The sequence below is a fragment of the Pristis pectinata genome, chromosome 10 (assembly GCF_009764475.1).
Source record: "Pristis pectinata isolate sPriPec2 chromosome 10, sPriPec2.1.pri, whole genome shotgun sequence".
NCBI classification, from domain to species: domain Eukaryota; kingdom Metazoa; phylum Chordata; class Chondrichthyes; order Rhinopristiformes; family Pristidae; genus Pristis; species Pristis pectinata.
The window spans coordinates 89,700,245-89,822,140 of NC_067414.1; the positions used below are offsets into that span (position 1 = coordinate 89,700,245).

General features: G+C 44.5%; 1 long non-coding RNA gene across 1 annotated transcript; it reads right to left on the reverse strand.

The window, feature by feature from the left end:
- Positions 1–54,078: 54,078 nt before the first annotated feature.
- On the reverse strand, positions 54,079–104,732 carry LOC127575072 (uncharacterized). The gene is made up of 4 exons (XR_007957003.1): positions 104,668–104,732; positions 67,518–67,740; positions 58,406–58,519; positions 54,079–54,553 (listed from the first exon to the last, which is right to left on the reverse strand). It is a non-coding gene; the product is annotated as an uncharacterized LOC127575072 (long non-coding RNA).
- Positions 104,733–121,896: the final 17,164 nt, after the last annotated feature.

A 121,896-nucleotide genomic window follows, 5' to 3' on the forward strand; every position in this document is an offset into this window, starting at 1 on the left:
CAGCCCACATCACTTCAGACAGAGGCACCCAATTCACCTCCAGCCTCTGGTCTGCATTAGCGAACATGCTGGGGATGCAGCTGCACACCACCACGGCCTACCATCCTCAATCAAATGGGTTAGTGGAACGTTTCCACCGCCATCTGAAATCAGCCCTGATGGCCCACCTGAAGGGTCCTAACTGGGTCAACGAACTGCCTTGGGTCCTGCTCGGCATACGCACTGCCCCCAAAGAAGACCTCCACGCTTCGTCAGCTGAACTTGTGTATGGGGCACCCCTGGTCATCCCAGGGGATTTCATACCCTCCCTTCGGGACCAAAGGGAACAACTCACGGCAGTCCTGCAAAGACTGCGCGAGAGGCTTGGCAACTTGGCCCCAATTCCCACTTCGCGGCACGGTCAAACCCCGTCCTGTAAGCCCAAAGAACTACGAGACTGTAGGTTTGTTTTCGTTTGCAGGGGCACACCTCGGGCACCGTTGCAACGACCATATGAGGGGCCGTTCCGAGTCATCAGGAATAATGGGTCCACCTTTATTTTGGACATTGGGGGCAAGGAACAGGTCTTCACGACGGACCACCTCAAACAAGCCCATTTAGATCTACAACAACCGGTCGAGGTTCCAGCACTGCGACGCAGAGGCCGACCTCCTAAGCAGCGGCTAACACAGCCCGCGGACCTTGGGGACTGTATCGCTGGTTCGGGGGGGGGGGGTTGCGTAGCGACTCATCGTCCGAGTAAGCAAACCGGCTCGGCAGTCGGGTCGCGCGTCGTTGAAGCGGCGAGGCCCAAGATGGCGGTGGGCCTTCGTCTTCCCCGAGCGACAGGGAGAACCCGCGCGCGGGAAAGGTTTGATGACGTGGCGTATACATCATTGCCGTTTTGAGTGGGCGGGAACAGGCTCTCTTAAAAGGCCCGCGCAAGGCGGGAAAATAAACAGTTCTGTTCTGAAACTCTATGACTAGTGTCTTGAGTTCATTCCGTGGTAGCAACCGCTACAAGAGGGTTAAGGGCCTAATACGGGCAAATGGGATTGGCATAAATAGGCATCACTGTCAGCATGGACAAATTGGGCCGAAGGGCTTGTTTCTGTACTGTACAACTCTATGACTCTAATTCTCCAAGTATAGAAGATGGCCTGATTTGACCAGAGATGTTGAAAAGGACTGTGGATGGAGTAGATGGTCATAAACTGTTTCCAAGAATGGGAGTAAAGGAGCATTGATGTATTAGACACAGTATTTTGAGGCTGTGGCATGTACAATGACAATTGGTAATGGAAAGAAAGGTATTTGAGACCAGATTAGGCAGATACTCGAGGGAAGGGGGATAAAAGGCAGTAGCCTAAATGCTCTTAGGACTCCAACTCTGGTGGAGGATAAATATCTAGTGGTAATGGTTGTTTCCAAAGTCCTGTAATAGAGATCATAGAGTCATGCAGCATGGAGACGGCTGATTGGGGTAATGATGTGGTCTCCACTTGAGGACAAGTTTGACTTTATGTAAAACAAGCTGTAGTCAGACTGCTGTCTTTGAATAGAAAGGAAAATCGATGTAAAGTAGGTAGGCGGCTTCCCATTGCACTAGGGGGAACGAAATGAAGATCAGTCCATGAGGGTCAACACAGGCCCAATGGTGCAATGAAGGTTTGTGCTCTGTACATCTTGTGCTCATGCACTGTATTTACGTTGTGCTGTTGCTATTACAGAATTTTTATTGTCAGAGAAGTAACTCAAGGTCCAAGAGATGCCTTAACTCTTTATTCAACAGGTAATTCCCCACATTCTGCATGTAAAAGTGCCTCCAAATCCTACTCCTGAAGGTCTGGCTCTAAACTTTAGATTGTGTTCCCTATTTCTGGACATTTCCAACCAGTTTCTTTCCATTGACCTTATCTTCTTTGTTTAGTAGCTTAAACTTCAAATAAAATAGGTTCTAAATTACATGAACCATAACCCTAGTTTTATGGACTGGTTTAGCTCCTAGAGATAAGGACCCATTCTGAAAATTCACATTGTTCTCCTTTCAAGGTCCTTTGGAGGCGCTTAAAATTGCTCTTTCAAGTAGTTGTCTATGAACGATCTCTATTTTTGTCAATCTGATTAGGTTGTTTTGGCCTGGATGCATCAAGAATCCTGTAGCGGCATTCATCCATGGATGTGAAGGGTACTTATCCACAAAAATGAAAACTACCCTCCCGCAGATTGCACTGAATGAGCCTGGGTTATACGTTTCTGAGTCTTGAACCCTGGCTGTGTTAGGATAATGGTCTCCAGCACCCAGCGGAAGGATTCTGGAAAATCCTTACTGAGAGATAATCCAATAAAAATCCAGTTGAAGAGGAATTATTTCAATTTACCACCTCAGAAGGCATGCAGCATCCCACTGGGGGTTAATGATGTCCAGTAGGTCAACTGATGTTTGACAAGGTGTTTGGATGATGCACTCTTGTGTTTAATCTGATATTCCTTGCTGCAATTTAGAAAAGCAACAGCCACTCTTCTAAGCAAGGCCAGGCTTTCCAATAGTCTACTGTTAAGTTGTATTTTTAGTAGCAGTGAATGCAGGAAATAGCTGGTGAGGCAGAATCTGTGGAGAGAGAGAGGGAGAACAACAGAATAAGTGTAAACGTGAGAGATTGTAGAGACTAGCTCCTGTGCCTGAAGGCCTGAAACATCTGAGGGTCCACTTCATGGGAGAGTTTGCATGCAAGGCAGGTTTATACAGCACTTTTCATGGGGGTTCAGTCTTGTGAGAGTTCAGATTTCAAACATTCAATCTGATCAGTGAGGTTGTACTGGGGAACACATTTCAGTAATTCATCAGCAGAACATATGAATGCTGGAAATCTGAAAATGAAGCAGAAATTGGTGGATGCACTTGGTGGGTCAGGCTGTCTCTGTGGAGAGAGAAACAGAGGTAACACTTCAGTTCAATGACCTTTCATCAGAATTGGTCTGAAGTTAGGTCATGGACTCTTTCTCTCTCTCTACATTTGTTTTTTATTTAGCCGTGGAATATTTCATACAAACAGGATATGGTATCCAGAGAACACACACTAAATACACTATGCAGAGCCATAGTAACAACGTCTACCAGTCTGATTGTGACGTGGGTAACATGCCTGGATACGAATTCTCAGCTCTCCCACCCTTTTGTAATCGCACGTTAGCTTCAATATCTTGTCATCTTAGCAAGCAGACACTGTACAGATGTTGAGTCTGCCACACTCATTGACTGGAGTCCTTCCAGACCCTTGCTTTCACTGTTCCTGAACACTTGTACATTTATGGATCTTTGAACACAGCTCTGATTTTTCCACTTGCCTGGGATAACAAGTGGCCTCGTCCACACAAGGTTTCTTAGGGTTGCGTAGACCTTGCTTGAAAGCTGTGCGGCTCCATGAATTTACCAGCATGTTTTAAGTTTCTGAATGAATGCTATTCCAATACCACCCAAAGAATGGGACTGCCCTTTGCTGTACAAAGTACAACATATGTATTCTGGTGTATTATTTCTTTAATTACAAATATTAATAATAATGGTTTAAAGAAGTAATAGAGCCAAACAGCAGGAAGAACAGGCCCCTCAGTCCGACTCATCCATGCCGACCAAAGTGCCTAACTGAGCCTGTTCCATTTGCCTGCGTTTGGCCCGTATTCTTCTAAACCTTTCCTATCCACGTATCTGTCCAAATATCTTTTAAATGTCGTGATTGTGTCTGTCTCTACCACTTCCTCTGGCAGCTTGTTCCATATATACACCACCCTCTGTGTGAAAAGTTGCCCTCGGGTCCCTTTTAAATCTTTCCCTTCTCACTTTAAACGTATGCCCTCTAGTTCTGGACTTCAGTGGCCTGGGGAAAAGACTGTGGTTATTCACCTTATCTATATCCCTTATGATTTTATAAACCTCCATAAGATCAGTATTAAGAATGATAGAGGCATTTAAGAGACTCTTAGGCACACGAATATGCAGAGAATAGAGGTATGTGGACATTGTGTAGGCAGAAGGGAATAGTTTAGTTTGGCATTTAGTTACTAGTTTAATTAGTTCAGCACAACATTGTGGGCCGAAGGGCCTGTTCCTGTACTGTACTGTTCTACGTTCTGTTATTAAAAAACATTTATTTTCTGTCATTAATAACATTAATAAATATTGGGTTTTCTGAATGAAGTCTTGGAACCTGCTCATTAGGTGGCTTCTTCACTGAGCGGAGTTTTGCTCTGGACCCAATGATTCTTGGGTGACAGCTAACCAACTTCTATCAGTTGCACATGAAGTCGGCAAGTCATAGGTTCAAGATCTAATCCAGTGTACGTGCCTCAGCTGACACGCCAGTCTTGAGGCTGTGCTGTGGAGTCAGAGAGACCAACTCTTGGATGAGATGCCATAGAGAGAGACAGCACCGAAACAGGCCCTTTGGCCCACTGATTCTGTGCCAACCATCAGCCACTAATCCTACGCTAATTCCATTTTTTATTCTTCCCATATTCTCGTCAACACCCCTCAGATTCTACCGCACACCTACACACCAGGGGCAATTTACAGCGGCCAATTAACCTACTAACCTGCACGTCTTTGGGATGTGGGAAGAAACCGGAGCACCTGGAGGAAACCCACATGGTCACAAGGAGAACGTGCAGACAGCACCAGAGGTCAGGATTGAACCCAGGTCTCTGGCACCATGAGGTGGCAGCTCATCCACTGTGCTTTCCTAAAGAGTAGCCTGGGTGAGTACTTGCCGTGCGTTTTGTAGATGGTGAACAGTACAGTCACTGTGCAGCAGTGGTGGAGGGTGTTAAGATTTAGGGTTGTGCATGGGGTGCTGATCAGGTGAACTTCCCTCACCTGAATGGCATTGACCTTCCACTCATCCAGGCAGTTGGTGAGTGTTGCATCACTCTCCTACCATGGGAGGTGTGTCTGCTGGAAATAAGAGGCCCCGTGGCACTATTTCGAAGCGAAGCTAAGAGCTAAGCTAAGGTATCTTTATTAGTCACATGTACATCGAGACACACAGTGAAATACATCTTTTTGTGTAGAGTGTTCTGGGGGCAGCCCGCAAGTGTTGCCACCCTTCTGGCGCCAACATAGCATGCCCACAACTTCTTAACCCGTACGTCTTTGGAATGTGGGAGGAAACCGGAGCACCCGGAGGAAACCCACGCAGACACGGGGAGAACGTACAAACTCCTTACAGACAGTGCCTGGCCCACATTTGTCCCTGTACTAACACCACTAAGAGAGATTATCCAGACCTTGGTGGGACCTTGCAGTGGGTAAATTGGCTGCTGTGGCCCCCATATTAAAACGGCGAGTGGTAAAAAAAAAAGTACTTTATAGACTGAAAAGGGGTTGGCAAGGTCCTGAGGTTGTGAAAGATGCTGTGCAAACACAAGACTTCTTCCTACTTTTTACTGCTGTCTAAATAATCACAAAGAAGGTCTTTGGCAGGCAGTATGAGCCCAAATTTCATGGAGCCCACACTGCGTCGACACAGGTTACTTGATGGAAGTAATTAGCCCAGCATTTTTATTTCCTCCCACCATGGTCTCCACTTGGCAAACGACTACTGGGGTATGTGCGGGGAATCCCACTATTGGATGGCAGGGAATGCACCCTGAGTAAGGCTTCAGGAGTGCAACTATCATCAAACCACCAGTGAGTAATGTGTCTGCGGTATTTTAATAAACAAACTGCATGCAGGCTGCTAGTTGTCAAGTTTGCAGATTTTAATTGATGCCCTCTCACTAAGCAATGGAGTGGGTGAGTAGTTTAGGTGGGGGGGGGGGGGCGTCTTTCTTCAATCAAGGAGAAAATTGAGGGGTGACGCATTAGAAGTCGTGAAGAGATTGGACAGCAGTAGGTTCCACTCACAGGCCAGGTTGGAATTAGCCGCTGAATGCAAAGTGATTAGCAGAAAAATCCAATGGGAAATTCAGGAGAAACTTCTGTGCCAGAAAGGAATGTGCTAATAGCTCCCACAGGGAATAGTGAGGTGAGCAACAGATATTTCACAAGATCACAAGATAAGGGAGCAGAAGCAGGCCATTCGGCCCATCGAGTCTACTCCAAGGAAAAGGGAAAAAGAAAAGGGGTGGGAAAAAAGAGAGAGAGAAAAAAAAACTATTCTAATCCCATTTGCCAGCCTTATCCCCATATCCCTTGACACCCTGACTATTTAGATATCTGTCTATCTCCTCCTTGAATACCCCCACTGATCTGGCCTCCACTGCTGTGCGTGGCAAGGAGTTCCACAATTTCACCACCCTCTGGGTAAAGAAACTTCTCCTCATCTCTGTCTTGAAACTGTACCCTCTAATTCTAAGATTGTGCCCTCTGGTCCTGGACACGCCCACCAAGGGAAACAGCCTAGCCACATCTACTCTATCCTTACCTGTCAACATTTTAAATGTCGCTACGAGGTCCCCTCTCATCCTTCTGTACTCCAGCGAGTACAGTCCAAGAGCCGACAAACGCTCATCATACTTAAGCCCTTTCATTCCTGGAATCATTCTCGTAAATCTCCTCTGAACCCTTTCCAACGTCAGCACATCCTTCCTAAGATGCGGGGCCCAAAACTGCGCACAGTATTCCAAATGAGGCCTCACTAGCGCCCCGTAGAGCCTCATCAACACTTCCTTACTTTTATACACTATACCTCTCGAGATGAATGCCAACATAGCATTCGCTTTCTTAACCACCGATCCAACCTGGTGGTTAACTTTTAAGGTATCTTGTATGAGTACCCCCAAGTCCCTTTGTACTACCGCACTATCAATCTTCTCTCCTTCTAGATAATAATCTACCCGCTTATTTCTACTTCCAAAGTGTACAACTGCACATTTCTCAACATTGAATCTCATCTGCCATTTCCTTGCCCATTCTCCTAAACTGTCTAGGTCCCTCTGCATTCTTTCTGAACATGTTCCTTGGTGGGAATGGAAAGGAAGGCCATGTTTATGGGGTTCGATCAGATGAGGGTCATCTACAGTGAATCACTAATCTGTGTAATAGAGTCATACAGGGCGGAAAGAGCTCCTTCAGCCTGCTGAGTCTGCACCTACTGTCGAACACCCATTTGCACTGATCCTATACCAATCCCATTTTCTTCTCTGCACATTCCCATCAGCTCTCTCCAAATTCTACACCCATCTACACGCTCGGGCCGATTTACGTTGGCCAACTATCCTACTTTGGCTATTAACATTGGCCAATTAAGCATGTCTTTGGGATGTGGGAGGAAACCGGAGGAAACACATGCGGTCAGAAGGAGGGACGTTCACTGATGATCGCACAATGTTCAGCACCATTCATGACTCCTCAGATAACGAAGCTGTCCACATCCAAATGCAGAAAGACCTGGACAGTATCCAGGCCTGGGCTGTTAGATGGCAAGTAACATTCGCGCCACAGAAGTGCCAGGCAATGACAATATGCAACAAGAGAATATCCAGCCATCACCCCCTGACATTCAATGGCATTACCATCAATGAATCCCCCACTATCAATATCCTGGGGAGTTACCAATGACCAGAAACTGAACTGGAGTAGCCATATACACAATGTGGCTACAAGAGCAGATCAGAGGCGAGGAGTCCTGCGGTGAGTAACTCGCCTCCTCACTCCCTGAACCTGTCCACTGTCTGCAAGGCTCAAGGCAGGAGTGTGAGGAAACAAAGAACATAGAACAGTACAGCACAGAACAGGCCCTTTGGCCCACGATAGTGTGCCAACCTATATAAACCTGCTCCATGATCAATCTAACCCTTTCCTCCTACACAGCCCATAACCCTCCATTTTTCTTACATCCATGTGCCTATCTAGGAGTCTTTTAAATGTCCCTATTGTATCAGCCTCTACCACCACCCCCAGCAGTGCTTTCCAGGCATCCATCACTCTCTGCGTAAAAACCCTACATCTGACATCTTCCCCTAAACTTTTCTCTTCTGACCTTAAACGGATGTCCTCTGGTATTGGCCATTGCTGCCCTGGGGAAAAGGTACTGGCTGTCCACTCGATCTATGCCCTTCATAATCTTATACATCTTTATCAAGTTGCCTCTCATCCTGCGTTGTTCCAAAGACAAAAGCCCTAGCTCGCTCAACCTTTCCTTATAAGACATGCTCTCTAATCCAGGCAGCATCCTGGTAAATTTCCTCTGCACCTTCTCTAAAGCTTCCACATCTTTCTTATAATGAAGTGACCAGAACTGAACACAATACTCTAAGTGTGGTCTAACCAGAGTTCTATAGAGCTGCAACATTACCTTGCGGCTCTTGAACTCAATCCCCTCACTAATGAAGGCCAGCACACCATACGCCTTCTTAACCACCCTATCAACTTGCACGGCAACTTTGAGGGATCTATGGACTTGGACCCCAAGATCCCTCTGTTCCTCCACACTGCCAAGAATCCTGCCATTAACCTTGTACTCTGCCTTCAAGTTCGTTCTTCCATGGAAAACTCTCCACTGGCCTGGATGAGTGCAGCTTCAACCACATTCAAGAAGCTCGACACCACAGGACATAGGATCCTGCTAGATAGGCACCCCATCCACAGCCATTCACTTCCTCCACCACCGACGCACAGTAGCATCAGTCTGTACCAGCTACAGGATGCACTGCAGCAACTAACCAAGACTCCTTAGACAGCATCTTCCAAACCCAGGACGTCTCCCAGCGAGAAGGGCAAGGGCAGCAAAGACATGGGAGCACCACCACCGGGAAGTTGCCCTCCAAACCACACGCCATCCTGACTTGAAAATATATCGCTGTTCCTTCACCATCGCTGGGTCAAAATCCTGGAAGTCTCTCCCCAACGGCATTGTGAGTGCACCCACACCTCAACATTCATACCAACCTCTCCTGCAGCGGTTCAAGAAGGCAGCTCCCCACCAGCTTCTCAAGGGCAGCTACAGATGGGCACTTAAATGCTAGCTCAAGCCTGCGAAGCCCACATCTCTTGAATGAATATATCTTAAAAAAAAATCACAGGGAGAACGTGCAAACTCCACGCAGACAGCACCAGAAGTCGGGATTGAACCTGGGTCACTGGAGCTGTGAGGCAGCAGCTCTACCAGTTGTGCTAATGAGCCTCTTTCTCCTCAGTAACTTGCTTGTAATCCTGCCTGCTGGTTCAGACTTTTAAGGTAGTAGTGTAATCGTGTTGTTATTATGTTGTGGATTTGAGTCCTGAAGCCTTGACTATGGTTTTGGAGGCATGAGTTCAAAGCCTACATGATAGTCAGGAAAATTAATTAAATAAAATTGGAACTTATATGCATTTGTAACTGGACTGATCACTGGACTGTCATTAAAAATCCATCTCTTGAATTATTGTTCTTCCAGTAATGAATTCTGCCACCCTTACCCCAGCCTGGCCTTAACGTTACTCCCGACACATCAGTGTGGCTAACATTCAGCAGGTCGGGCAGCATCTATGGAGGAAAATGGACAGTCAACGTTTCAGGTCGAGACGCTTCATCTGGATTGGAAGATAGAGCAGAGGTAGCCAGAATAAAAAGGTGGAGGGAAGGGGGCGGGGTTAGAGCTGGCAGGTGATAGGTGGATCCAGGTGAGGGGGGGTTGATTGGCAGATGGAGGAGGGGAAACAGTGGCAGAAGCTGGGAGGTGATAAGTGGAGGCGACCAAGGGCAGCAGATGAATGAATCTGACAGTAGAGGAAGGTGGAGCCTGGAATCAAGTGAGGGAGGTGGGGAGGGCTGAGGGGAGCAGTGCGAGGAGAGTGTGGGTGATGGACAAATGGAGAGGGTAGGGGAGGGCTGGGGTGAGTGTAGGAGGAACTGGGTAGATCAGGAGGAGAGAGAAGGGGCAGAGGGGCAGCAGTTGACCCGAAGTTGGAGAATTCAGTGTTTCAATGTACCCAGGTGGAACACAAGGCACTGTTCCTCTAGTTTGTGTTTAGCCTCACCCTGGCAGTGGGGGAGGTTGAGGACGGACATATCGGTGTGGGAATGGGGAGGAGAATTAAAATGGCTACTGGGAGCTCCAGACAGCCATAGCCCCTTGGCCACTGCAACTTCTGGAACTATACAGCTGAACACCCAGCATTATCCTTAAATGTGTACATCACCTCTATTTAGCCATCAGCCATTTGTTGCCTGACCCACTGAGTTCCTCCAGCACCTTGTGTATTGCTCCAGATTCCAGCATCTACAGTCTCTGGTGCCTACATCAATGTGGCTCAAGAGATGGCATTGCGGCCAAGTTTGCAGACGATACCAAGGTAGGCGGAGGAACAGGTAGTGTCCCAGGGGCAGGGCGTCTGCAGAAGGTGTTGGTCAGGTCGGGAGAGTGGGCAAAGAAGTGGCAGATGGAATAAATGTGGGGTTACGCACTTTAGTAGGAAAAATAAAGGTGTAGACTATTTTCTAAATTGGGAGAAAATTCAGAAATCAGAGGTGCAAAGGGACTTGGGAGCCCTAGTTCAGGACTCTCTCAAGGTTAATTTGCAGGTTGAATTGGTAGTAAAGAAGTCAAATGCAATGTTAGCATTCATCTCGAGAGGACTAGAATATAAAAGCAAGGATGTACTGCTGAGGCTTTATAGGGCATTAGTCAGATTGCATTTGGAATATTCTGAGCAATTTTGGGTTCTGTATCTAAGGAAGGATGTGCTGGCCCTGGAGAGGATCCAGAGGAGGTTCACAAGAATAATCCCGGGAATTAAAGGCTTTTAACGTATGAGGAGCATTTGATGTCTCTGGGCCTGTGCTCAATGGAGTTCAGAAGGATGAGGGGGGATCTCATTGAAACCTACTGGATACTGAAAGGCCTGGATAGAGTTAATGTGGAACAGATGTTTCCATCAGTAGGAGAGTCTTGGATCTGAGGGCACAGCCTCAGAATAACGCGACATCCCTTTAACACTGAGATAAGGAGGAATTTCTTCAGCCAGAGGGTGGCAAATCTGTGGAATTCATTGCCACAGAGGGCTGTGGAGGCCCAAGTCATTGGGTGTATTTAAGGCAGAGATTGATAGGTTCTCAATTGGTAAAGGGGTTAAGGGTTATGGAGAGAAGATGGGAGAATGGGGTTGAAAAAAATCAGCCATGATTGAATGGCGGAGCAGACTTGATGGGTCAAATGGCCTAATTCTACTCCTATATCTTATGGTCTTATGGCTGGGTGGGCCACTGAAACAGCCTAGCAAGTTACTGACTGCCAATTAAGGATAAGTACCAGTGAAGTGAATAAACAAATATGCGATTTAATAAGAATAAGTAGGCAAACAGTAATGATCCTGGAGCATCCCAAAAGGAGCAGTAATCATGCAGCACTGATTTTATGGCCTGGATAAGAAGGGGAACACTATTGCAGCCTTACTTCCATAAATACCCTCATCTCTGGATGTTTTCACTGCTGGCAGTTAAGATCATCACTCCAATAAAAATATTTGTTTGGTTCTGTTGCTCCTGGATTTCAACTGTATCAAACACCTGAACCTGCGGATGTTTGCAGCTTCAAACAAGAAGAAAGCAGGACTCGCTTGGCAGTAAAATTTGAGCCATGTGTAAAAACTCCAAATATTGTTTTAATCTCCTCTCGCTAGACTGCAAACAGCACTGTAAAAACACGCAGCTTGAAGCTTAACCTGCTGAGAAAACATATCTGTGCGGAGGAAGTGTTATTTTTTCAAAGTCATTAAGCTCTCCTTTTTTTAATATTAATTGCAGTTTAATCTTTAAGTTTCAGTCTGCTGTTGTAGCTGAGGGAAATGATAGAGGTATTACACTCAGCGCATGGGCAGAAGCAAAAACACATTGATCAAATAATCTTCATCATCAGTGACCCTGTCAGCTTGTCACAGCATTTCTCACTCCCTCTTGCATTTATCTCACTTCGTCTGAAGTAGGTCCATGTTATTTCCTTCAACCATTCCGCTGATTTTATTAATGCAATCTTAGACTTTTGACACCTCCCTCACTAATTTAAGTTCCAACGGTGAGACGCGTAAGGCCAAACTTTGGAATTCCTTCCTTAAAGCACTTTGCCCCTCTCTTGTTCTTCCTTAAGGATATTCCTCAAACAAAAAAGCAAAACAAAAACCTGCTGGAAATCTGAAATAAAAAGAGCAAAAGCTGGAGATACTCAGCAGGTCAGACAGATGGAAGGTCATTGACCTGAAACTTAACCATCTCTCTCCTTAGGTGCTGCCTGACCTACTGAGTATCTCCAGCATTTTCTCTCTTTAATACCTCAAAACTTATCTCATTGACCAAGTACTTGGCCTTACATCGTCTTCTTTGAACCTGCCACCATCCCAATTTTTCTGTTCACATATAAATTTCCTTCCATGTCCATAGTTCTCCCTTCCTTCCATGTCCCCATTCCTATATTTCCCTCTTTCCCTGTTCCCATTCCCAATTTTCTCCTTCTGTTTTCCCATTTGCACTTTCCCCATTGAAAATTTCTGGATCCAAGCATGCCAGGAGTATACATTTAGTTCCTTCCCACAAGGAAAAATAAAGGAGCAGAAGATCAAAATATAATACTTTATTTGGATGTACTTTAGAATCCTGGAATCCCACAGAATTAAACCAAGTTTACTCAGTTGGTTGCTCAAACACTGGTAACAGTCCTGGTCAAATCACGTAGATGCCACAGCCAAGAAAGCTCACCAGCGCCTCTACTTCCTCAGGAGGCTAAAGAAATTCAGTTTGCCCCCTTTGACACTCACCAACTTTTATCGATGCACCATAGAAAGCATCCCATCTGGATGCACCACAGTTTGGCATGGCAACTGCTCTGCCCAGGACCACAAGAAACTGCAGAGAGTTGTGGACACAGCCCAGCGCATCACAGACACCAGCCTCCCCTCCTTGGACTCTGTCTTTTTTTTCCCGCTGCCTTGGAGAAGCAGCCAGCATAATCAAAGACCCCACCCACCCGGGTCACTCTCTCTTCTCTTCCATCAGGTAGAAGATACAGGAGCCTGAGGGCACATACCACCAGTCTTAAGGACAGCTTCTACCCCACTTTGATAAGACTATTGAATGGTTCCCTTATACGATGAGATGGACTCTGACCTCACGATCTACCTTGTTGTGACCTTACACTTTATTGCACTGCACTTTCTCTGTAGCTGTGACACTTTACTCTGTACTGTTATTGTTTTTACATCAATGCACTCTGTACTAACCCAATGTAACTGCACTGTGTAATGAATTGACCTGTACGATCAGTATGCAAGACAAATTTTTCACTGTACCTCGGTACAAGTGACAATAATAAACCAATTCCAATACTTGGGTTCCTTTCCAATTGTCGACTTTACTGTATTTATTCTCAGGGTGTGTATAATCCCAGAAACCTTGAGAGCCTCAATTAAGACAAACAGTGGGATGGCTGGAGCCGAATGTAAGATCACACCTAGTGTGACAGGTGTTTTGTTTGTAGATTCCCTTTACTTCACACCAGCAGTTAACTAGTGTTAGCTTTCCGTCATCCAGGAACTTTGACAGATTGTTCTTTGGCCCAGATCTGATTCTCATTGCTATTCAACTGAACTCTCCCAACATGTCCTGGTGTGACCGGGACCCCATGATTCCAGTGAAAAATCCCCTTGGCCACACAACTTCTGGACCGATACAACTGCACACCCAGCATTATCCTTAAAAGTACATCATCTCTATTCAGGAAAAATGAACACCATTACATTATGGACTGGATCATTTATTTCCATGCTTGGACTCCCTGGTCTGTTGTTTCCTGTGAGTGCAGGTTCATAATGTTCTGTGACTGGGAAGGAGAATTCACAAGCTGATATTCATTTGCTGAATCTAATGAAAAGTGCCCAGAGCCAGCAGGCACTAACATAGAACCAGGCGCAGAAACCCCACTGAGAGATTCTGCTAATGGTATTGTTGCCTTATCCGATAAGGCAACGGGCCTTACCCTGAGGATGTGAAACAGTAGAAATCCCAGATTATTCTTCTATACACAGAAACCAAAGCCTTGCAAAACGCTACCGACAAACGATTTGCTTTTGCACAAGTCCCACCATATTCTAATACTATGCACAGAGAACTTTATTCCAAAAATTAAGGCCCAAGGGCTTTGTTGCTTATCATAGTGCCAAGGCTGTTTTCAAACAACATGGCCACCTGCAGCTTCTGACCCGTCTCTGCTGAAGTTTGGAGCTTCCTGGCCACAGTTGTCCCTGGGGTGTGTCTGATGTGCATTTGTTAATGTGGCCAAGAATTCGAATTTCTATAAGCGGATCCGTGACGAGGAGCAAAGAAAATTGATGTCATTGCCTCTCTCCTCAAACAACCCACCTGTGACCACTCTGTCCCTGCCAACCGCCATACCTTTTTCCTTGCCAAAGTCCTTCAAATCCATGTCCAACTTTCTCGCCACTCCATCTCTCCAGTCTGGAATCTGTCACTTTCACACGCTGAAATGGCTCCTATCAAAGAGATAACAGTGTTTCTTAAATTCATTTTCTGGGATGTGGGCATCACTGGCAAGGCCCATCCCTCATTGCCCTGAACAAAATGGCTTACGAGGCCACTTCAGAGTCCATGACATTGGCAGGAGAGAGGTGCAGTTAGTAGAACTCCAGCCTCACGGTGTCAGAGACCCGGGTTCAATCCTGAAGTTTGCATGTTCTCTCTGTGACCCTGTGGGTTTCCTCCAGGTGCTCTGGTTTCGTCCTCCATTTTGCAGGTTGGTAAGTCAATTGGCCGCCATAAATAGACCCAAGGTGAGTGGTAGAATCTGGGGGAGTTGATGGGAATGTGGGTAGAATAAAGACAGGATCAGTGTAAATGATGGATGGTCGGGGACTGTTTCCGTTCTGTATGACTCTATGACACTATCATATCACAGAATCACACAACTTCACGGCACAAGAGGGGACCATTCGGCCCATTGTGTCCTTGCTGGACTTCCAGACTCTAATTCTTGGATGGCGTCGCTAAGGATAGTTGAGGAGGCCAGGTTTGAGATGTTTGGCCTCTGGTTACAGGCAGGCGGGTGAGAAAGGAACCAAGGAAGGGTAGCAGGCACCAGGCATTGAACAAGAATGGTGCAGACCACAGCAAAGAGCACAGAGACGATGAGGAAAGATGAAAAAACAAGGATGACAAAAGATGGTGGAGCATTAAACTTGGCAGGAGTATGCTGGCGCTGCAGTGTTAGAGTTACTAGTGTCATAACCCAAGGGCCTGGACTAACAATCCAGAGAGCTGAGTTCAAATCCCAACAAGCAGCCATGGAGAAATAGAGTCATACAGCATGGAAACAAACCCTTCGTCCCCCTGGAACCCACATGTCCTTGGGATATGGGAGGAAACCGGAGCACCCAGGGGAAACCCACGCAGTCACAGGGAGAACATGCAAATGCTCACAGACAGCACCCGAGGTCAGGGTTCAACCAGGGTCGCTGTAGCTGGGAAAAAGCAGCTCTACAAGCTGCGCCACTGCGCCACTTATTCTGAATTCCTCCAATTCTGGCCTCTCGACCACCCTGGAATATAATTGCTCTGCTATTGGAGGTTGTACCTTCAGCAGCTAGGACCACAAGCAATAGAATAACCCCACCTAAACCTCACAGAGGTTTAAAACTTTCCTTAAATCCTACCAAGCTTTGTGACACACACATTAAGATATCTTTATCAGTCACATGTACATCGAAACACACAGTGAAATACATCTTTTGTGTAGAGTGTTCTGGGCGCAGCCCGCAAGTGTCGCCACGCTTCCGGCACCAACATAATGCCCACAACTTCCTAATCTGTACGTCTTTGGAATGTGGGAGGAAATCAGAGCACCCAGAGGAAACCCACGCAGACATAAGGAGAACGTACAAACTCCTTACAGACAGCAGCGGAAATTGAACCCTGGTCGCTGGCAGTGTAATAGTGTTATGCTAACCGTTACACTACCGTGCCTGCCCTCCTCCTCTTCTTAGGTTTGGTAATTTCCTCTTCGTCTTTTTAGGTGTGGTAATACGCCCAGGTAGAGCTTGTAATAGGTTTGACCCATTAAGTCCAGGTGCCAGATTAATATGTTATAGTTTTGGTTACCTTTTAGCTGCTAACTGGACTATTCCCAGAGTTTTCTGTTTTCCACAACTGGAGAAGTCTGCACAGTGGTTCTAAACACCCACTGCACTTCAAAGCAATTTATTCTATACACAGTACTTTAAGATACTTAATATGGTGCTGTACAAACAGGAGTGTTTCTCTTTGTTCAATCCTCCCTCAGAACACTTTGATCATCTGAGAAATTAATTCAGAGATAGGTTGCTCTTTGTAGCCTGTGTGTCTTTCAGATAGCCCGTTGATTATTTTCTAGCGTGAAAAAAATCAGAAAAGGCAATTAATAATTAACCTGCGCTGTAACAAATTAATCTCTGAAAATCACTCCCTAATCCTTTCCATCCCGCTTCCTCCTCTTTTAAAACACTTATTAAAACTTTTAGTCACAGTCCTATCATCTCCTTGTGTCCTTCAGTGTTAAATTTTGTTTGATATTGTCTCTGTAAAATACCTTACACAATGCAAAAGGACAATAGAAACACAAGCTTGAAGTATGAAGAATATAAACTCTGCCTACCTCATATAAAGGGTCTGGTTTGTGCCTCACTTCTTTGGGTTGGGTATCCAGATAGAACTAATTGCACAAAAACAGAAAATACTGGAAGCATTCGGCAGGTCAGGCAGCAGATGTGGGAAGAGAAGCAGAGATGTTTTGGGTTGAAGACCCTTCGTCAGAATCAAAATCAAATGTATTATCACTGACTTATATGTCATGAAATTTGTTGTTTTGCAGTAGCAGTACAGTGCAAGACATAAAAATTACTATAAATTACAAAAATATAGTGCAAAAAAAAGGAATAATGAGGTAGTATTCATGGGTTTGTGGACCGTTCAGAAATCTGATGGCAGAGGGGAAGAAGCTGTTCCTGAATCGTTGAGTGTGGGTCTTCAAGCTCCTGTAGTACTGAGACGAGGGCATGTCCCAGACGGTGAGGGTTCTTACTGATGGATACCACCTCCTTGAGGCACCGCCTCTTGAAGATGTCCTCGATGTTGGGGAACTTGTCACAGTTTTTCATTCTCCCAGGTCTGACAATGGGCCTTCAACCTGAAAACATCCTGTCTTTCCACAGATGCTGACTGACCTGCTGAGTATTTTCAGTATTTTCTGGTTTTTTTCTTTCAGATTTCCATGATCTGTTTTTTTAATTTTCAATTGCATTTCTGATTAGCAAATAAAAATTAAGTGACGTTTCTGCTTCTAGCCATTTAACCCTGACATCTGAGGAAGAGAACATTACTCTAGCTAATTGTATCAAAAGGTAAAGTTTGTTGAAGCTTTGGTTCCCATCCATGCATTAAAATTTTCATACAAGCTGGGATTAACTCAAGGTTATAAAATGGAGAGAACCAGAAATACTCAGGCAGCCAGACAGTATCAGTGGAAGGAGGAAAAGAGTTAACGTTGCTGATCAATGATCTTTCATCAGGACATTTAACTCACCTGGGTGGGGGCAGCGGAAAGGAAAGGAAGGGAAACATAGACCATATCCTGGCTCCAATGTGACTGCATCTTCTCAGTGAGAAAGGTATGGCCAGATCTCCCGTCTGCTCCCACAACGAGGGGACTTAGCAGAGTGTCATAGTATCAGCACGGAAACAGGCCCTTCGGCCCACTGAGTCTGTGCTGACCATCAATCACCCATTTACAGCAATTCTGCATTAATCCCATATTCTCACCAGCCTCCCCAGATTCTACCACTCACTTACACATTAGGGGCAATTTACATGGGCCTGTTAACCTATCAACCTGCATATTTTTGGGATCTGGGAGGAAAACGGAGCAGTAGCAGGGAGAATGTGAAAACTCCACGCAGATAGTTCAAGTTCACGTTCAAGTATATTGCCATAGGCACATATACACAGGGTATAAATGCCATGAAAATTAGCTTTTTGCAGCAGCAGCACAGTACATTACAAGACGAGGGCAAACATAGTTCACATAAACAAATTAGCATAAATTATACACGACTTACACATGTACAAAATGAACAAATCTAGTTTAGGATTGGGAGCAAGAGAAAAAAATAGCACCCTAGGTCGGTTTTGAACCCAGATCTCTGGCACTGTGAGGTAGCAGCACTATTAGCTGTGTCACGGTGCCACCCAAGTATTGGATGTGGGGAAAGTCGCAAAGCCTCATCAGCACTTCCCTCCATTTACACTCTGGTGGACACTTCTTGCAAAGGACTGATGTGCCTATCGGATGTCAAGACATGGCTCAGTGCATTTCTGATTAGTAGATAAACATGGAATGTAAGAAGTAAGAGCGGGTGTAGGGCACATGAGATATTTATGCTGGAGGGGCAGGGCAAATTACAGTGGCCGTCTTTGGGATGTGGGAGGAAAATGGAGCATTTGGGGGAAACCCAGATGGGTCACAGGGAGAACGTGCAAACTCCACGCAGGATGGCACCGGAGGTCGGGATTGAACCCGGGTCGCTGGATTTGTGCCGCTTGTCGGAAGAGCCTCCACAAATCCACTGGTGTGAGAAGTGAACCGACATCAGCGTCCTCTCCCAGGTCAATATCCCCAGCACTGAGGCTCTAACTACACCTAGTCAGCTCTGTTGGGCAGGCCACGACTTTCCCACGCCGGACACTCTATTCCACGCTCTGCCAAGGGAAAAGGTCTTCTCAAAAGTGCAAGACCTCTACTGACTCCTGGGAATCTCGGACCCCAAGGCTACTCAAAAAGGAGAAGGACCATTCAGGATGGCATTGACAACATCGATTCCATGCATCAGGAAGACACAGAAGCCCTGCATAAACAGTGGAAGGATGTGCCACTTCACAAGCTGCCCAGCATCTGTCCCATTGTGCGCCTCCTGACCAATTGCAAAAGAGACTGTAGGTCCCTTATTGGCCTCTTCTGTCCCCTCAGCACCCAGAGATCTAGAGTGGACGCAAATCATCCTCGATCCTGAGGGACTGTCTGAGAAAGGAGCAGATTGTGTGTGTGTGTGTGTGTGTGTGTGTGTGTGTGTGTGTGTGTGTGTGTGTGTGTGTGTGTGTGGATGTGTGCATGTGTGTGTGTACGTAGATATCTGCATGTCTGCATGCTTACCTGTATGTCTGTGTGTGTAGATGTGTGTGTTTGTGTGTGTCGATGTGTGCATGTATGCGTGCTTGTGTCTCTGTGTGTGGATGTGTGTGTGTGTCGATGTGTGCATGTGTGTGTGTACGTAGATATCTGCATGTGTGCATACTTGTGTCTGTGTGTGTGTAGATGTGTGTGTGTGTCGATGTGTGCATGTGTGCATGCGTGCGTGTGTGTGTGTGTGTGGGAATTAGGGAATTAGGTCATGATGACTTCAAATGTACATTAATCCCCCTCTTGTATGAGTGAGTAACCTGCCAGTCACCCTGCCCTGGATGTGATACTGGAAGATATTTGGGACTTAACAATTCAAAAGAGTTAACTATAAGGGCAGGAGGGATGGACATGTCCGCTCAGAAAGTCTTGCACAAACACAGGGCATAGAGCAATAGTCACTCACTTCAGTTTTAAAAATGGCAAAGAATTTGGATAAATCTCACTCTGCACTACAGATCTTGAAACAATTTTGTGGTTTAACTCCCTCTTGGCAATCATAACTCCTGCACTGACCAGCGCTGACAGCTCTGATTAAGTCCCATGAACGGACAACAATTTCATCGTTATAAGTGTTCGTCACATGACCTGCACTGTGATTACAGCAGCAAAGCTTCGCAGTTCAAACAAATCTTCAGATCAGCCGGTTTGTTTCAGTCCATTAGGAATCCTTTAATGTGATGTAACGGTACACTGATCAAACCAGGAGTAACAATGCTGGGCAGTTTAAACATTACAAATCAAATGACTCATGCTCCCAGGCTCATGTGATAAACTCTTGACATGCAAAAACGAGAGGTTTCCTGCTATAAGCCCGCAAAAGCTGGCCAATAGTTTATCCCCAAAACCTTCCACAGTTTTGACAAATCTTCTCACTCAGAAAACACATCTAACTTTTCCCTTTACGAATTCTATTATGTCTGTTGAGAAATTCCAGGACTTTATTTCTGAATTCCACCTCTTACACAGTTTGATCTTTCAATCTGTAACGCAAAGCTTATTAAAACTAAATTACATGGTTATTAAGTGTGACTGGGAGTTTAGATGAAACCCAGATCAGGGATGGGTTCTGTGCTCAGCAGATCAGAAATAATGACTCCTGTCCTCCTACCACAGTTTTTCTCATGTTTTATGTTTTTTTATTTCAAGATTTCCAGCTTCTGCAGGCCTTTCTTTTTACGTGGCAGAGCTAGAAGTGCTGCCGCTTCACAGCTCCAGTGACCCAGTTTAATCCTGACTGACTTCCGGTGTTGATGGTGTGGCGTTTGTATGTTCTCCTTGTGACTACGTGGGTTTTTCCCAGCTGCTCCGGTTTCCACCCAAATCCTAAAAGCGTGCAGGTTGGTAGGTTAATCGGCCACTGTTAATAGCTCCTAGTGTGCAGGTGAGTGGTAGAATCCACGAGGAGTTAATGGGAACATGGGGTGAATACTACCTAGAGCACAGAACATTACAACAAAGGAACAGGGCCTTCGGCCCATGAAGTCTGTGCTGAACATGATGCCAAATTAAATGCATATCCCTCCATTCTCTGCGTGGTCATGTGTCTGTCCAAATGCCTCTTAAATGCCACTATCATATCTGCTTCCACCACTTCCCCTGGCAATGGAGTTCTAGGCACCCACCACTCTCTTTGTAAGAAACTTACCCTGCACATCTCCTTTAAACTTTCCCCCTCTCACCTTAAAGCTATGTCCTCTAGTACTTGACATTTCTACATTGGGAAAGAGACTGACTATCTACCGTATCCATGTCTCTCATGATTTTATAAACCTTTGTTGGGTCGCCCCTCAGCCTCCAACGTTCCAGAGAAAACAGTCCAAGTGTGTCAAACCTCTCCTTGCAGCTAGTACATAGGGCAGGCACGGTGGTGTAGCAGTTAGCGCGACGCTATTACAGCGCCAGCGATCCAGGTTCAATTCCCGCCGCTGTCTGTAAGGAGCTTGTACGTTCCCCCCGTGTGTCTGCGTGGGTTTCCTCCGGGTGCTCCGGTTTCCTCCCACATTCCAAAGATGTACAGGTTAGGAAGTTGTGGGCATGCTATGTTGGTGCCGGAAGCGTGGCGACACTTGCGGACTGCCCCCAGAACATTACGCAAAAAAATGTATTTCACTGTGTGTTTCGATGTACATGTGACTAATGAAGATATCTTATCTAATCTATTCTTCCTCTCTTATCCAGGCAGCAACTCTTCTGCACTCGTCAAAGCCTCCACATCCTTCCTGTAATGGGCTGACCAGAACTGCACACAATAAAATGGGATGCTGTTTTTCTCTATGACTTTAGAGAGTAGTCTCCCATTTGGCATGACCCGGATGGTGGGGAGCCAGGGCTTCCCACTTGACGGGAGGTTGTTTTAACCCAGCGTGAGGTGAAAGACAGGAGCTGAACCCCAGGCTCTTTGTTAGTGGCAGGGCAGCAGCTGGCAGCTGACCCCAGCATTTGTCATGCACCAGGAGAGGTAGAGGTTGGTGGCCTTAGCAACAGTGCTTGCTCACCTCCCAGTAAAACTATCCACCATTGGCTGGGGAGATTATTGAAGCAGGCTCATTAAAAGTACACCTGGATTTGAGAACTTTGTCTTTAACCTCCCAGAAATCATGAAGCTTGATAGCCTATTCATGAGCCAAGGACCTTGGTAACTAGTAATTGGTTTATTATTGTCACATGTACCAAAATAAGATATCTTTATTAGTCACATGTACATCGAAACACACAGTGAAATGCATCTTTTTGCGTAGAGTGTGCTGGGGGCAGCCCGCAAGTGTCGCCACGCTTCCGGCGCCAACATAGCCTGCCCACAACTTCCTAACCCGTACGTCTTTGGAATGTGGGAGGAAACCGGAGCACCTGGAAGAAACCCACGCAGACACGGGGAGAATGTACAAACTCCTTACGGACAGTGGCCGGATTTGAACCCGGGTCGCTGGTGCTGTAAAGCGTTACGCTAACCGCTACACTCGTGAAAGCTTTTGTCTGCATGTCATACAGACAGATCATTCCACACATAGGTACATTGAGATAGAACAAAGGGAAAAACGACAACAGAATGCAGAATATAGTGTTGCAGTTACAGAGAAAGTGCAGTGCAGGTAGACAAATAAAGTGCAAGGGCCATGGCGAGGTAGATTGAGAGATCAAGAGCTCATCTTTATTGTACGAGAGGTCCATTCAAGAGTCTGAGAACAGCAGGATAGAAGCTGTCCTTGAGCCTGGTGGTACGTGTTCTTAAGCTTTTGTATCTTCTGACCAATGGAAGGGGGGAGAAGAGAGAATGACTGGGGTGGGAGGGGTCTTAGATTATGTTGGCTGCTTTGGCACGGCAGCTGGCAGTGTAGACAGAGTCAACGGAGGGGAGGGTGGTTTTCATGATAGATGGGGTTGTGTCCACAACTCTCTGCAATTTCTTGTGGTCTTGGGCAGAGCAGTTGCCATACCGAGCTGTGATGAATCTGGATAGGATGCTTTCTATGGTGCATCTGTAAAAATTGGTGAGGGTCATTTGGATCATGCTGAATTTCCTTAGCCCTCTGAGGAATGGTGGGCACCTTAACAGGCAATGTTTTATCTCAGACACCAACACCACTGCCGAGACAACTGTCTCCCCCCTGCCAGCGCAAGGAACAACTTGCGTTTGTGCAGACCCTTTCACATTCCTTTCAGGATGCCCCAAAGCATCGAAAGACTTCCAGAGTTCAGTCACCATTACAATTTGGGTAACGCAGGAGACAAACTTTGCACAGCAAGCTCCCGCGATAACCAAACTGATGATGAGAAGGTAAGCAGTATAGTGATGTGGAGTGGAGGATAAATATCGAGCAGGACATCAGGTGTCACTTCTTGATCTTCAAATGGCGGGAGGTTATAAATTCTGAAAACATTGCCAACTGCCTCCCTGTACACTTCGTTCAATAGACTGAATCCGAAAGAGTAGATTAGGGAAAAAAACAAATATAGAAATAATGCACCGTGCATTTGGGGCTTGTTGTAGAGCCATAGAGTCATAGACTAACATACTGTAGCAAAGAAACAGGCCCTTCAGCCCAACTCATCCATGCCGACCAAGATGCCCATCCAAGCAAGTCCATTTGCCCGCCTTTGGCTGATATCCCTCTAATCCGTTCCTACGCATCCACCTGACCAAATTGTTTTGAAGTGTTTGCACTCATTCCCTATTGAAATCCTGCCTGTCAGTAAACTGGAATCTCCCTGCTCTGTTCAAGCTAACACTGACGTCATCTCCCATTGGATTTGGTGCATGTCATCAACAAGGCCATTTATTACTTACAGAGAGACACTGGATTAAAGGTAGCAATTTATGTCCTACATTATTCATCTCATTAAAGGGTACCTCACACTGAAAGTAGTGAACTATGCATGATCTAGAGTGACTCCTTGTTGAAAACCATCCCTTGACACAGATCGGAACTTCTGTGCACAGACAACTGCAGCTGACAGAGGCCTTGACCTATGATTCAAAGTTGCCATTGATTGATGGGGCTTAGGACCTCACACGATGTGACTGGCTGTTCCATGTTTTCCCTGGGAGACCCAGTGCATCCTTCCTCCCCCACTTCCCCACCCCATTTGACCCCCTGCCTCAGCTTGCAATGGAGGGATCACTTTCACAGCACCCACCAGTTTCCCCGGTGAATAGCCTTGTTGCCTCCTGTCCGGCAAGCAGCAGTTCGTGAAGCACACAGGTCGGGTGGTACCACTTCTTAAAGAGAGTGAAATGGCAGCAACTTCTTAAAGCAAGGTCATCCCAATTTTGCATTTGTTTTTGGTGAGTTCCAATTTGGCATAAGTGCTACAAATACTTCCTGTAAAGTGCACAAAATATGGGGAAAATCCAATTGCTCGGCAGGATCATCTAACACTCTAACTGTCAGCATTGTAAGGGGGCATACTGACACCAATTCCACCGGTTTATTAAACACTGGTCACAACAAGCAACTAATGCTGAATCACTGTGACTGAACTGTACTGCCTCTGCAGCCTCTTATTTTATTGATTAAATCCATCAACTCACTCACCAATTTTTATCGATGGCCCATAGAAAGCATCTTATCCGGATTCATCACAGCTTGGTATGGCAACTGCTCTACCCGTGACCTCAAGAAACCACAGAGAATTGTGGACACAGCTCAGTACATCATGGAAACCAGTCTCCCCTCTATGGACTCTGTCTACACTTCTCACTGCCTCAGTAAAGCAGCCAACATAATCAAAGACCCCACCCACCCCGGACATTCTCTTTTCTCCCCTCTCCCATTGGGCAGAAGATACAGGAGCCTTGAAAGCACATACCACCAGGCTCAAGGACAGCTTCTATCACACTGTTATAAGACTATTGAACGGTTCCCTAGTACAATAAAATGGACTCTTGACCTCACAATCTACCTCGTTATGACCTTGCACCTTTTTGTCTGCCTGCACTACATTTTCTCTGTAACTGTAACACTATATTCTGCATTCTGTATTGTTTTTACCCTGTACTACCTCAATGCACTGTGTAATGAATTGATCTGTATGAACGGTATGCAAGACAAGTTCTTCACTGTACCTCGGTACATGTGACAATAATAAACCAACTTACCAATTTATTTAATGTTCTGCTGACGATGCTCTTGAAGTTAATAAAATAACTCCTGAGTTTATTGTCTGACTTGTCCAATAGTTTGGTAGGAATGGGTTAACTTATTCACTTAGGAGCCTGCACAGATCCTGCTGGGTAAATTGATGGTGTAAATCCTGAATGTAACATGAAAAGGTTGATTTACAAGTCTGGTGTGACGCGCTGGGAATAGAGTTTAGAATTTAAAATCAGGGAGGTCGTGCTCAAACTTTGTGAACTGCAAGTAGGGGCCTAACCAGAGTGCTGTGTCTGTTTCGATCGATACAGTACATTGGACGTCAGCAACAGGAGGAGTAGGTCATATGGCCCCTTGAGTCTGCTGTGCTAGACAATAAGATCATGACTGATCTGATCCTGGCCACCCCACCTTCTGCCACCCACCTTCCTTCTCTCAAAATCAGTCTCTTTTCAACCTCACAGGACTCTCTGGGTCCAAAGATTCACCATCATCTGAGAGAAGAAATTCCTGCTCTTCGTTGTCCTAAGTGATTGATCCCTTATCCTATGGCCCCGAGTTCTAAATACCACCCCCCCCGACCCCCAGGGCAAGTATCCTCTACCCTGTCAAGCCCCATCAGTACCTAGCATGTCACCTGCAGGAGAGGACGTGATAAGGTGCAGAGCAGACTGAAAAGTGTTGTTCAGGTTGGAGAAGTTTAGCATTGAAGAGGGATTGGCACTTTCCTTCAGAAGGAATGGGGCTGACAGGAGTTTAATCAAATTATGAGAAGATGTGGACAGTGCAAATGGTAAGGTCCAGACTGAGAGGTAAACATCAAAAAATTCCCTGTCAAAGAGTTAGTGCAAAAGAGATAAGGATTTGTCTGATGTTGCCAGTGTTCCTATGCAGGCTAGGACAATGATTAGTGAGCCGAATGCAATGATAAAATCAAGATCCCCTATTCCGCTGTGGAATATGTGTGTTCCTGTACTGCAGACATCAATAGCTGATCATTTAAGGTAAGGTAGTTCATGACGAAAAGCAAAAACGACAGCAGATGCTAGAAATCAGAAGTAAAACAGAAATAAAAACAGAAAAATTCAGCAGGTTAGGCAGCATCTGTGGAAGGAGAACGAGTTAATGTCTCAGGTGAACCCTTTACACCCTTTTACGCTAACCCCTTGTGTCTCCAGTGGAACTTTCAACCAGGTGGGGTACGTGAGGTGAAAAGTGGAAAGTAGCTATATACATGAGGGAGAAAAAAGTGAAAGGGTATACAGTGTGGTGAGGTGAAGAGTGGTGGGTAGAGACTGGGCAGAACATAAATACTGGCATGGACTAGTTGGGCCGAATGGCCTATTTCTGTACTGAAAACCCCATGTACGATTACCTTGGCCTCCATCAAGCTTTATCTGAAGTTCTTGGAAGAAGCACCTTGGGATATTTTACTAAGTTAAAGGAGCTGCCTTGTTCCTATTTAAGCTCTGTTTACCACAATCCATTCCCTGTCTGTTTACCAGTTTTGTGTGCACTGCAGAAAGCATCAATAAGCTCAGCACTGACACAGACTGTCTACATGTGACAGAAGGTTGCACTCCTAACAGCGCCTGACAGATTAATGGGAACGTTGAACTGAAAACATCAACTATTTTAACAGCTTTGCCTGCGATCTGAACACTCCCATTGCACAGCAGCCTTTATTTTGTCATCACATTAATTTGACTGCTCTATCTTCTTACATTGCCCATGCCAGCAACGATCCTCAGCAGCCTGGCCTGGGTGCTCTGCTGAAGCAGACTGCCCATTTAGGGAAGTGTGTTCAGACACAAAGTAAACTGTAATCATGGCGAGTAAATCAAATGGTCATTTTAGCTCATCGACACCAAGTCAACTGACATTCTCGTGATTGCCTTAAAGATAAACTGTTTCTCTATTTTTTGTTAATGGTAGTGTGGAGTTTTAACATGAGCCAGGAACCCAGGATTTCTTTACAGAGAAGGACGTGCACATCCTTTGATGTATTCATCTTGATATAAATATGAATGCAAATACAATGGAATAGAAATTCATCATTTTTGTGCAGTAAAACTCCACTAGTCCGGCACCACCAAATTGGGATTTTGGTTGTAATTGGTTTATTATTGTCACCTGTACCTGAGATACAGCAAAAAGGTTTTGTTTGCACGCTACCTAGACAGATCATTCCATACGTCGAGGTAGTACAAAAGGAAAGGAAAAACAGAATGCAGAATATAGTGTTATAGCTGCAGAGAAAGTGCAGTGCAGGTAGACAAATAAAGTGCAAGGGCCATGAGATCAAGAGTTCATCTTTATCGTATAAGAGGTCCATTCAAGAGTCTGATAATAGTGGGATAGAAGCTGTCTTTGAACCTGGCGGTACGTGTTTTCAGGGTTTTGTATTTTCTGCCTGATGGGAGAGGGGAGAAGCGAGAATGTCCAGGGTGGGAGGGGTCTTTGATTATGTTGACTGCTTTCCCAAGGTGCTGACTAGCAGATTTTCTGGACCATTGGATGTTACTCAATTAATACCCAAACACACTTTTATTTCACTTGTTTTACACATTACCAAGTAGTGTGATACATTTTTCAGGTGAGTTTAAAGGGAGAGGGAAGTTTACAAGCACTCCGGACCCTGGATCCAGCCGCAAACTGACCCCTGGTATTCCAGACCCCAACCCCGGCTGTACATTCAGCCCACAGGTCAGACCCCGGCCCCAGTTGTACACCCCATTTGCACTCTGGACCTTCAGCTCACATTCTGGACCAATGCCAGAGCCAGACGTCGGACTATCAGAGTTTCCGAATAATCAGATTATTGGAATTCACACACTAATCATAGGATGTACTAAACTCACACTGAAATCGGATTGTGATGCCTTTAAACAAACTTCAGAAACAGGTGTAGGCCATTCAGGCCCTTGTGCCTGCCCTATCATTCGTTATGATCAAGGCTGACTGTATCTCTAGGTCTCTGTCCTACCTGATCCCCATTTACATTGACCCTTTGTCCAATCTTTCTCAAAGCTCCTTAGTTCTATGGTTCTCAGCTGGGTGTTGTCCTTGCTAATTATTCATAATGTAATACAGAACAGGAACCATTTTGGCCCCCTGTGCGCACACTGCCTCCTTTAAAAGAACTATTCAATCAATCCCAGTCTCCTGCTCTTTCTCCGTAGCCCCTCTCCTTCAAGTATTTATCCAATCCCCCTGTGAAAGACTTGTTTGAATCTGCTTCCACCAACCTTTGAGGCAGTGGATCACAGATCATGAATGTAAGACCATTTCTTTACATCTTGCCTTTAATCTATTCAGAAGCAGGATTTAACAGTCTTCTTGAATTACTTGTTTTGGTCTCATGGTTCAGCTCGTCATGAATCCTCATCACCTGGAATCTTGCCATAATACTTAGGTGGAAGCATTTAGCAGCCCTTGTCTAATAAGCACCATAAATATCTTCATATAATTTTTGTCATAAAAGGAAATAATAAATTTCTCAGCAGTAAAGCCAGTGAGAGCAGAATTTCTCGAGTGTGGTTGAGCAGATGAATGTGAAGAGTCCATATGCAGCATTAGAATTGAAGCCAGCGTGTTTGTATGAAATTTCTTTGTCAAGTGTCTTGGAGTTTTACCTCCAGATAGGTTAGCACAGTGGTGCAGCAGTTAATATTACTCCCTCAAAGCTCCAGAAACCCAGGTTCGATCCTGACCTCGGGTGCTGTCTATGTGGAGTTTGCATGTTCTCCCCATGACCCTATGTGTTTCACCCTGGTGCTCCAGTTTCCTCCCACATCCTAAAAAAATATATCCATGGGTTAATTGGCTGCTGTAAGTTATCTCTTAATGTAGCTAAGAGAAGGCGATGGTTCATTTTTGGAGCAGCCATTGTGTGAGTGTGCCAGTGTTAGAGTGGGGAGCTGAGGCTTTGGCTCAAGAGCAGCGAGAGCGGGAGATTTGAAAAGGAATGAGTCTCCTTGCTTGCTTGTGAGTTTCACTTAAAGGAATTTAAAAGGTAAGTCAGCTAATTGTTAGTTAATCAGTGATTGGCTAATTATCAGCAGCCAATAAAAAGTTAGGGTCAAGTAGAGTGGCCAGTTTGGGGCAGCCATTTTGAGAGTGAATACCAACCTGCGGATACCAGGCTTCAGTGAAGAGGGTGAGCTACACTAAGGTAAGGTGAGGGTGGGTTCTTATTCACTTTTTCTGTCTCTTTATTTTCCCTCATAGCTTTTTAGTCATGGCAGGTGAGCTCAGACCCGTGTCATGCTCCTCCTGCGCGATGTGGGAACTCAGGGAGGCTGCCAGTGTCCCTGATGACTACGTGTGCAGGAAGTGTGTGCAGCTGCAGCTCCTGACAGACCGCAGGACGGCAGTGGAGCTGAGCATGGATTCACTTTGGAGCATCTGCGATGCTGAGAATGTTGTGGATAGCACGTTTAGTGAGTTGGTCACAGTGCAGTTTAAAGGCCGAGGGGAAGATAGGGAATGGCTAAAACACACACGCACAAAAAAAAGAATATCTTGCCTTCACATGATGTCCTTTCACTATCCCGAGAAGCTCCATTGCATTTCACAACCTATTTGAAGCACAATTCTGAAGTGTAGTCACTATTATAATGTAGGAAAATGACCTTGGAAGTAATGTCCCATTCTTCTGGGCTGTACCAAGGGAGTACTGCACTGTCAGAGGTAGCATACTTTCAATGGGATTTCAAACCAAAAAGGGGTTGGATTGTTCAGATGGATAGTAAAGATCTCACAGTATCATTCTATTGGTGGCAGATGTGAACCCTTGGTTACCATTGCTCTGTCAACAACAGACTTAGTTACCATGTCATCTGCTGTTTGTATAATCTTACTGCGTGCTGAATGGTGAGTATTGATGCATTCAGTGAGAATAGGCAGCAATACCTCCAGCACGATTATTCTCAACACTGGTGCCCCACAAGGCTGCGTCCTCAGCCCTCTACTCTACTCCCTATACACTCACAACTGTGTGGCCAGATTCTACTCTAACTCCATCTACAAGTTTGCAGATGATATCACCGTTGTAGGCCGTATCTCAAACAGCGATGAGTCGGAGTACAGGAAGGAGATAGAGAGCTTAGTGGAATGGTGTCATGACAACAACCTTTCCCTCAATGTCAACAAAAGAGCTGGTCATTGACTTCAGGAAAGGGGGCGGTGTACATGCACCTGTCTACGTCAATGGTGCTGAGCTTGAGAGGGTTGAGAGCTTCAAGTTCCTGGGTGTGAACATCACCAACAGCCTGTCCTGGACAAGTCACGCAGATGCCTCGACCAAGAAAGCTCACCAGTGCCTCTACTTCCTCAGGAGGCTAAAGAAATTTGGTTTGTCCCCTTCAACTCTCACCAACTTTTACCGATGCACCATAGAAAGCATCCTATCTGGATGTATCACGGCTTGGTATGGCAACTGCTCTGCCCAGGACCACAAGAAGCTGCAGAGAGTTGTGGACACAGCCCAGCACATCATGGACACCAGCCTCCCCTCCTTGGACTCTGTATTCACCTCTCATTGTCTTGGTAAAGTGGCCAGCATAATCAAAGACCCCACCCACCCGGGTCATTCTCTCTTCTCTCCTCTTCCATCAGGTAGAAGATACAGGAGCCTGATCTTGTACCACCAGACTTAAGGACAGCTTCTACCCCACTGTGATAAGACTATTGAATGGTTCCCTTATACAATGAGATGGACTATGACCTCACGATCTACCTTGTTGTGACCTTGCACCTTATTGCACTGCACTTTCTCTGTAGCTGTGACACTTTACTCTGTACTGTTATTGTTTTTACCTGTACTGCATCAATGCACTCTGTACTAACTCAATGTAACTGCACTGTGCAATGAATTGACCTGTACGACCGGTTTGTAAGACAAGCTTTTCACTGTACCTCGGTACAAGTGACAATAATAAATCAATACCAGTACCAGTACCAATGGTGTCCACATCTCCCTGTTCAACAATAGGCACTGGAAGAAGATTGAAGCAAGTCACCGTCACAAAGCCAGTGAGTAATTGGTAATTAGTTTATTATTGTCACATGCAATGAGATACAGTGAAAAGCTTCTGTTTGTATGCCATCCAGACAAATAATTCCACATATAAGTACATTGAGGTGGTACAAAAGGAAAACAATAACAGAATGCAGAATATAGTGTTACAGTTATGGAGAAAGTGCAGTGCAGGCAGACAAATAAAGTGCAAGGGCCATGACAAGGTAGATTGTGAGATCAAGGGTTCATCGTATAAGAGGTCCATTCAAGTCTGTTCATAACAGTTGGATAGAAGCTGTCCTTGAGCCTGGTGGTACGTGTTCTCAAGCTTTTGTATCTTCTGCCCAATGGAAGGGGGGAAAAGAGGAAATGACTAGGGTGGGAGGGGTCCTTGATTATGTTGGCTGCTTTCCCAAGGCAGCAGGAAGTGTAGACGGAGTCATTGGAGGGGGGCGGGTTTTCATGATGGTCTGGGCTGTGTTCACAACTCTCTGCAATTTCTTGCAGTCTTGAGCAGAGCAGTTGTCATACTAAGCTGTGATGCATTGGGGCTGGGGTAAGGGGCTGAGGACACAGCCTTACGAGGCACCTGTGTTGAGAATAATCATGGCAGAGGTGTTGCTGCCTATCCTTACTGGTTGCGGTCTGTTGATCAGGAAGTCGAGGATCCTGTTTCAGAGGGGGGTGCCGAGTCCTAGGTCTAGGAGTTTGGAGATGAGTTTGTTTGGAATTATGGTTTTGAAGGTGGAGCTATAGTCAATAAATAGGAGTCTGAAGGAGTCTCTGTTACCTAAATTTTCCAGAGGTGAGTGTAGGGCCAGGGAGATTGCAGCTGCCGTGGACCTGTTTCGGCAGTAGGTGAATTGCAGTGGGTCGAGGTTGTCTGGGAGGCTGGAGTTAATGCGAGCCATGACCAGCCTCTCGAAGCAATTGATGATGATGGATGTCAGAGCTACCAGGCGGGTGTCATTAAGGCACATTACTTTACTTTGGCACCTGGGCAATAGTGGTCTTCTTAAAGCAAGTGAGAACCTCAGATTGGAGTGGGGAGAGGTTAGAGATGTCTGCAAATAAAGAACAAATAAAATGATCAGGCAAGGTATGTGAAACAGAGAATCCGGAAGCACCGTTACATTCAAAGTTCCTTATTTGCTATTTTCCCAAACACAGAATTACAATCATTCTCTTCAGGATAGTGTTGTTATGTGGCAAAGCAAATTATCTCTGAGCCACCTACCTGATAATATACAGCCCTATCGGCTACACAAAGGCAGCTTCAACAAGACAGCCACTGTACATGGAAAAGTAAACCTTTGTTCTTTATCTTAAACGTCAGAAAAATAAATACTGGACTTTTTTTTATTTTTGAAACTTTTTAACAGAGATAACCTAATGTGGCCATTACATGGTACAGTAACCCAAAGCAATAGACCCAGAGATAAGACTGAAAGTCTTAGTGATAGAACCTCAGTAAATGGTTTGCTGGGGTCTCAGAAACCATCTGAGCTAACATGTGCAGATTCAGTAGACCTTACAGCTCTATCCAGTGCCACCAGAGTCACGTGAGTTATACAGCTCAGGAACAGACCCTTCAGCCTGAGTCTGCACCAACCATCAAGCACACATTTACATTGATCCCATTATTTTATTCTCCCCGCAATAGATTTTGCCAGTCACTAGGAGCAATTTTCAGAGGCCAGTTAGCCCCACATGTCTTTGGGATGTGGGAGGCAACCCAGGTGATCACAGGAAGAACACACAAACTCCACACAGACAGCGCCGAGGTCAGGACTGAACCTGGGGTCGTTGGAGCTGCAAGATAGCAGGTCTACCAGCTATGCCAGTGTGCCACCCTATCCCTCCCATTAACATATCTACAGATACCTCAGCAATACTTCCAATGGAGAAAGTCGGCTCTCCTGATGAGCAATAGGAAGCACTGGCCATCCTGAAAAATAATGTTGCTTTGAGAGGCATAGATAAGGTAGACAGAGTCTTTTACCCAGGGTGGAAATGTCAAATACCAGAGGACATGGCCTATTAAGGTGAGAGTGGGAAAGTTAAAGAAAAGATTTAGGAGGCAGGTTTTTCCCACAGAGAGCAGTGGTTGCCTGGAACATGCTGCCAAGGGAGGAGGTATTGGTGTTGGTTTATTATTATCATTTGTACCAACGTTCAGTGAAAAACTTGTCTTGCATACCGATCGTATAGGTCAATTCATTACACAGTGCAGTTACAGAGTTATTGAGTTAGTACAGAGTGCATTGAGGTAGTACAGGTAAAAACAATAACAGTACGGAGTAAAATGCCACAGCTACAGAGAAAGTGCAGTGCAATAAGGTACGAGGTCACATCAGGGTAGATTGTGAGGTCAGAGTCCATCTCATCGTATAAGGGAACCGTTCAATAGTCTTACCACAGTGGGGTAGAAGCTGTCCTTAAGCCTGGTGGTACGTGCCCTCAGGCTCCTGTATCTTCTGCCTAATGGAAGAGGAGAGAAGAGAGAATGTCTCGGGTGGGTGGGGTCTTTGATTATGCTGGCTGCTTCACCCAGGCAGCAAGAGGTAAAGACAGAGTCCAAGGAGGGGAGGCTGGTTTCCGTGACATGCTGGGATAATGGCGTTTAAGAGGCACTTAGACAGGCACATGAACCAGCGGGGAATAGAGGAGTACAGAGTGTGTGCAGGCAAGTGGGATTAGTTTAATTTGGCATCATGTTCGGCACAGACATCACGGGCTGAAGGGCCTGTTCCTGCGGCGTACAGTTCTATGTTCGATGATACCCTTTGCCTTGTGACTCAACCCAACAGGGCCACCATTTTATAATTCCCGTCCTTGTTTTTAAATTCTATCACAACCTCAGCTTCTCCTTCTCTGCAGTCTCCTTCAATCTGAGGTGCCTGTACTTCTTTACTTCTAGCCCCTTTTATGTCCCCCCTCCCCTGATTTTCACATCATTACTCTGCTTTCAAACAAGGCCTAATGGTTTTGATGTGTTAAGGTGGGTAGCTGACTGGTTAAAGGACGGGCATAAATTGGCCATTTTTAGTCTGGTAGGCTGTTGCTCATGGGATGCCACAGGAGCTGGCATTGTTCACCACAAATTATGTTCAATAGGTGTCAGATGGAGTATACCGTGGAGAAATGAGAGTTTATCCACTTAAGAAGGGCAGGAAAATAGATTCACCTCCAAGTCACACACCATTCCTGACCTGGTCTATAGAGGCAACTTGGCATGGTGTTGATAATACATCGAAAATAAATGTACAGGTACAGCAAACAATTGGAGAGGCAAATGGTATATTGACCTTTGGTACAAGTGGTTAGAATTAAAGAGTAAATTAACTGCAAGTGTTTAGGGCTTTCATGAAACTGTTCACAAAGAAAGATGGTTGTGGATGTTCGGGGTCAAACATTCCAGTGCCAGGACATCATCATGGGAGTTCCTTAGGGCAGTGTCCGAGACCCAAACATTTTCAGCTGCTTCACTCGTGACCTTCCTTCCATAATAAGGCAAGCAGTGGGGATGTTCATTGATGATTGTGCAACATTCAATCCCATTCTAAACTCCATCCTCAGCAAGTGACCCAATGCACGCCTGTCTGCAGCAGGACCTAGCCATCATGCAGAGAAGAGGCAAGTAACATCTACACCATACAAGTGCCAGAAAATGACCATCTTGAACAAGAGAAGGTCAAACCACCATCTACAAGGCACAAATCACGAACGTGATGGAATATTCTCCACTTGATAAATGAGTGCAGCTTCAACGACACTCAAGGAGCTCAACGCCAGCCAGGACAAGGCAGCTTGAGTGATTGGCATCTTATCCACCACACCAAATGTTCATTCCGTCCAACACTGGTGCACAGTGGCTGTGAATGTGCCCTCCATAAAATGCACTGCACTTACTTTCCTAGATTACATGGACAGTATCTCCAAGATCCTCAACCCCTAGGACCCACAGGTTCCTCTCCAAGTCGCACACCATCTTGACTTGGAAATGTATCGCTGATCCTCATCGTTACCAGGTCTAAGTCCTGGAACTCCCTGCTCAACAGCCCTGTGAGAGCACCTTCACTAGATGAACTGCTGCAGTTCGTGAAGGCAACTCACCCCCACCTTCTCAATGGCAATTAGGGATGAAAGATAAATGCTGGCGATGTCCACGTCTCGAGAAATGAATTGAGAGAGCACACATGGAGTACTGCATACAGTTTTGGCTGCTGCAGTTGCCTTGGAGGTGGGACAATGTAGGTTCAGTAGATTGTTTCCAGGGAAGAGGAGATTGTTCTATGATGGGAGATTGAGGGGGATTGGCCCATAATCACTGAGCGATGCAAGATTCTGAGTGGGATTGACAACGTAAATGCTTGTTTCCTCTCCATCTGGAACTGGATGCATAGCTTCAGGATGAGGGGCTTGCAATTAGGAACAAAAATGAGGAGAAATTTTGTTATTCAGACAGTTATAAATGTTTAAAATTCTCCATCCTAAAGAGCTGTGGATGCTCTCTCCCCCTTAATGTGTCTCTTATTCCTTTGGGAATACTCGAGCTCGATATAATTTTAGATACACATGGCATCAATAGGGATTGGATGGGAAAGTGGTCAAGCTATTGGAACATCCACAATATTATTGAACTCCAGATGAAGGGCCTCGACCAGAAACGTGGACTGTCCATTGCCCTCCACAGATGCTGCCTGACCCGCTGAGTTCCTCCAGCAGTTTGTTTTTTTGATTATTGAACTCCAGCACAGGCTCAGGAAGACATATGACCTATCTCTGACTCTATTGCTCATGTTCTGCCGAGCTGTGGCTCTATAGAGTCTTCTGGTTAACCTGTCCAAGCAGATAAAAGGAACATTTCTTGTTGATCGAGATGAACCTCCTCTCGTAACCCTATTAACTGTCTCATTATGCTGGCTCTCTCTCCCTTGCCATTCATGGTGTTATTATAATCGTAGAATCATAGGGTCACTAGAGTATGTAATTTGACCATTCAGCTCACCTACTATGCTGCAGCCATATAAAACTTTGGTTCAGGTTGCAGCTGTATAAAACTTTGGTCAGGCTGCACTTGGAGTATTGTGCGCAATTCTGGTCGCCCCATTACAGGAAGGATGTGGAGGCTTTGGAAAGGGCGCAGAAGAGGTTTACCAGGATGCTGCCTGGATTAGGGGGTATGAGCTATAAGGTGAGGTTGGACAAACTTGGGTTGTTTTCTCTGGAGTGTTGGAGGCTGAGGGGAGACCTGACAGAAGTTTATAAGATTATGAGATGCATAGATAGGGTAGACAGTCAGGATCTTTTTCCCAGGGTCGAAATGCCAAGTACTAGAGAATACGCATTTAATGTGAGAGGGGAAAAGTTTAAAGGAGATGTGCGGGGCAGGTTTTTTTACACAGCGAGTGGTGGGTACCTGGAACAGGTAGTGGTGGAAGCAGATACGATAGTGCCGTTCAGGAGACTGTTCAGTCGACAGACGGATATGCAGGGATATGGAGGGACATGGATCACTTGCAGGCAGAGTAGGTTTAGTTTAATCCAGACTCGTGTTCGGCACAGACATTGTGGTCCGAAGGGTCAGCGGCACAGTAGTGTCGCGGTTAGCGTAACGCTATTACAGCGCCAGCGACCCGGGTTCAATTCCCGCCGCTGTCTGTAAGGAGTTTGTACATTCTCCCCGTGTCTGCGTGGGTTTCCTCCGGGTGCTCCGGTTTCCTCCCACATCCCAAAGACGTACGGGTTGGGAAGTTGTGGGCGTGCTATGTTGGTGCTGGAAGCGTGGCGACACTTGCGGGCTGCCCCCAGAACACTCTACGCAAAAGGTGCATTTCACTGTGTGTTTCGATGTACAAGTGACTAATAAATAAATATCTTTTCCTGTGCTGTACTGTTCTATGTTCTATCTCTTTGCCCTGGCTAGCCAGTCAATCCCAGCTCATTCCCCATAAACTTGCAGCTTCCCCTCTTTCAGATATCTCTCTAGTTCCCCTTGAAAGCAAAGGTTGAGCCTGCTTCCACTTCCCCCCACCCCACCGCCCCCCCCCCCCCCCCGTCGGCAGCAAGGTTGCATGGAAAACCTTCTCCTCACTTCACCCCCAGCTCTCCTGCCCAGCATATTAAACCTTTGGTCCTCTGGTTTACAACCCAAAGGGTACTTAATTCTTTAGTTCACTTTGTCAAGACTTTGCATGGTTTTGAATTGTATCAAATTACCTCATGATAGGATGATCTGGTCGCCTCATTATAGGAAGGATGTGGAAGCTTTAGAGAGGGTGCAGAGGAGATTTACCAGGCTGCTGCCTGGATTGGAGAGCATGTCTTATGAGGATAGGTTGAGCGAGCTAGGGCTTTTCTCTTTGGAGAGGAGGAGGGTGAGAGGTGACTTGATAGAGGTGTACAAGATGATAAGAGGCATAGATCGAGTGGACAGTCAGAGACTTTTTCCCAGGGTGACAATGACATAATTTTAAGGTGATTGGAGGAAGGTATAAGGGGGATGTCAGGGGTAAGTTTTTTTACACAGAGTGGTGGGTGCGTGGAACGCACTGCCGGCAGAGGTTGTGGGGGCAGATACATTAGGGACATTTAAGAGACTCTTAGATAGACACATGAATGATAGAGAAATGGGGGGGGGGGGCTATGTGGGAGGGAAGGGTTAGATAGATCTTAAAGCAGGATAAAATGTCTGCACAGACACTGTGGGCCAAAGGGCCTGTACTGTGCTATAATGTTCTATGTTCTATATCATCTGCTCTAGAGTGACCTTGGCTTCTCCAGTCTATTGACATAATTGCCCTCTCATCCTCAAAACTTCATTTCTTTTCGTTCCCCCCCGTGACTGCGTGGGTTTCCTCCGGGTGCTGCGGTTTCCTCCCACATTCCAGAGACGTACGGGTTAGGAAGTTGTGGGCACACTATGTTGGCGCCGGAAGCATGTCGACACCTGCGGGCTGCCCCCAGAACACTCTATGCAAAAAGATTTATTTCACTGTGTGCTTTGATGCACATGTGACTGATAAACATATCTTATCTCTAGGGCCATCACATGCCTCCTGCGGTGTGATGACTAACATTAGACTCGATACTCCAGTTGCAGCTGAGCCAGTGCTCTGCTGAGGGGGAAAATAACTTCTGTACGCTATTTAAGGCACAGAAGATCATGTGGCCCATTAAAGGAAGCAGAATGCCACAGCCAGCAGAGCTCTGGGACCCAGGCTCCACCTGACCTCTGGTGCTGTGTGGAGGAGTTTGTACATTATCCCTTTGAATGCCTGGGTTTCCTCCGGGTACTCCGGTTTCCTCCCACATCTCAATGACGCGCAGATTGAAAGGCTAATTGCCCGAAATATGTAGGTGCGCGGTCGAATCTGGTGGGGGAGTTGGCAGGAATGTGGGGAGAATAAAATGGTATTAGTGCAGGATTAGCGTAAATGGGTGGTTGATGGTCAACGTGACTTGGTGGGCCAATGCGGTGGTTTCTGTGTTCTCTGAGTCTCTGAAAATGATGTCCATACTGGTCATAAATGCACTTTATTATTGATCCATAGCCTTATAGATTATGGCTGTACAAGTGTTCACCAAGGTCCTAATGATTACAATGAATTTTCCTGCCTCCACCACCAACAGGCTCTCAAGGGCCAGCCAGTGGAAGCATTTTTCTGCCGTCCCCCTCTAATAGTGATGTACAGCATGAAAGTAGACCTCCAGACCAATGTGTCTACACCAGCCACCAAGTACCCATTTACACTAATCTCATTTTATCCTCCCGACATTCCCATCCGGAAGGTTAAGGCACATGGGATCCAAGGTGAGCTGGCTAATTGGATCCAAAGTTGGCTTGGTGATAGGAGGCAGAGGGCAGTGGTGGGAGGACATCTTTCTGATTGGAAGCTTCTGAGCAGTGGTGTACCCCTGGGATCAGTGCTGACACTCTTGTTTGTGATATATATTAATGACTTGGATGTGAATGTCAGAGAAAAGAATGGTGATTTTGTGGGTGACACAAAAATTGGTGACATTGTGGATAGGAAGGAAGGTTGTCTAAGGCTACATGGAGACATGGATGGAATCTGGAGCAAGAAAACAAACTACTGGAGGAACAGACCCCCCCTATAGATGCTGCTCGACCCACTGAGTTCCTCCAGTAGATAGTTTGTTGCTCCAGATTCCAGCATCTAGTCTCGTGACTCCACAGAAATTAAGAAGTCAATTGAAATGTTGGTCTTCATTGCAAAGGGCATACAGTACAAAACTAGGTAAGTCTTGCTACAAATGTATAAGGCAGTGGAGAGATTACATTTGGAAAAGTGTATACAGTTTTGACTTCCTTATTTATGGAGGAATATATGATCGCTGGAGACTTGTTTTAAAAATTTTTTTTTAAATTTTATTTACAGCATGGTAACAGACACTTTCGGCCCAACGAGTCCACGCCGCCCATTTTAAACCCCCAAATTAACCTACCCGTACGTATTTAGAATGTGGGAGGAAACTGGAGCACCCAGAGGAAACCCACACAGACACGGGAGAACGCACAAACTCCTTACAGACAGCGACGGGAATCAAACCCCGATCGCTGGTGCTGTAATAGCGTTGCGCTAACCGCTACGCTACTGTGCCGTGAGAAGGTTCACAAGATCAGGATGAAGTGGTTGATGAAGAAAAGTTAGCAGGTTGGTCCAACGCTCACTGAGTTCAGAAGAGTGAGAGGTGACCTTACTGAAGCAGAGAAGATTCTGGTGGGAGGTCGACAAGGAGATTGTTGAGAGGATTGTTGGGGGAAACCTAGAACTAGTTTCTTAATAAGAGGTTGACCATTTAAGAGGAGATAAGGAGGATTTTTTCCCTTAGAGGTCATGAATCTTTGGAATTCTTTATGCCAGAGAGCTGTGGAGACTGAATCTCTGAGATAGACAGACGTTTGACCCTGTAAGGGAGACCAGGATTACGCTCAAATTAGCCATGATCCTATTGAAAGATGGTGCCTGCTTGCTCTTATCTTTTGTGTTCTCACCCTTAGCAAAAGCAGGCAGCTTAAACTTCAGGATTCCTGCTTGTGGCTTCAGGACCTGCATGGAAACGTGAAAACAGGAGCAGGAGTAGTTGGGAGCAGTCCCCCTTCAGACCTACTCCGCCATTCAATATGGCTGATCATCCACTTCAGTACATCTCCCGAGCTGTGCCGTCCCCTTTCACTGTCGTATTCCTCTTCACTCCCCCATCTTGAGTGGTCCCCTGTACTGTGACACTGTGGTCAATTTGTCCATCCTTCCTGACATATCTGCTCTTATGCACAAAGGCCACAGAATCTATTGAACGAGTGCAAGGTGCAACCTACTGGATCCCCATCCCTGCCTCGGTCATGGTTGCACCCTTCTGTTTCTGTCCACTGACCAAATCTGCTCCTAACTTATGTTGAGTGACTATCTGGAACAACGTGTCCAGGTAACTTTTCTTTCTGTCTCGCTGATGCATCGCAACATCTGAAGCTCAAATTCCATCTCATCCGCTGTGAACCAAAATTCCTGAGAAGTTGCCGACACATTCTGTAGTTGTGACTGTTTCGGGCAGAGCACATCACCTGCCCTGCCAACGGTGCTCATAATCCAACTTAATTAGTACTGATGTTTCTGAACTGTTTACATAGAACAGTACAACATGGGAACAGGCCCTTCGGCCCACATGTCTACCTTGACCACGATGCCAATCTAACTAACCCTATCTGCCCACAAATGGTCTGTTTTCCTCCATTCCCTGTCCGTTCACGTCTCTGTCTAAATGCATCTTAAACGTTGCTTCATATCTGTTTCCCCCACCTCCCCTGGAACCACATTCCAGGCTCCCACCACTCTCTGTGAAAAAACATGCCCGCACATCTCCTTTAAAACTTTCCTCCTCTCACCTTAGACCTAGACTCTCTGGTATTTAACACTTCCATCCTGGGAAAAGACTCTGACTGTCTACCCTCTCATAATTTTATAGACTTCTATCAGGTCTCTCTCCTCAGCCTCCGATGCGCCAGAGAAAACAATTCAAGTTTGTCCAGCCTCTCCTTATAGCTGATACTCTCTAATCCAGGCAGCATCCTGGTGAACCTCTTCTACTCCCTCTCCAAAGCCTCCACATCCTACATGTAGTGTGGTGACCAGACAGCACGCAGTACTCCCGAATGTGCCTAACCAAAGTTTTATACAGCTGCAACATGACTTGCCCACTTTTATATTCAGTGCCCCGACCGATGAAGGTAAGCATGCTGCACACCCTCCTTACCACCCTATGCACGTGTTGCTACTTCCAGGGAGCTATGTACTTACACCTCAAGATCCCTATGTACCAGGTAGACGCAGTCAGCAAAGGGCTTCAGCATTCATACCAGCAAAAATTCCAACGACAAAGTTACTTGGGAAGGTTTTAATGCACTAAAGGTGCAATGAAAACTGAAACTGTTGTGGCAGTAATTTTCCTATGGGGGTGCTCTCTTTGCCCTGGATGGTAGGGGTAATGGTATCTTGAAAAAATGTACCAGATACATCAAGGGTTAGGTGGATATTAATTGTACACACCAAACCCCTTCTTGAAGTGCATTATGTCAACCTCTGTACACAAAGGAAATCAAAACATCAAAGGCTGTTTGAGTTCACTGCTGTGAGTCACTAAAGCCCTGCACACACTTTTATCTGTCCTTTCATCTTCTTATTCCTGACACTCAGAGAATCTACTACAAAGTACAGATTGGAAAGCACGCCACAATAAAGTGGCTGCCGTGTTTCCTGTACCTTCCTCAAATACAAGGTGTAATGTCATTCAATTTAACAGTACTGAGCACAAAGGCGTGAGTTCTGCTGTGGATTTTGAGCTGGGGCCTGGGATTTACCACTTCTAGGCTGAATTGTACCTTTGGCACACACACTGCTCCTCTGTCTCAACATAACCAAGCCCTGATGTCAGAGGCTCGATGTCTAAAACTACAGTCAAGTCATTTTTAGATGAGGGAAGATGCTGACTATGGTAAATTATCCTCATTAACATCTATGCCCTAAACATCCCAGTTTAACTACGGGTTCAAATCTCAATCCCACTTGGAGACATAAGAGACTGCAGACGCTGAAATCTGAAGCAACAAACAACGTGCTAGAGGAACCCAACGGGTTGGGCAGCATCTGTGGGAGGAAGGGATCCGAAACGTCAACAATTCTTTTCCTCTCACAGATGCTGCTCGACCTGCTGAGCTCCCCCAACAGACTGTTTGTTGCTCACACCCTGCTTATTTGCGGTTAAATACGGGTTGCCGCAACTTATCTACCTTAGGGTATAAAAAAATATATAACACTCAAAAAAGAGTAGGGGAGTTTGCCACAGTGACCTGGCCCACAATTTTATGCTCAACCAACATTGCTAAAGTACGTATCTTCTCATTATTACTTAGTGGGACCTTGCTGTGGAGGAACTGGCCACTGCATCATCCTTATAGTTACTGCGTAAAAGTACTGTTGGCTGCAAAGTACTGAGCCATCCCGAGAGTGTGAATGCCGCCATACAAACACAAGTCTTTCATTTTAGGGAGCCATTGATGTTCATTGCCTTCACTTAAGAGGGATGATTGAATATAAAAAGAAATGGTGATAATACACGAATATGACTGATGTTCTTTGAAACTGTTGTTTGGCATCTCTCTCGCTTTTATACAGCTATAGATCAACAACAATAGCAGATTGTGAATGCTGCTTATCTGATGCTATGTGCCTACGATACTGCTGCACACAGGCAGCACCGGAATCGAACCCAGGTTGCAAGAGCTGTGAGGCACCTGCACTACCTGCAGTGCCACTCTGTAAGACGGAGAAGACGTGATTTTTCTCTCAGAGGGTTGTGAGACTTTGGAGCTTTCTTCCTCAAAGAACAGTGAAAGCAGAGTTTTTGATTGTTTCAAGGCATTTTTTGATCGTTGCACCTGTGCATACACATACTTGCACATATGACATTAAACCCGACTTTGACACTGAAACCAATTACACCTGGGATGGCAGAGTGTATCTCCATGATGTCTCCTTCATACTTCTGGATTGCACATTGGGTTGTCACATATTCCATAGGCTGCTCCTGATCACCAAGGTCATATACTGGAGGAAACCTTAATCTCCATTTGTCCAGCAATAGTCCACACCCATCATGCCCTTCCCCTGTATCTGTAACCTCTCCTTGTTGTGCATCATCATCAAACATAACCAATAACGTACGGATTAAGAGCAACAGTCTACCACTCAGTCCCCTGTGTCTACTATGCCATTCAACGAGATTGTGACTGATCTGACAGTAACCTTTAATCTGCAGTCTAGTTTACCCTGGTAACCTTTCACCTTTTTTAAAATCAAGAATCTATCTGCCTTGAAACAATCAAAAACTCTGCTTTCGCTGTCCTTTGAGGAAGAAAGCTCCAAAGTCTCACAACTTTCTGAGAGAAAAATCACGACTTCTCTGTCTTACAGAGTGGCACTGCAGGTAGTGCAGGTGCCTTACAGCTCCTGCAACCTGGGTTCGATTCCGGTGCTGCCTGTGTGGAGTTAAACTTCATCTCTGTCTTAAATGGGTGACCTCTTATTTTTAAACAGTGCCGCCTAGTGCTTATATCCTACCACTAGAGGATTCACCCTCTCCATATCCACCCTGTCAAGACCCTTCAAGTCCCCTCTCACACTCCTAAACTACAGCGGATACAACACTAACCTGCCCAACCTTTCCTCATGAGACAACCCATCTTTTCCACATATCAGTTCAGTAAACACTCTGAGAGTTCTGCTTTTCTCCCATCTTTGACCTCTTGACCACCTCCACTTCCTTTAACAGCAAATATGAGTACTTATATAGCACCTTTACCAAGGCAAAGGCCTCCCAAAGTAGGAGTGTTATCCAATAAAAAATTTACACTGCGTTGCATTAGAGCAGAAGAACTCTATCAAAAACGTGCGTTTTAAGAGGCATCTTAAAAGAAAAGGAGAGATTTAGGGAAGGAATTCCAAGGGTTTGGGCCTTGGCATTAAAGCTGTGGTTGCACATGTTGTGGAGATTAAACTCAAGGATGTTCAAGCTGCCAGAATTAGAGGATTACAGGTGGATTTAGGGATGCAAGTGATTATAGAGACAGGGAGAGGAGATGCCATGGAGGGATTTGAAAACAAGAATGGGAATTTTAAAATTGAGCCACAAGCATGGGAATGCTGGGACCAAGTGAGTTTGGACAAAGGCAGCAGAGAGGATGACCTTAGGTTTATGGTACATAGAACAAACCCAGACATTACTGGAGAGAGGTCTGGAGGTCCAGATATGGATTCAATTGGGGCAGAAAATATTACACAGGTGGGAACAGGCCAACTTCGTCCAGGCTTGAAGATTCAACAGAGCACCAACTTGGGTTCAAATGGCAAGAGATGATGGTGTCAGTAACTGAGTTTGTGATGGGGGTCCAAGATGATGCCTTCAGTCTTCCTGCTATTTCTTTGGAGGAAATCAATACTTACCTAGTCCTGCACATTGGGGAGGCAAAGTCAGACAGTCTCAAGAAAATGGCAGGGTTAAGGGAGGTGATCGTGTGGTGGAGCTGACTATTATGTGTGGGAGCTGGCACCATGTCTTCAGATACAGTTGGCCCACAGACAGAATGTACAAAAGCAACAGGCTTTCCCCTCCATGCCATTTGCAAAATTCTGGAGTTCTCTCCCTGAAACTCATTCATCAGTGGCAGGTCAAAAGTTTAATGCCCCTCCATCTTTCATCATCCTCTTCAGTTTCAGCCGACCACCTCAATGGATCTGGAATGACATGCAAGTCAGACCAGTGAAATGATCCCAAGAGACATAAGAGAATGCAGATGCTGGAAGTTGAAGTAACACACAAAAAGCTGGAGGAACTCAGCAGGTCAGGCAGCGTCTAGTGAGGGAAATGGACAGTCGACAAGTTGAGGCCCTTCCCCTGGACTGAAAGATAGAAGGGAGATAGCCAGTATAAAAAGGTGAAGAGAAGGGGTGGAGAAAGAGCTAGCAAGTGATACAAGCGATATAAAAAGGTGGAGGGAAAGGGTGGAGCAAGTGAAGGGAAAGGGGATGTGAAGCCTGTGGTCCATAAGGCTGTTGGCATCATCTGTCAACACAGGCATTTGAGATCAGGAGCTTCCCGGGGCACAGAACTAAAGCTGCTAACTGAACCCATGGAACAGGCTTGTGGGGTTGAATGGCCCGTGTCTGTCATTCACAAGCAAGACATGAGGAATAATTGTATAAATATCTGCTGCCCATGAAGACATTTGGAAGAAAAATCTCTGCAGTTTTGTGGGTTAAATGAGTCACGATTCACTCACTTAACATTATAGAGCCTTCAATCTCCTGAAGCATAAAGCCCACATGTAATTGAACATGTCATAAATCCATTTGAAACCGACATTAATAAGTCCCTCTGTGGATGCCTTAAATGATCTTTGAGGGAGTTTTTACTGTGCACACACACAAAGATAAACACATAGACAGACAGACAGACAGACAGACAGACACACACACACACACACACACACACACACACACAAATACCTACAGACACAGACATATACACACACACAAATACCTATAGACACACACACACACACACACACACACCTACAGACAGACATATACACACACACAAATACCTACAGACACACACACACACACACACACACACACACAAATACCCACAGACACAGACACAAATACCTACAGACACAGACACACACACCTACACAAACACAAACACACACACACACACACACACACAAGCGCACATTCTCACAGATAAACACACAGACACACACATACACAGACACACACATACAGAAACACACAGATATCCAAGCACACACACATGCACACATCCAAGCACACAAATACACACTCACACACACAGACACAATTGCACACACTCTCCATGGGCTCTCCTCATTAAGTATGCGGTTTATATTTAAGAGATGTGAACTTACTCCCATGCCATGTTTAGAATGTTCTGCACTTATTTTTTTGATCAGTTCCATGTGTTTTAATCTTGAGTTTCTCCAGCTTTAACTTTTATCTGACAGCAGTGTACGGATTTCTTTGGAAACGGATCATTTGCCCACACAGTGCTTCCCGGTGAACAACCACCACCCCACAGACTGAAGAGCCGGCTGGGGACCCAGCTGCACACTCCAAATCCTGGCACGCACTCTCACTGGAATGGGGGTCAGTGTCCACAGTGTGATCCATTACATTTCCCATCCTGTCCATATGGTAGGTGCTCAATGAAGACTTCCTCTTGATTGTTCACTCCTCCAGAAAGTGTTTTGGACATAGGAAACATCCACAATGCACTGATGATGGAACTACATGGACTGAACAAAGGGAGGGTGACCACAAAGTGACCCAACCCCAGCCTCTAACATGTAGTTCAAATGATGGGGTGATATTCAGCAGTCCAGGGAGTTTGATCAAGCTCCTTGCTCTGGAGACCAGCAGCCTTCTCTAGCCAACACCTGTCGGTATTTAATACACCATCAACATCTCCGCATCTACTGCTCAGCAGAACTTGGGCTAGAGTTTATTAGTCCTATCGTGACCCAGAGTTCTGAAATTGTTCATACTTATTTTTAAATCTCTCCATGCTCTCATCCCTCCTCAGCTCAGGATTCCTCCTACCCATTAATCTTCCGATATCAGCTCCATAAATTCCGACCTCTTAAGCATGTCCAATGTAAACCTCTCCACCGTTGGTGGCCATGCCTTCAGCTGCCAAAGCCGTAAACTCTGAAATTCCCTCGCTCAATTGCTCTGTCTCCCTTTCACGATGCTCCTTGAAGACTACCTATTTATCAAAGCTGTTCCCTGGCCTGATATTTTCTTGGTGTCAAAATCTACTCACTAATCCATCTGGTGAAGTGTTTCACAGTGTTACTCGAACGCAACTGGTTGATGTTGTGCAGGTTGATGGAGTGTTATCAGCTTGCACAGTGATGGGGAAGAGGTCAAGTTACAGGGCTGGTAATCCAGAGACCTGAGTTCAAGACCCACCACGGCAGCTAATAATCTGGAATAATGATGTACGCAGAACCACTGGATTGTTGTAAGGACCCATCTGGCTCACTCATGCTCTCCATCAAGGAAAAAAATACCAGATCTGGCCTACATGACTCCAAACCAGTGTGGTTGTCCCTCAAATACCCTCTGAAGTGGCCTAGCAAGCCATTTGGTTCTAGCAGGTTTATCCTATACCCAGCTGGGTGGGAGCCTACCTCAATGGAAAAAAAAGTGTAATTCTTTAAACAATTTTAAAATGGTATCAGCCAATTCAAGGCCAGGGCAGTGGAGTTGGGAGAGATGTAGAATGGGTTGCCGCCTCCCTGTGAAATGTCTTACACTAACACAAAAGATCAAGGTCCGCGTCCTTGTGTACATCTGCCTTTCTAATGTAAGATTCAGGCAATCCGTCCCCGAAACCCTACCAGACTGATTCCTGGGATGGCAGGGCTGGCATATTAACATTTCAAAGACATTTGGATGGGTCAAATTGGTCAAATGCAGGCAATGGTACTAGCTCGGACGGGCATCTTGGTTGGCACAGATGAGTTGGGCCAAAGGGGCCTGTTTGGGTGCTGTAATGACTCTGTGTGGAGGAGGTTGGGACATTTAGACTTATGTTCACTAGAAGAAAGAGCGGGGGATCTCACTGAAACCTAAGAAATTCCTACCAGACTGGACAGATTGGATGCAGGAAGGATGTTCCCGATGGGGGACATATCCATGAGCAGGGGTCACAGTCTAAGGATAAGGGATAAGTCATTTAAGACTGAGATGAGAAGAAATCTCTTCTCTCAGAGAGTGGTGAACCTGAGCAATTCTCTGCCAAAGAAAGCAGTTGAAGCCGAATAACTAAATATATTCAAGAGGTTATGTTGTTCTTACGGCTGGAGGGAGTCAAAGGGTATGGGGGGAAAGCTGGAACAGGGTACTGAATTTGGATGATCAACTATGGAATCATTTTGAATGGTGGAGCAGGCTTGAAGGGCCGAATGGCCTATTCCTATTTCCGATGTTCCTAACCCTGTGGCAGCTCATGGAACTGACCACATAAGTCAATCCTAGTCATATTTCCATTTCCTGGCATTAAAGAAATGTGGGTCATTGCTGCCGTGAACTAACAGGAGGTTCACAAGTTTACCATTTGGCCCATCCAGTCCATGCTAACGTTCATTCTCAACGCAAGCCTCCTCTCACCTGACTTCATCTCACCCTGTAGATCCACTCCCACCTGTAGCTGGCCAGCTTTCCCTTGGAACCTGTGATGTCCTGTTTTATAATTAAGAATCCATGGCTACCTGTAACAGTCCACCCATAATTTTCTTCCTGGTGTTGCTTGTACAGAATTGCAGACTCCTTTATGTAGCGAACTAATACTGACTGGAAGGAGGTCTGTCATTGCCCAGAGCTCACTTTGCCAAACTGTGGAGCCGATTCGGAAGTGGCCTGGAGCCAGGGAAGGTTTACAGACTCAACAACTGTTGGAGGGCTTGTTTCTTGGACGAGACAACTATAAATCTGTCCGCTGATTGTAAATGTTGAATTCATTTTGGCCATCTGCTTTCCATCTTCTGCGGAAGCTCTTCTGCATTGCCTTTATAAAACAATAGAGGCTTATGGAGACCATTCGCCCCATTGGTTTTGTTCTAACCCATTGCAAATGTAGCCCAAACCTAATTCCAGTGACCTGTCTCATTCACTGTTTTGCAAAGGAACATTTACCTTTGCTCACACGGGATGTCATTTCCTCTCAGCAACAGTTTTATCACTTGACAAAGAAAACTCTCCAACTAATGGAAGCTTTTCTAAGACATCCAATTGTAATATTGTCCGAGTTTTCTCTCTCAATTAGCAGAGTCCCACAGTCCGGCATTTCACAACTTTTTACATTCCTCTGTTGATACTCTCATTAACTGCCATCATATCTATTGTCTTCTTCACTCCCTCTAACTCCCCACATTACCCACCAAGCGAGGTTTAAAGGTCAGCACAACATTGTGGGCCGAAGGGTCTGTATTGTGCTGTACTGTTCTATGTTCTATGTTCTAACTAGTTGAACTCTCCAACTTATCCCCATGGCAACACTGACCTCACCATGTCAGAGATATTCCCTTTGTCCTACCCACTCCTCCACCACCTTCTCTGCAACCAAAAACTATTTTTCCCCTTTCCCATTTCTGTCGAAGAATCTTTTACCTGAAACGTTTGCTCTGTTTCTCTCTCCACAGATGCTGCCTGACCTGCTGAGTGTTCCCAACATTTTCTGTTTTTATTTCAGATTTCCAGCATCTGCAGTTTTTTTTATTTTCAACATTTTCCAGCTGTCTGACGTAACTGGGTCACTGGAGGTTGTTGCTGGTATTTCCAATGAGTTTAGGAACACATTCTGAAGAAGCATCAGTAAAGGAACTGGAGGAAATTTTCTCAAATCACACTTTAGGGATTATTGTGGTTGTCATGTTACTGGACTTGTAATCCAGTACTAATGACATGCGCTTCAACAGATGGAGAATTTATTAATCACATTCAATTATCTGAAATACACTACTGATGTCAGCAATGAAAGCTATGAAGCCGCCAAGTATTGTTTAAAAGCCTTTCAGGTTTGCTAATGAGAAGGAAACCAGCCAAGCTTACCTGGTCTGGTCAATATTTAGGGAATATTTAAACCAATATCTGAAGTACTGTGTATGGTACTGGTTTCCTTATTTAGGGAAGGATGTTAAAGCATTGGAAGCAGTTCAGAGAAGGTTTACCAGACTGATATCTGGAATGGGCAGGTTGCCTGATGAAGAAAGGTTGGACATGCTAACGTTGTACCTGCTGCAACTTAGGAGAGTGAGAGGGGGGCTTGATGGAAACATATGAGGGGCTTGACAGGGTGAATATGGAGAGGATATTCCTTCTTGTGGGTAAATCTAAAACGAGGGGTCAATGCTTCACAATAAGGGGTCATCCATTTAAGATAGATGAGGTGAAATCTTTTCCCTCAGAGGGTCGCGAGTCTTTGGAACTCTCTCAAAGCAGAGTCCTTGAATATTTATAAGGCAGATAGATTCATGATAAGCAAGGGGGGAGTGAACAGTTGTAGGGGATAGATGGGAATGTCAGGTGACCTACTCGCTGCTAATTTGTATGTTCTCCTGATCTTAGAATTTTATTCTAGGTGTTATTTAGTTACTTGATTATAAATTCCCAAACTGCCACAGTGAGATATGAATTCATGCCCACAAGTTGATAGTTTAGGTCTCCGGTTCTTAAACTGTAAGCTCAACCACCAGGTTACTAGACCCATAAATAAAGCGGAGCGTTTTAAACATGTGGCAGCCAGTTTAGGTCAGTGAGCATAGCGTTGCAGAGTGAACATGTACTGGGGAGCTATCTCAGCCAGAGATTCAACAAATTGATAAACTTGTAAAAAGAAAGGAACCTGGCTGCTTTAGAAGACCCGTCGGAGGTGGAAACCTGCCACCACCAGCTGATTTGGCCTCTCTACAGACTCAGTCCCATGCAGCTGACCACTGATGCCCTCAGAGAAGAAGCTCAGTTGTGTGAGTAGTCGACTGGAGGCCAGTGGTGGAGAGCACCCCTGGTCTCAGGTCAGCTGGTGATGGGCAATCAACAGTTCCTCTCCAACCTCCCTCATATCCAGTGAATAAACACAAGTCTGAATGAGCTATCATCAGTACGTTAATATGGACTCGATGGAGGATGGTGACACGCTTTGGAAGACAGCCAAATTTGAGAAGGATCCTCCATAAAACTCCTTGTTTGACCAAGCTGAGAGTCAGGTGAGAAGGGGCTTCTATAATGGTTGATGGTGTTTCTTGGAGTTGGCATGTGGTGAATATCATATCCATTTTGCCTCTCGATGGGCAGATTCTACATTGAATTCTGGTATCTGGATGGAAATGTTTGAGGAGGATGTTAGTGTGGCAGACAGCAGGGAGATCCCTCTGTAGTTACTGCAGTCCTGAAGATGGTCATAATTACATCCTCATTGAGAGCCTCTGGCATGTTCTCCTCTTCCCAAGTGTGGGAGAAAAAGAATTTGCACCAGAAGTACAAGTTCTTCTTTATTGTCATAGGCTTATGTACCCAGGGTATGCATGCCTTGAAAATTAGCTGGACCTCTCTGCCATGTTTTAACACTTCAGGAGAGGTTTATTTCTGCTTCAGGGGCCTTGTTGTTTTTCAGCTGTTGGATGCCTTCTCCATTCTCTCTCTGGGCCCGTGGTAGGGCCAAGATTGTCACAGATAGTCCACTGTGGGATGGAGTCAAGGACATATTCATCAAAGAGAATCTTGGTTGAACAGGTTTTCAAAGCACTCCTTTTAGGTGGGCGTAGACCATGTCGACGTGCAAGCCGTGATTCTCCAGAAAGGATCAAGCACAGAACCAATCCAAATTGGGGTCAAACAAGACAGCCATTGTGCCAAACTTCTTCTCAACCTTCCTTGCCACAATACTGCACCTTATCATAGAGTCTCAGAACATGGAAACAGTACCTTTGGCCCACCAAGTCCGTTCTGACCATTAAGCGCCCACTTACACGAATCCTACATGAACCCCATTATTATCTCCAGCAAGCTTCCCACTGGAGTGCAGTTAATCTACAGGGGCAGCAGCAAAATGATCAAAGGTTGTTTCTCCATTCCAGAACCAGGATCAACCCAATCTCAGTCATAGAGCCGCAGGACGCAGACAACACCAGGAGGCTGAGCTCCAAACCATTGTTGATACCTTCTGCATAGTACACAAAAGGATACAACTTAATTGGTATTCGTATTGGTTTATTATTATCACTTTTACTGAGGTACAGTGAGAAACTTGTCTTGCATACCGATCGTACAGATCCATTCATTACACAGTGCATTGAGGTAGTACAGGTTAAAAACAATATCAGAATACAGAGTAAAGTGTCACAGCTACAGGGAAGTGTATTGCAGGTAGACAATAAGGTGCAAGGTCATAACAAGAAAGTTGTGAGGTCAAGAGTCCATCTCATCGTATAAGGGAACCGTTCAATAGTCTTATCACAGTGGGATAGAAGCTGTCCTTGAGCCTGGTGGTACGTGACCTCAGGCTCCTGTATCTTCTGCCTGATGGGAGAGGAGAGAAGACAGAATGACACAGATGGGTGGGGTCTTTGATTATGCTGGCTGCTTCACCAAGGCAGTGAGAGGTATAGACAGAGTCCATGGAGGGGAGGCTGGTTTCCGTGATGTGCTGGGCTGTGTCCACAACTCTCTGCAGTTTCTTGCAGTCCTGGACAGAGCAGTTGCCATACCAAGCCGTGATGCATCCTGATAGGATGCTTTCTATGGTGCATCAATAAAAGTTGGTGTCAAAGGGAACATGCCAGATTTCTTTAACCTCCTGAGGAAGTAGAGGCGCTGGTGAGCTTTCTTGGCCATGGCATCTATGTGGTTGGACCAGGCCAGGCTATTGGTAATGTTCACTCCTAGGAACGTGAAGCTCTCAACCCTCTTGACCTCAGCACCATTGACATAGTTAGGTGCATGTACACCGCCCCCTTTCCTGAAGTCAATGACCAGCTCTTTTGTTTTGCCAACATTATCTTGAAGACAATGGTTCTCCAACCTACTTGCCCCTGCCACACCGCTCCCTGCAAACAAGATCCACGGCAACACCTTGTCGACGTTGATCACCTCCTACAGCTGGCGAGCCACCCCTCAATGAAGGTAACATCACCGACAAAACTGATCACCACTCTCAGTGTGCCAGCATGGAGGACTGAAGAACCGAGTAATTGAAAACTTGAGCTGCAGTGATCCCTGACCTCCTGCACATTTCAGAGACATGGGCGATCTGCAGCAGGCACCTTGAAGTAGGGGAGACACCAACCCTCCTCCAAAAAGTCCTCCAAATCTACTGGAAAGAGGCACAGAAGTCTACAGGTCAAGTGCTGCAAGATGGGATTATTACGGATGGGTGCCCGCTGGTTGGTGTGTAACAAAGCCTGCCCCTCTTGCCAATATGTAACTCCAGGCACACATGTTGACTCGTAGCTGCCCTCAGCAATGACCAGACTCATCACTCAATTCAAAAGACAGGAATTGAATAAAAAGATGCTGGCCTTGCTGGACAATGAATAGTGAAAAACTGAGATTTCTCAATTGCGAACTATATTTATGGGGATGTTCCTCAAGGCAGATGTGTCATCAGATGTCAGTGATATGTCAGCTTTAATGGCTGGTTTTCCTACTGATGCAGTGCACTGTGTTACTGGTTCAATCATTGCATTGCTGAGACTGCCTCTGCTGGGATTTGACTGACCCACTTAAGGAAGCGGCAGTCTGACTGACTCTGTCACTCTGCCCGAGAGGAGGCTTCAATACAGTTCATGCCCTGTTGCAGTGGTTGAGAGTTGCCAGGGGAGAGGGGAGGGCATTGAAACTAGCGTGTGAAATATGCATGTTCATCAAGACCTCGCTTGGCTGGCGGTGAGAGGTGCTCCCCCAGTCAGAGCTTTCCTCTACAGACGACACATCACCCCCAAAATACACTGCCCTCAGGACGGCTGAGGTGGGGAAGAAACAGTCACCCACCTCTCTGCAGACTGTGGATTTGCAAAGAGGGTGTGGAGACAGATGCAAGGATCCGTGTCCCGGTTCAGCAGCTGTGTGACAGAGGATTCTCTGATCTACAGGCTGTTCCCAGGGACACACACCGAGACAGACATCAATTGCTGCTGGAAGGTCATTAACTTGATGAAGGACGCCCTTTGGTCTGCCTGAATCTTGTTGGTCTTCCAGCAGAGCAAGACGTCCATAAGGGAATGCTGCCGATTGGCACAGTCCTGGCTGCAGGAGTACATGCAGAGGGACGCACTGAAGCTCGGTGCAGCCAATGCTAAGGCTCTGTGGGGAAGGACCTCAGTTTGGGCTCCTTCCGCTACCGCGCATGGAGGGGCTGAGTCGGGTGGGGAAGCCCCTCAAACATTGAAATGGTGGATCACCTCAGGAGGCCACGTGAGGCAATGGTGATATGGTGTTAAAAAATAAATTAACACTACTGAATATAATGACTATGAATGTAAAAGTATTGCACCATTTCTTCTTTTGTATATATTTTTTATTAAGAATAAAGTTTATTTTTGAAAGAAAAGGGAAATATGCATGTCCCTGCATTGAGTATTGCTTCCAAAGCAAACTGCAAGGATATTGAGCTGATTGGATTGGACTGATTTATTATTGTCACATTTACCGAGATACAGTGAAAAGCTTTTGTTCTGCGTGACATGCAGACGGATCATTCCATACATAATTATACTGAGGTAGTAAAAAGAAGACAGAATGAAGAATATAGTGTGGCAGTTACAGAGAAAGTGCAGTGCAGATAAACAAATAAAATGCAAGGGCCTTGAAGAGGTAGGTTGGGAGATCAGGAGGTCATCCTTTAGCGTATGAGAGGTCCATTCAAAAGTCTTATAACAGCGGGATAGAATCTGTCCTTGACTCTGGTCGTACGTGCTCTCAGGCTTTTGTATCTTCCCCCGACATTGTTTATCCAACAGCTTAAAGACATAGCCCAGGGTGTCCATTGATGATTAAAAAATTGTCATGTGGAGTTGGATATTTTGAGACTTCATGATCCTTTGCCACTGTATGAAAGGCCCGCGTTTATATACTCCACAGATTCTTCAAGAGGCTTAGACAATCAATACCTTTTGGAGAATCAGAGGCATACAGAACCATCAATCTGGTACTAGCCGTAGAAAGAACTAACAGTAAGTTCCACTCTCCTGCTCTTCCCTGAAGTCCCTATAATTTTTTTCTTTTAATCAGAGATTCTATCCTTCTTTTAAAATGTTATTATTGATTCTGCATCCACTGCACATTCAGTCAGTACATTCCATAAGAACATAAGAAATAGGAGCAGGAGTAGGCCAACTGGCCCGTCAAGCCTGCTCCGCCATTCAATAAGATCATGGCTGATCTGGCCATGGTCTCAGCTCCACCTCCCTGCCGTTTCCTCATAACCTTTAATTCCCCTACTATGCAAAGATCTGTCTTAAATATATTTAATGAGGTAGCCTCTACTGCTTCCCTGGGCAGAGAATTCCACAGATTCACTACTTTCTGGGAAAAGCAGTTCCTCCTCATCTCCATTCTAAATCTACTCCCCTGAAGCTAGTTCTAGTCTCACTACCAGTGGAAACAACTTTCCTGCCTCTACCTTATTTATCCCTTTCATGATTTTATGTATTTTATAAGATCCCCTCATTCTTCTGAATTCCAGTGAGTATAGTCCCAGGTGACTCAATCTCTCCTCATAGGCTAACCCCCTCATCCCTGGAATCAACCTGGCGAACCTCCTCTGCACCACCTCCAAAGCCAGTATATCTTTTCTCAAGTAAGGAGACCAGAACTGCACGCAGTACTCGAGCTGTGGCCTCACCAGTACCCTGTGCAGTTGCAGCATATCCTCCCTGCTCTTAAATTCAATCCCTCCGGCAATGAAGGCCAACGTTCCATTTGCCTTCTTGATAACCTGTTGCACCTGCAAACCAACCTTTTGCAATTCATGCACAAGCACTCTCAAGCCCCTCTGCATAACAGCATGCTGCAATCTTTCACCATTTAAATAATATGATCTTCTATTTTTCTTTCCAAAGTGGATGACCTTGCATTTGTCAACATTGTGCTCCATCTGCCAGACCCTTGCCCACTCACTTACCCTATCTATATCTCTCTGCAGACTCCCCACAGCCTCTGCACAATTTGCTTTTCCACTCAATTTAGTGTCATTAGCGAACTTAGATACGCTACACTCGGTCCCCTCTTCAAAATCGTTAAAGTATATCGTGTATAGCTGTGGGCCCAGCACCGACCTCTGTGGCACCCCGCTCACCACTGATTGCCAAACAGAAAAACACACATTTATCCCAACTCTCTGCCTTCTGTTGGCTAACCAATCCTCTATCCATTACCTTAACCCCAACTCCATGCGCCCTTATCTATGGATGTCTTTTATGCGGCACCTTATCAAACGCCTTTTGGAAATCTAAGTATATAACATCTACCTGTTCCCCTTATCGACTGTGCTCATTATATCCTCAAAGAACTTCAGTAAGTTTGTCAAACAGGACCTGCCCTTCCTGAATCCATGCTGTGTCTGCCTGATGGAACCATTTCTATACAGATGTCTCACTATTTCTTCCTTAGTGATAGCCTCAAGCATTTTCCTGATTACAGACATTAAGCTTACAAGCCTATAGTTACGTGCCTTCTACCTACATCCTTTTTTAAACAGTGGTATGACATTTGCTGTCTTCCAATCATCTGGGACCTGTCCAGAGTCCAGAGGATTTTGGTAAATTATCACAAATGCCTCTACTATAACTTCTGCCATTTCTTTCAGTACCCTGGGATGCATCCCATCAGGACCAGGGGACTTGTCTACCTTTGGGCCCACTAGTTTGCTCAGCACTACCTCTTTAGTGACAGTGATTGTATCGAGGTCCTCACCTCTCATCACATCCATAACATCTCTCTTTGGCTTGTTAGACATGTCTTCCACCGTGAAGACAGACACAAAATAGTCGTTCAACACCTCGGCCATTTCCACATTACCCAATATTAATTCCCCTTCTCATCTTCCAAGGGACCTACGTTTACTTTAGCCACCCTTTTCCACTTTATATAATTATAGAAACTTTTACAATGTGTTTTTATATTCTGTGCTAGTTTACTTTCATAATCTATCTTCCTTTTCTTTATTGCTTGCTTTGTGGTTCTTTGTTGTTTTTTAAAGTTTTCCCAATCTTCCAGTTTCCCACTAGTCTTGGCGATTTTGTATGCATGAGCTTTTAGCTTGATGACTTCTTTTATTTCCTTAGTTATCCAAGGCTGGCTCTCCCCACCCTTCCTGTCCTTGCTTTTAACTGGAATATACTTTTGTTGAGCACCATGAAAAATCTCTTTGGAAGTCTTCCACTGTTCTGCAACTGTCCCACCATATAGCTTGTATTTCCCGATCTACGCTAGCCAACTCCTCCCTCATCCCGTTGTAGTCTCCCTTGTTTAGGCATAATACACTGGTTTTAGATCAACTATTGCACCCTCCATTTGTATGAGAAATTCAATCATACCATGATCACTCTTTCCAAGAGGATCCCTAACTACAAGATCCTTAATTTTACCTGTTTCATTGCGGAGGACCAGATCTAAGATAGCATTTCCCTTGTAGGTTCACTAACATGCTGTTCAAGAAAGCTATCACAGATGTATTCTATGAAATCCTCCTCAAGACTGCCTCAACCAATTTGATTCGCCCAATCTATGGGCAAGTTAAAGTCCCCCATGACAACTGCCTTTCCATTCTTACATGTATCAGATATTTCTTGGTTTATTGCCTGTGCCACTGTAATGTTATTATTTGGTGGCCTATAGACAACTCCCACCAGTGATTTTTTCTCTTTACTATTCCTAATCTCTACCCAGATGGATTCAACATTCTGCTCCTTAGTTCTTATATTGTCTCTCAATATCACCCTGATCTCATCTTTAATTAAGAGCACTACCCCACCTCCCTTACCTTCCTGTTTATCTTTCCACATTACCTGATACCCTTGGATATTTAATTCCCGATCATCTCCACCCTGCAACCAGGTTTCCGTAATGGCCACTGAATCATACCCCTTTGTGCTGATTCATCCCACAAGTTCACTGACCTTGTTTTGAATACTACGGGCATTCAGATAAAGTGCCCTTACACTCATTGTCCTTTTAAAATCTAGTAATGCTTGTGTCTTTTGCATTTGACTTTTCTGTTCGTCACTCTTTTCTAACTTTTGCTTTGGTCTCTGCATTGCACCCCTCCCCCCGCACCCCCCCATCCCGCCACCCCGTCTTTCTGCATGGATTCCAGCTCATACCAACACACTGCCTAGAAAAAGTTCTCCTAATCTTCCTTGGGTTTGTATGCCAAGTATTCTAAACATGCATCCACTGATCACCAAGCCTTCTGCCAGTAGGAATAGTTTTTCCTCAAAATTCATCTCCAGTCGGTAACGCTAATTGTGCTTTATACTGATGCTGGCACAATGTATTCCATTTCTGAAGGATAGTTCTGTTTAAACTCATGGTATTGAATTTCAGGCAGCGTGGAAAGTGCTGCTGTTATTTTAAAAGGCATTTAGCATCAACAACCTGGGAGGAAGCTGGGCACTGCAAAATCCCACAAACAGCAATAAGGTGACTTGCTGATGAGACAGGAAGCAATTACCAGGGCTCCAAAAGTATTTTGACAAACTGTAGAGTATTTTTTTATAACTTATTTATTCATTAAGCATCCCTGGCAATGCCCTGTGTTTATATATTCCCTTTCATTTGTGGTTTTTTTGTTTTAGTTTGGTGAGTTGTTTTCTATTAGCACTTGGCAAAATTGGATATTGTCAGTCACTTAAAAATTCTCAAGAAATGCATAACTAATTTGGAATCAGTACGAGCAACAACTGCAGGCTAATTGAAGTTTTACTCTGTGTAGTTCTTTGGCAGAATCTTAATGTTCTTACCAGTAATTGTGAACACTGTTTGTTGTTCCACCCAACGATTTTCACCATCACTGACTTGTGCATTCCACAAACAAGTGGTGCAAATGTGCACTTCCAAAATCACATACAGCAGTCCTAAAGCAAAACGAATGAAGTAAATTTTGCGTAGTTGATATTTATTGCTGGTAGGGATTTATTGGTGAAAACAATTTATGAACCATCTTCTGGGGTGTGTTTCTTCAGTGTTTTATCAGTTAAAATTGCAAAAATTCAATCCTTTCCATCCCTGGGTGCGCCTAATAAGGTGGTGTTGTGCCCCTCCTTGAATCACTGCAGTCCTTCTGGTGAAGGTGCTCCCAAGGTGCTGACAAGTAGGGATTTTGACCCAGCAGTGACTAAGCCAGGACGGTGCATGACACAGAGGAGGGACACCAGCCTCCCCTCCTTGGACTCTGTCTTTACCTCTCGTTGTCTTGGCGAAGCAGCCAGAATAATCAAAGACCCCACCCATCCGGGACATTCTCCCTTCTCTCCTCTTCCATCGGGTAGAAGATACAGGTGCCTGAGGGCACGTACCACCAGACTTAAGGACAGCTTCTACCCCACTGTGATAAGACTACTGAATGGTTCCTTTATACGATGAGATGGACTCTGACCTCACGATCTACCTTGTTGTGACCTTGCACCTTATTGCACTGCACTTTCTCTGTAGCTGTGACACTTTATACTATTACTGTTTTTACCTGTACTACCTCAATGCATTTTGTACTAACTCAATGTAACTGCACTGTGTAATGAAATGACCTGTACGACCAGTTTGTAAGACAAGCTTTTCACTGTACCTCGGTACAAGTGACAATAATAAACCAATACCAATACCAATACTTCCACTTATATAGTACAGAGTAAAACAGCCCAAGGAGTTTCACAGGCACCAAACAAATTTCAGGCAGGTGACCTAAAGCTTGGTCAAAGAGATGGGCTTTAAGAAACATTTAAACAGAGTTAACAAGACAAAGCAACAGTTGTGAATTTCTGGGTAGATATTACATCCAAATATGGCATGAAGTAGCCTTCAGGAAGTCTAAGTTTATTCCATATCTGGCAGATGAATACCATGATAGCAGTATTTTCAAATAAATCCTTCAATCGCGCGTGTGGAGTAAAATCAACAAGCTTCAGCACTTCTGAATAAAGAATGGTTAACAGCTCTGAGTCCTCCAAACCTCTCAACTGAAGGTCGGGCTCCAAGCACAATTAATAAAACCCATCAGCACAGAATGGCACCCAGCGCAAGTTTTATGTGTTTATTGCGCAATATTCCTGTTCTTTTTTAATGGAATGACAGGAAATTTACTTTAAAGAAAAAGCCAGCTCTTGAGTTTTGCAATGACAGTTCAGTTCCATCAATGTGTCTGTGTATTTATAAATATTTAAGCACAGATAGGCCTTCTTTGCCTTGGAACCGAGAGATTTGGGTTTCATCTTGCCTCTGGAACATATCTGTGGTGCTGCAATAGATTCCTGAGTTAGGCGGATGGCAAGCGTGGTGAGTTCTGATCGATACAAAGTGGGCTGTTGCCACCCTTCCCACTCTCAATGTCAGCAGTGGCAAGATGTTAAACAAACAATAAAAGTCGGAAGTTCAGAACCAAGCAGTCTTCCGTCAGTCCTGACCTCTGTCCATCTCACCTCACAAGGCCCCTCATTTGAGTGATTTCTCAAACTTTTGCCCCATGTGGTGTCCTTCTCCCAGCTTCACATCCCTCACATGTCATGATCTACTGGCCCTTTTAGTGGAGTGTCCTCCCAGTCTCCAACTCCTCCCACATGATCTGCTAACCCTTTCAGTGGGGTTTCCTTCTCCCAGCCTCCAATCCCTCCCACTTCATGGTCTATTGACCATTTTACTGGAGAGATCTTCTCCCTGCTTCTATCTGCCCTACATTCCAACTCCCTGGATGTGCTCCATTTCTCACCGGTTTCTATCCTCCCCATTTGGTAATTGGTTTATTATTGTCACAGTGAAAAGCTTTATTTGCATGCCATCCGGGCAGGTCATGTCTTTTCTTACTAGAGCACAACATCATTGTCTACTGGCACCTCTGAAAATTATACGGCACTAAAATGCAGGAAGGCAGAGTCAGCGTCATTGAGGAGGGGCCGAAGTGGCCTTTAGGCCTGAACCATCCGGACACCAAATGTTTCCTTAAGCAAGGTCTTACTTTTCTAAGCATCATTCTCTGTAGACGGTATGAGTTATAACCAATCAGAAGGAAGGGAAAACCCGGTTACACCCAGCAGGGTCTTCAATAATCAAAACCACTCAACTCCTGAAGCTCTTTGAACAAAGCCACAAAGGGTAAGGGAGAGGGCCAGGTATCACCATTACACCATGAAATTTATTGGTTGGATCTTTGAACAACACTTAACATCTCTGAGCAGGTAAGAGAAAGCAGAAACTCCACAAGAAGAGTTGCAGTTGATTTTTAATTTGCTCTCACGACCTGTGAAGAATTGATGAGGTGGCATTTGTTTCTCCCTCCTGTTTGCCCGAAGCATACTAACAACCTCTCCAGAGTCACCCAAAGGTCAGACTAAGTACGAATGACAGGAACATGTCTTTAAGGACATTTATGAACCATTTGTTTTTAATGAGAATCCAGCAGCTTTCCTGGACTGTAATTTATTGAAGTAAATCTCAGAACTCATAGCAATGACACCACAATCTCACCACCTTTGGAATTCCTAACCGCTTGGCTGCTGTAACTCATGGAAACAAGACTCATGACCTTGCTAAGCTTAATCATAACTTTCATATCATAACTTATGCCAGTTCTTCTACCCGATCTAGGAAAGAACAGAACCTTCAGATATCCACAAGTACTGTCCTGAAGTAGTCAGATGTGCCTTTGCCTGGAATGAGGCAACAGGCTAAGGTATGTGCAACCATTTTACAGTTACCCCTGATGAAAAGGCTTCAAAATGAAGCATAACTGTTTCTCTTTCTGCAGATGCTGCCTGACCTGCTGAGAATTCCCAGCATTTTCTGTTTTATTGCAGATTTCCAGCATCCACACTGTTCTGGTTTTCATGAACTTTGCTCTGCTAGGTTCGATTGCGGGAGGAATACTGACATGCTTTGCTGACCCCCTGCTTTATTCAAGCTACGCCACAGCATCCTTAAATAGGCAACTCAGTTTGATGCCTTGTCTCGGTCTAACAATGTGGCTGTTGAATGGAAGTGTTAGTCTAGTCCCTGAACAAGTCTGAACCCAAAATGTCATGATCCGGAAGCAAGAATCTTCTCAAGGAATACACAAAGCGCTGGAGGAACACAGTGGGTCAGGCAGCATCTATGGAAGGAAATGGACAGTCAACATTTCAGGGTGAGACCCTTCATTTGAATCTTTTCAACGGGTTAGCTGTCAAAATGACTACTGCTGTGTATGGTTCTTACATATTGCTCAGAGGGGAAGCCTGTGACCAGTGGTGTGACACAGGGATTGCTTCTGGTTTTGTCATCTAGATTGACGATTTGGACGAGAATGCAGTTGGCATGTTTAGTAAGTTTGCAAATGACACTAAAACCGGTGGCATGGTGGACAGTGAAGAAGATTATCTAAGATTACAATGGGACCTTGATCAACTGGTGGGCCTAGGAATGGAGTTTAATTCAGATCAATGTGAGGTGTTGCAGTTTGGTAAGGCAAACCGGGACCAGGACTCACACTGTAAATGGTAGGGCCCTGGGGAGTGTTGTGGAACAGAGACACCTAGGGGTGCAGATAGGGGTTCCTTGAAAGTGGTGACACAATTAGACAGGGTGATGGAGAAGTACTGAGCCTTCACTCTCTGGCTTGTGTTCCTGTTACTCTACAGACCATACACTGAATCATATTGCTGCCCATGGCCCTACCTTTATAATTCCAGTGGGCAGAAGAGATCTGATGGAGGTTCTACATGTAAAATTATCGCTTCAGGTTGCATAGGCCAAGCTTGTCCTCCTTCTAGTGTAGAAGACAGTTGGGTCTTTAATTTGCTCATAGAGTCATCCAGCACAGAAACAGGCCCTTCAGCCCAGTGACACTACGATGACCATCAAGCACCTATTTACAGTCATCCTACCCTAATCCCATTCTATTTAGAGTATTGCATGCAATTCTGGTCACCTCACTATAGGAAGGATGTCGAGGCTTTAGAGAGGGTGCAGAGGAGGTTTACTGGGAATTAGAGGGCATGTGCTATCAGGAGAGGCTGGACAGACTTGGCTCTTTTCTCTGGAGCAGCAGAGGCTGAGGGATGATCTGTTGGGAGTGTATAAAATTATGAGGGGCATAGACAGAGTGGGCAAGCAATATCTTTTTCCCATTATTGAGCGATCCAATACCAGAAGGCATGCATTTAAGGTGAGAGGGGGTAGGTTCAGAAGAGACGTGAAGGGTAAGTTTTTTACTCAGAGAGTGGTGGATGCCTGGAATACGTTGCCTGATAGGGTGGTGGAGGCAAATTCATTGGGGGCTTTTAAGACGGGCTTGGATGGGCACATGAATGAGAGGAAAATGGAGGGATATGGGCAATCAGTAGGTAGGAGGGATTAGTTATATCGGCACAACATTGTGGGCCGAAGAGCCTGTTCTGTGCTGTTCTATGTTCTCCCCACATCCCCTCAATGCCCTCTGGATTCTATTACTCACTTAGACACTACAGGCAGTTAACAAGGCCTGTCAATCAACATGTCTTTTAGGAAGTGGGAGGGAAACCAGAGCACCTGGAGGAATCCCATGCAGTCACAGGAAAACCACAGTAAGACAAATTTGATTGAGTTTTTTGAAGAAGTAACCAAGAAGGTCGATGAGGGCAGGGTGGTAGACATAGTCTATATGGACTTCAGTGAGGCCTCTGATAAGGCTCCGCATGGTAGGCTGCTATGGAAAGTTAGATCGCATGGGATCCAGGAGAGCTAGCTCATTGGATGCAGAATTGGTTTGATGGTAGGAAGCAGAGGGTGATGGCGGAAGGTTGTTTTATGGACTGGACGCCCTTGACTAGTGGTGTTCCCCAGGGCTCGGTGCTAGGCCCATTGCTATTTGTCATCTATATCAATGACTTGGATGAGAAGGTACAATGGTAGGTAAGTTTGCAGATGACACTACAATAGGTGGTATCATTGACAGTGAAGATCATTATCAGGATTTGCAGAAGGATCTTGATCAGCTGGGTAAGTGGGATGAGGAATGGCAAATGGAGTTTAATTCGGATAAGTGTGAGATATTGCATTTTGGGAAGACAAATCAGGGTAGGACATTCGCAGTCAACAGTAGGGCCCTGGGGTGTGTTGTGGAACAGAGGGACCTAGGAGTACAAGTACATGGTTCCCTGAAAGTGCAGTTGCAGGTAGACAGGGTGGTGAAGAAGGCATTTGGCACGCTGGCCTTCATCAGTCAAAGCATTGAGTACAGAAGTTGGGATGTTATGCTGCAGTTGTACAAGACATTGGTGAGGCCACATTTGGAACATTGTGTTCAGTTTTGGTCACCCTGCTGTAGGAAGGATGCTATTAAGCTGGAAAGAGCGCAGAGGAGATTTACCAGGATGTTGCTGGGACTTGAGGGACTCAGTTATAGAGCGAGGTTGAGCAGGTTGGGACTGTTTTCATTGGAGTGTAGGAGTATGAGGGGTGATCTTATAGAGGAGCATAAAATCATGAGGGGCATAGATAGGGTGAATGTACACAGTCTTTCTCCCAGGGTCAGGGAATCCAGAACTAGAAGGCATAGTCTTAAGGTGAGAGGGGAGAGATTTAATAGGAACCTGAGAGGCAGCTTTTTCACCCAGAGGGTGGTCAGTTATGGAATGAGCTGCCAGAGGAAGTGGTTGAGGCAGGTACTGTACACTAACAACATTTAAAAGGTACTTGGACAGATGCATGGATAGGAAAGGTTTAGAGGGATATGGGCCAAACACAGGCAAATGGGACTAGCTTGGATGGGAATCTCGGTCGGCACGGACCAGCTGGGCAGAAGGGCCTGTTTCCGTGCTGCATGACTCTATGACCAGTCGGGGAGAGGGTCAGGATTGAACTCGGGTCACTGGAGCTGTGAGGGACCAGCTATACTAGTTGCACCTTAGTAACATCCCGAGCCCTTAATCGATTGGTCGGACAGAAAACATTTGTTCTGGTGGTGGCTCCAGAAGGCCTTAAAATTTAAGCTGGGCCATTCAGGGATAAGGTCAGGAAGCACTTGTTTGCACACTTGTTTGCACACATACATTGGTGGAAAACTGGAACTCTCGGTCCCCAAGAAATGCCGAGTTTCAGGCGACTGAGACTGGTGAAATTTTATTATGACTGATGTAACTCTAGTGGGTAAACAAATTGGGGTCCAGATCAACCACAATCTAATTGAATGGGCTTGTGGGGCAGAACTCTTGTGGCACTGCCTGAAGGGGAGGTTTTGGCAGGTACTCTCACAACATTTAGCAAGCATCCAGATAAGCACTTGAATCATCCAGGCATAGAAGGCTACTGACCAAGTGCTGGTAAATGGGATTAGTACAAATGGTTACTTTATGGTCGGTATTATTGGATTTGACTGTGTTAAGTAGTTTTTTTTTAACATATATAGTGTTTAATACACCTCAAGTAGCTGCACAAGGAATGGCCGCTTCCTAGCTTATTGGTCCGTCCATCAGGTGAATACGTGTTTTCTCATTGGTTGGTTTGGCCACAGGTATCTAATAGGTTTCTTGATTGGACTATTATTAGCTAAGGAGTACCTCTTATCTCAGGTATAAAAGGTGTCATTTTTTGTTAATCACTCTCTTGGCCCTAGCTCATCTTTAGTTCCTTTTGTCTTGGCTTATCTCCCAGTAGTAAAGCCAGTGCCATGTGCTCTGTGACTGTTTCTTTGTTTTAAACTTTTCCAATTAAACTTTGTGAAGCACCATGTTGTTTTCAACTCATTCCTGGACTCCTGCAAGAGCCTGCTGATTCGAAAATAACCGGATCCGATAGCATGGACATAGTGGACCGAAGAATCTGTTGTATCAGCAGGTTGATGTGATGGCGGCAGAGGTGGAGGTGGGCAGATTGGGTGGCGGCCAAGTCCACACAGCATCTGGAAGGCAGAACACCTTCATCTGAGTTGTCCATCATACCACCTCCCCAAAAATCCAGCAAGCAGCAGGACCTTGGCTGGATCTTGAGTCAAAGACATTCAGGTAGGTGGAGAGTTGGAGAGCTTTTGGAGGGATTTTCAAACCTTACAGCCTTGGCAGCTGAAGGCCTGGCTGTCAAGCCACCTCATGTCATTTTTCTGTCTCTCACCAGCCATGCAACAAGTTGGTAGCAGCTCTAGCAGAAACAGGACTTATGGCCTGTAGACTACTCCTGTCCAACACCTGGTTTAAGCCATTTGGGATGGAGATGAGGGGATGTTTCTTGCCCAGATGGATGTAAATCTGTGGAATTCTACCCAAGTGAGGGTGGACACTCCGTTTTGAGCATATTCAAGGCTAGGATCAATGGATACTTGGATATAGGGGATATGGTAATCAATGGGAAAATGAACAGTCTCACCATGATCTGATTGATTGACAGGGCAGGCTCAAGAGGCCACATAATCTCATTCTGCTCCCATTCCACGCCCTAATTTGAATAGGTAGCAGTGACATTGCCGTGAGGTCCACTTTCCAGGCACAATAGAGAAAGGCCTGCTGGTTGCCATGCTTGGAATTCTAGTTTGCCTCGAAGGACCACAGTATCATCTTGGCTATGTTCACGGGATGGTTGCCTTTGGGTGAGAAGGTTTAAGATCAACCTTACCGTAGCAGTTCTACTTCTCCAATACTGAAAATTCTGGGAGAATTTAACTCAGGATTCAAATTTCTGAAACAAGTCCGTCTTGTTCTGCAGGGGAGGGAGGGAGATCAGGAAAAGTAGGCTGGCTGGCTCTCCTGGGGTCTCCAGAAATGAAAGATTAATATCCAGGTCAATGTTGGGAGTTTATCAGATAAAAGCATTACAAGGTAGTTAATAACCTTAATGTCAGTTGTAATGGCGAGCACAACAGCTGGGATTTCCTAAGAATCCGCTTGCATTTTCCTCCATGACTTAAGGAAACTTGGGACTCCTGTCTAACCTATGATTGCTAGGCCCAGGGCCATTGAGCTGGACACAAGTCATCTTCTGCAACCAATAAGCACGTCCAGGCATAAATCATCACTGACGATGAAGTCATGAGTTAAACTGGAAGTTTATGTTAATTTTGGAGACACGAGAGACTGCAGATGCTGGAATCTGGAGCAACACAGAGTCTGGAGGAGGAACTCAGCAGGTCGAGCAGCATCTGTGGGAGGAAAGGAATTGTCGACGTTTCGGGTCGAAACCCTGACGCAGGGTCCTGATGCAGGGTTTCAACCTAAAACGTCGACAATTCCCTTCCTCCTGCAGATGCTGCTTGACCTGCTGAGTTCCTCCAGCAGATTGTTTGTTGCTTCATGTTAATTTTGCTGTATTTAAGATTGAAGAGGCATGCAGCTGCCCACTGCAGCAGTTCAGTTTAGGTAAAATAGGCCAAAAGCAATGTTGACAAATCAAAGAAAAGGTGTGTAAAGGGTAATAGGAATTAGACGTTGTGACTGCTCTCATAGTCAAGGCTCCGAGTGATCAGGACCAGGGTCCAGCTACCTGGTTCAGTGTCATGTGGATTGCATGAAGCCAGTGCTCCCTCTGCTGGGACAACTGAGACAGCTCCGAGCTGCTTCACATCAGGACTGCACCACCCTGGTCAAGCTCTGGGGACACGAGCCATCAAAAGAGCCACGTTAATAATGGTCTCGGAAAATGAACACCTTTGCCGGTGGTTCGAAAACTCTGCCGAAAATAACTTGCAAGGCTGTGGGGAAACTGGGGAAGTAGGTCCGATAGGATTCAATGGGAGGAATGGCCTCCTTCTGTACAGTTGCAATCCTTCGACTTTAAGATCCCATGAAGGTGCAGTGGCTGGCAATAGCATGAGTACAGACTTTGTATCAGGTTTTGTGGGGGTGGTGTTTGTGAGGTGCCTGTAATCAGAGTGCCTTGAGTAGTGAATGGGCAAGGAAAGTAAATAACTAACAGGGAACCTACCTGAGTCAGGTTCTCTGCACCAGGCTGGGACCCGCTGAAGGAAGATCTCCTTTAAGTTAAGCACCAACAAGCTTATGTTGTGGAGTATCTTGCCTAAAGATGGAGGTCCATTCCCATGTAAACGAAACTCTTGGCCATGGCATTGTACATTGCTGAACGTCAAGACGTGAATCCAGTCTCCATCATATGAAGAACCCAGAATAAAAACTACTGACTTCACGATCTAGAACATAAGTACTTGATGTCAGCTGTTTTTCACAGAAGTTGGATCACTTAGCACACAAAAAAATACATGCTACTACATGAACTAGGCACCTGCATTTCTGCACTGCCCCCACAACCTGCAGACATTGCAAAGCACTTTACAGGCGAAGGAGTTTTTGAAGTGTGGACATCACGAGTTCAATGGTCCAGAAAGCCGACAGGTGTACAGGAAAGTGCAGTGGCAAAATTGAGAAGGTGTTAAAAAGAAGGGGTGAAAAATATTGGCAAATAACAGCAAAGAAAACCTGAAGTTGTTCTATTAACACATTAAAAAAGTCAGGGGGTAACTGAGGAAAGAGTAGGGCCCATCAGAGGCCAAAAAGTGACCTGCTTGTCAAGGCAAAAGCCGAGGGTATGGTTCTTAATAAATAGTTTGCATCGGAAGAGAATGATGCGGACTTGTAATAAAGAAGAGCTGTAAAAAATAACATATGAATGAAAAATAGAAAGAGAGGAAATAGGACAGTGATGCATTTTTGGAAGTCAAGTAGGGGTTAGACATGTACAGTAAATGGTAAGGTGCCAAGGAATGTTAATGAACAGAGGGACCTTGGTTCAAGTCCATAGTTCCCTGAAGGTGGCACATAGGTAGAGTGGTGAAGAAGGCATATGGCATGCTTGCTTTCATAAGTCAGGGCACAGAAAATAGAAGTTGTGATGTTAGACCGTACTTGTGAGTATTGTGTAAAGTTCTGGATGGCATGCTGTAGGAAGGATGTAGTTGCACTGGAGAGAGTGCAGAGGAGATTCACCAGGATGTTGCTTGGACTGGAGGACTTATGGGCAGATCCTAGATAGGCTGGGCTTGTTTCCCTGGAGCAAAGCAGGATGCGGGATGACCTGACAGAGATATAGAAAACTATAAGAAGCATGGATAAGATATAGTCAGAATCTTTTTCCCATGGTAAGGATATCAAAAATAAGAGGGCATACGTTTAAGGTGAGAGGAAAGAGTTTTAAAGGGATTTGGACAGGAAAGAGAGAGTGGTCAATATCTGGAATGCGCTGCCAGATGAGGTAGTGGAATCAGAAACAATCACTATGCTTAGACAGGCACTTGAATAGTCAAGGCATAGAAAGATATGGACTTAACGTGGGTAAATGAGATTAGTGTAGATGGGCAAAAAAGGTCGGCATGGACACAGTGGGGCAAACTGCCCATTTCTGTGCTGTTTGATTCAATGACTTGAAGGGCTCTGATGGTCATTTTTCAACCCTCTCTAGCCATGCAGAATATATACAGTGACAGAGGAAGAGCATTGCAGTGCAAGCTAAATTGTGAGGTCAAGAGTCCATCCGACCTCTTGCAGGATAAGATGGACTCTTGACCTCATAAACTACCTCGTCATGGACCTTGCACCTTAGTGTCTGCCTGCACTGCACTTTCTCTGTAACTGTAACACTTTATTCTGCATTCTGTTATTGCTTTTCCCTCGTACTACCTCCATGCACTGATGTGATGAAATGATCTGTATGGATGGCATGCAGAACAAAGCTTTTCACTGTACCTCGGTACACATGACAATAACAAACCAATGCATAATTTACCAGCTTACAGGTGTGGTGCTGAGGGACTGCTAATGTGGTACCATTGTTTAAAATAGGGAACTGATAGACTGGGCAATTCTAGGCCAACTCTGGAGCAGGTATTGGAGCAATTAGCATTGAAAATGTCAGCAGTGGGTAAAATCCCCTAGGAAGGACTGGCACATCCCATAACTCTGCTGGATAGCACAGGGGTCGATAAGAGCCGGGGAATACGGCATTGACTGAATCACGTCCTATAATAGGAGAGGGGAGTGAAGAAGTGGAGGTAAGCTGGCCCTGCCTGATGGTAAAACAGTGGCCAATGGTATTATCGGAATGCTGCCATTAAGAAAATTACTTTCACCTCTGAGAGGGTGTATCTATTTTCACCACACACACAGGCACAGACACACACAAACACACACATAGGCACAGACACACACACACAAACACACGGACACACACACATACAGACATACACACATAAACACACAGACACACAAACACAGACACACACAGACACAAACACAGACACACACAGACACCCACCAAAAGCACTTTTAACAGTAAAACATCACAAGTAGCTTGTGGGCACATTTCCAGACCAAATAAACTACTGAGGTAGATGAGTACCTAATGATTCAGAGGCAGTTTCCAATGCAACCATCAACCCTGTGCCCTCACAAGTGTTGTCCCTACACAGTCCCCACACTCTCCTCTTAACTGTTCTCTAATAATCTTTTCCAGACATGGAAGACCACTTCACCAACTCCACTGCAGCTGTTAATTTCTTCTTGAACAAATTTAATGAAGTGAAAATGGGACGTTCTCGCCACCTGCAGATCATCCTGAGGAAGTGCAAGCAACAGGGAGAGGTGGCCTGGGTCTGACCTGCCAGCAGTCGGGAGGATTGTTCGATTTAATATCATTGCAAAGGGCTGTTAATGTAACCTCTGCTTTGCATTCAGTGAATACATGTCCCCTTTCATCTCAGTTGAGTGTTAAGGCATTAGGTGTGTTGCGAACCTATTGAAGGCTGGGTACAGCTTCCATCCACTGATGTGGTGGGGTCGTGAAAGTCTCAGTTGCCCAACAGGGTACTGAGGCTATAAAGTCACAGAGTTACACAGCATGAAAACAGACCCTTCCAGCCCAACTCATCCAAGCCAACCAAGATGAATTAGGTATGGAGTGTAAGTTTGCCATAGACTCATACAGCACAGAAACAGAGTACTTAGCCCACCATGTCCATGTCAAGAATCAAGTATCCATCTGCACTACTCAATGCCTCTGGGGGTGCAGCTCACACCACTTGGAACAATGTTCTACCCCCTCAGCAAGAAAAACTTGGGGGGAGGGGCCTTACAATCTCCATCCCAGACCAATGCACCTTCCATGGTTTGCCCATTTGATGCTCTTGCCTGCCGACCTGCAGGAGGAGAAGGAGGAGGGGGAGGTTACCAATGGGTGACAATGAAGAGAAGCCCTCGTAGCGTTGTTCACAGTCCGAGGTGTCTTGAGGTCACCGCTCCATGGGCTTCACAGGACAGAGACAGCCCTTGATGCCTAGAAACAATGGATTCTGCAGATGCTGGAATCTGGAGCAATACACGAAAAGTGTTGGAGGAACTCGGCAGGTCAGGCAGCATCCATGGAGGGAAATAAACAGTTGACGTTTTGGGCCGAGACCCTTCATCAGGACTGGAAAGGAAGAGGGCAGAAGTCAGAATAAATTGGGGGGAGGGGGAGGAGCACACGCAGGCAGGGGACAGGTGAGTTCAGGTGAGAGGTGAGTTCAGGTGAGAGAGGGGAAGGTAGTGGGTGGGGGAGGGGGAAGAAGATGTAATCATGTGGTTGAAGAGCTGAAGAGCAACTGAGATCATGGAAGGGGAGCAGCAAAAGAGGGTCTCACAGAACTCCCATCGAAGAGAGGAGGAAATCTTTAGGGTAGGCATCCATAGAACTTGCTTAGATTTCTGGGGCCAAGCCGGTGCTGTTAGCAGTTCCCAAGGTGCGGCTATGAGTACTGTGGAAGCGATGGCAATTTTGTGACACTCAGCAGCCTTGTCAATGCCCATTCTCCACATTACAAAGACTTTGGTGGTCAAATAACTTCAACCAGACTGTCTCAGTTTCAGAGCAGTGTGTAAATACATGAGCTTCTAACCTGCACCATCTGTGTCTCTATTAATGAAGCTGAAGTTCAGAGGCTAAGAAGTCTTGGCAATGACCACAGGCACTGCTCTACTTGCCTGTACCAATGCAACTCCCACCAGAAAAATATGGCACTCTGTACTTGCCTGTGGGAGTGCAGCTTGCTGCACACTGAACAATGGTCTGCTCCCTCAGCAAGAGGGTGGCAATGTCACCCGAGGCCCCTCAAGCCAACTGGCCCTGTCATTGCAGTCCATTGTTCTTTTTATATTTCAAAAATAGGCTTTATTCATACAAACTATACAAGTACAAAAAACAATGCATGCCCCTCTTCATAGTGTCATTCAGTCTATACATTCACAGTGTTATCAGTTCTGTACACTGGTAGCGTTCTCACGTTTTGTGTATGCAGCACCATTGGCACTCATGTGGCCTCCTGAGATGATACAAACTTCAAGCGTTTGAGAGGCTTTTACACCAGACTTGGCCCCTCAATGTCTACTGGCAGAAGGACCCCCAGACTGCAGTCCTTCCCCATGGAGCCTCTGCATTGGCTGCGCTGAGCTTCAGTGCATCCCTTAGAACGCACTCCTGCAGCCTGGAATGTGTCAGTCGGCAGCATTCTGTTGTACTGGAAGGCCAACAAGTTTTGGGCAGACCAGAGAGCATCTTTCATTGAGCCGATGATCTTTCAGCAGCACTTGATGTCCACGGTGGTGTAGCAGTTAGCGTGACGCTATTGCAGCGCCAGCGACCCAGGTTCAATTCCCGCCACTGTCTGTAAGGAGCTTGTACGTTCTCCCCGTGACTGCGTGGGTTTCCTCCGGGTGCTCTGGTTTCCTCCCGCATTCCAAAGACATACGGGTTAGGAGCTGTGGGCATACTATGTTGGCGCTGGAAGCATGGTGACACTTGCGGGCTGCCCCCAGCACATTCTTAGTAATGCAAAAAGATACATTTCACTGTGTGTTTCGATGTACGTGTGACTAATAAATAAGTATCTTAACTGTGTGTGTCCCTGGGAACAGCCTGTAGATCAGAATTACACAGCTGTTACACAGCTACTCAGGATGAACCACGACAAAGCTCCTTGCATCCTTCTCCAGACCTTCTTTGCAAATACACAGTCTCCAAAGAAGTGGGTGACCGTCCCATCCTCACCGCAGCCATCCCGAGGGCAGTGTGTGTTGGGAGTGAGATTCTGACCATGTAGGAAGGATCTGACAGGGAGGGTCCCTCTCAGCACTAGCCGAGTGAGGTCTTGCTGCTTGTTGGTGAGTTCTGGTGATGAGGTGCCCTGCCAGATGATTTGGACAGTCCGCTTAGGGAAGACAACATTTCTTTATTAGTCACATGTACATCGAAACACACAGTGAAATACATCTTTTTGCGTAGTGTTCTGGGGGCAGCCTGCAAGTGTCGCCATGCTTCTGGTGCCAACATAGCATGCCCACAACTTACTAACCTGTATGTCTTTGGAATTTGGGAGGAAACCGGAGCATCCGGAGGAAGCCCACACAGACACAGGGAGAACGTACAAACTCCTTACAGACAGCGGTCAGAATTGAACCCGGGTCACTGGCGCTGTAATAGCATTACATAACCGCTAACCACCCCACAGGATCCATCGTGTCTTTGTCGCACATTGTCTACAAGACGTTCTGTGCTGACCGCTGGGTTGTCGTCCAAGGTGTTTCTCTGAAAGAACTTTTCCACGAAGGGTAGATAGTGAGGCAGCGTCCAACTGACTGGGTGTTGTGAGAAATCCACATGGCTGTCACGTGACAGTAACGACAATGACCCCGCTGACCGGAGGACAGCATTGGTCCTCTGATCAGAAGTGATACTACTGTCAACCAAGGTGCGGCTCCACCCACCCCTCAGGTGTGAAAGTACCTTTTGCCTCTGAACTTGCCTGGCCACTCTGAACTTGCCTGACCAGTACCCTTTGTCTCTGAACCTGCCTGACCATTGGCTGTGGCAGGTGCCTTTGTCTTTGACACCCCCACACCATTGGCTCGTTTAAATCACAACAGTGAGGCTCCACCCAGCCTCCTAGCACCATAAAAAGGGCTGCATCCCCTAGCCCATCCTCTTTTGACGACCCCAGGAGCAGTGAGACAACGCTGCAGAGATCATTGGTAAGAGTGCATCACCACATGGTCAGGGAGCGTTTCACTCAGACTCAGGGAGCATTAAGGGCCAATGCTAGTGTGGGACAGGCATTGAAGTGTTACATCCTGAAGTTGTACATTGTTATTGTGTGCTTGTTTGTATCAGTGTGTGAATGTATTTTACCTCAGTTGCGATCCCCTCTTGTGTTCGTGGTATCCTGCGTGTGAGTGAGTGTGTGTCTGTTCCCATCCATTTTGTCCCGTGTTTGACTTTGTGATTAAACTAGTTTTGGTCTACAAAGCTCGTGTCCAGAGTCCTTGATCCTTAAGAGAGAAAAGAACGATTTCACACAACACTGGGGCACTGAAAGTTGATGGCCGCTTGGCAGGCCAAGGAAAAGACTCATCATCCCCCATCCTGAAGGGCAGTGTGACCCATTGACTGGGTACTTGGGGCACCTATAGGATGGCCTTCAAGCCGTGCAGCAGGACTTCCCTTCCTGACTGCTACCCCTCATGTCTGTGTGGAAGCAAGCCCCATGAGAGCTGAAATAGAACAGGCAATGTTCATTAGCTCAGGCAGCAACTGTGCAGAGAGAAGCAGGGTTAATGTTTCAGGTCAAACTAACGAAAGACCATTGACCTGAAATCTAGTCTCCAACCTGATGGCATCAACATCGATTTCTCTAACTTCCGGTAACCACTCCCCTGTTCCCCCCAACACCCCCCTGCCTTTGTTTTCCCTTATCCCTCTGGCCCCTTTACCCCTTCTCCTTCCCCTCCCCCATTCTCACAACCTGCCCATCACCCACACTGGTTCCCCACCTCCTTCCCTTTATTTCATGGTCCACTGTCCCACTGTCCTCTCCCATCAGATTCCACCTTCTTCAGCCCTTTGCCTCTTCCACCCATCACCTCCCAGCTTCTCACATCAGTCCCACTTCCCCCCCTCTCCCTACCTACCTACTCTCCCCCCTCACCTGGATTCATGTATCTCCCACCAGCTTGTGCTCCTCCCCCTCCCCCCACCCTTTTATTTTATCTTCTGCCCTCTTTTTTTCCAGTCCTGATGAAGGGTCTCAACCCGAAACGTCGACTGTCCACTTCCCTCCATAGATGCTGCCTGACCCGCTGAGTTCCTCCAGCATGTTGTGTGTGTTGACCTGAAATATTTACTGTTCCTGTCTCATGCCTTCCCTGCTAAGTATTTCCGGTAGCTTTTTCTGCAGATTTCCAGCATCTGCAGTATTTGTTTTGTTTTTCATTCTCATATCTTTCTTATCTTCACACGACACAGGTGGCCATTCGTCCCAGCAAGTCTATGCTGGCTCTCAGACCATTCCTGCTGTCTTTTCCCTGTAACCAATTCTCTCTCATGTACCCATCAACTCCCCAACCCCTCACACAATTCCCCTGTCACCACCTACACTGGGGATAATTTATGGAGACCAATTAACCTACGGGCATGTCCTTGGGATGTGGAAAGAAACCGGAGCACCCGGGGGAAACCCACACAGTCGAAGAGAGAACATGCAAACTCCATGCAGACAGCACCGGAGGTCAGGGCCAAATCCGGGTCCCTGGATCTGCGCAGCAGCAGAACTATTTGCAGCAGGACTGTGCCGCCATAGCAGCTGACGGGACATTTCCTTTCTGACAAGTGCTGCAGTAGGTGTGGGAGAAATCCTCAGCATCCCTGCGAGAAAGCAGCCCTCATCACTGCCGGCGGACTTCCCCCACTACAGCTGAGCGCCACCACTGGCACTGAATAACAACAAACATAAATCCACTCCATTCCTATGTTGCCTCATCCCTGCTTGTTAAATGCTCACTCAGCTACATATGCCTGCATATAGGCAGGAACATAAGGCACTGTGGAGGCTGAGTCACTGGGAATACTAACGGTTGAGATCAATCAATGTTTGGACACTAGAGAATCAGGCCACACAGGAATTACAGTAAATCAGATGAAATCAGCCTTGATCCTAATGGAGCAGAACATAAGGAAAGGGAGTGGGAGTTGGCTACATGCCCCCTCAAGCCTGCTCTGTCGTTCAGTAAGATTGTGGCTGATGTGATGTGTGGCCTCAGCTCCATTCTCCTGCCTGATTCCCATAACCCATGGCTCCTCCATTGACCATCAACCCCAATAGTTCCCACACCTGACTGGATGCATGGGAGCAGAGTCCGAGGAAGTATAGAATCATGTGGTTATTACAGCACAGAAGGAGATTGGCTGCCCCATCAAGTCAGCGCTAACTCTTTGTAGAGCCATCCGGTTTCCCCTACAGTCTGATACATTACTTTCACTCAAATGCCTATTCAATTCCATTCAGAAGGATGTGATCCCATTTACGGCAAACTAGAACCACTCTCTGAGCAAGTATGCATTCGCTGATGGGGATAGGGCAGGAGAGACGGTTGAGCTCAATTGCTCTTGCATGGAGCTGGTTCAGGCTTCCTTCCATTTTGGGGCTCTCGACCAAGTAAAATCAAACACCTGACTATATTAAATTAAACACATCACAGTGCAAAATACATGGCCAAGTAAAATGACTAAGTAAAATGAGAGACGTGACAGTTGTAAATCAGAACACTTGTAACATAAGTTGGAAATACCTGACTGCATAAAGTAAGACACATGATGATATAAAATAAAAGGTATGACTGTACAAAGTGAAACACTGGGCCACATAAAATAAAACACACGACTGTGTGATGAAAGCACTTTTAAAATAAAATGCCTGACTATGTCAAATAAAACACATGACTCTGTAAAATACACTCCTATATGTGTAAAATAATATGATCTGTAAAGTAAAGTGTCCGATCATGGCTGTGTTAAATAAAAAGTCCTGGCCACGTAAGATAAAACGCCTGACTGTATAAAATTAAATACCTTACAGTGCAAAGTAAAATATTTGATCATGTTAAATAAAACAAGTGACTATTTTAAATTTTATAATTTTAAATCTCTGCCCCTTGGTCTTTGAACCATCTACAAATGGGGACAGCTTTCCTCTATTTAGCCAAGCTAAGCCAGTCATGATGTTGTACATCTCTGCTAAATCTTCTCTTTGTCTCTTCAGGAGAACTCCCCGAGCTTCTCCAGTCTAACCCTAAAGCTAAAAACCCTTATCCCTGGAATCAGTCTAGTAAATCTCTTCTGCAGCCTATCTAGGATCTTCACAACTTTCTGAGTAAGAGTCCTGTGATGTTGCGTACCACAAGGGAGTGTGATGTAAAACCTTTGGGACTTTTGCGAAGGGGTCCCAAAGGATTTCTTTCATGAAGAGACAGAATTAAGATGCTGCTTTTTAAAAAAAATTTTCTTTCATTGCACTGTTCTGTTGGCTGGCACCCAGGCTGGTTGCATGCGATGGGACTAATACACTGTTGGTTAAAGATTCCCTTGCGTGCTAAATAGTCATTAGAGGCTCAAATTGTCGAAAGAGATCAGACAATATAGGTCACATGCTTTCGTCAGCCTGACTCAAGGCGATGAGGTTGGTCAACCCCTTGGTGAGACTGGCTTTTTGTGTGGGGAATTTTAATTAGCAACAAGCAATTTGAATGTAAAATGCTCCCAGTTAAACATGCTACTGTTTGGGATTAATTGAATCCCAGCAGTAGCTAAAACAGCAGTATTGGCTTTATGTGCAATGGACCTCTGTAAATATCGCCAGTCATCTCACCTAATCCCATTATAAGGACTTTAAGAAGTATTAAGCAGGCATTTGACTACTTATGGAAACTGTTCCAACCAAAACAAAGTAAGAAAGCCTCTTATTACCATTCAGAGACACTTTCTGCTGAGAGGCAAAATATTGTATTGTTACATGCTGCAATGACTAATGACAACAGTGCATCCTGGGAACAAGGGACGGAACAGTGCCACATTGTGAGTCCACTGACTGGGCAGTGTCACACTGTGAGCTCAGTAACTGGGCACTGTGAGCCTAGTGACTGGGCAGTGCCACACTGTGAGTCCAGTGACTGGGGAGTGAAACACTGTGAGCACAGTAACTGGACAGTGCAAGCCCAGTGACTGGACAGTGTGTCACTGTTAGCTCAGTAACTGGGCAGTGAAACACTTTGAGCACAGTGACTGGGCAGTGAAACACCATTAGCTCAGTGACTGGGCAGTGCCACACTGTGAACCAGTGACTGGGCAGTGCCACACTGTGAGTCCAGTGACTGGGGAGTGAAACACTGCGAGCCTAGTGATTGGGAAGTGTCAATGCCACTTGGGTCCTATGGGCTTCTAACCAAGTGACTGGGCATTTGTAGGTAAGAGAGCAGCATTGCACCCACCCCTGGATCAGATGGCAACAGTCTTCTTTCTAAAAGCTGTGTGTTGTACATGGAAGTCCCACTCCAGAGACTTATGCACACAAATTTAGGCTGGCACTCCAGCAATGTATTGAAGGTGTGTTACATAGGGAGTTACATGCTTGCAGGTGAGACATTAAACGTCGCATCTGCCCTCTCCAATGCATGTCACGGATGCACTGGCAATAATATAAAGAAGAGAAACAAAGGACAGCAGATGCTGGAATCTGGATGAAAAACACAATGATGCTGGAAGAACTCAGCAGGCCAGGCAGCATCCGTGGAGAAAAGGTCCTGACTCGAAATGTTGACCACCTGCTTTTCTCCACGGATGCTGCCTGGCCTGCTGAGTTGCTCCAGCATCATTGTGTTTTTAATATAAAGAAGAGCAGGGAGTTAACTCCAAGAGGAGACACAAGAGACTGCAGATGCTGTGACCTGGAGCAACAAACAACCTGCTGGAGGATCTCAGCGGGTTGGGCAGCATCTGTGGGGGAAGAGACACTGTTGATGCTTTGGGTTGAAACCTTGCATCTGGGCTCCAAGATCCTGGGCAATAATTATCCCTCTTTCATCATTACTAAAACTGATTATTGGGTCATTATCACATTGACATTTGTGGGAGCTTACCGTACATGAATTAACTGCATTACAGAAGAGACCACACTCTTGAAATGCTTGGTTGCCTGAAAAGTGATTTAGGGCATGTTAAGGTGGTGAAAAGTGCTAATTAGACACAAGCCTTCTTTATGTCTCCAGGTAGAAGGATAAGGAAGAGAACTTATGCTGGAACCAAAGGAAGTGGGCAAAATACTAAACGAGTACTACGCATCAGTATTCACCAAAGAGAAGAACATTTCGGATAATGAGCAGCAAAAAATCTACTGGGAGAACATGGGGTTCAAGCAGCGCCTGTGGGGGGAAAGGAACTATTGACATTTTGGGTCAGAACCCTGTAGCAGGGCCCGCTGAGTTCCTCCAGCAGATTGTTTGTTGCTCTAGATTCCAGCGTCTGCAATCTCTTGTGGTCACCATGGGGGGCAGTGAGATTAGGATATGCTGATATTCTAGGGCACGTTGATATCAAGAAGGAGGTATTGTTGGATCTTTTGAAGAACATTAAGGTGGATAAGTCCCCAGGGCCTGATTAGATCTGTCCAGGTTATTGAGAGAGGCAAGAGAGGAGATTGCTGGGGCCTTGACTGAGACCTTTGTATCCTCTAGCTGCAAGTGATGTCCCAGGGGATTGGAGAATAGCCCATGCTGTTCCGTTGTTTAAGAAGGAAAAAACTAGGAAATTATAGGCCGGTGAACCTCACATCAGTGGTAGGGAAATTATTAGAGAAGATGCTTAGAGATAGGATCTACACACACCTGGTAAAGCACGGACTTACTAGGGATAGTCAGCATGGCTTTGTGTGGGGGAGGTCATGTCTTACGAACTTGATTGAGTTTTTTGGGGAGGTGACAAAGATGATTGATGATAGTGGTGTGGTGGATGTTGTCCACAAGGACTTTAGTAAAGTATTCGACAAGATCCTTCACAATAGGCTGATCCTGAAGATTAAGGCACATGGAATCGACAGATTGGATTCAAAATTGGCTTGGACATAGGGTAGTGATGGAGGGGTGTTATTCTGACTGTAAGTCTGTGACCAGCGGTGTTCCGCAGAGATCAGTGCTGGGACTTGTGATATATATAAATGATTTGGATGAAAACGTAGGTGGGCTGACTCGTAAGTAAGCAGACAACACAAAAGTTAGCAGAGTTGTGGATAGTGAGGAAGGTTGTCAAAGGATAGAGCAGGATATAGATCAGTTGGAAATATGGAGGGAGAAACGGCAGATGGTGTTTAAGCCGGACAGGTGTGTGATGTTGTGCTTTGGAAGTGTAAGAGGAAAATATACAGCAGATGTCTGGACCTTTAAGAGCATTGGTATATAGAGGGATCTTGGAGTGCAAGTCCATAGCTCCCTGAAAGTGGCAACACAAGTAGGTAGGGTGGTAAGGAAGACTTTCCCTCCTATATATTGGGCTTCCCCTTTTCCTATCTTCAGTCCTGAAGAAGGGTCCTGACCCGAAACATTGACCGCCTGCTTTTCTCCACAGATGCTGCCTGGCCTGCTGAGTTCCTCCAGCATCATCTAGATTCCAGCATCTGCAGTCCTTTGTTTCTCTTGCAATATACTTACCTTTATTGGCCATGATATTGAGTATAAAAGTCGAGAAGTCGTACTGCAGCCCTGGTTAGGCCACATCTGGAGTATTGTGTGCAGTTCTGGGCACCGAGTTACAGGAAGGAAGTGGAGACTTTGGAGAGGGTGCAGAAGAGTTTCTCCAGGATATTGCCTGGATTAGAGAATATCGGCTAGAAGGAGAGAGTGGGGAAACTTGAATTGTTTTCTCTGGAGCATCAAAGGCTGAAGGGCGACCTGATAGAAGTTTATAAAATTATGAGAGGCACAGATAGGGCAGATAGAGTTGTTTTCCCATGTTGGAAATATCAAATACTAGAGGGCATAGCTTTAAGGTGAAAGAGGGAAAGTTTAAAGGAGATTCGAGAGGCAAGTTTTTTACACAGAGAATGGTAGGTGTCTAAAACACGTTGCCATGGGAGGTGGTGGAAGCAGATACAACAGCAACACAAGAGGTATTGGTTTATTATTGTCACTTGTGCCAAGGTACAGTGAAAAACTTGTCTTGTATACCGATCGTACAGGTCAATTCATTCCACAGTGCAGTTACATTGAGTTAGTACAGAGTGCATTGATGTAGTACAGGTAAAAACAATAACAGTACAGAGTAACGTGTTACAGCTAAAGAGAAAGTGCAGTGCAGGTAGACAATAAGGTACAAGGTCACAAGGTAGATCGTGAGGTCACAGTCCATCTTATCATATAAGGGAACCGTTCAATAGTCTTATCACTGTGGGATAGAAGCTGTCCTTAAGACTGGTAGTATGTACGCTCCGGCTCCTGTACCTTTTACCTGATGGAAGAGGAGAGAAGAGAGAATGACCCGGGTGGGTGGGGTCTTTGATTATGCTGGCTGCTTTGCCAAGGCAGCGAGAGGTGAAGACAGAGTCCAAGGAGGGGAGGCTGGCTTCCGTGATGCGCTGGGCTGTGTCCACAACTCTCTGCAGTTTCTTGCGGTCCTGGGCAGAGCAGTTGCCGTACCAAGCCGTGATGCATCCAGATAGGACAGGCACATGAACAGGCAGGGATGGGGGAGATATAAGCCATGTGCAGGCAGATGGGATTAGTTTAAATCTGCATCATGGTCAGTACAAACATCATAGCCAAAGGACCTCTTCCTGTGCTGTACTGTTCTATGTAACCAAATAGCACTACACTGTGAGAGCCAAGTAACTAGCTGGTGACATCATGTCAACCAGGTAATGAGGTGGTGCCGCAGTCTGTGAAGCCGTTATTTAAAACAAGTGAGAATTTGTGAGGCATATCATTGAGTCAAAATATCCTGGAGGATGTGATTTGGTTAAGTATTTTCCAGTGAAATGTGATTAATAGGAAAATTCTGGGTGGGCTTCAGCGATTTGAGAGAAAATCCAAACCAGGGTAAAGATTTTGCTAATTATTTGTTGGCAAATAATGAATGCATAAACCAATCAATCAGAGAAATCACAGTGATTAAACTATGCAACCAATGAGGAAAAAGAAGATTGACCCAATTTCATGCAAGGCATGTCCTGGCAGATAAAACTACTTTTAACAAATGCTTTATCTTCATTCACTCTGCTACACCCACAAAGGGAAAACTTTTATTGGTAAATAGTAGGAAGGAAAAGTTAACCAAACTGCTTTACTGGGGTGTTTTGAAATTTGTAAATTATATTAAATTAACAAGCAAAAGTCTTCCAAAGACATTGTTATAATCTTGCTCTGTCCTGCCCTAGTGAGAAACATAGTGCCATTTTGTGAATGGTCTATTATTTCATGTGGAAACTCCACTGAACTTTTTAAGCCAGGAATCTTGGCATAAGACTATCTATATTTTATCTTTAATGCTCCCTCTCAACATCCTAACAAAGTAACGCTAACCTTAAGAGGATGGAAATCTGGGTACATTTACTAGATAAGGAGAATTAGAAAATCCAGTTTAATTCTCTGCTGCCTCTGGGTTTGCTCTGTCTACCTGTGCCCCCAAACAACTTGGGCCTTTTTCAGCTTTGCTCCCGTGGCATGCTGAGTTATGTTCGAGTCATTATCTGGGCGACTGTTCAGCCTCGGATCTTGTTAGCCAATGGTTTGGGCAGACCTTCTTGACAAGCCCGGTGCTGAATTAACCTGTCATTCATCACATGGAGCTTTGGTCCAGTTGCCACACAACTCCAGGTTTATGAATCCCATCTGCTAAGCTGCATCTGTCCAGGCCACTAGTATCCAAGACATGAACACAGTCCTTACTTACTCTGTCAGAACACCCTCGCAATTTTGCACACGTCCATTGAATCCCCATTTAACCTCTGCTATAGGGGTGTAGAATCAGCAGGAAACCATTTAAAGGTCTTCAAAAACTACCGAGTCTAGAGTCCACCACACTCTCCCCATAACCTACAATCTTTTCCCTTTAGAAAGTAGAGTCATAGAGCTATACAGCACAGAAAAAAAGGCCCTTCAGCCCAACTCCTTCATTTTGATCAATTGCCAAAATGAGCTAGACCCATTTGCCTGTGTTTGGCCTGTATCCCTCTGAACCTTTCCTATCCAGGTACCTGTCTTTGAAATGTCGTAATTGTACCCTCCTCTACCACTTCTTCTAGCAGCTCATTCCATAGACCCACCACCCTCAGTGTGAAAATGTTGCCCCTTCAGGTAAACTGTATCTGGGGTGGCAAAATACAGTAGCCGGTAAAGCTGGTGCCTCACAGCTCCAATCCTGACCTCGGGTGCTGTCTGTGTGAGGTTTGCACATTCTCCCTGTGACTGCGTGGGTTTCCTCGGGGTGTGCCGCTTCCTTCCCACATCCCAATCATGTGCAGGTTGACTGGGTAATTGGCCACTGTAAGTTGCCCCGAATGTGTAGGTGATTAGTCTAAGGGGATGGGGGGGGGGGGCAGTTGATGGGAATGTGGGGAAAATAAAATGAATTCTTAATGTTTGGTGTGGGCTCAGTGGGCTTAAGAGCTGCAAGGCTCTATATTGTGGCTCATAATTCTGGTGCAGTAGACTGCCCAATCTTCATTTCCATCGAAGTTATTTAGCATCCTGATGAACAACATCCATTTTAGGATGTGGAAGAATTACTGGTGGGAGATAGGTAAGATGTTATTTGGCTGCATTTGCAACTCACCTCAACTTTTTCTACTATATTCTGCATGAGTGCATTTTAGCTCACTGTTTAAAGAACTCTCAGGTTCTTCTGTTCAGACAGATTGCTACTGTTCAACATTTTGGCAGCTTTATGTGGAAGCTTTTGCAATCATTGAATAGAATTCCCTGGAGGGACACTTGTACTTTTTACATATCCTGCAATATAAATAAACACTTCAGCATAAAGGACTCCTTAACAATTAAGGTAAATCCATATGAAAATTAAATTGATGCCTGGAATGGCTGCACTTACATCTGTACAGGTCCAGATATTTCTCCTCAACCCTCCACCTCTCCTCCTTAACACCAACCTCTCCTGCCAAGTGTCTGGTCACCTGAGCCACTGCTTCGTTTGTTGATAGCGGTTAGTGTAACGCTTCACAGCGCCAGCGATCCGGGTTCAATTCCCGCCGCTGTCTGTAAGGAGCTTGTACGTTCTCCCTGTGTCTGTGTGGGTTCCCTCCGGGTGCTCCGGTTTCCTCTCACATTCCAAAGACGTATAGGTTAGGAAGTTGTGGGCATGCTATGTTGGCACCAGAAGCATGGCGGCACTTGTGGGCTGCCCCCAGAACACTCTACATAAAATATGCATTTCACTGTGTGTTTCGATGTACATGTGACTAATGAAGATATCTTATCTCTCTTATTATGGCTCTGCGAAACTCCTTGCAGCATTTTGCTACATTGAAGATGCCATACTTATAGCTAACATGAGGGGGCATAATTATAAGGTGATTGGAGGAAGATATAAGGGGGATGTCAGAGGTAAGTTTTTTACCCAGAGAGTGGTGGGTGCGTGAAGCGCACTGCCGGCAGAGGTTGTGGGGGCAGATACATTAGGGACATTTAAGAGACTCTTAGATAGACACATGAATGATAGAGAAATGGAGGGCTACGTGGGACGGAAGGGTTATATAGATCTTAGAGCAGGATAAAATGTCGGCACAACTTCGTGGGCCAAAGGGCCTGTACTGTGCTGTAATGTTCTATGTTCTATTAAATTATAACTATTGTTGATTAAACTAAGTGTGAGTACAAGTGGGAGAGTGATTGAGCAGAAGCTTTTTCTCCCCCTTTTCCAAAGGTGGTTTATTCAGTGATTACAGGATCACATTAATACAGTACTTCACAATACACACTATTGACAGTTTCAGATTATAACACAGTCATGGTTATCTGGAACGCAGTCAAGCCCCTGTGGCACCCACCGATTGAGCAGAGGCTTTGGGAGCAGAAGATGTGGTGTTGGCCATTTAGAAATAAGAACCTAAGAAGCAGAAGCAGAGCTTGGTTGTGGTGGCCCTCAGCCTCCTCTGCCATTCAGCAAGTTCCTGAAGACCATGGCTTAATGCCGTTTTAGAAAACCACAGAATGGCAAGGGTTAACAAGCTTTCCCCTATCCTGGGCTGGTGCTCAGCCAGTACGATGATCCCAATCTCCAGTCTGCTGAGACAAACATCTCTCTTCATCGGTTCCCAGGCCCAACACTGGTCATCTGTCAGTGAGGTATTATGTGTCAATGTAACCCCTGACACACAATCCTGTCAGTGAGGTATTAAGTGTCAGAATATCCATGGACACATGATCCTGTCAATGAAGTTTTACATGTCACAGTATCCCAGACATATGATCCTGTCAGTCATAAGAGTCATAAAGCACAGAAACAGGCCCATGATGACCATCAAGTAATAGCTATACGAATCACATTTTCCCAGCACTTGGTCCATAGCCTACCATGCTTTGGTGATTCAAGTGCTTGTCCAGATGCTTCTTAAATGTTGTGAGTGTACCTGTCTCCACCACCTCCTCAGGCAGTGTGTTTCAGATTGCAACCACCCTCTTAGTGAAACAATTCTTCCTCAGATCTCCTCTAAACCTCTTGCTCCTCACCTTAAACCCATGTCCTCTGGTTTCAGACACTACTGCCATGGTGAAAAGTTTCTTACTTATCTACTCTATGTATGTCTCTTCTAATGTTGTATACCTCTGACAAGTTCCCACTCCACCTCCTCTCCTCAACAAAAACAAACCAAGGTTAATGAGGAATTAAGTGTCAGAGTATCCCTGGACGCACCAATCTGTCAGTGAGGAATTACGTGTCAGAATATCTCTGGACACACAATTCTGTGAGTGAGGAATTAATTGTCACAGTATCACTAGACAAACAATCCTGTCAGTGAGGTATTAAGTGTTAGTGAATCCCCACTCCTCCCAGTGTCCTGAGCAATCTTTATCCCTTAGGCAAAAACAAAAAGGTATTTAAATAACACCACATTGCTCTTAGTATAAAAGGTGCAAATTGTTATAACAGCGACTGTTCTTCATAATCACTTCATTAGCCATAGGGTGCTTCAGGATGTCCAGAGTTTGTGAACCACATTCACTGGGAATCTGGCTTAGTTTGGAACGATGGAACAGGCAAATGGCAATGAAGCGTCTTGAAATGGTATTGAGCCTTTGGCAGACAAAAGCTCAGTCGATTTGTTAAAATCCTTTTTCTCTTCTACTTTAAGAAGGTGGCCTGACCCATTAGACACATTGTTGTCCTCCTCCAGCTGACTCTGGCCTTGCAACATACATCTCTCAATGCCCTCTCTTTCAATGGCACTGAAGTGCACGGTAGCGTAGTGGTTAGCGCGACGCTATTACAGCGCCAGCGATCAGGGTTCGATTCCCGTCGCTGTCTGTAAGGAGTTTGTACGTTCTCCCCGTGTGTCTGCGTGGGTTTCCTCCGGGTGCTCCGGTTTCCTCCCACATTGCAAAGACGTACGGGTAGGTTAATTGGGTTTAAAATGGGCAGAGCGGACTCGTTTGGCCGGAAGGGCCTGTTATCACACTGTAAATAAAATTTAATTTTAAAAAAATTTCCCCATTAAAGTATATTGGAGCTTTATTTGAATCATTGCAATGAAGTGAGGTCTTCATGCCGGCTACAGAACCAAACACATTGGTGCCAGCACTTTCAAATCCAAGTTGTCTATTTTAATGATGGACGCCATGAATATTCTTGGAGACCGCAGATAAGCAGAGTGCTGAGGTTGCTGGATTGTGTAGATATTGGGGCTATCGACATCATGTCATCGGTTTGCAATGAGTAAATCTCAATGATAAGCAGGAAAGATTAGAACTCACACAATATCTGCAGACAAAACAATCTCTGACAGCAAACAAACCAGGCCAGTTAATAATGTGTATTCTCCTGGGGAAACATGAATTGAGTTAGCTAACTAAATTACAAAGTAATTTAAGCTTAGATCATGTTACGTGTGAGGTAGAGGTTTTCTGTTTCCTTGAAACCGTTTCAGTGTCTTACAGATTTTCAATTACGTACTGCGGTTAATGTAAAATGAAGCAACCTTTTTAGAACCCATTCCTTATTCGGAATAACATTCTCCAGGAGCTTAGGTCATAGATTTCATTATGCTTTTTTATTAACATATGTAGTTCCTATGTATTATAATTATACTACTCCTCCCAATACTTGGCTTATTTTAAATTGGGCACCAAAACCATCTCAAACAACAGCAACTATGCATTTATAACACACCATCAACACAGCAAAATATACAAGCCATTTCATAGAGTTGTACAGCGGAAAAACAGGCCCTTTGGCCTACTAGAACCATGCTGCCCTTTGTCTATCCACAGTAATCCCATAAACCTGCATCAGGCCCGTAACCTTCTATGCCTTGCCTACTTAAGTGTCTGTCTGAACACAAACGTAGTGATTGCATCTGATTCCACCACCGGGTCTGGCAGTGTGTTCCAGATATCAACCACAAGTGGAGTTATCAAACAAATGACACCAGGTCACATATTGAGATTTGCAGTAAAATTACCTGGGGAGGTAGATTTAAAGCAATGCCTTAAAGAAGGAAAGGGAGGTAGAGAGGCCGAGGGGATGCTGGAGTGTGGGGCCTTGGTAGCTGAAGCAATGGCCATCAATGGTGGAAGGATTAAACTCATGATATGTAAGAGGCCAGAACTGTAGGCTCCAGAGATCTCAGTTTATACGGCTGGAGGAGGTTACAAAGAGGGAATGAAGGGAATTGGAAGCAATTTGAAATGTTTAAAACCAGCTCCTGAAAGGGTAGGTGTGAATTTCTTCAGTTTATAGTTGATGAGAGCATTCAGCTGTGGTAATGCTTTGCATCACAATTGTTGGGGTATTAGTCTCAAGTGCTGGGTAGTCTGAAAACAGGCATCACAGCCTCATTTAGGACCAAGGATAAATTCCTTCACCCTCTAGGTGATGAATCTTTGAAATCTTCTACCAAAAACATCTTTGGAGTATAGAATATAGAACAGTACAGCACAGTACAGGCCCTTCAGCCCATAATGTTGTGCTGACATTTTATCCTGCTCTAAGATCTATCCAACTCTTCCCTCCCACATAGCTGTCCATTTTTCTAGCATTCACGTGGCTATCCAAGAGTCTCTTAAATGCCCCTAATGTATCTGCCCACACACCCACCACTCTCTGTGTAAAAATCTTACATCTGACACCCCCCTTATACTTTCCTCCAATCACCTTAAAATTATGTCCCGACATGTTAGCCATAAAGCAGTATATTCTAGACAGACATTGATAGATTGAAAATCAAAAAAAAATGCTTGTACCAGCCAAATGGATGCATAATAGTGAAAAAGTTGCTCTTCAATACACTTTGGCCTGAATTTTTCGGTTATTATTTTTGTTTCAGCTCGGGGAAGGGAGAGTGGTTTTACAGTTTTTATTAGTTTGTCAAAACTGGGTGGTTGCAGTTATTTAAAAAGTCCAGTTAAAAAGTAAATCACCTTTCAGAGTCTGTGATCTGAAGTCAGTAACAATAGCAACTCAAGCACTTTTGAGGTCATGTGGCTTTATTGCCATCTACAAAGTCACCCCCACTGACCAGCACACCCCATAAACAAATGGGATTGGTTAGTGGTCTACGTGTGTGTTTTGGAAACCGCATATGGCATTCTTGAAGTAAAAATGAGTAGTGCAAACTCCGGATGATCGACATTATAGGCAGAGTTTTATCAATGAAAGGAAAAACAATTGTTTCCAATAAGCCTTCAAGTTTTTTCAATTTTTAAAGCTAAAAATGTCATGCTCCAATTAAGTTTCACATGATATAGCTGAGTGAAGAAAAGGTAATCTTGTACTAATGTTAACAGCAATGCACTGAAGTGAAAACATTTGGTGAGTCATTGCCAGCAATATCTTAGGCCAACCTGGATTTTAGTCCTGCAATTCAATTATAAGATAAGATTTCTTTATTAGTCACATGCACATTGAAACACACAGTGAAATACATCTTTTGTGTAGAGTGTTCTGGGGGCAGCCACTTGAACCCATCACCTCACAAAACACCATGACTTAAGCCTACAACCTTGGGGAGGAAAAATCACTGAGGTGGCTACTTCAGTTGCCCAGATGGTGACTGAAGTCCAATAGCCATAATGGACAATAGGATTAATGGCACAATGGTGTAACTCAGGCAAAGGGATACTGCCAGGCTGTCCTACTGCCCTCCAAGTTTAACAGTAATGGTGTTTGGGAGGGAAGTAAACCAGATTGACAATTGGCTATTGCCCGTTTCATACCATTGCACAAAGTCACAATCTACCCCTTTGATTGCTCCAAGTGTTGTATGAACACACCTTTAGAACCTGCAGGTTTGCCAGCAACAGCCATAAAAGGAAGAGCTTTCCTGAACGTCACGGGAATATGGGCCAAGGACATGGCCTTAGACACTGAGGAATGCCGTAGACAGCAGTGCTTGTTCAGAGAAAGTTATAGACTGCTTGAATGTTTCCTGCTGTGGTTTCCTTTTGCTATAACCTTTGCACACCACCAAAGCAAAAACCTGGCTGATATTCCTTATGTTCTATTTGACTCCTGGGAAGAGCAAAATGAGCAACAGTACCAGACTGACACCTACAGGCATTGCAGAAGGTTTTCACATTCCACAGAAAAATTGCCTGCAAATCTTTTTCCTTTAACACATCTTTTCCTTTGGCACCTGGCTGAACACAACCAGGAATGCAAGAGGCTACAGAGAGTGGTGGACTCAGCCGGTTTCATCACAGGTACAGCTCTCCCCACCATCATGGACATTTACAAGAGGCAATGTCTCAGGAAGACGACATCCGTCATTGAGGACCCCCACCATCCGGGCCATGCCCTCTTCTCACTGCTGCCATCAGGCCGGAGGTACAGGAGCCTGAAGACCCACACCTCAAGGTTCAACAACAGCTTCCTCCCCACTGCCGTCAGGTTCTTAAACCAACCTGAAAGACCCTAATTTTACCTCGGACTGTATTCCCCTCAACTTGCACTAATGTTGCAATGTTTTTTTTGTTTATTGTGTCATGTAAGTTATGTATAAGTTATACTAATTTATGTTTGTCGTGTTTGCAATGTACTGTGCTGCTGCTACAAAAAGCAAATTTTCATGGCATTTATACCCTGGGTATGTATGCCCATGACAATAAACTTGAACTTGAAAATCCAATGGACCTGATTGATCCCTCTGCCCAGATTCATGCTGTGCTTTCCTGGAGATCCATTATTGCTGCCACCAGGAGCTCAAGGTCGGACAACTGTGTGGAAAGGAAGCCACGGGGTTTTATCTGCAATATGCAATAGAAAAAGTATGAAGCACATTTCCTTTTATAACACTGAGGTATAAAGAATTCTCTGGCCCTTTGCACCAAGGAAAACCACATGGAAGGACATAATTTTTCTTGTTCATTTGTGGAATGGGGATGTCACTGGCGGATGCTTACTTCCGGGTACTGGTGTGGCATGAATTCCTACCTGACTTTCCAAATAATTTAATGAACAAAGGGAAAATCAGGCTGGGTCCATTAGGGATGTATGATGTCAATGCCTGACATTCCTCCTTGCACTGGGACCAGTTGATAGTTAATTCCAATGTGCAATAACAAGAAAATCAACATGTACAGAAAAAACCAGCCAGGATTTACAAAGCACCTTTCACTTCCTCAGCATCTTCCAAAAGTCTATGAAATATTTTGGTGCAAACATTATTGCAATGTAGGCACACAGTCAGCCATTTTGTGCACAGCTATATTGCACAAATAACAAAAAGAATAAATGATCAGATTGTGGCGACTCACCGTCTAGTCGGGCGAACCGGCTCGGCAGTCGGGTCGCGCGGCGTCGGAGCGACGAGGCCCAAGATGGCGGCGGGCCTCGTCTTTCCGAGCGACGGGGAGAACCCGCGCGCGGGAAAGTCCTGATGACGTAGGACTTACGTCATCGCCGGTTTTTTTGGGCGGGAGTTTTTCTCCCTTAAAGGGCCCGCACAAGGCGGGAAAATAAACGAGTTCTGTTTGGCAATCCTCAGAGTAGAGTCTTGTTTTATTCCGCGGTAGCGACCGCTACAAGATCTTAGTTTTCCTCTCGCTGGTTAGGGGGTGTCTAGGCCAGGACACTGAGAGGATTCTACTGCTTCTCTTCAAACGAAGTCCACGTGACAGGGCCTTGATTTAATGTCTCCTCCAAAATAACAACAGTCAGGATGATGCAGTACATGCTCAAAGCAGCACCTCATTCTCATCTCACTTCTGCCTAGGCGGCTCTGGAGACAGGTGAGGGCATCTGGGGATATAGGGAAAAGGTCAGTAAATGGAATTGAGGTACTGATCAGACAGGGTCCAAGACTATGAAAAACAGTCTCAAGAGGGTGAACAGTCTCTGTCTTTTCAAGTGTTCCTTGAGAACTCTTCAAGAATAACTAAATATATCAATGGAGAGAATGGAATGGGATTACAGTAGGGTTAGTGTAAATGGGTGCTTTATTGACAGCATGGACTCAAGTGGGCCAAAGCGATTTTGAATCTGACTTGATTTCATCAGGTGAAAGGTTCAGAACTGAATCACTGAATCAGAGCAATTTACATAACAGAAGTAGCCACTGTGTGCATGGAGACACCCAAGGAAAGTTTTCAACCCTCATGACCAAAATTTTATTAATTTTTTGGGATATGGGCATTATGTCAAGGCCAGCACCCCTAACTGACCTCAAGAAAGTGGTGGCGAGCTGTCTTCCATGACTTCACTGTTGTTCTTCTGGTGAAGGCGCTCAGTGCTGTTGGGGAGAGAGTTCCAGGACGTAGACCCATAAAGGAGCAGCGATATGTTTCCAAGCTGGAATACTGTGCAAGTTGGAGAGTGACACTTCAATGCTAACAGCCCAAGTAGTCAATATCCACTGATGTGCATCACCACTATGTTACTTCGCAATCATGGAGTTTAACTTTGACTCCTGGCGTAACACTGGAAATTCAGATCACCCTGCAGCCAATTTTCCAACTGTTTGAATGGATGGGTGGAAACCAAGCTTGTGATAAGCTCTCCCAGTGGGCGAGGTTCACCCCGCCTCAAGGAGCAACAAGTCGAAAATTACCCCCCTTGTGACTAGCTCCATCCGAAACAACATCTGCATCTGCCAAATCAGTCAATCTGTTTTGTTTTGACAAGATCTACCCACAGGCAATCCACACAAAAATAGTTAATTGCAGGTCTTTGTGTATTTGATCCTTTTATCCTCATGGAGAGAAAAGGATCCAACCCTTCCTCTGACAAGATGCAGCAATTCATCTTCAAACTGTCATAATATTGGCAAACTACAACATCATAACGAGAAACAAATAACATACATTTTTATTAATGGGAATAGAAAGGATGTGCTTGTTCATAGAAAGACCAAAAATGTACTTTAAGAATCGTTTCTGTTAACTGTTGTACGGAACAATTGGGGCCATTAAACTGGATAGGTGCAGCGAGCAAAGGTGTTGCCTCACAGCTCCAGTGATCACTGACCTCCTGACTTCCAGTGCTATCTGTGTGGAGTTTGCATACCTTCCCCGTGACCACGTGGATTTCTGCCAAATGCTCTGGTTTCCTCCCACAGTGTGCATCTTGCTAGGTTAAACAGCTACTGTAAATTGCTCCTAGTGTGTAGGTTAGTGGTACAATCTGAGGGAGTTGATGGGAAGGTGGAAAGGTTAAAATTAAAATTAGTGAGTGAATGGGATTGCTCAGTGAGCTGGCATAGACTTGATGGGTCAAAATGCTTCTTTCTATGTCACAATGAGATATGAAAATGTTACTGTACCTTCATTGTCATCAGATCAAAATGCCAGAATTCCCTGCCTACAATCATCAAGAGAGCACGTTCACCACACAGACTGATTGGCTTCAAGAAGAAAGACTTGAATTTACGTAAGGCTTATGTTCTAAGGAAAGGGTTATTACTTTGAAACATTAACCCCAGATGCTGCCTGACCTGCTGAGGATTTTCTGTTTCTAGTTCAGAATTCCAGTCCCTGCAGTGTTTTCCTTTTGAATTTACGTAATGCTCCTTACAATCCCCAGACATTCCCAAGTACTTTACAGTCGACGTGGTATTTTTGAAGTGTGCTCATTGTTATAAATAGGTTCTCAGCAAGGTCCCAGAAATGAGAATGGCTGTTTTTTTTTACTTTTGAAAATATTGGCCAGGAAGCTGGAGGTCCCCCTGGTCTTTAGAATAGTGCCAATGGATCTCATGGACCCACTTGAGAGAGAAGAACCACAGCAACCAAACGGCAGCACCTCGAACACTGCAGGGCTCCATCACCACAGCAGTGGAATGTCAGCCAAGATTTTGTGTTCAAATACCGGGGACCTGGAAGTTCATGTGCAACTACTTGGAGACAACCAAGGAAGGGGAAACAAACATGACTCTTGCCAGAGGCACCAGCATCACACAAACAAAATAAAAGGAAACTTTGAATAATTCTGAGACAAAAGAGATTCTGCAGAGATACTGGAGGAACTCAGCAGGTCGGGCAGCATCTATGGAGGGAAATGAACAGTCGACATTTCGGGCCGAGACCCTTCATTGGGACTGGAAAGGAAGAGGGCAGAAGCCAGAATAACATGGTCGGGGGGGGGGGGGGGGGGAGCGTTGGGGGGAGCACAGGCTGGCAGGTGACGGGTGAGTTCAGGTGAGGGGGAAGGTAGGTGGGTGCGGGAGGGGGGATGAAAGGGAGTGATGTAAGAAGCTGAGAGGTGATGGGCACAAGAGGCAAAGGGCTGAAGAACCGACCATGAAATAAAGGGAAGGAGGTGGGGAAAAGATGGGCAGGTCATGAGGGGAGGGGAGGGGAAAGAGGAGTGAGGGGGCCACGGGAATGAGGGAAGCAAAGTGGGGGGGAAGGGGAGGGTTACCGGAAGTTAGAGAAATCGATGTTGAGGTCGTCAGGTTGGAGACTCCCAAGGCAGAATATGAGGTGTTGCTTCTCAAACCTGCTTCTGGCCTTAACCTGGCAGTGGAGGAGGCCGTGGATAGACCTGTCAGTATGGGAGCAGGATGTGGAATTGAAGCGGCTGGGCACCGGGAGATCCTGCCTTTTGCGGTGGACAGAACGAAGGTGCTCAAAGAAGCGGTCATCCAATCTGCGTGGGGTCTCACCGATGTAGAGGAGGCTGCACCGGGAGCACTGGATGTAATAAATGGCACCCTCACCTGGAAGGACTGTCTGGGGCCCTGAATGGTGGTGAGGGAGGAGGTGTAGGGACAGGTGTAGCACTTTGTACAGTTGCAGGGATAAGTGCCAGGAGGGTCATCAGTGGGGAGGGACGAGTGGACAAGGGAGTCACGTAGAGAGCGATCCCTGCGGAAAGTGGGGGGGGGGGGGGGGGGGTGGTGAGGGGAAGATGTGCCTGGTGGTGGGATCCTGGGATCCTGTTGGAGGTGGTGGAAGTTGCGGAGAATGATGTGCTGGATTTGGAGGCTCCTGGGGTAGTCCCTGTTATGTTGGGGGGGGGGGAGAGGGTAGACGTGCGGGAAATGGAGGAGATACAGGTGAGGGCTGCATTGATGGTGGTGGAAGGGAAACCCCAGTTACTGAAAAAAGAGGACGTCTCTGATGTCTTGGAATGGAGAGCCTCATCATAGGAACAGATGCGGCGGAGGCAGAGGAACTAGGAGAAGGGGATGGCGTCCTTGCAAGTGACAGGGTGAGAAGAGGTGTAGTCAAGGTAACTGTGCAGGTCAGTGGGTCTCCTCTTCCCCCCACTTTGTCTTCCCTCATTCCCGTGGCCCCCTCACCCCTTCTCTTTCCCCTTTCCCGCCCTCATGACCTGCCCATCTAATCCCCACCTCCTTCCCTTTATTCCATGGTCTACTGTCCTCTCCTACCAAATTCCTTTATCTTCAGCCCTTCGCCTCTTCCACCTTTCACCTCCCAGCTTCTCCCATCACTCCCTTTCATCCACCCTCCCCACCCCACCTACCTTCCCCCTCTCACCTATCACCTGCCAGCCTGTGCTCCTTCCCCTCCATTTCCCTCCATAGATGCTGCCTGACCTGCTGAGATCCTCCAGCATTTTGTGTGCGTTGCTTTGAGTAATTCTGTTTCGTTTTCCAGAAGTGATCAACAGTACCAGTGTGACATCTACTGGTAACACAGAGAACAACAGTATTTCACCAGGGAACTCATGCCTCTAGAGAGAGACACCCACATTAGGACAGTTTGACACTTACTACCTGGCAACAACCTGACAACCATATTTACTATGACAGAGGAAGCCATTCAGCCCATCATGTCCATCCTGACACTCATCCTTAATAAATGGGGGCATCCAAATAATGTTAGCAGGGCCTTCGTCCCAGTTTTGATTGGCCTTGAGTCTTGATTGGATGCCCGCCTGTGCGTAAAGTAATGACAGAAAACAATCTCATTATCTTTAACGCTCAGTTTCAAATTCCACATTAACTGAGGTCACAACTTTGGTGTTTGTCAGAATCTGCAGGCAATTCAAGACAGACCTGTATGGATTTTGAGACTAACTGGTGTCTGGGAATGAGAGGTTAGTTGAGGCTTTATTTTGGTATAATGGTAATATGGTGGTTCTTGCTTATTTGGCAGACAAGTCAGACTGACAGCAAGGGTCTCCTTGCATAATTTCACTTGCATATCCTGATGTTCCCATCTGGGATACAGGGTCAGCACGTCCACACAGGTGCTGCAGAATGCATCATTAATTACAGGTAATTACAGTGATTTTCCTAACATTATATTGAGTTTAAAAGATCTATAGTCAACAATTCAGACTACCACTGGCAACTCAGATATGAAGCCTCAACCTATCTGAAAAATGTATAAATTATAGAGGTTTTGTTTTTGCTTTTGGTTAACCAGATGCCTGACATGCAGAAACTTGCCACTGCATCTCCATCTTCAAATGAAGCCAGAGTATTCTACACTCGCCTCCCATTTGCTTGTTAATTGAATGCTCTGTCAATTGCCATAGAGACATCCAGCACATAGAGTTAGACTAAGTCTCGCCATGGTATCTACCATCCAGGGAGCACTGTAAGTATCATTAGGAAAGGCCAGGGGGCAGCATGATGAGAGATGACTTCAAAATTACAAAGAGACTTGATAGAGAAATTGTTCCCATTGGTTCAAGAATACAAAACCAGGGCCTATAGTCACTAATAACTCCAATAAGAAATTCAAAACCAACATCTTTACCCAGAAGGACTTCCATTTCTATGGCACCTTGAATAAGCTCAAGACGTCTCAAATCACTTTACAGCAGCTCAACTATTTTTTGAAAAGTAAGCAACAGGACATCTAATTTGGGCACTGCAAACTTCCACAAGCAAGGTAATAATGACCAGATAAAATCACAGATACATTTAGGGAGTAGCTCAATATGTTTATTTATCTACTATGACAGGAAGCCATTCAGCCCATCACATCCATGCCAGCTCCCAGCAGAGCAACCCCATCAGTGCCAATGTCCCCCTCTTCATATTTCCTTTTAAGTCCTGCAACTTATTCTCTCTTACATGCCCATCACCACCCCTTTTGACTCTTGCCTATGCGAAGGGGGAATTTACATTTCCAATTAACCTACTGGCACATCTGGGGGATGTGGGGGGAAACTGAAGCACCCGGTAAAAATGCGAATAGTCACAGGGAGAACATGCAAATTCTGCAGACAGCATCAAGATGGGAGCCAGTCCCTGGAGCACTGAGGCAGCAGCACTAACTGCTGCACCACTGTAACAACCCAGTTCCCGAGGGAGAGAAGAATAGAAATTAATGACAGGAAAAGCTCACGTACAGGATAAGTACCAATATACAGTAGGTTTGTGTACTTTGCTGCAAGAAGCTTCCCATTTCTGGTCAAGCTAGAAATTCTATACCATAAAGGGTAATGGTATAAAGGGTGTTCTAGGGCAGTCGTGGGTAGACATAGGGCTCTAAGACAGATAAGAATCTCCTTCTCGAAACCTCTTCACATTCCCCCCCAAACCCACCTCCTCAGTAAACATTTGGTCACCTGCTCTTTCTTTAGCTGTCAATTTTAGCATTTTGCTTTCTGTTTTATTTTCATTCTAGGGATCTGGTTGTTATTGGACAGGTCAGCACTGATGGGCCATTTCAGGTATCAATTGTGAGCGTACAACATTGCTGGGAGTTTTAACTCACATAAAAAGCAGCCTTGATGGTAGCCGTTTTCTACCCTGAAGGGCATTAATGACCCCGATAGACTTTTAGACAACGACCTTCATTGTTACCATTGGTGAGATTTTCGTGCCAGACTTATTTAATTATTTTAATTTCCCATATACTTTGGTAGCAGTTAATTCATTAATTGGATGTGTCAACATTGCCAGTTCGAGTATTTATCACCCATCCATAACTGCCTCAGTGCAGGTGGTAGTTCCGAGTCAAAGCATTCATTTTAATTACTTAAATTCAAATTCCATAACTAAAAAAGTCCAGGGCTCTGGCTGCTAGTCTGGCGAGTTAACTATTATTCTACTGTATCCCTCATGATTCTAGAAATTCATCTGGTGCTGAAATGTCATTGTGTGGCTCCCTAATTTGTTCGGGCCGGTTGACAGTTGTTGTTAGGTCCCTAGTGTCGCACCATTTTGTTTCAGGAACAGGATACTCATCCAGCTGTCGGAAATTGCTGCTCACTTCACCACAACTTTCCCAAGTGATTCCTGAAGGCAGGAGGGGTTTACTGATGGGAACCTCCAGAGGCTGGTAAATCACATGACCTGCAGGAGCAATGTCCTCTGTTCAAAGAGACCAAAAATATTAGGGCTACCATCATGGTAATTTGAAAATAACTTTGCACAGGTTCAGACAATTTTACATTTAAAATTTTAGATTTTCCCTTCTAATATAGATGCTCCTGATGAAAAGTTGACAGAGAGCTCTCTCTGAAGAGATGAGTGCACACTGTGACTCCCTGCACTTTGCAGAAGCCTGCAATACAGACAGATGTCCTGTATCTACTCTGCCTGATCCTGTGGGCTTAAAGAAAAAAATGAACTATGGTCTGGTGTGGTAGAGAGTGTTAATAATCTCCGAATGCAACCATGAAATATGGTACACATCTGCATATGTGGGTTGGAATGGTATCCAGGCTAGGAAGTTGAGAATAAAACTGCAGATGCTGGAATCTGAAAGAAAAACAGAAATTCTGGAAGAACTGCCAGTCAACCAGCATCTGTGGAAATAGAAACAAGTCAACATTTTGGGTCAGCGACTCTTCCTCAGACTAGTTTCTCTTTCAAAGGATGTCTTTGACTGGCTGAGCTCTTCCAGCATTTCCATTTTTATACTTGCTGTGAATACAGGTTTACAGTGAATGGCCTTTTAGATAACTTTTCATTTGAGTCTTCAGTGTTAGAGCCACAGAGCATGGAAACAGGCCATTCATCCCACCATGTCCATGCTGACCAGTAGGCACCCATTTTCCAGTACAGCCCATAGCCTACAATGCCTGGACAATTCAAGTGCTCATCTAGACACGTAAATGCTGTCAGTGACTCTGCTTCCACTACTCTCTCTAACAGTGCATTCCAGGTATTCACCACTCTCTGGGTGACAGGGGTCCCCCTCAGATCCCCTCTAAATCTCTCAGCCCTTACCCTAAATTTGTGTCCTCTAATTTTATCTACCTCATATATGGGTAAAAGTTTCCTGCAGTCTCCCCTATCTCTACCTCTCAATTTTATATACCTCAATCATGTCCCCTTTTAACCTCCTTTGCTCCAGGGAAAACAGACTCTGCCTCTCCAGTCCCTCCTCATAACTGAAACACTACATCCTAGGCAATGTCCTGGTGAATCTCCTCTGCATCCTCTCCAACACTATCATATCCTTCTGTAATATGGTGACCAGAACTGCACACACTATTCCAGCTGAGGTCTGACCAGGGTTTCATAAAGTTGGAGTACAACCTCCCTGCTTTTGTATTTAATGCCCTAACTAATGAAGGCCAGTATCCCATATGCCGCCTTAACCACCTCATTGACTTGTGCTGCCACCTTTCAAGGATCTTTGGACTTGTACACCAAGATCCCCCTGTTCCTCACTACACGATAGGATCCTACCTTTCATGGCGTATACCCTAGCCTAGTTAGTACTCCCAAAATGCATCACCTCACATTTATCAGGATTAAACTCCATCTGCCATTTCTTGGCCCATTTCACAGCATAACTCTCTGCACCTTAAGACCACCCTCGATACCATCAATCTTCATGTCATCTCCAAATCTGCCTCCTATATCCACATCCAAATCATTCGTGTATATTATGATCAGCAGGGGTACCAGCACTGCTTCCTGTGGAACATCGTTAATAACAGGCATTCAAGCACAAAAATAGCACTCTGCCATCATCCTCTATCTCCTTTTGCTAAGCCAATTTTGGATCCAGTTGACCAACTTGCCCTGCATCCCACTAGCCCTAACCCTTTCAACCAGTCTCCCATGTGAGACCTTATCAAAGGCCTTCACTGAAGTCCATGCCTTTCCAAGGTCAGTAATCCTGTCAGAATTTGTTCCAATAACTTCCCTACTACTGACGTTGGGCTCACAGGTCCGTAATTACGAGGGTTTTCCTTGCTGCCCTTCTTGAAAAAATGGGAACCACATTTGCCGTCCTCCAGCCATCTGGTACTCCACTAAAGGCCAGAAAAGATTTAAAGATCTCAGTCAGAGCCTTAGCGGTCTCTTCCCTTGCAACCTGCGGAGAATCTCATTTGGCCCTTGGGATTTATCCAACTTTAAATCCACTAAGGAATCTAGTACCTCTTCACTCATTGACACTTCCAACTAGAATTTTACCTTCCCCTTCACTGAATCCTCCAACTACAAAGTCCATTTCCTTTGTGAATACCAATGAAAAGTTTTCACTTAGGACTGTACCTATACCCTCAGCTTCCTTGCAGATTACCCCTACTGTCCCTAATGGGCCTTACTCTTTCATTGGTTATTCTTTTGTCCTTAATATAATTATGAAACACCTTAGGATTCACCTTAATCCTGTCCACCAGTGATATTTCATGATCCCTCTTCGCCTTCCTAATATCCTTTTTAAGTGCCTCCCTACACACTTCATACTCTTGATAGGCTTCCCTGGTCTTTAGTTCTCTATATCTGCCATATGCTTCCTTTTTTCCCCTTTATCTAACCCTTGATAGCCCTCGAAATCCAGGGTTCCCTGTACTTGTTACCCTTGGCTTTCACCCTTACAGGAACATGTTGGCCTTGAACTCTTTCTAGTTCTCCTCTGAATGCTTTCCACTGTGTAGATGTAGATGGGCCTGCAATTACGACACTCCCAGTCTACCTTTGCCAGGTCCTTCTTATTTTAATGAAATGAACCTTCCCTCAACTTAAGACCTTTATTCCTGGCCCATCCTTATCTTTCTTTCATAACTCCATACATTTCAAATGGTTATGGTCACTATCTTCAAAATGTTCCCCCACTGATACTCCCTCTACTTGAGGGGCCACATTCCCCAAGAATGCTCCTTCCCTCGTTGGTCTATCTACATACTGGGTCAAAAAGCTCTCCTGGACACACCTCAAAAATTCTGTCCCCTCCAAGTCTTTTAGGCCAAGGCAATTAGGCAATCCCAGTTAATACTTGGGAAATTGAAATCCTCTAGTACTCTAACATTATTTTTATTACATCTCTATTATTTGCCTACATATCAGCTCGTCCATCTCCTGTAGACTGTTTGGAGGTCTGTAATACACCCCTTTCTGTTCCCAACCTCTACCCATATGGACCCATTTGAGCTTTCCAAGATATCCTCCCTCAATACTGAAGTAATGCATTCCTTGACTAACAGTCAATGCCACCTCTTTTATATCCCACAGTCTTACCTGAAAATTCTATATCCCAGGGATACTGAATCACCAGTCCTACCTGTCTTTCAACCATGTCTCAGTGACGGCAATAATATTGTAGTACCGTGTGTTAATTAAACATTTGAGTTCATCTACTTACTAGTTGGTCTCCTTGCAATAAAATAAATGCAATTTAGATTTGTAATTTCCTCAAAGTCGAGTTTATTGTCATATGCATAAGTACATGTGTGCACAGGTGCAATGAAACACTTACTTGCAGCAGCATCACAGGCACATAGCATCAGATAAGAAACATTCACAAGAAAAACAAATTAAATACAAAATTATATATCAAAGAACACAATTAGAACAAAAAAGGCCACTGTAATGCAAAGTGATGAACATGTGACTAATAAAGCTACCTTATACATGTTGCTATACTGAGTTAGTGATTAAAATTGTGCAGGTTGGTTCAAGAACCAAATGGTTGAAGAGAAGTAGCTGTACTTGAACCAGATGGTGTATGACCTTACCCGATGGTAGCTATGAGAGGATGGCATGCCCTGGATGGTGGGGATCTTTAATGATAGATGTGGCTTCTTGAGGCAGCTCCTCATGTAGATACTTGTAGATGGTGGGGAGGGATGTGCCAGTGATGTTTTGGGCTGAGTCCATTACTCTCTGCAGCTTCTTATATTCCTGCACATTTGAATTGACGTACCAGACCATGATGCAACTGGACAGGATACTTTCAACAGTACATCTGTAGAAGTTTGTAAGAGTGTTCAGTGACAAGCTGAACCTCCTTAACCTGCTAAGAAAGTGAATCTTCACAGAACTATCCTCTGACTTCTCCTAAACCTAAGGAGCATTCATGGACTAGTACTCCCTGCTTTGTGTTCACCTGTCCATCCTGTTACATTTTCTTATTCCGTAGCAGCACAGTAGCAGCTTTGTGGTCTTATTAATTGGGTGTGGATATGTATCAATGTTTATGTTAATCAGGAGGTTCGAATTGATGATATGAATTAAACTCTGCCAGGGAATTTAAATTCAATTAAATGGATCTGAAACTAAAAGCTTCAGTAATTGTTACCATGAAATTACGGATTGTCAATAATAATCCATTTGGATTACTAAATTGACTCTAGAACCACATCAACATGTTGATTCTTAGCTTGGCTCCGATAATAACTACTAGGTTCAAGTGTAATTAGGGATAATAACAAATGCAGATGGTACCCACATCCTAAGAATTAATATTAAAACTTCTTGTGAGACTTATTATAATCATTATACAACTCAATCTATTGCAGTCCTTTGATCAGAGTTGTCTGGAACCTGGCCTGTCCAACAAAGACCACAAAGTTGAATGATTGCAAATCTGGAGGCCAGCTACAAACCGATCGCTGTAACTGAGAGGGCTTTTTTTCCTCTCATGTGGCAGCTTCTTGTAACTCTTTTTCCTGAATTTCTTTGTCAACTTCCTTTGAAAGTCATTACTGAATCTGTTTCCCTTTCAGGCTGCATGTTCCTGTTCATAGGGTGGAATAAACAAAACATCTGCCTCTCTGGTTCTTTTGTTTGAAAGCAAGTGTCAGCTACGCAAGGGACCGTCACTGCAGTAAATACATAGAGGTGATAGTAAATAACACAAAGAAAAAATTCCACTGATGAATGAACTAGAAAAGGAAGGCTCGGACAGTGGACCTGAGTTTATTTGGCCTTACCTGGGTCCCAGACTGAAAAGTCCTCACTTTCTATCAATGAGAAGACAATAAGATTGCTAGACATGCTACTGCATGTGAAAATTCATTCCTTTGCTTGATTTAGTTTACTAATTCTGAGTCCATACCTGGCTTGTCATGGCATTCTCACCCATGTTTCTGTGGGAGAACAGTAGAGGACTTTCAGTACCATCTTTGACATGTGCTTGCCTGTTCTGCCAAGGAGGCACTTAAGTTGTTGAAGTTTGTCCCACTGTTGCATAGTCTGGCAATGATTGTTCCAGACTCAATAAAATCCCTTTTCTCTGAAAGATGGAGCCATTACGGGCTGCTCCAATTAAACAAGTTCATGGGAATAAAAACAATTAGAGTGAGTTTGCGTGGGCAATAGGGTTTAAAGTAGGTACTATCAGAGACGTAGAGCTTATCTGGGATCCCAGTTTCCTGCCTGTTGGTTCAATTCATTTTTGGCTGACATTTCTTCTTGCATACTTGCCAATTGGCTGGGTTGGATCCAAGCAATTGTCAAATATCCAGAGCATGCCAAAGGGCTCAGAGGGCATATCGCCACAAGCATATTTTTCTTATGTACAGTTATAGAACAAGTACTATTTCTGTTCTACGTGTGCTCAGAGTCCAATGCAGTACAAAGAACTATTAAGCATTGATACTTTCAAACCCAAGAATCAACCTTTGCAAAATGAAATGTTACAAAAGCAAAGAAACTCAACAGCTCTCTCACACACAAATCTTTGGAGACAGCTGGAAGTTAGTAGGGCTTATGATAAAAGCAAATAGAAGTAGAAATGTTGGATCACTGAAGGCAGGATATGGTAACATGTTTTCAAACTTCAGATCAGACATTCAGTCCCATTAATGTTAAACCAGCACAAGTGATGGTGATCATGAAACCATCGGTCTGTTGCAAAAATCCATCAGACTCACTAATGTCCTATAGGAAAGGATATCTGTCTGTCAGCAGTTGCAGAGATAGAAAATTTTAAAAATGCATAATTGTAAATTTGCCTTCTAACAAAGCTGAACAAAAGCAACTACGGATGGAGAATCAAGAATGGCATTGCAGCAGAGTCCATTCCCAAAACAAATTCTAACAAGTAGTTTTGTTTTTCATTCATATTGTGAGATCTGGACATTGGTAGCGTTGCCAACATTTATTGTCATCCCTTACTGCCCTTGAGAAGTGGCGAAAAGCCACCTTTTGAAGTGCTTCTGGTGAGGGTGCTCCCACAGTGCTGTTAGGTAGGGACTTCCAGGATTTAGACCCAATGGCAATGAAGGACTGGTGCTATATTTCTGATACAGAATGGTGTATAACTAAGAGGGGAAACCTGTGTATGGTGGTGTTCATAAGCACCCGCTGCCTTGTCCTTGGTGGTAGAGGGTGCAGATTTGGGAGATGCTGTTGGAGTAGCCAAACTGAATGCAATGCATTTCATAGATAATACATGTTGCAGCCACGGTGCATGAGTGGTGGAATGAGTGAATGTGTAGATTGATAGATAGGGTGACAATCAGACAGGCTGATTTATCCTGGTCAAGCTTCTTGACTGCTTTGGAGATGCATTCATCCAAACTAATGGAGAGTATATCATAGCACATCTGACTTTTACTTTGCATATGGTGGAAGGTCTTGGGATCGATCACTCGCCACAGGTTACTCAACTTCTGACCTGCACTTGTAGTCACAATATTTGAACTGCTGGTCCAGTTGACTTTCTCGTCAATAGTGATCGCCTGTACACATTTATAGTGGAGGACTTAGCAATGGTAGTGCCACTGAATATCAAGTGTAGATGGTCAGATTTTTGTTAGAGTTGTTCAGTGCCTGATATCTTTGTTACACAACTTATTTGCCACTTTGCAGGCATGCACTTCTTCATTTGATGAGAAATTGCATATAAAAATGAACATTATTCAATCAGCAAACATCCCCACTTCCGACCTTATGATGGAAGAGGGGTCACTGATTGAGCAGTTGAAGATCACTGGGGCTAGGATACTGCCCTAGAGAACTCCAGGGATGGTCCTTGGGTTGGAATGACTCGCTCTTCATTATCCATTAACTTCAATGCTGCTTTGATGTTGATAGGGATATGGTGGTAGTGTAGTGTTTAATTTAACAGACTAATAACCCAAAGGTAACAATCCGGAGTCCAAAACAAACCAAGGCAGCATGGAATTTACATTCAATTAATAGTCTAGTTTGGGAATTAAAAAGCTACTCTTAGTAATGGCATCCATCAGCTGCTAAATTGTCGTAAAGACCATCTGGTTCACAAATGTCCTTCAGGGGACGAATCTGCCAACCTTGCATGTCTGGCCTACATGTAAATTCAGACCTACACATAGCAATATGATTGATGCTTAAAATGAAACATCCACTGAAATGCCACTCTGCTTAGGGAACTGAAGGGTGGTAATAAATACTGGCTTTGCCAGTGATGCCCATAAATAAATGAAAAAAAATGCCCAATCAATGAAAAATAAAAGTTACTCTCACCTTAAGGTCTTTGGTTCATACTTGGACCAAGGCTGTGATGAGGTCTGGAGCAGGTACTGGTCAAGCCCAAACTGTTACCATTACTCGGGTTACCGGAGATAAGTGGTGCTCGAAAACACACCTTTCATCATGTTCCTGTTGACTGGAAGTAGATGTGATTGGGCAATGATTAGCCAGATTGGATTGTTTCTGCTTTTCGTGAGCAGGACATCTGTGGGCAATTTCCCACATTGTCTGGATGGCTGTGTAATCATTATGTAACAGTACCAGTAAAACAGCTGTTCTGGACTAATAATCCAGTTGAACATCAATTTATGCTGGCAAACGAAAACTGAAGTACGGAAATCAAAAGCTGACTTCAGTAAAAATTGAAGTGCTTCACTAAAGACCTTCACAGAAGTCACTGTCCAGTCCAGTTTACAACTCCATTCCTACTTCAATGTAAAGCCATTCAGACACCACCTTCTTGGGGACCAGTAGGGATAGGCAATGTACTACCTATTACATACCAGAGCAAGAAAATTTTACTAAAAACACATTCAGTCCTGTATACACCCAGCAATCATTTCTAAGTTAATTCCTTCAGGAAGAAACACCCTTTATCTTGTCAGTTGAGATATTTGCCAACACATTCAAGTTCACAAAACCCAACCTTCCTTCTCCCCTCCCTCTCAATTACAGGTTAACAGTTCTCAATATCCTTTAAGCTCTCATGACTGTTCACAGCTGACAATCTACAGGCCAAGAGAAGCTGATAAACCCATGCCTTTGCTTTACACACAAGAAAACACAAATTAATTATTCTGTTTCTCATGATTAAGCACTCGCACTGTGATTGGTGGCTGAATGCAAGGTGCAGTTATGGGGATCAGCACCCATCCAGTCAGAGAAGTTGACTCTTGCAAGGGATTTCTCCTCATTTCAAACAATTTATTTTAAGATGGTCACATAGCAAAAATTGTGGTCAGGAATTTTAAAAAAATACTGAACAAGTCATTGATAAAGAATGTAGACTTTAAATTTATCACCTGTCACTTGTAATTGTTAATTCTGTTCTAATGAGTCAAAGTGGCTGTGGGCCACTGAGGGCTGATCATTATATTCCCGCTGAATCTGGATAGAACATTTCCTTGAAAGCATGCCAGCAACTGTCAACAACTTACTGGAATGAATAGCTTTCAACTTAAATCATTTACCTATCAGTTTTGGGGAGGTGGGGTAGAAGAAATCAGATTCTTCTTCGATGCTATTTCTCTCTGGAGAAAAAAAGGGCAAAAGCTTGTGTACTTAGACCAGCAAAGCTTATTGTACTCTTTCTTCTGTCAATAACTTACTGAGGAGCTATTCAAGATTTATTTGCAAGTTTACCAGGTAGCCAGGAATTCTGGGCTCGATGTCTGGATTTTCCTTGTGCTAGCAGATGATAGGTTTGGTTTGGGTACAGGTAGCTGAATTTATACCTCACTATCTCTGCATTAGTCAGATAAAAGTTAAATATCATGCCTCATCAAACCCCTGTTGGAAATGCCTGTGTATTCCTGAGCATACTTGTGTGTGTCTTAGCAAAATTGTGTCCATGTGTGTCTGTTTACATCTGTGTCCATGAACACGCACCTGTGTACATGAATACATTATATACATATGTATCTGTTCCTATTTGTGTACATATATGTGTGCAACTGTGTATGAATGTGCATGCATGTATGCACACTTTTGTGCATGTACTTGTGAGTGTGCCATCATACATACAGTATACATGAGTGTATCAGCTTACATACACTTGTTTCTAGGTAAAAATGTACGTGTGTGACTCTACCTGCATATATACACACATTTCGTTAAGCCTCAGAGTAACTCATAAATTTTATCACAGCCTCAAGATATCCCAATGCTTTTACAGCCAATGAAGTACTTTTTGAGGTGCAGTTGATATTATAAGCCATGAAAATACTGCAACCAAATTTCTGCACAATCTAATTGTGTGTGCACACATGTGTGCCTGCACATGCACGTGTATACAGATTTCTAATCCAATCATGGGAATTAAGTTGGGAATTAAATTCCATGAATTTGCTGATTTAAAGCTCGGTAATGGGAAAAAATGCATGAAGCCCTCAGATTGTCAAATACTCAACTGGTTCACCAGTGTCCTTCAGAGAAGGGCACCAAGCACCCTAAACAAGGTTAGCTTCCGATAGCCTTGAGCCAGTTAAGACTGAGTTTGCTTCCTGTACATCCAAAAATCAGTAAATGGTCCTGTAAATAGCACAGTGAAATAGTTCTATTTAATGTCAACCAAAATGCAATGCATTGTTGCTAAACATGATAGGAATTGAATTCTTAGCTTCAGATGTTAAGAAGAACCTCACTCTGATGAAGGTCCTCATCTGCTGTACTGTACTTTACATTTTACAGCTCATACAGTGAATCTTATTTGGTCAATACTTGAAGACAACCCTGTCAGGCTAGTCCACTAAAGATAATAAAAGATGGATGCAGCTTTAATCTTCTTCGTCAATGCACATCCCAAAATGGTTAGCACTTAAAAATTTCTCAGCATCATTTTTGACGTCATTGGCATGGTTGCCTTAAGGAACTGGTTGTGATCATTTTCCTAACAAAAAGAGCAAATGCCAGAAATAAGCAGGTCAGAAAACATCTGTGGGGAAAGAGGGGTAGGCAGAGTTAACACATAGGTTCACTGACCCATCATCAAAACTGTAAAGTTAGGTTATAAACAAGCTTCAAATCACAGAGCAGTATGGGGGAGTGGAGTACAACAGGGATAGCGCAGGAAGCAAGAGACACTACATGGTAAAAGGGATAACAACGCAAGACAAAAGGAAGTGGTAATGGGGCAAGAAACAAGAAATGAATCCAGAGAAAACATAAATAGAAACAGCAACAACATTATCTGAAATTCCTGAAGAGTACAGTGAGTTCAAAAGATGATACGCTGTTCCTAGCACTTGCATTGGACTTTGTAGGTAGTGGTTAAGTGACTGAGTAGGTAGTGAAAGGTTGGGTCACATAGCTTTAAACTGAACAAAGTGCTCTGCAAGGCACTCATGCAACTCCATTCGATCTCCCTGGTGTATAGGAACCTTCAGTGCGAGTAGAAAATGCTGCAAACAAGAACACAAGACAATAGCAGGATTAGGCCACTCAGCCCCTCAAGCTTGCCCCACCATTCAATATGATCATGACTGATTTACGCTGGCATCACGTTCTCTTCTGTGCCACCTTAAACATCTCAACTTCCACCCTATCAAGCCCCCTTAGAATCATATGTTTCAGTAATATCACCCCTCATCCTTTTGAACTCCAATGAATAAAAACTGAAACTGTCTAGCCTCATACCACAATGATCTTCTTGAACCTTTCATGATTTGATGAAACAGGGCTGCTTGCTTGGCAACTTCAGATAGCAGTTAAGAGAGTACCATGTAGGAGATTGAGGGGTGACCTGACAAACGTATACAAGATCATGAAGTGCATAGATAGGGTGAAAGCACACAGTCTTTTTCCCCAGGGAGGAGGTGCTAAAAACAAGAGGGCATAGGTTTAAGATCAGAGGCGAGAGATTTAAAAGGGACACCAGGGGCAACTTTGTCACGCAAAGGATGGTGCGTATTTGGAATGAGCTGCCAGAGATAGTGGTTGAGGCGGGCACATTAGCAACATTTAAAAGACATCTAGATAAACACATGGATAGGAGGGGTTTAGGGGCTATGGGCCAAACGTGGGCGGATAGGATTAGCTCACTGGACAACACAGTCAGCATGGACCAGTTGGGCCGAAGGGCCTGCTTCGATGCTGTGATTCTACGGGCATGTGAGAATGGAGTCATGTAAAGGCAGATGAAGAAAAGACAATTGCTTAAGGCCTTCACTGGACCATTTGGGGTGTTAGAACAATTCAACAGCTTCGAAGATGATTGGTGAGGTAGGGAAGTGGATGTTGCATATGTGGACTTTAGTAAAGCTTTCATCCCTAATTCACAGAGACTTGGTAGACTGAATTCAAAATTGGCTTGGTCTTAAAAGAGAGTGGGTAGTGGTGGAGGGATGTTATTCTGACTAGAGGTTTGGCACCAGTAGCACTCCGCAGGATCAGTGCTGATGATGATGTGATATATAAACGATTTGGATGAAAAATGTTGGTGGGCTGATTAGTACGTTTGCAGATGACAGAAAAATTGGCAGAGATGTGGACGGTGAGGAAGGTTATCAAAGGATACAGCAGATATAACTCAGTTGGAAATATGGACAGGGAAATGGCAGATGGAATTTAATCAGGACAAGTATGAGGTGTTGCACTTTGGTAGGTCAAAAGTATATACTGTAGTAAATGGCAGGAACTTTAGGAGAATTGATGTACAGAGGTATCTTGGGGGCACAAGTCCATAGCTTCCTGAAAGTGGTAAGACAAGAAGACAGAGTGGTAAAGGCAGCATATGGCATACATGCTTTCATCGGTTGCGGTGTTGAGTATAAAAATCAGGAAGCTATGTTGCAGCTGTATAAATCTGTGGCTAGGCCACATTTGGAGTATTTGTGTGTTCTGGTTGCCGCATTACAGGAAGGATGTGAAGTCTTTGGAGAAGGTGCAGAAGAGGTTCACCAGGCTGTTGCCTGGATTACATAGTATTAGATACAAGTAGAGGTTGGGCAAACTTGAAATGTTTTCTCTGGAACAGAGGCTGAGGGTGACCTGATGGAAGTATATAAGATTATGAGATGCATACAGAGGGTAGATAGAGTACTTTTCCCCAGGGTGTAAATGTCTAATATTAGAAGGAATAGATTTAAAATGAGAGGGGTAAAGTTTAAAGATTTATGAGGCAAGTTGTTTTTTTTATTTTACACAGAGAGTAGTAGGTGCTTGGAATGCACTTTCGGGGGAGTTAGTGGAAGCAGATACAATAGTACGATTTATCAGGCACTTAGACAGGCATATGAACAGGCAGGGAATGGAGAGTGCAGGCAGATGGGATAAGTTTAAATTGGCATCATGGTCTGCACAGACCTCATGGGCCAAAGGGCTTTTTCTTGTGCTGTACAGTTCTATATTCTATGTTCTGGTTCCTCGTTGGTCCCAACTTTTTGTTTCACAGATTCTTTTCTAAAACTAATTTCAACTCTCAGACAGTCACAATGGGATACAATTTCATACCCTTTGTCTTACTGGTCCAGTGAATCATGGCATGTACCCCTATACTTTCATCATGATTACGGTTTCCACTCATATCCAGGAACAGCTATTGAGGATCCAAGAACTAAACCAGGCAGGTTCCTACAGGCTTCATGTGAGTGGAAAGCCTGACACTTTCCTGGCAGTGAGAAGTTGTGCCGAAACCAGCTTAAGTTTTGCAACAAACAGGAAATAAATACTTATCGTTAAAGCCTGTGATCAAAGTAAACAGTTGCCTTTGCCATCGGTTCTTTCTGTCACTATCAGGAGTGTGACCAAAATACAAAACCTAACTAGGCTTATCCAGTGAGACAGAGGCTACTCTTTCTTTAACAAGGCAGCCCGAGACCAAGCTGCCTGGAACACTCAAAGTACTTTAATTGGCCATTTGGTCAAGGTACAGAAAACTTGCTCATCGCTAGTTCATTTATACAGATTCAGACAGAAATGAGCTGCAATCAGCAATTTGTCAAGTGATTCTTTGCCCACAATATACCATCATGCTCAGAGCTCGATTGCAGTGTACCCCAGTGTTAGGGCAGTTTGGATAACAAAAATTCACCTGTAAAGAATTCACAAATCACAACCAAAAATTTTGAGATACAGGGTAAAAATTCACTCTTATATAATTGAAAAAATATATAAAATAAGTACAGAGAACTGAGCTAGTTTACCAAGGAAGTTTGCAGGCTGCCAGTTCACAGCGGGAGGCCACTTAAGAGATTTGCTTTGGAAACTGACAGAGAAATCTCTTCTATTATACAACAACAGTTTATCAAATAATGCAACACCCACTTCTAGCTAATTAAAACAACAACCTTTTCTCTTCTGCCTACAATAAAATCATAATTTCCTTGCCTACAGACTGTGCACCTGCTGTGGCATTACTGTTGAGAGTAAAACTACGCATTGGAACACATCTCCACTTATAACTCAATGGGGGAGAACAAAAGATTTGCATTACAGAAAATAACAGTAAAACTACGCATTGGAACACATCTCCACTTATAACTCAATGGGGGAGAACAAAAGATTTGCATTACAGAAAATAACATTGTGGACTGTTTTCTAGGAACGTGGAGATACACTGTATTCAGAGGTCTTTTGAACTGGGAATCTATTTAACTTGCAAAATTTAATTCTGTGTCTGGTACCACTCACCCATTTGCACCATGCTCTGCTTATTTACCTACACAAGCACACAATCCAATCAATCCAATAAAGCCAGTTTAAAATCTCATGTTAAAGCCCCTTTCCTGTCCCATATCTCCTTTAGGTAGACCCTTCAATGTGCCAACATATTCAAGGGTACTGCACAGCATCATTGAACAAAAGAAATGACACTGGATCAAAAAATTCTAGGAACCTCTTAATGAAGATAGAGGTGGAGAGATTTAGGGTGGAAATTCAAGCTTAAACTATGTTTTATGAGAAGAGGAAGGATGAGGCATGGGTAGATTGGAAAACAAAGATGAGAATTTTAACCTCCTTCAGCTGGAGAAGTCTCGTGTGCATCTGCATCCCCTCACTTTCCCCGTGCCTCACCAGTGGCAGTGCAAGTAGCCATCTAGGCACTACATTCTGGAATTCCTTCCCTAACCTTTGTCATCTCTTTTTGAGACCTTCTTAAACCCACCAATATCTCACCTGATTTAGCTTCAGTTTTCTTTTGGCTATGTCTTTGTGGCACATATTCCCCACAATCCAAGTTATTGCAAAGGTCAAGTGGGTACACAATTGTGCATATTGCCTGCATGCAGGTTTAAAACCCAAAATGCAGGCCATGTCCTGGACTGTACTGCTTAGTTTGAAGGAAGAGCAGTCCCTTTCCGGTGAGCTGCTTTCTTGAACCACAGCCTTTTTGGTCAGGGTCCAAACCCACGTTCTCCAAGTTTACTTAATATTTCTTTTGTGGCACCTTATTGAAGGCCTTTTCGAAGTCCAAGTACACAACATTCATTGATTTCATCCTGTCTGGGTAGTTATAACTTCAAAAAATTTCTGACAGATTTGTCAAACAAGAATTCCCTTTCTTAAATCCATGCTCACTTTGCCCAATCCCATTATTATTTTCTACATGTCCCATTACCACCTCTTTAAAAATATCTCGCAGTTTCCCTGCTACTGATGCTAAACTAAAAGTCCTGTAGATACTGTTTCCTCCCTCCCTCCTCTCTTAAACATTAGGGTTACTTTTGCTATCTTCCAATTTGCAGATTCTAGAATCTACAGAACTTTGGAAGGTGACAACCAGTACATTCACAATGTCTACACCCATCTCTTCCAAAACCTTGAGATGTAGGTCATCAAGTCCTGGCGATTCAGAGTCATAGAGTGACAGAATACAGAAACAGATCCTTCAGACCACCAAGTCTATGCCTATCAATTACCATCTACACTAATCCCATTTACCAGCACTTGGTCCCAAGCCTACCATGCCTTGGCAATGTAAGCTTAATTAGCTCTCATTCCAATTAATTTTTCCAATAGTTTTTATTAAATAATGCTAATTTCTTTCAACTCATTCACTTTAGACTCCTTGTGTTCCAATATTTTCCAGAAGCTTTTTGTGTCATCTTCCAAGAGATCACACTTGACAACACTGTTGGTAACACCTTTATTAATTTGCTGATGATTGAGAAGACCCTAATTAGGCGGTAAATGGCCTGATTTGTATTATCTGCCTTTTTAAACAAGCAGTACATACCTGGCCAATTTTTCACAATGTTGTGTAAATGTTGTATTAGAACAGCTTAATGATTCAGGGATAGATGATTCTGGAGCAAAAGGCTTCAATGCTACAATTGAGATGTTGCTTGGTCCCACAATCTTTGCTGTATCTAGCGCATTCAGCTGTTTCTGAGATCTGGGTGACCCCTTAAATGAAAAACAAAGTTAGCATGAAGAAATGGCAAGTAATTAGGAAATCAAATGAGGTACTGGCCTTTATTGCTGAAGGGATGGAGTACAAAAGTAAGGAAGTTTTGATGCAACTTTACAAGGCACAGGTGAAGCTGCACCTTGAATACTATGTATAGATTCCATCTCCATGGAAGGACGGATATCAGAGGCAGTTCAGAGAAGGTCCACTAAAGTCATTTTTGGAATGCAGAGGTTATCTGTTAAGGAAAGGCTGAGTTGGTGGGGCCTGTACTTATTTGGATTTAAAGGAATGAGGGCTCATTTTGTTGATTGAGGGGCCTTGATAGTGTAAATAGTGAGAGTGTAGCGACTCACTGTCCAAGCAAGCGAACCGGCTCGGCAGTCGGGTCGCGTGTTGTTGGAGCGGCGAGGCCCAAGATGGCGCTGGGCCTTTGTCTTCCCTGAGCGACAGGGAGAACCCGCGCGTGGGAAAAGTTTGATGACGTAACGCATACATCATTTCCGTTTTCAGTGGGCTGGAACCGTTCCTCTTAAAAGGCCCGCGCAAGGCGGGAAAATAAATCAGTTTTTGTTCTGCAACTCATCGACTAGTGTCTTACTTTCGCGTCGCGGTAGCAGCCACTACAAGAGAATGTTTTTCCTTTTGGGGGGAATGCAAAACTAGAGGCATTGTTTTAGAATATGGGGTCATCCATTTAAGCCAGGGATGATAAAAAATATTTTCCTATTAATATTTGTTGAATATTTGAAATTTTCTATCCAAGAAAGCTGTGGAGATTGCATCTACTGAATATAATAAAGACTGAGGTAGACAGACTTTGGTCTTTTGGTCTTCTGAGAGCTAATTAAGCTTAAATTGCCAAACATAGTAGACTAGGACCAAGTACTGGTAAATGGGATTAGTGTAGATGGTAATCCGAAGGATCTATTTCTGTATTGTGCGACTCTATGATTCTAAATCACTATTTTTGGACAGATTTGGGGAGTCAATATTTAGAAGAGCAAGATAAATAGAACAGAGACCAAGATCAGATTAGCCATGATGTTAATAAATAGTGAGCAGACTTCAGAAGCCTTATAGCCTCTTCCTGCTCCCATTTCTTACAATAGACTTACCAGAAACTTTAGTTTGAGCTGATAAACAGAATGAGATTTTAATGGCTGCGCAAATAGTACCCAAGTGTTTGAGCGTGCAGTATGCATGTGATTAACAGACCACAGCATCCACCCAATACTGAAACCAAAGCTCCATTCTTCAAGCATTATATATATTGTTAGCTTAGTAGAGTAGACTGTCTGTGAAGATTAAAAAGACTCCATAGTGACAATGGAAACATTCCTTCAGACCAATGGGGCATAGTCATTCCAGGCCTTCCCCAGGTTACGACACCCCATACATACAAACGAGCTGCTATAAATATTAAATTCAAACAAGAACCAGTCTTGAAAACAAAAACCTGTTTGCATGCAACGTCCCCGCAGTAATCAGACACCATCATCTCTTAAGAACACAGGCTGTTAGGTTTACTGCGAAAGGCCACTTAAGAGATTTGTTTTGGAAATTGACAAATTGATTCTTGTGCAACGATACTCGATTAAACAATGTTAACATTCACTGATACTTCAAACCCATCAAAACCAGCCATTGAGCATGGGGCATCCTGATTCTGTACCACTGTAACTAGGCAGGGGAAGACAATAAATAAATGTTCCTGTTAATTGGCCCTCATCAACACCATTCACTACAATACTGTGGAGGTATGTTTACCATATCAAGTAATTTTTATGAACAATATCAACTTATGGATGTTTGCAAAAACAGAACCTGTTTGTAACCTGGGGACAGCCTGTATGCTCAACCTGGTCCCAAGCACATACAGAGTGAAAGAACCTTCTGAAAAGATTTCATAACTCGCTGTCAGACCAGGAAATGGCTCTAGAGTAACAATATCATTTTCACATCAGTGTAAACCATTTATCTCCTTTGCATCATGATTATTATCCTAAGCCACAATGACAATAACCACAATAATAATCTGCATTTATGTAATATAACTGGGATGACATTCCAAGATACTTCACAGGAGTATCATCAAAAACTTGGAACCAGAATTGCAGAAGGGGATATTGGAACAGGTGGCAAAGACCTGGTCTTAAAGGAGAAAACAGTGCAGAGTGTTATAAAGATTCATGGAGGGACTCCAAAAACTTAGCCACCTGGCAGACAACATCACTGCAGATTCTGGTGAAATAATGTAAACCTGGAGATTCCCAGGGCCCATAAAGAGGCACACAGACATGTGGGAGAGCTGTCAATCAGTGAAGGTTACTGAGGATAAGATAGCCTGAGGGTATGAACATGGGGTTGAAAATTTTAAAATCTCCCTGGAGGTGTTTTGTTCAACAATTCAATGGAAAGCAAAGGAAAAAGCCCAAAATGTTTCTGGGCAGGACAGGGTGGCTTCTGCAGAACAGGTTGTTCTGATGGTCCCCTAATTGGTGGAAGAAAATGACAAAGTGACAGGAAATGATTGGAATTGATCTTCAATTGCTTTATATTTGTAAATACGTGAGCTGGCCTCTTGCAAAACAAGCTAACACAGACTGAAGGTATGTGTTTGCTGCTTTAGATTATAGCCTGCAGGTTATTTTTGTGGAAGTACATTGTGTACTTAAGTGGCTTACTTAGTGGAGATTGGGTGAATCACAGAAAAAATAACTACTGTAACCAATACTATGTGAAACCGCTTGCATTTCCTGCCAGGAATTTCAGCTCTCACCTCCGGTTTGTGACAGAGCTATGGACACTCTCCCTGTTAATCAGAATGTGGCAATCATTCAAAAAAATAACTTGCAGTTTGTTGACTTCTAAATCAAACGTGTCAAAAACATGCTGTCATAGTTACAACATACTTCAATATTCAATTAGATATACATCTGACATGTGGCGACATTATTTCATTTCAGTAATGATCACCTCATTCTTCGAACAATCTCCTCTTTGAAGTGAATTCACGTCTTAACCTTAATCTTCAATACCTTATATTATATATTATATACAGATTATACACCATCATACACCCATCATACACCATACCCTTTAATATATTCTTATAAAGTATTAAATGGCATATATTCACATCACCCTTTGTACCTTTTAATGTGCCTAATGATACTTAATACCAATAATAAATTGTTATTTTCTTATATGCGTTTATACCATTCAGTATGATACCCTTTCATATAGTTTATTTTCATCACCTTCCTGGTATTTAATATTATATTTAATATTTTCTAAAACTTTGTATCTGGAGTCACTGGCAAGGCCAACATTAATTGCCCCTGCCTAAATGCCTTCATAGACCTTAATATCTTATACTTATTTCCTTCAATATCATACCCTTCACTCTCATACAAATTTTATGTCTTATACTCTCTATCACAAAAGGAATAGGAGTAAGTAAATATTTAAACCATTTATTACCTTATGTCCTATACATTTTATGCCACACAAACTTAATATATAACATACCTGTAAAAGGCCATCCATCCCACAAAGGTGTAAATCGTCTCCAGAACCAGGGCTTACTCATGAGGCTCTTCTTTGCACTGTCGATCTCACCAAGGGATAACTGAGTTTGCAGTTTCATGTGCCAGGGGAAAGTGGTCAGAGTGCCATCTGATGTTGGCCCCACGTCCTCACCTTAATATTCTGGGTGAAGTGCTAACACTAGTCTCCTCCAATTTCAACGTGCCTGCCAAGGAAACATGAATTGGAGGATTCCTAGCAATAGGTTCCTCAGGTGATCTTCCAGATTTATTTTTCAATGTTCCATAAACATGCACAAGCATCACCTTTCTTATTATGACACAGACAAAGGCCATTTTGCTCATCAAGTTCATACTAACTCTCAGCAGATCAATTCCTTTAGTTCCATACCCCCTTTTCTTATTTTACTGTAATCCTGAAACTTATTCCCCCTCATATAGACCCATAATTCCATTTTGATTCTTTTACCATTTACATTGAACATACTACAGTACAGCACAGGAAGACAAGCCCTTCAGCTCATGTCTATGCCAAGCAGGATGCTAAGTTAAACTACTCCCATCTGCCTGCATAAGGTCCATGTCCCTCTATTCCCTACATGTTCACATGTCTGCCTAAATGCCTCTTAAACATTGATGTCATATCTACTTCCACACCTCCCCAGGCAGCACATTCCAGGCACCTATCACTGTGTTAAAAAAACTTGCCATGCAAATCTCCCCCTCTCACCGTAAAGCTATGCCCTTAGCATTTGACACTTCCACACCACGAAAAAGACTATCTTACCCTACCTATGCCTCTTGTAATTTGTCACGTCACCCCTCAGCCTCCAATGCTCCAGAGAATCCAAGTTTGTCCAACCGCTCCTAATAGCTAATACTCTCAAATCCAGGCAACATCCTGGTGAATCTCTTTCACACCCTCTCCAGAGCCTCCACATCCTTCCTTCAATGTGGCAACCAGAAATGCACATAGTACTCCAAATGTGGCCTAACCAAAGCTTTATACAGCTGCAACATGACTTAACAGTTAACTTATACCCCTAGTGTAGGTAATTCAGTAATTTACAGTAGCCAATTAACCTGCCAGCACATCTGAGAACCTGGGGAAACCCACAGTCACAGGCAAAAGCTGCAAACTCCACACAGACAGCACTTGAGGTCAGGATTAAACCCAGGTCTCTGGACCAATCAGGTGGCAGTACTAACTCCCGGGCTATCATCGCACCCACCACTGGGAGTTTTCTCGATGGATACACCATTTTTATTTTCTGTTCCTCAGTGTCATCAGCCTGTACCTTGTAGTGTCCTTCACAGGGCTACGTGGGGCATGGGAGTCCATCAGCACAGATGATCACAGGGAGTAGAGGATGCTGGAGATCGGCATATCCCACCCCCATCCACACCCCTAGGTCTTAGCTCAGGGCAGTCTTTTCTGCAGCTGGTTGGTGGCTGCCACCGGGACAGATTCTTTAAACGCAGACAGCCTTCTCATAGCTCAGCGGCAATGACGCAGCAAGGAAGGCGGAATGTCATTATTCTTGGGAAACATGCAGCTAAAGCTTTAATTAGCATGTTAATGGGTGAAAAATCAGCCTAACAATCTCTTTTTTCTCTCCATTAGCATACCCTACAGTAACCCTGACCTCACACTATCACATATAATCACTTTGACCTTCTCTGCAACTTAAAATGAACCTTTTTCCCCTTTCCCAGTCTGATGAAAGGTCTTTAACCTGAAACATTAACTCTTTTTCTCTCTCCACAGATGCTGCCTGACTGCTGGGTGTTTCTAGCAATTTCTGCCTTTGGTTCAGATTTCCAGCATCTTTGGGTTTTTTTTGATTTTCTAACAATTTTTTTAACCTTGTTTTTGTCCTAATCTTCAGATTTTTGAGAAATATCCGAGCGGGTATTTGTATTTTGCAGAGCACCCATTTAGTGCGTCAGAAGTGGGCAAACCCCAGTTTCTGACTGTGTAGAACTCTATTTTTTGTTTCACCCAACCCATTTAAGGCAATAGTTTATAAATATCCAAAAACTCCATGCAGAATTAACATGCAGCCTCAGGCCATCTGCAGCCCTCATAACACATATACAGACAAGTTCCTCGATTTTCTCTCCCTGAATTTTTTTCAGCAGGAACAGTTTAAGAGAAGCTGCAGAAAGGTCTGGTCGTTCTTACCCATCCAGCTCCTTGCTGTGGGAATGTGTAATACTGTGACACAGCCAGACCCATTTTAAACTTGCAGAAGTTGACCATTTCTGTGATGCAGAAAGGTTTGCCTGGCAGTTAGTTGAGGAATTTGTGCCATCCACCAATTCAGATGGACACAGCTGAAAAACAAAGACAGGAACTATTGTCAAAAACTATCCTCCTGCTGGCTTAATCAGTCAATAGACAACACTGAAGCTGAGTGAAGTTGTGAACAGGCTCCTTTTTTAATGCTGGATGCTACTAACCACATAATTCATGTACATGCTTGAATATTTCTGAATTCGGCTGTAAATCAATAATTGTCGGCTAACGTTACCAACTAAAACTTTGCTAGTTAGCACACAAGTCTGGCTTATTTCACAATGACCTACATAGTACTCTACAGTAAGTGTTAAACTGGATGGAGCTGGCCAAGTAGCAAGGTGGTAAAACACTCAGGCCAGCAGATCTCAGTAGTGTCTTCCAAACCATTACCATAGCTTCAGTGGAATAGAATAAGATACAAGATACAAGGTATCTTTATTAGTCTCATGTACATCGAAACACACAGTGAAATACATCTTTTGCGTAGAGTGTTCTGGGGGCCAGCCCACAAGTGTCGCCACACTTCTGGCGCCAACATAGCATGCCCACGACTTCCCAACCCGTACGTCTTCGGAATGTGGGAGGAAACCGGAGCACCCGGAGGAAACCCAAGCAGACACAGGAAGAACGTACAAACTCCTTACAGACAGTGGCCGGAATCGAATCCAGGTCTCTGGCACTGTAATAGCGTTACTCTAACCGCTACACTACCGTGCCTGCCCTACAAAAGCAGAATACCAATGATACTGAAATCCAGTGGTGGCCTCCCAACCATCCTAGAGTGCTGCTGCCAATGTCTGCCACACCTCACAGTCTGCCACCCACTGCTGCTGGGGAAGTCACTCAGACAACATATTCAAGAGACCATCTGTTTCTCCTTCGGACAACAGGCAGGCTTCCCAACGAAAAAGTATCCGGAGGCTGTGCTCAAGTCTTTGCAGAATCTTCCCTGGCAATTCCTACCAGGGGGCTGGTTGTAGCACTGCAGACTCCTTCAGTAATGCAGCACTGCAGCATTGCACTGAAATGCCAACCTAGATGATTGATTCAGAACTGATAATACAAGAAGTTGGGCATTATGGACAATGAAAAAAAATTGCAGCAGTAGCCTACAAGTGCATTAAATATTAACTTCAGTCATTTCCCCAATTCCAGTCGGGTTGTTGACTCTATTGATCTCCCTAGCCACTGTCTGAGGCTGAATGTGTCTGTACCTGTCTGAACCTCAGCAGAGTTTCTGACCACCTACTTTCACCGCTGTAAGAATGTCCATTATCATTTTGACTTCAGCTCATTTGTTGCCGAAACCCGTCTTTGTTTCCTCCAGTATCATATACTCCAATGCCTCCTGCTCATCGCATCACCTGTCAATATCTTGTGTGTTTGTGAACTTACCCAAAACTCTACTGTGCAAAACCTAACGCTCGTTTCATTTACCATCACCTGTGCTCTCTCGCTCACTTTGACTCCTGATCCACTTTTAGCAAGCACCTTACTTTTAAAATTCTCACCCATTTTAAAATCTCCACATGACCTTGATTTTCCTTATCACTGGAATTTCCTCCAAGATCTTTCTGACCTCCAATTCTGTCCTCCAGCACAACCATGATTCTCAAGACTCGCTCATTGTGCCTTCTGCTGTCTATACCTTCAAAGAAATATACATGGAGTTAGACAGCACAGGTGAGGAAACACATGAATGCTGGAAATGTGAAGCACCAGACCAGAGAGGCTGACAACCTGAAATTACTGAAACCAATGTTGCATTCTTAGGGCTGCATTGTGCCAAGACAGAAGAGAAGGTGCTGTTCCTCTACTTTATATTGTGTTTTGTTGGAATGGTGCAAGAGATTGAAGTCAGAGAGACCAGTGAGTGGGATGAAGAAGTGGAGCACAGGGTCATCTACAAGTACTTGGTTGGAACAGAACATCTGTTTTAATTACAACAACGCTGAAAGCATGTACTCCTCATCAGTGTACAAGCCAACCAACATTCTGAAAGAATTACACCTGGATGTTTTTCTTTCAAACATAAATTACTAGCAACGAGGCAAACTTGTCAAGACTGAATGGTTGGATTCAGACTCATCATACTTTAATACATGTACACTTATGTAAATCTTCATGGCAACATTATTCTGTAAATTAAAAAAATTGTTTTTACATTTGCTTTCGCTATTTTCTAATGCACAGAAAATAGTGAAAGCAAATGTAAAAACAATTGTGTTTTTGTAAATGTAAAACAAAACATGGGAGAACTATTTTCATGTATTTAGTTATTGTAGGCAAGTGGGCACAGCCAGAAAGGGAAAAAAGATTTGCATTTAAGTAGCGCCTTTCACAACCTCAGCTTTTCCCCGAAGTGCTTTAACATCAGAGGCACTTATGAAATTTAATTACTAGTGTAGTCACAGCAAGCAATTTGTGCACAGCAAGCTCCAACAAAATGAAATCAACCAGCTGATTTGTTTTTAGTGCTGTTGATTGAGAGATAAGCAAGGATGCTGCAATTCAGTAATACCTTTCAGAAGGGAATTAAATAACATGGAAGAAATTGTCAGCTATACAGGACACAGGAATGAGAGGATTTGAATAGCTCCTTCAAAGGTCTCTCTTTTTTCCTCCTTCAATGGATGACTGTGAAGACAGTTCATTATCTCAACAGACATCCATGACCCAGTCATTCCAACACTGGGAAAAGTAGGATCGCAGCTTGATCCTCCCCTTGTAGGTGGTTTGGGTGGCAGTAAAGAGGGAGAATGATGGAATTTGCTGAAGCCAAACAAAGCATTCTGATTGGTTCCCTATGTATCAACTATCACGATTTTTTTGTTCCCTCCATCCCTTATTCCTTTCTCTGCAGCTTAAAACATTTTTTTAATATCTAACTTGAGGCAAGGTCATTGACCTGAAACAATGATCTAGCTGAAAAGGTGGCTGGAATGAGTTCCAAATCTTCCTAGATGCAAGGTGTTCAAGAGAGATAGGGAAGTGAAGTAAGGAGAGGATTGGCAGCATTGCTGTGCCAGAGAGAGATGTCTTGGAATGATCTCTCTGTTCAGAAACAACGAAGGTGTAATCACACTACTGGAACTATTCTATAGATCAGCAACTAGTTAGAAGGACAATGAGGAGCAAATTTGTCGAGAAAATGCAGTAGCATGCAAAAAGCATATGTAGTGATAATGGCGGAGTTCAACAATCCAAATATAGACAGGGAGGACAATATCAGGAGTTTCTTGATCAACACATTTCTGACCCAATGAGAAAGATGGGATTGTTGGACTTGGTTCTGTGAAATG